This window comes from Apostichopus japonicus, chromosome 2, assembly GCF_037975245.1.
Source record: "Apostichopus japonicus isolate 1M-3 chromosome 2, ASM3797524v1, whole genome shotgun sequence".
Lineage (NCBI taxonomy): Eukaryota > Metazoa > Echinodermata > Holothuroidea > Aspidochirotida > Stichopodidae > Apostichopus > Apostichopus japonicus.
Genome location: NC_092562.1, coordinates 7,206,664 through 7,350,842, shown reverse-complemented (window position 1 = coordinate 7,350,842; position 144,179 = coordinate 7,206,664). Strand labels below are relative to the sequence as shown.

The following is a 144,179-nucleotide window of genomic DNA, read 5'->3' as shown; positions in this document are numbered from 1 at the left end:
TATTAGGGGGCGGGGCTTAAGTTGATTTTCACTAAAATAGCTCGAAAACACGGTAACTGAACAAGTTGGATTGAAGTCATACTTGGTACATACATGCGCCATGGTGAGTAAATTAACCCTATTAATTTTGCTGCTCATTTCGTGAATAATTATGAGGTCACTGGGTCAAATGTGAACATCTCCAAATGCTTATAACTCTGCAACCAAATGTCAGATTTATTTATAATTGGTATAAATATGTTGGTAGATAGCAGGTACATGTTCATATATTTTGAAGTTGATATAATGCATATTAATTAGGGGCGGGGCTTAAGTTGATTCTCACAAAAATAGATTGTAAACACGGTAACTGAACAACGACCAGTTGGATTGAATTCATACTTGGTACATACATGCGCCATGGTGAGTAAATTAACCCTATTGATTTTGCTGCTCAATTCATGAATAATTATGAGGTCACAGGGTCAAACTTGAAAATCTCCAAATGCTTATAACTCCGCAACCAAATGACAGATTTATTCATACTTGATATTAATATGTTGGTAGATAGTGGGTACATGGTGATATATTTTCAAGTTGATATGATGCATATTTATTAGGGGCGGGGCTTAAGTTGATTTTCACTAATATAGCTCGTAAACACGGTAACTGAACAATGACAATTTGGATTGAATTCATACTTGGTACATACATGCGCCATGGTGAGTAATTTAACCCTATTGATTTTGCTGCTCATTTCGTGAATAATTATGAGGTCACAGGGTCAAACTTGAAAATCTCCAAATGCTTATACCTCCGCAACCAAATGACAGATTTATTCATACTTGATATTAATATGTTGGTAGATAGTGGTTACATGTTGATATATTTTCAAGTTGATATGATGCATATTTATTAGGGGGTGGGGCTTAAGTTGATTCTCACAACAAAAAATATTTAACCACGGTAACTGAACAACGACCAGTTGGATTGAAGTCATACTTGTTACATAGGTGCGCCATGGTGAATAAATTAACCCTATTGATTTTGCTGCTCATTTCATGAATAATTATGAGGTCACAGGGTTAAACTTGAAAATCTCCAAATGCTTATAACTCCGCAACCAAATGTCAGATTTATTTATAATTGGTATTAATATGTTGGTAGATAGCAGGTACATGTTCATATATTTTGAAGTTGATATAATGCATATTTATTAGGGGCGGGGCTTAAGTTGATTCTCACAAAATAGATTGTAAACACGGTAACTGAACAACGACCAGTTGGATTGAATTCATACTTGGTACATACATGCGCCATGGTGAGTAAATTAACCCTATTGATTTTGCTGCTCAATTCATGAATAATTATGAGGTCACGGGTCAAACTTGAAAATTTCCAAAGGCTTAACTCCGCAACCAAATGACAGATTTATTCATACTTGATATTGATATGTTGGTAGATAGTGGGTACATGGTGATATATTTTCAAGTTGATATGATGCATATTTATTAGGGGGCGGGGCTTAAGTTGATTCTCACAAAAAAAATATTTAAACACGGTAACTGAACAACGACCAGTTGGATTGAAGTCATACTTGGTACATAGATGCGCCATGGTGAATAGATTAACCCTATTGATTTTGCTGCTCATTTCATGAATAATTATGAGGTCACGGGGTCAAACTTGAAAATCTCCAAATGCTTATAACTCCGGAACCAAATGACAGATTTATTCATACTTGACAATAATATGTTGGTAGATAGTGGTTACATGGTGATATATTTTCAAGTTGATATGATGCATATTTATTAGGGGGCGGGGCTTAAGTTGCTTTTCACTAAAATAGCTCGGAAAACACGGTAACTGAACAACGACCAGTTGGATTGAAGTCATACTTGGTACATACATGCGCCATGGTGAGTAAATTAACCCTATTTATTTTGCTGCTCATTTCGTGAATAATTATGAGGTCACTGGGTCAAATGTGAACATCTCCAAATGCTTATAACTCTGCAACCAAATGTCAGATTTATTTATAATTGGTATTAATATGTTGGTAGATAGCAGGTACATGTTCATATATTTTGAAGTTGATATAATGCATATTAATTAGGGGCGGGGCTTAAGTTGATTCTCACAAAAATAGATTGTAAACACGGTAACTGAACAACGACCAGTTGGATTGAATTCATACTTGGTACATACATGCGCCATGGTGAGTAAATTAACCCTATTGATTTTGCTGCTCAATTCATGAATAATTATGAGGTCACAGGGTCAAACTTGAAAATCTCCAAATGCTTATAACTCCGCAACCAAATGACAGATTTGTTCATACTTGATATTAATATGTTGGTAGATAGTGGGTACATGGTGATATATTTTCAAGTTGATATGATGCATATTTATTAGGGGCGGGTCTTAAGTTGATTTTCACTAATATAGCTCGTAAACACTGTAACTGAACAACGACAATTTGGATTGAAGTCATACTTGGTACATGCATGCGCCATGGTGAGTAAATTAACCCTATTGATTTTGCTGCTCATTTTGTGAATAATTATGAGGTCACAGGGTCAAACTTGAAAATCTCCAAATGCTTATACCTCCGCAACCAAATGACAGATTTATTCATACTTGATATTAATATGTTGGTAGATAATGGGTACATGTTGATAATTTTCAAGTTGATATGATGCATATTTATTAGGGGGTGGGGCTTAAGTTGATTCTCACAACAAAAAATATTTAACCACGGTAACTGAACAACGACAAGTTGGATTGAAGTCATACTTGTTACTTAGGTGCGCCATGGTGAATAAATTAACCCTATTGATTTTGCTGCTCATTTCATGAATAATTATGAGGTCACGGGGTTAAACTTGAAAATCTCCAAATGCTTATAACTCTGCGACCAAATGTCAGATTTATTTATAATTGGTATTAATATGTTGGTAGATAGCAGGTACATGTTCATATATTTTGAAGTTGATATAATGCATATTTATTAGGGGCGGGGCTTAAGTTGATTCTCACAAAAATAGATTGTAAACACGGTAACTGAACAACGACCAGTTGGATTGAATTCATACTTGGTACATACATGCACCATGGTGAGTAAATTAACCCTATTGATTTTGCTGCTCATTTCATGAATAATTATGAGGTAACGGGGTCAAACTTGAAAATCTCCAAATGCTTATACCTCCGCAACCAAATGACAGATTTATTCATACTTGATATTAATATGTTGGTAGATAGTGGGTACATGGTGACATATTTTCAAGTTGATATGATGCATATTTATTAGGGGCGGGGCTTAAGTTGATTCTCACAACAACAAAAAATGTAAACACAGTAACTGAACAACGACCAGTTGGATTGAAGTCATACTTGATACATAGATGCGCCATGGTCAATAAATTAACCCTATTAATTTTGCTGCTCATTTCATGAATAATTATGAGGTCACGGGGTTAAACTTGAAAACCTCCAAATGCTTATAACTCCGCAACCAAATGTCAGATTTATTTATAATTGGTATTAATATGTTGGTAGATAGCAGGTACATGTTCATATATTTTGAAGTTGATATAATGCATATTTATTAGGGGGCGGGGCTTAAGTTGATTCTCACAAAAATAGATTGTAAACACGGTAACTGAACAACGACCAGTTGGATTGAATTCATACTTGGTACATACATGCACCATGGTGAGTAAATTAACCCTATTGATTTTGCTGCTCATTTCATGAATAATTATGAGGTAACGGGGTCAAACTGGAAAATCTCCAAATGCTTATACCTCCGCAACCAAATGACAGATTTATTCATACTTGATATTAATATGTTGGTAGATAGTGGGTACATGGTGATATATTTTCAAGTTGATATGATGCATATTTATTAGGGGCGGGGCTTAAGTTGATTCTCACAACAACAAAAAATGTAAACACGGTAACTGAACAACGACCAGTTGGATTGAAGTCATACTTGGTACATAGATGCGCCATGGTCAATAAATTAACCCTATTAATTTTGCTGCTCATTTCATGAATAATTATGAGGTCACGGGGTTAAACTTGAAAACCTCCAAATGCTTATAACTCCGCAACCAAATGTCAGATTTATTTATAATTGGTATTAATATGTTGGTAGATAGCAGGTACATGTTCATATATTTTGAAGTTGATATAATGCATATTTATTAGGGGCGGGGCTTAAGTTGATTCTCACAAAAATAGATTGTAAACACGGTAACTGAACAACGACCAGTTGGATTGAATTCATACTTGGTACATACATGCACCATGGTGAGTAAATTAACCCTATTGATTTTGCTGCTCATTTCATGAATAATTATGAGGTAACGGGGTCAAACTTGAAAATCTCCAAATGCTTATACCTCCGCAACCAAATGACAGATTTATTTATAATTGGTATTAATATGTTGGTAGATAGCAGGTACATGTTCATATATTTTGAAGTTGATATAATGCATATTTATTAGGGGCGGGGCTTAAGTTGATTCTCACAAAAATAGATTGTAAACACGGTAACTGAACAACGACCAGTTGGATTGAATTCATACTTGGTACATACATGCGCCATGGTGAGTAAATTAACACTATTGATTTTGCTGCTCAATTCATGAATAATTATGAGGTCACGGGGTCAAACTTGAAAATCTCCAAATGCTTATACCTCCGCAACCAAATGACAGATTTATTCATACTTGATATTAATATGTTGGTAGATAGTGGGTACATGGTGATATATTTTCAAGATGATGTAATGCATATTTATTAGGGGCGGGGCTTAAGTTGATTCTCACAACAACAAAAAATTTAAACACGGTAACTGAACAACGACCAGTTGGATTGAAGTCATACTTGGTACATAGATGCGCCATGGTCAATAAATTAACCCTATTAATTTTGCTGCTCATTTCACGAATAATTATGAGGTCACAGGGTCAAATGTGAAAATCTCCAAATGCTTATACCTCCGCAACCAAATGACAGATTTATTCATACTTGATATTAATATGTTGGTAGATAGTGGGTACATGTTGATATATTTTCAAGTTGATATGATGCATATTTTATTGAATTCATACTTGGTACATACATGCGCCATGGTGAGTAAATTAACCCTATTGATTTTGCTGCTCATTTCGTTAATAATTATGAGGTCACGGGGTAAAACGTGAAAATCTCCAAATGGAATTGCAGGTTTAATATCGGCGAAAGCCTGAAAACATTGTAAAAAGCGATAATTAAAAGCCTTGCACAGCCGTTTGCTTGCAATAACGCTGCGGTGCCGATAGCTAAGAGATGTGACAACCTCCGAGAAAAATTCGGAGATATCCTTGTTTTTAACTTTTCCCCCGAGAATAGAACTCGAAATGGCACAGGGACAGGACAAATGACCGACAGGGACAGGACAGGGACCGACAACATCAAAAACGTCGGTTTCGGTCTTAAACGAATGAGGATGTTCCCCAGGCGAGAGGAGACACCCCTTAACATAACGGGGAAAAACACGGAAACGTGCATTACGCGTAAACAGGCCATTTGGGTCGTAAGCGCACGGTGTGCTTCTCTCGGCGGGAGAAGACACCCCTATACACGAAAAGCTACCAGCAGTTTCGGGCACATCCAAAACATCGGTTTCGGTCTAAAACGAATGGGGATGTTCACCAGGCGAGAGGAGACACCCCTTAACATAACGGGGAAAAACACGGAAACGTGCTGTTTGGGTCGAACACTCAAGGGATAAAACGGTGAATAAAACCTCTTTCGGTCAACTCCCGTTTACACGTTAACAGGCATTTGGGGTCGAAAACGCACGGGGTGCCTCTCTCGGCGGGAGAAGACCACCATTAAACGAAAAGTTACCATCGGTTTCGGGAACATCAAAAACGTCGGTTTCGGTCTAAAACGAATGAGGATGTTCACCAGGCGAGAGGAGACACCCCTTAACATAACGGGGAAAAACACGGAAACGTGCATTACGCGTAAACAGGCCATTTGGGTCGTAAGCGCACGATGTGCTTCTCTCGGCGGGAGAAGACACCCCACATAACGGGGAATAACACGGAAACATGCTGTTTGGGGCGAACACTCAAGGGATAAAACGGTGAATAAACACCTGTTGTGGTCGACGTCCGATTACACGTTAAGAGGCATTTGGGGTCGAAAACGCACGGAGGTGCTTCTCTCGGCGGGAGAAAACACCCCCTTACACGAAAAGCTACCAGCAGTTTCGGGCACATCCAAAACATCGGTTTCGGTCTAAAACGAATGGGGATGTTCACCAGGCGAGAGGAGACACCCCTTAACATAACGGGGAAAAACACGGAAACGTGCTGTTTGGGTCGAACACTCAAGGGATAAAACGGTGAATAAAACCTCTTTCGGTCAACTCCCGTTTACACGTTAACAGGCATTTGGGGTCGAAAACGCACGGGGTGCCTCTCTCGGCGGGAGAAGACCACCATTAAACGAAAAGTTACCATCGGTTTCGGGAACATCAAAAACGTCGGTTTCGGTCTAAAACGAATGAGGATGTTCACCAGGCGAGAGGAGACACCCCTTAACATAACGGGGAAAAACACGGAAACGTGCATTACGCGTAAACAGGCCATTTGGGTCGTAAGCGCACGGTGTGCTTCTCTCGGCGGGAGAAGACACCCCACATAACGGGGAATAACACGGAAACATGCTGTTTGGGGCGAACACTCAAGGGATAAAACGGTGAATAAACACCTGTTGTGGTCGACGTCCGATTACACGTTAAGAGGCATTTGGGGTCGAAAACGCACGGAGGTGCTTCTCTCGGCGGGAGAAAACACCCCCTTACACGAAAAGCTACCAGCAGTTTCGGGCACATCCAAAACATCGGTTTCGGTCTAAAACGAATGGGGATGTTCACCAGGCGAGAGGAGACACCCCTTAACATAACGGGGAAAAACACGGAAACGTGCTGTTTGGGTCGAACACTCAAGGGATAAAACGGTGAATAAAACCTCTTTCGGTCAACTCCCGTTTACACGCTAACAGGCATTTGGGGTCGAAAACGCACGGGGTGCCTCTCTCGGCGGGAGAAGACCACCATTAAACGAAAAGTTACCATCGGTTTCGGGAACATCAAAAACGTCGGTTTCGGTCTAAAACGAATGAGGATGTTCACCAGGCGAGAGGAGACACCCCTTAACATAACGGGGAAAAACACGGAAACGTGCTGTTTGGGTCGAACACTCAAGGGATGAAACGGTGAATAAAACCTCTTTCGGTCAACTCCCGTTTACACGTTAACAGGCATTTGGGGTCGAAAACGCACGGGGTGCCTCTCTCGGCGGGAGAAGACCACCATTAAACGAAAAGTTACCATCGGTTTCGGGAACATCAAAAACGTCGGTTTCGGTCTAAAACGAATAAGGATGTTCACCAGGCGAGAGGAGACACCCCTTAACATAACGGGGAAAAACACGGAAACGTGCATTACGCGTAAACAGGCCATTTGGGTCGTAAGCGCACGGTGTGCTTCTCTCGGCGGGAGAAGACACACCACATAACGGGGAATAACACGGAAACATGCTGTTTGGGGCGAACACTCAAGGGATAAAACGGTGAATTAAACACCTGTTGTGGTCGACGTCCGATTACACGTTAAGAGGCATTTGGGGTCGAAAACGCACGGAGGTGCTTCTCTCGGCGGGAGAAAACACCCCCTTACACGAAAAGCTACCAGCAGTTTCGGGCACATCCAAAACATCGGTTTCGGTCTAAAACGAATGGGGATGTTCACCAGGCGAGAGGAGACACCCCTTAACATAACGGGGAAAAACACGGAAACGTGCATTACGCGTAAACAGGCCATTTGGGTCGTAAGCGCACGGTGTGCTTCTCTCGGCGGGAGAAGACACCCCTATACACGAAAAGCTACCAGCAGTTTCGGGCACATCCAAAACATCGGTTTCGGTCTAAAACGAATGGGGATGTTCACCAGGCGAGAGGAGACACCCCTTAACATAACGGGGAAAAACACGGAAACGTGCTGTTTGGGTCGAACACTCAAGGGATAAAACGGTGAATAAAACCTCTTTCGGTCAACTCCCGTTTACACGCTAACAGGCATTTGGGGTCGAAAACGCACGGGGTGCCTCTCTCGGCGGGAGAAGACCACCATTAAACGAAAAGTTACCATCGGTTTCGGGAACATCAAAAACGTCGGTTTCGGTCTAAAACGAATGAGGATGTTCACCAGGCGAGAGGAGACACCCCTTAACATAACGGGGAAAAACACGGAAACGTGCATTACGCGTAAACAGGCCATTTGGGTCGTAAGCGCACGGTGTGCTTCTCTCGGCGGGAGAAGACACCCCACATAACGGGGAATAACACGGAAACATGCTGTTTGGGGCGAACACTCAAGGGATAAAACGGTGAATAAACACCTGTTGTGGTCGACGTCCGATTACACGTTAAGAGGCATTTGGGGTCGAAAACGCACGGAGGTGCTTCTCTCGGCGGGAGAAAACACCCCCTTACACGAAAAGCTACCAGCAGTTTCGGGCACATCCAAAACATCGGTTTCGGTCTAAAACGAATGGGGATGTTCACCAGGCGAGAGGAGACACCCCTTAACATAACGGGGAAAAACACGGAAACGTGCTGTTTGGGTCGAACACTCAAGGGATGAAACGGTGAATAAAACCTCTTTCGGTCAACTCCCGTTTACACGTTAACAGGCATTTGGGGTCGAAAACGCACGGGGTGCCTCTCTCGGCGGGAGAAGACCACCATTAAACGAAAAGTTACCATCGGTTTCGGGAACATCAAAAACGTCGGTTTCGGTCTAAAACGAATGGGGATGTTCACCAGGCGAGAGGAGACACCCCTTAACATAACGGGGAAAAACACGGAAACGTGCATTACGCGTAAACAGGCCATTTGGGTCGTAAGCGCACGGTGTGCTTCTCTCGGCGGGAGAAGACACACCACATAACGGGGAATAACACGGAAACATGCTGTTTGGGGCGAACACTCAAGGGATAAAACGGTGAATAAACACCTGTTGTGGTCGACGTCCGATTACACGTTAAGAGGCATTTGGGGTCGAAAACGCACGGAGGTGCTTCTCTCGGCGGGAGAAAACACCCCCTTACACGAAAAGCTACCAGCAGTTTCGGGCACATCCAAAACATCGGTTTCGGTCTAAAACGAATGGGGATGTTCACCAGGCGAGAGGAGACACCCCTTAACATAACGGGGAAAAACACGGAAACGTGCATTACGCGTAAACAGGCCATTTGGGTCGTAAGCGCACGGTGTGCTTCTCTCGGCGGGAGAAGACACCCCCTTACACGAAAAGCTACCAGCAGTTTCGGGCACATCCAAAACATCGGTTTCGGTCTAAAACGAATGGGGATGTTCACCAGGCGAGAGGAGACACCCCTTAACATAACGGGGAAAAACACGGAAACGTGCTGTTTGGGTCGAACACTCAAGGGATAAAACGGTGAATAAAACCTCTTTCGGTCAACTCCCGTTTACACGTTAACAGGCATTTGGGGTCGAAAACGCACGGGGTGCCTCTCTCGGCGGGAGAAGACCACCATTAAACGAAAAGTTACCATCGGTTTCGGGAACATCAAAAACGTCGGTTTCGGTCTAAAACGAATGGGGATGTTCACCAGGCGAGAGGAGACACCCCTTAACATAACGGGGAAAAACACGGAAACGTGCATTACGCGTAAACAGGCCATTTGGGTCGTAAGCGCACGGTGTGCTTCTCTCGGCGGGAGAAGACACACCACATAACGGGGAATAACACGGAAACATGCTGTTTGGGGCGAACATTCAAGGGATAAAACGGTGAATAAACACCTGTTGTGGTCGACGTCCGATTACACGTTAAGAGGCATTTGGGGTCGAAAACGCACGGAGGTGCTTCTCTCGGCGGGAGAAAACACCCCCTTACACGAAAAGCTACCAGCAGTTTCGGGCACATCCAAAACATCGGTTTCGGTCTAAAACGAATGGGGATGTTCACCAGGCGAGAGGAGACACCCCTTAACATAACGGGGAAAAACACGGAAACGTGCATTACGCGTAAACAGGCCATTTGGGTCGTAAGCGCACGGTGTGCTTCTCTCGGCGGGAGAAGACACCCCTATACACGAAAAGCTACCAGCAGTTTCGGGCACATCCAAAACATCGGTTTCGGTCTAAAACGAATGGGGATGTTCACCAGGCGAGAGGAGACACCCCTTAACATAACGGGGAAAAACACGGAAACGTGCTGTTTGGGTCGAACACTCAAGGGATAAAACGGTGAATAAAACCTCTTTCGGTCAACTCCCGTTTACACGCTAACAGGCATTTGGGGTCGAAAACGCACGGGGTGCCTCTCTCGGCGGGAGAAGACCACCATTAAACGAAAAGTTACCATCGGTTTCGGGAACATCAAAAACGTCGGTTTCGGTCTAAAACGAATGAGGATGTTCACCAGGCGAGAGGAGACACCCCTTAACATAACGGGGAAAAACACGGAAACGTGCATTACGCGTAAACAGGCCATTTGGGTCGTAAGCGCACGGTGTGCTTCTCTCGGCGGGAGAAGACACACCACATAACGGGGAATAACACGGAAACATGCTGTTTGGGGCGAACATTCAAGGGATAAAACGGTGAATAAACACCTGTTGTGGTCGACGTCCGATTACACGTTAAGAGGCATTTGGGGTCGAAAACGCACGGAGGTGCTTCTCTCGGCGGGAGAAAACACCCCCTTACACGAAAAGCTACCAGCAGTTTCGGGCACATCCAAAACATCGGTTTCGGTCTAAAACGAATGGGGATGTTCACCAGGCGAGAGGAGACACCCCTTAACATAACGGGGAAAAACACGGAAACGTGCATTACGCGTAAACAGGCCATTTGGGTCGTAAGCGCACGGTGTGCTTCTCTCGGCGGGAGAAGACACCCCTATACACGAAAAGCTACCAGCAGTTTCGGGCACATCCAAAACATCGGTTTCGGTCTAAAACGAATGGGGATGTTCACCAGGCGAGAGGAGACACCCCTTAACATAACGGGGAAAAACACGGAAACGTGCTGTTTGGGTCGAACACTCAAGGGATAAAACGGTGAATAAAACCTCTTTCGGTCAACTCCCGTTTACACGCTAACAGGCATTTGGGGTCGAAAACGCACGGGGTGCCTCTCTCGGCGGGAGAAGACCACCATTAAACGAAAAGTTACCATCGGTTTCGGGAACATCAAAAACGTCGGTTTCGGTCTAAAACGAATGAGGATGTTCACCAGGCGAGAGGAGACACCCCTTAACATAACGGGGAAAAACACGGAAACGTGCATTACGCGTAAACAGGCCATTTGGGTCGTAAGCGCACGGTGTGCTTCTCTCGGCGGGAGAAGACACCCCACATAACGGGGAATAACACGGAAACATGCTGTTTGGGGCGAACACTCAAGGGATAAAACGGTGAATAAACACCTGTTGTGGTCGACGTCCGATTACACGTTAAGAGGCATTTGGGGTCGAAAACGCACGGAGGTGCTTCTCTCGGCGGGAGAAAACACCCCCTTACACGAAAAGCTACCAGCAGTTTCGGGCACATCCAAAACATCGGTTTCGGTCTAAAACGAATGGAGATGTTCACCAGGCGAGAGGAGACACCCCTTAACATAACGGGGAAAAACACGGAAACGTGCTGTTTGGGTCGAACACTCAAGGGATGAAACGGTGAATAAAACCTCTTTCGGTCAACTCCCGTTTACACGTTAACAGGCATTTGGGGTCGAAAACGCACGGGGTGCCTCTCTCGGCGGGAGAAGACCACCATTAAACGAAAAGTTACCATCGGTTTCGGGAACATCAAAAACGTCGGTTTCGGTCTAAAACGAATAAGGATGTTCACCAGGCGAGAGGAGACACCCCTTAACATAACGGGGAAAAACACGGAAACGTGCATTACGCGTAAACAGGCCATTTGGGTCGTAAGCGCACGGTGTGCTTCTCTCGGCGGGAGAAGACACCCCTATACACGAAAAGCTACCAACAGTTTCGGGAACATCAAAAACATCGGTTTCGGTCTAAAGCTAATGGAGATGTTCACCCGGCGAGAGGAGACACCCCTTAACATAACGGGGAAAATAAACGGAAACATGCTGTTTGGGTCGAACACAAAAGGGATAAAACGGTGAACAGCAACTGTTTTGCTCGGCTTCCGATTACGCGTAAACAGGCCATTTGGTTCGAAACGCACGGGTTACTCATCTCCGCGGGAAAAGACACCCCTATACACGAAACGGTATCACCAGTTTCGGGCACATCCAAAACATCGGTTTCCGTCTCAAACGAATGGGGATGTTCACCAGGCAAGAGGAGACACCACTTCACGTAACGGTGCCTATCACCAAAAGAGGGTGCCTTTCGCGAATGGAAACATGCTGTTTGGGTCGAACACTCAAGGGATAAAACGGTGAACAGCAACTGTTTTGCTCGGCTTCCGATTACGCGTAAACAGGCCATTTGGGTCGTAAACGCACGGCGTGCTTCTCTCGGGTCAAAAACGCACGGGGTGTTTCTCTCGGCGGGAGACGACACCCCCTTCACCTGTTTCGGGCACATCAGAAACATCGGTTTCCGCCTTAAACGAATGGGGATTTTCACCAGGCGAGAGGAGACACCACTTCACCGGAACGGTGCCTATCACCAAAAGAGGGTGACTTTCGCGAATGGAAACATGCTGTTTGGGTCGAACACTCAAGGGATAAAACGGTGAATAAAACCTCTTTCGGTCAACTCCCGTTTACACGTTAACAGGCCGTTTGGGTCGAAAACGCAAGGGGTGCTTCTCTGGGCGGGAGAAAACACCCCCTTACACGAAAAGCTACCAGCAGTTTCGGGCACATCCAAAACATCGGTTTCGGTCTAAAACGAATGGGGATGTTCACCAGGCGAGAGGAGACACCCCTTAACATAACGGGGAAAATAAACGGAAACATGCTGTTTGGGTCGAACACTCAAGGGATGAAACGGTGAATAAACACCTGTTGTGGTCGACTCCGGATTACACGTTAACATGCCGTTTGGGTCGAAAACGCAAGGGGTGCCTCTCTCGGCGGGAGAAGACCATCCTTAAACGAAAAGCTACCATCAGTTTCGGGAACATCAAAAACGTCGGTTTCGGTCTAAAACGAATGAGGATGTTCACCCGGCGAGAGGAGACACCCCTTCACATAACGGGGGGGGGGGGGGGGACGGAAACGTGCTGTTCGGGTCGAACACTCAAGGGATAAAACGGTGAATAAACACCTGTTGTGGTCGACGTCCGATTACACGTTAACAGGCATTTGGGGTCGAAAACGCACGGAGGTGCTTCTCTCGGCGGGAGAAAACACCCCCTTACACGAAAAGCTACCAGCAGTTTCGGGCACAACCAAAACATCGGTTTCGGTCTAAAACGAATGGGGATGTTCACCAGGCGAGAGGAGACACCCCTTTAACATAACGGGGAAAAACACGGAAACGTGCTGTTTGGGTCGAACACTCAAGGGATGAAACGGTGAATAAACACCTGTTGTGGTCGACTCCGGATTACACGTTAACATGCCGTTTGGGTCGAAAACGCAAGGGGTGCCTCTCTCGGCGGGAGAAGACCATCCTTAAACGAAAAGCTACCATCAGTTTCGGGAACATCAAAAACGTCGGTTTCGGTCTAAAACGAATGAGGATGTTCACCCGGCGAGAGAAGACACCCCTTCACATAACGGGGGGGGGGGGGGGGGAACGGAAACGTGCTGTTTGGGTCGAACACTCAAGGGATGAAACGGTGAATAAACACCTGTTGTGGTCGACGTCCGATTACACGTTAACAGGCATTTGGGGTCGAAAACGCACGGAGTGCTTCTCTCGGCTTTTACGAAAAGCCACCAGCAGTTTCGGGCACATCCAAAACATCGGTTTCGGTCTAAAACGAATGGAGATGTTCACCCGGCGAGAGGAGACACCCCTTAACATAACTGGGAAAATAAACGGAAACATGCTGTTTGGGTCGAACACTCAATGGATGAAACGGTGAACAGCAACTGTTTTGGTCGACTTCCGATTACGTGTAACCATTTGGATCGTAAACGCACGGTGTGCTTCTCTCGGGTCGAAAACGCACGGGGTGTTTCTCTCGGCGGAAGACGACACCCCCTTACACGAAACGGTATCACCTGTTTCGGGCACATCAGAAACATCGGTTTACGTCTTAAACGAATGGGGATTTTCACCAGGCGAGAGGAGACACCACTTCACCGGAACGGTGCCTATCACCAAAAGAGGGTGACTTTCGCGAATGGAAACATGCTGTTTGGGTCGAACACTCAAGGGATAAAACGGTGAATAAAACCTCTTTCGGTCAACTCCCGTTTACACGTTAACAGGCCGTTTGGGTCGAAAACGCAAGGGGTGCTTCTCTCGGCGGGAGAAAACACCCCCTTACACGAAAAGCTACCAGCAGTTTCGGGCACATCCAAAACATCGGTTTCGGTCTAAAACGAATGGGGATGTTCACCAGGCGAGAGGAGACACCCCTTAACATAACGGGGAAAAACACGGAAACGTGCATTACGCGTAAACAGGCCATTTGGGTCGTAAGCGCACGGTGTGCTTCTCTCGGCGGGAGAAGACACCCCACATAACGGGGAATAACACGGAAACATGCTGTTTGGGGCGAACACTCAAGGGATAAAACGGTGAATAAACACCTGTTGTGGTCGACGTCCGATTACACGTTAAGAGGCATTTGGGGTCGAAAACGCACGGAGGTGCTTCTCTCGGCGGGAGAAAACACCCCCTTACACGAAAAGCTACCAGCAGTTTCGGGCACATCCAAAACATCGGTTTCGGTCTAAAACGAATGGGGATGTTCACCAGGCGAGAGGAGACACCCCTTAACATAACGGGGAAAAACACGGAAACGTGCTGTTTGGGTCGAACACTCAAGGGATAAAACGGTGAATAAAACCTCTTTCGGTCAACTCCCGTTTACACGTTAACAGGCATTTGGGGTCGAAAACGCACGGGGTGCCTCTCTCGGCGGGAGAAGACCACCATTAAACGAAAAGCTACCATCGGTTTCGGGAACATCAAAAACGTCGGTTTCGGTCTAAAACGAATAAGGATGTTCACCCGGCGAGAGGAGACACCCCTTAACATAACGGGGAAAAACACGGAAACGTGCATTACGCGTAAACAGGCCATTTGGGTCGTAAGCGCACGGTGTGCTTCTCTCGGCGGGAGAAGACACCCCTATACACGAAAAGCTACCAACAGTTTCGGGAACATAAAAAACATCGATTTCGGTCTAAAACAAATGGGGATGTTCACCCGGCGAGAGGAGACACCCCTTCACATAACGAGGGGGAAAAAACGCGGAGATGAGTGCCCCGTGCTTTTACGACCCAAATGGCATGTGTAATCCGGAGTCGACCATTGAGTGTTCGCCCCAAGCAGCATGCTTCCGTGTTTTTCCCTGTTATGTTAGGTGGTGTCTCCTCTCGCCTGGTGAACATCTCCATTCGTTTAAGACGGAAACCGAAGTTTTTGATGTGGCCGAAACAGGTGATACCGCTTCGTGTAAGGGGGTGTCGTCTCCCGCCGAGAGAAACACCCCGTGCGTTTTTGACCCGAGAGAAACACGCCGTGCGTTTACGACCCAAATGGCCTGTTTACGCGTAATCGGAAGCCGAGCAAAACAGTTATGTTAAGGGGTGTCTCCTCTCGCCGGAAGAACATTCGTTTAAGACCGAAACTTTAGGATAGGCACCGTTCCGGTGAAGGGGTGTCTCATCACGCCGGGTGAACATCCCCATTCGTTTTAGACCGAAACCGATGTTTTTTATGTGCCCGAAACTGGTGATACCGTTTCGTTTATAGGGGTGTCTTTTCCCGCGGAGATGAGTAACCCGTTCGTTGACACCCAAACGGCTTGCTAATGCGTAATCGGAAGTCGATCAATACAGTTTTTGTTCACCGTTTCATCCCTTGAGTGTTCGACCCAAACAGCAGCATGTTTCCGTTTTTTCACCGTTACGTGAAGTGGTGTCTCCTCTCGCCTGGTGAACATCCCCATTCGTTTTAGACCGAAACCGATGTTTTGGATGTGCCCGAAACTGCTGGTAGCTTTTCGTTTAAGGGGGTGTCTTCTCCCGCCGAGAGAAGTATCCCGTGCGTTTTCGACCCAAAACGGCCTGTTAACGTGTAAACGGGAGTTCACCGAAGCAGTTTTTGTTCACCGTTTCATCCCTTGAGTGTTCGACCCAAACAGCATGTTTCCGTTTATTTTCCCCGTTATGTTAAGGGGTGTCTCCTCTCGCCCGGTGAACACCCCCATTCGTTTTAGACCGAAACCGATGTTTTGGATGTGCCCGAAACTGCTGGTAGCTTTTCGTGTAAGGGGGTGTCTTCTCCCGCCGAGAGAAGTATCCCGGGCGTTTTCGACCCAAAAATGCCTGTTAACGTGTAATCGGACGTCGACCACAACAGGTGTATATTCACCGTGTTATCCCTTGAGTGTTCTACCCAAACAGCATGTTTCCATTCGCGAAAGGCACCCTCTTTTGGTGATAGGCACCGTTACGTGAAGTAGTGGCTCCTCTCGCTTGGTGAACATCCCCATTCGTTTAAGAAGACGGAAACCGATGTTTTCGATGTGGCCGAAACAGGTGATACCGTTTCGTGTAAGGGGGTGTCGTCTCCCGCCGTGAGGAACACCCCGTTGGGTTTCCACCCGAGAGAAGCACACCGTGCGTTTACGACCCAAATGGCCTGTTTACGCGTAGTCGGAATGCCGAACAAAACAGTTGCTGTTAACCGTTTCATCCCTTGAGTGTTCGACCCAAACAGCAGCATGTTTCCGTTTTTTCCCCGTTATGTGTGGGGGTGTCTCCTCTCGCCTGGTGAACACCCCCATTCGTTTTAGACCGAAACCGATGTTTTGGATGTGCACGAAACTGCTGATAGCTTTTCGTTTAAGTGGGTGTCTTCTCCCGCAGAGAAAAGCACGCCGTGCGTTTTTTGACCCAAACGGCCTGTTAACGTGTAAACGGGAGTTGACCGAAAAAGCTTTTATTCACCGTTTTATCCCTTGAGTGTTCGACCCAAACAGCATCTTTCCGTTCCCCCCCCCCCCCCCGTTATGTTGAGGGGTGTCTCCTCTCGCCGGGTGAACATTCGTTTAAGAACGAAACTTTGGGATAGGCACCGTTCCGGTGAAGGGGTGTCTCCTCTCGCCGGTTGAACATCCCCATTCGTTTTAGACCGAGACCGATGTTTTGGATGTTCCCGAAACTGTTGGTAGCTTTTCGTTTAAGGGGGTGTCTTCTCCCGGCGAGAGGATCACCCCGTGCGTTTTCGACCCAAACGGCCTGTTACGTGTAAACGGGGGTTCACCGAAACAGCTTTTATTCACCGTTTCATCCCTTGAGTGTTCGACCCAAACAGCAGCATGTTTCCGTTTTTTCCCCGGTATGTGTGGGGGTGTCTCCTCTCGCCCGGTGAACACCCCCATTCGTTTAAGAAGACGGAAACCGATGTTTTCGATGTGGCCGAAACAGGTGATACCGTTTCGTGTAAGGGGGTGTCGTCTCCCGCCGTGAGGAACACCCCGTTGGGTTTCCACCCGAGAGAAGCACACCGTGCGTTTACGACCCAAATGGCCTGTTTACGCGTAGTCGGAAAGCAGAACAAAACAGTTGCTGTTCACCGTTTCATCCCTTGAGTGTTCGACCCAAACAGCATGTTTCCGTTTATTTTGCCCGTTATGTTAAGGGGTGTCTCCTCTCGCCCGGTACACACCCCCATTCGTTTTAGACCGAAACCGATGTTTTGGATGTGCACGAAACTGCTGGTAGCTTTTCGTTTAAGGGGGTGTCTTCTCCCGCCGAGAGAAGCACGCGGTGCGTTTTTTGACCCAAACGGCCTGTTAACGTGTAAACCGGAGTTGACCGAAAAAGCTTTTATTCACCGTTTTATCCCTTGAGTGTTCGACCCAAACAGCATCTTTCCGTTCCCCCCCCCCGAGGGGTGTCTCCTCTCGCCGGGTGAACATCCCCATTCGTTTTAGACCGAAACCGATGTTTTGGATGTGCACGAAACTGCTGGTAGCTTTTCGTGTAAGGGGGTGTCTTCTCCCGCCGAGAGAAGCACGCCGTGCGTTTACGACCCAAATGGCCTGTTTACGCGTAATCGGAAGCCGAGCAAAACAGTTGCTGTTCACCGTTTTATCCCTTGAGTGTTCGACCCAAACAGCAGCATGTTTCCGTTTTTTCCCCGTTAGGGGTGTCTCCTCTCGCCGGGTGAACATTCGTTTAAGAACGAAACTTTGGGATAGGCACCGTTCCGGTGAAGGAGTGTCTCATCACGCCGGGTGAACATCCCCATTCGTTTTAGACCGAAACCAATGTTTTGGATGTGCCCGAAACTGGTGATACCGTTTCGTGTATAGGGGTGTCTTTTCCCGACGAGATGAGTAACCCGTTCACCGTTTCATCCCTTGATTGTTCGACCCAAACAGCAGCATGTTTCCGTTTTTTCTCCGTTATGTGTGGGGGTGTAAACCGGAGTTGTCCGAAAAAGCTTTTATTCACCGTTTTATCCCTTGAGTGTTCGACCCAAACAGCATCTTTCCGTTTCCCCCCCCCCCCCGTTATGTTAAGGGGTGTCTCCTCTCGCCTGGTGAACATCCCCATTCGTTTTAGACCGAAACCGATGTTTTGGATGTGCCCGAAACTGCTGGTAGCTTTTCGTGTAAGGGGGTGTTTTCTCCCGCCGAGAGAAGCACCCCGTGCGTTTTCGACCCCAAATGCCTGTTAACGTGTAATCGGACGTCGACCACAACAGGTGTTTATTCACCGTTTTATCCCTTGAGTGTTCGACCCGAACAGCACGTTTCCGTTCCCCCCCCCCCCCGTTATGTGAAGGGGTGTCTCCTCTCGCCTGGTGAACACCCCCATTCGTTTTAGACCGAAACCGCTGTAAACGGGGGTTCACCGAAACAGCTTTTATTCACCGTTTCATCCCTTGAGTGTTCGACCCAAACAGCAGCATGTTTCCGTTTTTTCCCCGGTATGTGTGGGGGTGTCTCCTCTCGCCCGGTGAACACCCCCATTCGTTTTACACCGAAACCGATGTTTTTGATGTTCCCGAAACTGCTGGTAGCTTTTCGTGTAAGGGGGTGTTTTCTCCCGACGAGAAGCACTCCGTGCGTTTTCGACCCAAACGGCCTGTTAACGTGTAAACGGGAGTTGACCGAAACAGCTTTTATTCAGCGTTTTATCCCTTAAGTGTTCTGTTTCCGTTTATTTTCCCCGTTATGTTAAGGGGTGTCTCCCGGTGAACACCCCCATTCGTTTTAGACCGAAACCGATGTTTTGGATGTGCACGAAACTGCTGGTAGCTTTTCGTGTAAGGGGGTGTCTTCTCCCGCCGAGAGAAGCACGCCGTGCGTTTTCGACCCAAATGGCCTGTTTACTGCGTAATCGGAAGCCGAGCAAAACAGTTGCTGTTCACCGTTTTATCCCTTGAGTGTTCGACCCAAACAGCAGCATGTTTCCGTTTTTTCCCCGTTAGGGGTGTCTCCTCTCGCCGGGTGAACATTCGTTTAAGAACGAAACTTTGGGATAGGCACCGTTCCGGTGAAGGAGTGTCTCATCACGCCGGGTGAACATCCCCATTCGTTTTAGACCGAAACCAATGTTTTGGATGTGCCCGAAACTGGTGATACCGTTTCGTGTATAGGGGTGTCTTTTCCCGACGAGATGAGTAACCCGTGCGTTTACGACCCAAATGGCCTGTTAACGAGTAATCGGGAGTCGACCGAAACAGTTGCTGTTCACCGTTTCATCCCTTGAGTGTTCGACCCAAACAGCAGCATGTTTCCGTTTTTTCCCCGTTATGTGTGGGGGTGTCTCCTCTCGCCTGGTGAACACCCCCATTCGTTTTAGACCGAAACCGATGTTTTGGATGTGCACGAAACTGCTGGTAGCTTTTCGTTTAATGGGGTGTCTTCTCCCGCCGAGGGTCGTAAACGCACGGGGTACTCATCTCCGCGGGAGATGACACCCCTATACGAAATGGTATCACCAGTTCCGGGCAAATCAAAACATTGGTTTCCGTCTAAAACGAATGGGGATGTTCACCCGGCGAGAGGAGACACCCTTTCACGTAACGGGGGAAAAACGGAAACATGCTGTTTGGGTCGATAACTCAAGGGATAAAACGGTGAATAACGTTTTGGTCGCTTTTCTCGGGATGCTTTTTTCGGCTGGAGAAGAAACGGTTTTCAGTCTAAAACAAATGGGGATGCTCACCCGGCGTAAAGAGACAGACACCGTTACTTTTCGCGAATGGATACGGTGAATAACACCTGTTTTGGTCGACTTCCGATAACGCGGGTGCTTCTCTCGGTTTGACCAATTTCGAACACATCAGTGGTGGTGTCGGTCAAAAACGAATGGGGATGTTAACCCGGCCTAGAACCAAAAAAGGGTACCTTTCGCGAATGGAAAAAATGCTGTTTGGGTCGAACACTCAAGGGATAGCACCTGTTTTGGTCGACTTGTGAAAAAATGAACGGTGAGAATCACTTTTCTACTTGGAATGTCGATGAGGAGAGGTCAAAATTTAAAGTTATTCTTAATTGAGAACAAACAAAGGATCTGAAGTCTTTTGTCGCGTTTTCAACTCCACGTGGGGCAGGACTATATGAGCACAAAATAAAAAGCAGCAAGTAAAGATTTACTTTTCCACAAATATATTAATCAATCACAAAATTACAATCACCTCCTTTTTCACCTCCTTCAACTCGTTCACTCTTCCCATCAACTTACAAAAACAAAAAGCAAAAACAAAAAAATCAAGGAAACAAATATCAAAGTATTTTGTTTGTTATGTTTGTTTGTTGTATGTTTGTTTGATGTATTTTGTTTGTTTGTTTAATGTAATTTTGTTTGTGGTTTGTTTATTTGATATACGTATTTTATTGTATGTATGTATGTATGTTGTGTTTGTTTGATGTTTGTTTGATGTATTTTTGTTTATTGTATATTTGTTTAATTTAATTTTGTTTGTTTGTCTCTTTTTCTTGTACAGATGACAAACAACAAACGTATCATGTTTGATATGTTTGTTTTATGTATGTTTGTTTGTCCTATGCTATTTTATGTTTGTTTGTTTGTTCTGTGTAATGTTGTTGTTTGTTTGATATGTTTGTTTCATGTATTTTTGTTTGTTGTGTTTGTTTGCGTATGATGTTAGTTTTCTTGTTGTTTCTTGTGCTATGGTTTGTTGTTTGTTTGATGTATGTTTGTCTGTTGTTTGTTTGTCCTATGTTATGTTGTTTAATGCCAAATCTAATGAAGCTTAAAAAACAAACATAAAAAACTACAATGATAAATTGAACAAACATGGAACAACACCACCTTGTTGTTGTCCTCCTCGACAGCCTCTTTGTTGTAGTGTCCACTGCCAACCCTTTGGCGTCCTCTTCGTCTTACACCTATCAACAAGAAAAAAAGAAAGCTGGATTAGATTTGGCATTAAACAACATAACATAGGACAAACAAACATACATAAACAACAAACTATAGCACAACAAACAAACATATATCAAACAAACACAACAAACCAAAATACATACAAAAAAATACATAAAAAACACAAAATACATACAATAAAATACATAAAAAATATAAAAAACATGCAATCATCAAACAAATTTTATCAAATAAAATACATCAAGCAAACATATCAAACAAACAAACAACATCATAACAAAGAACAAACAAACAAACATAGAAAAACTACAATGATAAATTGAACAAACATGGAACAACACCGTGACCTTGTTCTTGTCCTCCTCGACAGCCTCTTTGTTGTAGTGTCCACAACCAACCCTTTGGCGTCCTCCACTTGTTGTTGTCATCTTCGCCTTGATAAATTGTTGTTGTCATCTTCGTCTTACACCTATCAACAAGAAAAAAAGAAAGCTAGATTAGATTTGGCATTAAACAACATAACATAGGACAAACAAACAACAGACAAACATACATCAAACAAACAACAAACCATAGCACAACAAACAACAACAAAACTAACATCATACACAAACAAACACAACAAACAAAATACATGAAACAAACATATCAAACAAACAAAAATAAAATAACATAGGACAAACAAACAACAGACAAACATACATAAACAAACACAACAAACAAAAATACATGGAACAAACATATCAAACAAACAACAACATAACAAAGAACAAACAAACAAACATAAAAAACTACAATGATAAATTGAACAAACATGGAACAACACCACCTTGTTGTTGTCCTCCTCGACAGCCTCTTTGTTGTAGTGTCCACTGCAAACCTTTGTCGTCCTCCACTCCACCACCAACGTTTGTTGTTGTCATCTTCGTCTTCAACAAGAAACAAAAAAAAAGCTGGATTAGATTTGGCATTAAACAACATAACATAGGACAAACAAACAACAGACAAACATACATAAACAAACACAACAAACCAAAATACATGGAACAAACATATCAAACAAACAACAACATAACATAGAACAAACAAACAAACAAACATAAAATAGCATAGGACAAACAAACATACATAAACAAACACACAACAAACCAAAATAAATGGAACAAACATATCAAACAAACAACAACATAACAAAGAACAAACAAACAAACATAAAAAACTACAATGATAAATTGAACAAACATGGAACAACACCACCTTGTTGTTGTCCTCCTCGACAGCCTCTTTGTTGTCTTGTTCGCTGCCAACCCTTTGTCGTCCTCCACTCCACCACCAACGTTTGTTGTTGTCATCTTAGTCTTCAACAAGAAAAAAATAAAGCTGGATTAGATTTGGCATTAAACAACATAACATAGGACAAACAAACATACATAAACAACAAACCATAGCACAACAAACAAACATATATCAAACAAACACAACAAACCAAAATACATACCAAAAAATACAAAAAAAACATACAACAGACAGAAATATATCAAACAAACACAACAAACCAAAATACATACAAAAAAATACATAAAAAACACTAAATACATACAATAAAATACATAAAAAATATAAAAAACATGCAATCATCAAACAAATTTTATCAAATAAACAAACAAAATTACATTAAACAAACATACAACAAAATACATCAAGCAAACATATCAAACAAACAAACAACAACATAACAAAGAACAAACATAAACAAACTACAATGATAAATTGAACAAACATGGAACAACACCACCTTGTTGTTGTCCTCCTCGACAGCCTCTTTGTTGTCTTGTTCGCTGCCAACCCTTTGTCGTCCTCCACTCCACCACCAACGTTTGTTGTTGTCATCTTCGTCTTCAACAAGAAAAAAAGAAAGCTGGATTAGATTTGGCATTAAACAACATAACATAGGACAAACAAACAACAGACAAACATACATAAACAAACACAACAAACCAAAATACATGGAACAAACATATCAAACAAACAACAACATAACATAGAACAAACAAACAAACAAAAATAAAATAGCATAGGACAAACAAACATACATAAACAAACACACAACAAACCAAAATAAATGGAACAAACATATCAAACAAACAACAACATAACAAAGAACAAACAAAGAGACATAAAAAACTACAATGATAAATTGAACAAACATGGAACAACACCACCTTGTTGTTGTCCTCCTCGACAGCCTCTTTGTTGTCTTGTTCGCTGCCAACCCTTTGTCGTCCTCCACTCCACCACCAACGTTTGTTGTTGTCATCTTAGTCTTCAACAAGAAAAAAATAAAGCTGGATTAGATTTGGCATTAAACAACATAACATAGGACAAACAAACATACATAAACAACAAACCATAGCACAACAAACAAACATATATCAAACAAACACAACAAACCAAAATACATACCAAAAAATACAAAAAAACATACAACAGACAGAAATATATCAAACAAACACAACAAACCAAAATACATACAAAAAAATACATAAAAAACACAAAATACATACAATAAAATACATAAAAAATATAAAAAACATGCAATCATCAAACAAATTTTATCAAATAAACAAACAAAATTACATATAACAAACATACAACAAAATACATCAAGCAAACATATCAAACAAACAAACAACAACATAACAAAGAACAAACAAACAAACATAAAAAAACTACAATGATAAATTGAACAAACATGGAACAACACCGTGACCTTGTTCTTGTCCTCCTCGACAGCCTCTTTGTTGTAGTGTCCACTGCCAACCCTTTGGCGTCCTCCACTTGTTGTTGTCATCTTTGCCTTGATAAATTATTGTTGTCATCTTCGTCTTACACCTATCAACAAGAAAAAAAGAAAGCTAGATTAGATTTGGCATTAAACAACATAACATAGGACAAACAAACAACAGACAAACATACATCAAACAAACAACAAACCATAGCACAACAAACAACAACAAAACTAACATCATACACAAACAAACACAACAAAATACATGAAACAAACATATAAAACAAACAACAGCATAACATAGAACAAACAAACAAAAATAAAATAAACCAAAATACATGGAACAAAAATATCAAACAAACAACAACATAACAAAGAACAAACAAACAAACATAAAAAACTACAATGATAAATTAAACAAACATGGAACAACACCACCTTGTTGTTGTCCTCCTCGACAGCCTCTTTGTTGTAGTGTCCACAACCAACCCTTTGGCGTCCTCCACTTGTTGTTGTCATCTTCGCCTTGATAAATTGTTGTTGTCATCTTCGTCTTACACCTATCAACAAGAAAAAAAGAAAGCTAGATTAGATTTGGCATTAAACAACATAACATAGGACAAACAAACAACAGACAAACATACATCAAACAAACAACAAACCATAGCACAACAAACAACAACAAAACTAACATCATACACAAACAAACACAACAAACAAAATACATGAAACAAACATATCAAACAAACAACAGCATAACATAGAACAAACAAACAAAAATAAAATAACATAGAAACAACAAACAACAGACAAACATACATAAACAAACACAACAAACAAAAATACATGGAACAAACATATCAAACAAACAACAACATAACAAAGAACAAACAAACAAACATAAAAAACTACAATGATAAATTGAACAAACATGGAACAACACCACCTTGTTGTTGTCCTCCTCGACAGCCTCTTTGTTGTCTTGTTCGCTGCCAACCCTTTGTCGTCCTCCACTCCACCACCAACGTTTGTTGTTGTCATCTTCGTCTTCAACAAGAAAAAAAGAAAGCTGGATTAGATTTGGCATTAAACAACATAACATAGGACAAACAAACAACAGACAAACATACATAAACAAACACAACAAACAAAAATACATGGAACAAACATATCAAACAAACAACAACATAACAAAGAACAAACAAACAAACATAAAAAACTACAATGATAAATTGAACAAACATGGAACAACACCACCTTGTTGTTGTCCTCCTCGACAGCCTCTTTGTTGTCTTGTTCGCTGCCAACCCTTTGTCGTCCTCCACTCCACCACCAACGTTTGTTGTTGTCATCTTCGTCTTCAACAAGAAAAAAAGAAAGCTGGATTAGATTTGGCATTAAACAACATAACATAGGACAAACAAACAACAGACATAAACAACAAACCATAGCACAACAAACAACAAAAACAACAAAAAAACTAACATCATACACAAACAAACACAAACAAACAAAAATACATGAAACAAACATATCAAACAAACAACAACATAACACAGAACAAACAAACAAACAAACAAACAAACATAAAATAGCATAGGACAAACAAACATACATAAAACAAACACAACAACACGGAACAAACATATCAAACAAACAACAACATAACAAAGAACAAACAAACAAACATAAAAAACTACAATGATAAATTAAACAAACATGGAACAACACCACCTTGTTGTTGTCCTCCTCGACAGCCTCTTTGTTGTAGTGTCCACTGCCAACCTTTGTCGTCCTCCACTCCACCACCAACGTTTGTTGTTGTCATCTTCGTCTTCAACAAGAAAAAAAAAAAAAAGCTGGATTAGATTTGGCATTAAACAACATAACATAGGACAAACAAACAACAGACAAACATACATAAACAAACACAACAAACCAAAATACATGGAACAAACATATCAAACAAACAACAACATAACATAGAACAAACAAACAAACAAACATAAAATAGCATAGGACAAACAAACATACATAAACAAACACAACAAACCAAAATACATGGAACAAACATATCAAACAAACAACAACATAACAAAGAACAAACAAACAAACATAAAAAACTACAATGATAAATTGAACAAACATGGAACAACACCACCTTGTTGATGTCCTCCTCGACAGCCTCTTTGTTGTCTTGTTTGCTGCCATCCCTTTGTCGTCCTCCACACCACCACCAACGTTTGTTGTTGTCATCTTAGTCTTCAACAAGAAAAAAATAAAGCTGGATTAGATTTGGCATTAAACAACATAACATAGGACAAACAAACATACATAAACAACAAACCATAGCACAACAAACAAACATATATCAAACAAACACAACAAACCAAAATACATACCAAAAAATACAAAAAAAACATACAACAGACAGAAATATATCAAACAAACACAACAAACCAAAATACATACAAAAAAATACATAAAAAACACTAAATACATACAATAAAATACATAAAAAATATAAAAAACATGCAATCATCAAACAAATTTTATCAAATAAACAAACAAAATTACATTAAACAAACATACAACAAAATACATCAAGCAAACATATCAAACAAACAAACAACAACATAACAAAGAACAAACAAACAAACATAAAAAAACTACAATGATAAATTGAACAAACATGGAACAACACCACCTTGTTGTTGTCCTCCTCGACAGCCTCTTTGTTGTCTTGTTCGCTGCCAACCCTTTGGCGTCCTCCACTTGTTGTTGTCATCTTTGCCTTGATAAATTATTGTTGTCATCTTCGTCTTACACCTATCAACAAGAAAAAAAGAAAGCTAGATTAGATTTGGCATTAAACAACATAACATAGGACAAACAAACAACAGACAAACATACATCAAACAAACAACAAACCATAGCACAACAAACAACAACAAAACTAACATCATACACAAACAAACACAACAAAATACATGAAACAAACATATAAAACAAACAACAGCATAACATAGAACAAACAAACAAAAATAAAATAAACCAAAATACATGGAACAAAAATATCAAACAAACAACAACATAACAAAGAACAAACAAACAAACATAAAAAACTACAATGATAAATTAAACAAACATGGAACAACACCACCTTGTTGTTGTCCTCCTCGACAGCCTCTTTGTTGTAGTGTCCACTGCCAACCTTTGTCGTCCTCCACTCCACCACCAACGTTTGTTGTTGTCATCTTCGTCTTCAACAAGAAAAAAAAAAAAAAGCTGGATTAGATTTGGCATTAAACAACATAACATAGGACAAACAAACAACAGACAAACATACATAAACAAACACAACAAACCAAAATACATGGAACAAACATATCAAACAAACAACAACATAACATAGAACAAACAAACAAACAAACATAAAATAGCATAGGACAAACAAACATACATAAACAAACACAACAAACCAAAATACATGGAACAAACATATCAAACAAACAACAACATAACAAAGAACAAACAAACAAACATAAAAAACTACAATGATAAATTGAACAAACATGGAACAACACCACCTTGTTGTTGTCCTCCTCGACAGCCTCTTTGTTAACAGTCTTGTTTGCTGCCATCCCTTTGTCGTCCTCCACACCACCACCAACGTTTGTTGTTGTCATCTTAGTCTTCAACAAGAAAAAAATAAAGCTGGATTAGATTTGGCATTAAACAACATAACATAGGACAAACAAACATACATAAACAACAAACCATAGCACAACAAACAAACATATATCAAACAAACACAACAAACCAAAATACATACCAAAAAATACAAAAAAAACATACAACAGACAGAAATATATCAAACAAACACAACAAACCAAAATACATACAAAAAAATACATAAAAAACACTAAATACATACAATAAAATACATAAAAAATATAAAAAACATGCAATCATCAAACAAATTTTATCAAATAAACAAACAAAATTACATTAAACAAACATACAACAAAATACATCAAGCAAACATATCAAACAAACAAACAACAACATAACAAAGAACAAACAAACAAACATAAAAAAACTACAATGATAAATTGAACAAACATGGAACAACACCACCTTGTTGTTGTCCTCCTCGACAGCCTCTTTGTTGTCTTGTTCGCTGCCAACCCTTTGTCGTCCTCCACTCCACCACCAACGTTTGTTGTTGTCATCTTCGTCTTCAACAAGAAAAAAAGAAAGCTGGATTAGATTTGGCATTAAACAACATAACATAGGACAAACAAACAACAGACAAACATACATAAACAAACACAACAAACCAAAATACATGGAACAAACATATCAAACAAACAACAACATAACATAGAACAAACAAACAAACAAAAATAAAATAGCATAGGACAAACAAACATACATAAACAAACACACAACAAACCAAAATAAATGGAACAAACATATCAAACAAACAACAACATAACAAAGAACAAACAAACAAACATAAAAAACTACAATGATAAATTGAACAAACATGGAACAACACCACCTTGTTGTTGTCCTCCTCGACAGCCTCTTTGTTGTCTTGTTCGCTGCCAACCCTTTGTCGTCCTCCACTCCACCACCAACGTTTGTTGTTGTCATCTTAGTCTTCAACAAGAAAAAAATAAAGCTGGATTAGATTTGGCATTAAACAACATAACATAGGACAAACAAACATACATAAACAACAAACCATAGCACAACAAACAAACATATATCAAACAAACACAACAAACCAAAATACATACAAAAAAATACAAAAAAAACATACAACAGACAGAAATATATCAAACAAACACAACAAACCAAAATACATACAAAAAAATACATAAAAAACACAAAATACATACAATAAAATACATAAAAAATATAAAAAAACATGCAATCATCAAACAAATTTTATCAAATAAACAAACAAAATTACATTAAACAAACATACAACAAAATACATCAAGCAAACATATCAAACAAACAAACAACAACATAACAAAGAACAAACAAACAAACATAAAAAAAACTACAATGATAAATTGAACAAACATGGAACAACACCGTGACCTTGTTCTTGTCCTCCTCGACAGCCTCTTTGTTGAAGTGTCCACTGCCAACCCTTTGGCGTCCTCCACTTGTTGTTGTCATCTTTGCCTTGATAAATTGTTGTTGTCATCTTCGTCTTACACCTATCAACAAGAAAAAAAGAAAGCTAGATTAGATTTGGCATTAAACAACATAACATAGGACAAACAAACAACAGACAAACATACATCAAACAAACAACAAACCATAGCACAACAAACAACAACAAAACTAACATCATACACAAACAAACACAACAAAATACATGAAACAAACATATAAAACAAACAACAGCATAACATAGAACAAACAAACAAAAATAAAATAAACCAAAATACATGGAACAAAAATATCAAACAAACAACAACATAACAAAGAACAAACAAACAAACATAAAAAACTACAATGATAAATTAAACAAACATGGAACAACACCACCTTGTTGTTGTCCTCCTCGACAGCCTCTTTGTTGTAGTGTCCACTGCCAACCTTTGTCGTCCTCCACTCCACCACCAACGTTTGTTGTTGTCATCTTCGTCTTCAACAAGAAAAAAAAAAAAAGCTGGATTAGATTTGGCATTAAACAACATAACATAGGACAAACAAACAACAGACAAACATACATAAACAAACACAACAAACCAAAATACATGGAACAAACATATCAAACAAACAACAACATAACATAGAACAAACAAACAAACAAACATAAAATAGCATAGGACAAACAAACATACATAAACAAACACAACAAACCAAAATACATGGAACAAACATATCAAACAAACAACAACATAACAAAGAACAAACAAACAAACATAAAAAACTACAATGATAAATTGAACAAACATGGAACAACACCACCTTGTTGTTGTCCTCCTCGACAGCCTCTTTGTTGTCTTGTTTGCTGCCATCCCTTTGTCGTCCTCCACACCACCACCAACGTTTGTTGTTGTCATCTTAGTCTTCAACAAGAAAAAAATAAAGCTGGATTAGATTTGGCATTAAACAACATAACATAGGACAAACAAACATACATAAACAACAAACCGTAGCACAACAAACAAACATATATCAAACAAACACAACAAACCAAAATACATACCAAAAAATACAAAAAAAACATACAAAACAAACACAACAAACCAAAATACATACAAAAAAATACATAAAAAACACTAAATACATACAATAAAATACATAAAAAATATAAAAAAACATGCAATCATCAAACAAATTTTATCAAATAAACAAACAAAATTACATTAAACAAACATACAACAAAATACATCAAGCAAACATATCAAACAAACAAACAACAACATAACAAAGAACAAACAAACAAACATAAAAAAACTACAATGATAAATTGAACAAACATGGAACAACACCACCTTGTTGTTGTCCTCCTCGACAGCCTCTTTGTTGTCTTGTTCGCTGCCAACCCTTTGTCGTCCTCCACTCCACCACCAACGTTTGTTGTTGTCATCTTCGTCTTCAACAAGAAAAAAAGAAAGCTGGATTAGATTTGGCATTAAACAACATAACATAGGACAAACAAACAACAGACAAACATACATAAACAAACACAACAAACCAAAATACATGGAACAAACATATCAAACAAACAACAACATAACATAGAACAGACAAACAAACAAAAATAAAATAGCATAGGACAAACAAACATACATAAACAAACACACAACAAACCAAAATAAATGGAACAAACATATCAAACAAACAACAACATAACAAAGAACAAACAAACAGACATAAAAAACTACAATGATAAATTGAACAAACATGGAACAACACCACCTTGTTGTTGTCCTCCTCGACAGCCTCTTTGTTGTCTTGTTCGCTGCCAACCCTTTGTCGTCCTCCACTCCACCACCAACGTTTGTTGTTGTCATCTTAGTCTTCAACAAGAAAAAAATAAAGCTGGATTAGATTTGGCATTAAACAACATAACATAGGACAAACAAACATACATAAACAACAAACCATAGCACAACAAACAAACATATATCAAACAAACACAACAAACCAAAATACATACCAAAAAATACAAAAAAACATACAACAGACAGAAATATATCAAACAAACACAACAAACCAAAATACATACAAAAAAATACATAAAAAACACAAAATACATACAATAAAATACATAAAAAATATAAAAAACATGCAATCATCAAACAAATTTTATCAAATAAACAAACAAAATTACATATAACAAACATACAACAAAATACATCAAGCAAACATATCAAACAAACAAACAACAACATAACAAAGAACAAACAAACAAACATAAAAAAACTACAATGATAAATTGAACAAACATGGAACAACACCGTGACCTTGTTCTTGTCCTCCTCGACAGCCTCTTTGTTGTAGTGTCCACTGCCAACCCTTTGGCGTCCTCCACTTGTTGTTGTCATCTTTGCCTTGATAAATTATTGTTGTCATCTTCGTCTTACACCTATCAACAAGAAAAAAAGAAAGCTAGATTAGATTTGGCATTAAACAACATAACATAGGACAAACAAACAACAGACAAACATACATCAAACAAACAACAAACCATAGCACAACAAACAACAACAAAACTAACATCATACACAAACAAACACAACAAAATACATGAAACAAACATATAAAACAAACAACAGCATAACATAGAACAAACAAACAAAAATAAAATAAACCAAAATACATGGAACAAAAATATCAAACAAACAACAACATAACAAAGAACAAACAAACAAACATAAAAAACTACAATGATAAATTAAACAAACATGGAACAACACCACCTTGTTGTTGTCCTCCTCGACAGCCTCTTTGTTGTAGTGTCCACAACCAACCCTTTGGCGTCCTCCACTTGTTGTTGTCATCTTCGCCTTGATAAATTGTTGTTGTCATCTTCGTCTTACACCTATCAACAAGAAAAAAAGAAAGCTAGATTAGATTTGGCATTAAACAACATAACATAGGACAAACAAACAACAGACAAACATACATCAAACAAACAACAAACCATAGCACAACAAACAACAACAAAACTAACATCATACACAAACAAACACAACAAACAAAATACATGAAACAAACATATCAAACAAACAACAGCATAACATAGAACAAACAAACAAAAATAAAATAACATAGGACAAACAAACAACAGACAAACATACATAAACAAACACAACAAACAAAAATACATGGAACAAACATATCAAACAAACAACAACATAACAAAGAACAAACAAACAAACATAAAAAACTACAATGATAAATTGAACAAACATGGAACAACACCACCTTGTTGTTGTCCCCCTCGACAGCCTCTTTGTTGTCTTGTTCGCTGCCAACCCTTTGTCGTCCTCCACTCCACCACCAACGTTTGTTGTTGTCATCTTCGTCTTCAACAAGAAAAAAAGAAAGCTGGATTAGATTTGGCATTAAACAACATAACATAGGACAAACAAACAACAGACAAACATACATAAACAAACACAACAAACCAAAATACATGGAACAAACATATCAAACAAACAACAACATAACATAGAACAAACAAACAAACAAAAATAAAATAGCATAGGACAAACAAACATACATAAACAAACACACAACAAACCAAAATACATGGAACAAACATATCAAACAAACAACAACATAACAAAGAACAAACAAACAAACATAAAAAACTACAATGATAAATTGAACAAACATGGAACAACACCACCTTGTTGTTGTCCTCCTCGACAGCCTCTTTGTTGTCTTGTTCGCTGCCAACCCTTTGTCGTCCTCCACTCCACCACCAACGTTTGTTGTTGTCATCTTCGTCTTCAACAAGAAAAAAAGAAAGCTGGATTAGATTTGGCATTAAACAACATAACATAGGACAAACAAACAACAGACATAAACAACAAACCATAGCACAACAAACAACAAAAACAACAAAAAAACTAACATCATACACAAACAAACACAAACAAACAAAAATACATGAAACAAACATATCAAACAAACAACAACATAACACAGAACAAACAAACAAACATAAAATAGCATAGGACAAACAAACATACATAAAACAAACACAACAACACGGAACAAACATATCAAACAAACAACAACATAACAAAGAACAAACAAACAAACATAAAAAACTACAATGATAAATTAAACAAACATGGAACAACACCACCTTGTTGTTGTCCTCCTCGACAGCCTCTTTGTTGTAGTGTCCACTGCCAACCTTTGTCGTCCTCCACTCCACCACCAACGTTTGTTGTTGTCATCTTCGTCTTCAACAAGAAAAAAAAAAAAAAGCTGGATTAGATTTGGCATTAAACAACATAACATAGGACAAACAAACAACAGACAAACATACATAAACAAACACAACAAACCAAAATACATGGAACAAACATATCAAACATAAAATAGCATAGGACAAACAAACATACATAAACAAACACAACAAACCAAAATACATGGAACAAACATATCAAACAAACAACAACATAACAAAGAACAAACAAACAAACATAAAAAACTACAATGATAAATTGAACAAACATGGAACAACACCACCTTGTTGATGTCCTCCTCGACAGCCTCTTTGTTGTCTTGTTTGCTGCCATCCCTTTGTCGTCCTCCACACCACCACCAACGTTTGTTGTTGTCATCTTAGTCTTCAACAAGAAAAAAATAAAGCTGGATTAGATTTGGCATTAAACAACATAACATAGGACAAACAAACATACATAAACAACAAACCATAGCACAACAAACAAACATATATCAAACAAACACAACAAACCAAAATACATACCAAAAAATACAAAAAAAACATACAACAGACAGAAATATATCAAACAAACACAACAAACCAAAATACATACAAAAAAATACATAAAAAACACTAAATACATACAATAAAATACATAAAAAATATAAAAAACATGCAATCATCAAACAAATTTTATCAAATAAACAAACAAAATTACATTAAACAAACATACAACAAAATACATCAAGCAAACATATCAAACAAACAAACAACAACATAACAAAGAACAAACAAACAAACATAAAAAAACTACAATGATAAATTGAACAAACATGGAACAACACCACCTTGTTGTTGTCCTCCTCGACAGCCTCTTTGTTGTCTTGTTCGCTGCCAACCCTTTGTCGTCCTCCACTCCACCACCAACGTTTGTTGTTGTCATCTTCGTCTTCAACAAGAAAAAAAGAAAGCTGGATTAGATTTGGCATTAAACAACATAACATAGGACAAACAAACAACAGACAAACATACATAAACAAACACAACAAACCAAAATACATGGAACAAACATATCAAACAAACAACAACATAACATAGAACAAACAAACAAACAAAAATAAAATAGCATAGGACAAACAAACATACATAAACAAACACACAACAAACCAAAATAAATGGAACAAACATATCAAACAAACAACAACATAACAAAGAACAAACAAACAGACATAAAAAACTACAATGATAAATTGAACAAACATGGAACAACACCACCTTGTTGTTGTCCTCCTCGACAGCCTCTTTGTTGTCTTGTTCGCTGCCAACCCTTTGTCGTCCTCCACTCCACCACCAACGTTTGTTGTTGTCATCTTAGTCTTCAACAAGAAAAAAATAAAGCTGGATTAGATTTGGCATTAAACAACATAACATAGGACAAACAAACATACATAAACAACAAACCATAGCACAACAAACAAACATATATCAAACAAACACAACAAACCAAAATACATACCAAAAAATACAAAAAAACATACAACAGACAGAAATATATCAAACAAACACAACAAACCAAAATACATACAAAAAAATACATAAAAAACACAAAATACATACAATAAAATACATAAAAAATATAAAAAACATGCAATCATCAAACAAATTTTATCAAATAAACAAACAAAATTACATATAACAAACATACAACAAAATACATCAAGCAAACATATCAAACAAACAAACAACAACATAACAAAGAACAAACAAACAAACATAAAAAAACTACAATGATAAATTGAACAAACATGGAACAACACCGTGACCTTGTTCTTGTCCTCCTCGACAGCCTCTTTGTTGTAGTGTCCACTGCCAACCCTTTGGCGTCCTCCACTTGTTGTTGTCATCTTTGCCTTGATAAATTATTGTTGTCATCTTCGTCTTACACCTATCAACAAGAAAAAAAGAAAGCTAGATTAGATTTGGCATTAAACAACATAACATAGGACAAACAAACAACAGACAAACATACATCAAACAAACAACAAACCATAGCACAACAAACAACAACAAAACTAACATCATACACAAACAAACACAACAAAATACATGAAACAAACATATAAAACAAACAACAGCATAACATAGAACAAACAAACAAAAATAAAATAAACCAAAATACATGGAACAAAAATATCAAACAAACAACAACATAACAAAGAACAAACAAACAAACATAAAAAACTACAATGATAAATTAAACAAACATGGAACAACACCACCTTGTTGTTGTCCTCCTCGACAGCCTCTTTGTTGTAGTGTCCACTGCCAACCTTTGTCGTCCTCCACTCCACCACCAACGTTTGTTGTTGTCATCTTCGTCTTCAACAAGAAAAAAAAAAAAAGCTGGATTAGATTTGGCATTAAACAACATAACATAGGACAAACAAACAACAGACAAACATACATAAACAAACACAACAAACCAAAATACATGGAACAAACATATCAAACAAACAACAACATAACATAGAACAAACAAACAAACAAACATAAAATAGCATAGGACAAACAAACATACATAAACAAACACAACAAACCAAAATACATGGAACAAACATATCAAACAAACAACAACATAACAAAGAACAAACAAACAAACATAAAAAACTACAATGATAAATTGAACAAACATGGAACAACACCACCTTGTTGTTGTCCTCCTCGACAGCCTCTTTGTTGTCTTGTTTGCTGCCATCCCTTTGTCGTCCTCCACACCACCACCAACGTTTGTTGTTGTCATCTTAGTCTTCAACAAGAAAAAAATAAAGCTGGATTAGATTTGGCATTAAACAACATAACATAGGACAAACAAACATACATAAACAACAAACCGTAGCACAACAAACAAACATATATCAAACAAACACAACAAACCAAAATACATACCAAAAAATACAAAAAAAACATACAACAGACAGAAATATATCAAACAAACACAACAAACCAAAATACATACAAAAAAATACATAAAAAACACTAAATACATACAATAAAATACATAAAAAATATAAAAAAACATGCAATCATCAAACAAATTTTATCAAATAAACAAACAAAATTACATTAAACAAACATACAACAAAATACATCAAGCAAACATATCAAACAAACAAACAACAACATAACAAAGAACAAACAAACAAACATAAAAAAACTACAATGATAAATTGAACAAACATGGAACAACACCACCTTGTTGTTGTCCTCCTCGACAGCCTCTTTGTTGTCTTGTTCGCTGCCAACCCTTTGTCGTCCTCCACTCCACCACCAACGTTTGTTGTTGTCATCTTCGTCTTCAACAAGAAAAAAAGAAAGCTGGATTAGATTTGGCATTAAACAACATAACATAGGACAAACAAACAACAGACAAACATACATAAACAAACACAACAAACCAAAATACATGGAACAAACATATCAAACAAACAACAACATAACATAGAACAAACAAACAAACAAAAATAAAATAGCATAGGACAAACAAACATACATAAACAAACACACAACAAACCAAAATAAATGGAACAAACATATCAAACAAACAACAACATAACAAAGAACAAAGAAACAAACATAAAAAACTACAATGATAAATTGAACAAACATGGAACAACACCACCTTGTTGTTGTCCTCCTCGACAGCCTCTTTGTTGTCTTGTTCGCTGCCAACCCTTTGTCGTCCTCCACTCCACCACCAACGTTTGTTGTTGTCATCTTAGTCTTCAACAAGAAAAAAATAAAGCTGGATTAGATTTGGCATTAAACAACATAACATAGGACAAACAAACATACATAAACAACAAACCATAGCACAACAAACAAACATATATCAAACAAACACAACAAACCAAAATACATACAAAAAAATACAAAAAAAACATACAACAGACAGAAATATATCAAACAAACACAACAAACCAAAATACATACAAAAAAATACATAAAAAACACAAAATACATACAATAAAATACATAAAAAATATAAAAAACATGCAATCATCAAACAAATTTTATCAAATAAACAAACAAAATTACATTAAACAAACATACAACAAAATACATCAAGCAAACATATCAAACAAACAAACAACAACATAACAAAGAACAAACAAACAAACATAAAAAAAACTACAATGATAAATTGAACAAACATGGAACAACACCGTGACCTTGTTCTTGTCCTCCTCGACAGCCTCTTTGTTGAAGTGTCCACTGCCAACCCTTTGGCGTCCTCCACTTGTTGTTGTCATCTTTGCCTTGATAAATTGTTGTTGTCATCTTCGTCTTACACCTATCAACAAGAAAAAAAGAAAGCTAGATTAGATTTGGCATTAAACAACATAACATAGGACAAACAAACAACAGACAAACATACATCAAACAAACAACAAACCATAGCACAACAAACAACAACAAAACTAACATCATACACAAACAAACACAACAAAATACATGAAACAAACATATCAAACAAACAACAGCATAACATAGAACAAACAAACAAAAATAAAATAAACCAAAATACATGGAACAAAAATATCAAACAAACAACAACATAACAAAGAACAAACAAACAAACATAAAAAACTACAATGATAAATTAAACAAACATGGAACAACACCACCTTGTTGTTGTCCTCCTCGACAGCCTCTTTGTTGTAGTGTCCACTGCCAACCTTTGTCGTCCTCCACTCCACCACCAACGTTTGTTGTTGTCATCTTCGTCTTCAACAAGAAAAAAAAAAAAAGCTGGATTAGATTTGGCATTAAACAACATAACATAGGACAAACAAACAACAGACAAACATACATAAACAAACACAACAAACCAAAATACATGGAACAAACATATCAAACAAACAACAACATAACATAGAACAAACAAACAAACAAACATAAAATAGCATAGGACAAACAAACATACATAAACAAACACAACAAACCAAAATACATGGAACAAACATATCAAACAAACAACAACATAACAAAGAACAAACAAACAAACATAAAAAACTACAATGATAAATTGAACAAACATGGAACAACACCACCTTGTTGTTGTCCTCCTCGACAGCCTCTTTGTTGTCTTGTTTGCTGCCATCCCTTTGTCGTCCTCCACACCACCACCAACGTTTGTTGTTGTCATCTTAGTCTTCAACAAGAAAAAAATAAAGCTGGATTAGATTTGGCATTAAACAACATAACATAGGACAAACAAACATACATAAACAACAAACCATAGCACAACAAACAAACATATATCAAACAAACACAACAAACCAAAATACATACCAAAAAATACAAAAAAAACATACAACAGACAGAAATATATCAAACAAACACAACAAACCAAAATACATACAAAAAAATACATAAAAAACACTAAATACATACAATAAAATACATAAAAAATATAAAAAACATGCAATCATCAAACAAATTTTATCAAATAAACAAACAAAATTACATTAAACAAACATACAACAAAATACATCAAGCAAACATATCAAACAAACAAACAACAACATAACAAAGAACAAACAAACAAACATAAAAAAACTACAATGATAAATTGAACAAACATGGAACAACACCACCTTGTTGTTGTCCTCCTCGACAGCCTCTTTGTTGTCTTGTTCGCTGCCAACCCTTTGTCGTCCTCCACTCCACCACCAACGTTTGTTGTTGTCATCTTCGTCTTCAACAAGAAAAAAAGAAAGCTGGATGAGATTTGGCATTAAACAACATAACATAGGACAAACAAACAACAGACAAACATACATAAACAAACACAACAAACCAAAATACATGGAACAAACATATCAAACAAACAACAACATAACATAGAACAAACAAACAAACAAAAATAAAATAGCATAGGACAAACAAACATACATAAACAAACACACAACAAACCAAAATAAATGGAACAAACATATCAAACAAACAACAACATAACAAAGAACAAACAAACAAACATAAAAAACTACAATGATAAATTGAACAAACATGGAACAACACCACCTTGTTGTTGTCCTCCTCGACAGCCTCTTTGTTGTCTTGTTCGCTGCCAACCCTTTGTCGTCCTCCACTCCACCACCAACGTTTGTTGTTGTCATCTTAGTCTTCAACAAGAAAAAAATAAAGCTGGATTAGATTTGGCATTAAACAACATAACATAGGACAAACAAACATACATAAACAACAAACCATAGCACAACAAACAAACATATATCAAACAAACACAACAAACCAAAATACATACAAAAAAATACAAAAAAAACATACAACAGACAGAAATATATCAAACAAACACAACAAACCAAAATACATACAAAAAAATACATAAAAAACACAAAATACATACAATAAAATACATAAAAAATATAAAAAACATGCAATCATCAAACAAATTTTATCAAATAAACAAACAAAATTACATTAAACAAACATACAACAAAATACATCAAGCAAACATATCAAACAAACAAACAACAACATAACAAAGAACAAACAAACAAACATAAAAAAAACTACAATGATAAATTGAACAAACATGGAACAACACCGTGACCTTGTTCTTGTCCTCCTCGACAGCCTCTTTGTTGAAGTGTCCACTGCCAACCCTTTGGCGTCCTCCACTTGTTGTTGTCATCTTTGCCTTGATAAATTGTTGTTGTCATCTTCGTCTTACACCTATCAACAAGAAAAAAAGAAAGCTAGATTAGATTTGGCATTAAACAACATAACATAGGACAAACAAACAACAGACAAACATACATCAAACAAACAACAAACCATAGCACAACAAACAACAACAAAACTAACATCATACACAAACAAACACAACAAAATACATGAAACAAACATATCAAACAAACAACAGCATAACATAGAACAAACAAACAAAAATAAAATAAACCAAAATACATGGAACAAAAATATCAAACAAACAACAACATAACAAAGAACAAACAAACAAACATAAAAAACTACAATGATAAATTAAACAAACATGGAACAACACCACCTTGTTGTTGTCCTCCTCGACAGCCTCTTTGTTGTAGTGTCCACTGCCAACCTTTGTCGTCCTCCACTCCACCACCAACGTTTGTTGTTGTCATCTTCGTCTTCAACAAGAAAAAAAAAAAAAGCTGGATTAGATTTGGCATTAAACAATATAACATAGGACAAACAAACAACAGACAAACATACATAAACAAACACAACAAACCAAAATACATGGAACAAACATATCAAACAAACAACAACATAACATAGAACAAACAAACAAACAAACATAAAATAGCATAGGACAAACAAACATACATAAACAAACACAACAAACCAAAATACATGGAACAAACATATCAAACAAACAACAACATAACAAAGAACAAACAAACAAACATAAAAAACTACAATGATAAATTGAACAAACATGGAACAACACCACCTTGTTGTTGTCCTCCTCGACAGCCTCTTTGTTGTCTTGTTTGCTGCCATCCCTTTGTCGTCCTCCACACCACCACCAACGTTTGTTGTTGTCATCTTAGTCTTCAACAAGAAAAAAATAAAGCTGGATTAGATTTGGCATTAAACAACATAACATAGGACAAACAAACATACATAAACAACAAACCATAGCACAACAAACAAACATATATCAAACAAACACAACAAACCAAAATACATACCAAAAAATACAAAAAAAACATACAACAGACAGAAATATATCAAACAAACACAACAAACCAAAATACATACAAAAAAATACATAAAAAACACTAAATACATACAATAAAATACATAAAAAATATAAAAAACATGCAATCATCAAACAAATTTTATCAAATAAACAAACAAAATTACATTAAACAAACATACAACAAAATACATCAAGCAAACATATCAAACAAACAAACAACAACATAACAAAGAACAAACAAACAAACATAAAAAAACTACAATGATAAATTGAACAAACATGGAACAACACCACCTTGTTGTTGTCCTCCTCGACAGCCTCTTTGTTGTCTTGTTCGCTGCCAACCCTTTGTCGTCCTCCACTCCACCACCAACGTTTGTTGTTGTCATCTTCGTCTTCAACAAGAAAAAAAGAAAGCTGGATGAGATTTGGCATTAAACAACATAACATAGGACAAACAAACAACAGACAAACATACATAAACAAACACAACAAACCAAAATACATGGAACAAACATATCAAACAAACAACAACATAACATAGAACAAACAAACAAACAAAAATAAAATAGCATAGGACAAACAAACATACATAAACAAACACACAACAAACCAAAATAAATGGAACAAACATATCAAACAAACAACAACATAACAAAGAACAAACAAACAAACATAAAAAACTACAATGATAAATTGAACAAACATGGAACAACACCACCTTGTTGTTGTCCTCCTCGACAGCCTCTTTGTTGTCTTGTTCGCTGCCAACCCTTTGTCGTCCTCCACTCCACCACCAACGTTTGTTGTTGTCATCTTAGTCTTCAACAAGAAAAAAATAAAGCTGGATTAGATTTGGCATTAAACAACATAACATAGGACAAACAAACATACATAAACAACAAACCATAGCACAACAAACAAACATATATCAAACAAACACAACAAACCAAAATACATACAAAAAAATACAAAAAAACATACAACAGACAGAAATATATCAAACAAACACAACAAACCAAAATACATACAAAAAAATACATAAAAAACACAAAATACATACAATAAAATACATAAAAAATATAAAAAACATGCAATCATCAAACAAATTTTATCAAATAAACAAACAAAATTACATTAAACAAACATACAACAAAATACATCAAGCAAACATATCAAACAAACAAACAACAACATAACAAAGAACAAACAAACAAACATAAAAAAAACTACAATGATAAATTGAACAAACATGGAACAACACCGTGACCTTGTTCTTGTCCTCCTCGACAGCCTCTTTGTTGAAGTGTCCACTGCCAACCCTTTGGCGTCCTCCACTTGTTGTTGTCATCTTTGCCTTGATAAATTGTTGTTGTCATCTTCGTCTTACACCTATCAACAAGAAAAAAAGAAAGCTAGATTAGATTTGGCATTAAACAACATAACATAGGACAAACAAACAACAGACAAACATACATCAAACAAACAACAAACCATAGCACAACAAACAACAACAAAACTAACATCATACACAAACAAACACAACAAAATACATGAAACAAACATATCAAACAAACAACAGCATAACATAGAACAAACAAACAAAAATAAAATAACATAGGACAAACAAACAACAGACAAACATACATCAAACAAACACAACAAACCAAAATACATGGAACAAAAATATCAAACAAACAACAACATAACAAAGAACAAACAAACAAACATAAAAAACTACAATGATAAATTAAACAAACATGGAACAACACCACCTTGTTGTTGTCCTCCTCGACAGCCTCTTTGTTGTAGTGTCCACTGCCAACCTTTGTCGTCCTCCACTCCACCACCAACGTTTGTTGTTGTCATCTTCGTCTTCAACAAGAAAAAAAGAAAGCTGGATTAGATTTGGCATTAAACAACATAACATAGGACAAACAAACAACAGACAAACATACATAAACAAACACAACAAACCAAAATACATGGAACAAACATATCAAACAAACAACATAACATAGAACAAACAAACAAACAAACAAACATAAAATAGCATAGGACAAACAAACATACATAAACAAACACAACAAACCAAAATACATGGAACAAACATATCAAACAAACAACAACATAACAAAGAACAAACAAACAAACATAAAAAACTACAATGATAAATTGAACAAACATGGAACAACACCACCTTGTTGTTGACCTCCTCGACAGCCTCTTTGTTGTCTTGTTCTCTGCCAACCCTTTGTCGTCCTCCACTCCACCACCAACGTTTGTTGTTGTCATCTTAGTCTTCAACAAGAAAAAAATAAAGCTGGATTAGATTTGGCATTAAACAACATAACATAGGACAAACAAACATACATAAACAACAAACCATAGCACAACAAACAAACATATATCAAACAAACACAACAAACCAAAATACATACAAAAAAATACAAAAAAACATACAACAGACAGAAATATATCAAACAAACACAACAAACCAAAATACATACAAAAAAATACATAAAAAACACAAAATACATACAATAAAATACATAAAAAATATAAAAAACATGCAATCATCAAACAAATTTTATCAAATAAACAAACAAAATTACATTAAACAAACATACAACAAAATACATCAAGCAAACATATCAAACAAACAAACAACAACATAACAAAGAACAAACAAACAAACATAAAAAAACTACAATGATAAATTGAACAAACATGGAACAACACCGTGACCTTGTTCTTGTCCTCCTCGACAGCCTCTTTGTTGAAGTGTCCACTGCCAACCCTTTGGCGTCCTCCACTTGTTGTTGTCATCTTCGCCTTGATAAATTGTTTTTGTCAATTTCGTCTTACACCTATCAACAAGAAAAAAAGAAAGCTAGATTAGATTTGGCATTAAACAACATAACATAGGACAAACAAACAACAGACAAACATACATCAAACAAACAACAAACCATAGCACAACAAACAACAACAAAACTAACATCATACACAAACAAACACAACAAACAAAATACATGAAACAAACATATCAAACAAACAACAGCATAACATAGAACAAACAAACAAAAATCAAATAACATAGGACAAACAAACAACAGACAAACATACATCAAACAAACACAACAAACCAAAATACATGGAACAAAAATATCAAACAAACAACAACATAACAAAGAACAAACAAACAAACATAAAAAACTACAATGATAAATTAAACAAACATGGAACAACACCACCTTGTTGTTGTCCTCCTCGACAGCCTCTTTGTTGTAGTGTCCACTGCCAACCTTTGTCGTCCTCCACTCCACCACCAACGTTTGTTGTTGTCATCTTCGTCTTCAACAAGAAAAAAAGAAAGCTGGATTAGATTTGGCATTAAACAACATAACATAGGACAAACAAACAACAGACAAACATACATCAAACAAACAACAAACCATAGCACAACAAACAACAAAAAAACTAACATCATACACAAACAAACACAACAAACAAAAATACATGAAACAAACATATCAAACAAACAACAACATAACATAGAACAAACAAACAAACAAACATAAAATAGCATAGGACAAACAAACATACATAAAACAAACACAACAAACCAAAAATACATGGAACAAACATATCAAACAAACAACAACATAACAAAGAACAAACAAACAAACATAAGAAATTACAATGATAAATTGAACAAACATGGAACAACACCACCATGTTGTTGTCTTCCTCGACAGCCTCTTTGTTGTCCACTGCCAACCTTTGTAGTCCTCCACTCCACCACCAATGTTTGTTGTTGTCATCTTCGTCTTACACCTATTTACAAGAAGAAAAAAAGCTTGATTAGATTTGGCATTAAACAACATAACATAGGACAAACAAACAACAGACAAACATACATCAAACAAACAACAAACCATAGCACAACAAACAACAACAAAACTAACATCATACACAAACAAACACAACAAACAAAATACATGAAACAAACATATCAAACAAACAACAGCATAACATAGAACAAACAAACAAAAATCAAATAACATAGGACAAACAAACAACAGACAAACATACATCAAACAAACACAACAAACCAAAATACATGGAACAAAAATATCAAACAAACAACAACATAACAAAGAACAAACAAACAAACATAAAAAACTACAATGATAAATTAAACAAACATGGAACAACACCACCTTGTTGTTTTCCTCCTCGACAGCCTCTTTGTTGTAGTGTCCACTGCCAACCTTTGTCGTCCTCCACTCCACCACCAACGTTTGTTGTTGTCATCTTCGTCTTCAACAAGAAAAAAAGAAAGCTGGATTAGATTTGGCATTAAACAACATAACATAGGACAAACAAACAACAGACAAAACTAACATCAAACAAACAACAAACCATAGCACAACAAACAACAACAAAACTAACATCATACACAAACAAACACAACAAAATACATGAAACAAACATATCAAACAAACAACAACATAACATAGAACAAACAAACAAACATAAAATCATAGGAAAATTGAACAAACATGGAACAACACCACTTTGTTGTTGTCCTCCCTGACAGCCTCTTTGTTGTCGTGTTCGCTGCCAACCCTTTGTAGTCCTCCACTCCACCACCAACATTTGTTGTTGTCATCTTCGCCTTGATAAATTGTTGTTGTCATCTTCGTCTTACACCTATCAACAAGAAAAAAGAAAGCTGGATTAGATTTGGCATTAAACAACATAACATAGGACAAACAAACAACAGACAAACATACATCAAACAAACAACAAACCATAGCACAACAAACAAACATACATCAAACAAACACAACAAACCAAAATACATGGAACAAACATATCAAACAAACAACAACATAACAAAGAACAAACAAACAAACATAAAAAAAACTACAATGATAAATTGAACAAACATTGAACAACACCACCTTGTTGTTGTCCTCCTCAACAGCCTCTTTGTTGTAGTGTCCACTGCCAACCTTTGTCGTCCTCCACTCCACCACCAATGTTTGTTGTTGTTTTTGTCATCTTCATCTTACACCTATAAACAAGAAAAAAGGAAAGCTTGATTAGATAACATAGAACATAACAACATACAAACAAACATCAAACAATTGTTGTTGTGTCCTCCGCTGACCTTTATGATGTCCTTCATGTCCACCACCAACCTTCCTTGTCCCTGTCCTCTTCCATCACCAACACCAACATTGTTGTTGTAGGCATATTCATCTTACACCTATTAACAAGAAAAAAGAAAACTTGATTGGATTTGGCATTAAATAACATATAACTAACTAACAAACAACAAACAAACATACATCAAATAAACAAACATACATCAAACAAACATACAACAAACAAAAATACATGAAACAGACATGTTGTCCTCCTCGACGGCCTCTTTGTTGTCGTGTCTACTGCCAACCTTTGTCGTCCTCCACACCACCAGCAAACTTTGTTGTTGTTGTCGTTGTTGTATCCACCACCTACTTTTGTTGTTGTTGTCACTCGTATTACACCTATTAACAAGAAAAAAGAAAGCTTGATTAGATATCACATTTAATCAACATAAGACAAACAACAGACAAACATACATCAAACAAACAACTCGTGTTGTTGTTGTGGTGGTCATCCTCCTCAATAGCCTCTTTGTTGTTGTGTCCACTGCCAACCTTTGTCGTCCTCCACACCACCAACAACCTTTGTTGTTGTTGTTGTTTTCATCTTCGTCTTACACCTATTAACAAGAAAAAAAGAAAGCTTGATTATACTTCGCATTAAACAACAAAACATAGAACATAACAACAAACATACATACATCAAACAAACAACAAACTACTTTTGTTGTTGTTTTTGTTGTGGTTGTGTCCACCGCTGACCTTCATGTTGTCCTTCTTCATGTCCACCACCAACCTTCGTTGTCCCTGTCCTCTTCCATCACCAACACTGTTGTTGTAGACATATTCGTCTTACTTAACAAGAAAAAAGAAAGCTTGATCGGATTTGGCATTAAAAAACATAACATAGAACATAACAACAAACAAACATACATCAAACAAACAACAAGCAAAAATACAACAAATAAAAATAAATCAAACAAACATATATCAAACAAACATGAACCAAACATACATATAAAACAAACAACATACAAAAATACATGAAACAAACATATCAAGCAAACATTAAACAAATTGAACAAACATGGAAAAAACACCACCTTGTTGTCCTGATCCTGGACAGCCTCTTTGTTGTTTTGTCCATTGCCAACCTATGTCGTCCTCCACTCCACCACAAACTTTTGTTGTTGTTCTTGTTGTTGTTGTGTCCACTACCAACTTTTGTTGTTGTTGTTGTCATCTTCGTCTTACACTTATTAACCAGAAAAAAAAAGAAAGCTTGATTAGATTGGCATTAAACAACATAACATAGAACAAACAACAAAAAACATAAACCAACAAACAACAAACAAAAATACATCAAACAAACAACAAACAAAAATACATCAAACAAACAACAAACAAAAATACATCAAACAAACATATCAAACAAACAACAAACATAAACATAAAACATACACCTATTAACAAGAAAAAAAGAAAGCTTGATTGGATTTTGCATTAAACTACATAACATAGAACAAACAAACAACAAACAAACAACAGACAAAAATACACACAATGCTGGTGGTAAAAGACTGGCTGGTGTGGTTGTTGGTTTGTTTGGTGGCTGTAAAATGGTAGAATGCCAAGATAGTTGCAGTGTATGTCAAGATAGTTGCAGTGGATGCTGGCTAGGGAAAGCCTGCAATAAAAAAAACACAGAAAAGAGTAACCAAACTTTCTTTTCAAATGACACAACAATGTCTAATTTAAAATACTCTAGAAAACAAAGCATATACAACTATCCAAATCATTTGTTCATGTTGGAAAATGTTTGGTGGCTACAAAAAGCTAAAACATTCAAAATAGAAAGTATATGTACTTAAAACATCAAATAAAGTTATTATAGAAACAATCTAAATAATAATACTTACAAGAATGTTTAAGGCAGGTGGGTTGGTTTGTTGTTGGTGGCTGCAAGATTCTTTATTGGATGTTAGTTGCTGTGAACTGGAGAAAGTACTAGAAAGATTGATGAAATCTCATTTCAAATGATGTAATAATATAAAATATAAAACAATAATAAAGGTCTGTACGTATATCAAACTATTCAAATCATATAATATTTAATAATGGTGGGTAGATGATGATGAAAAATCATGAGGATTCTAGCTTTTGCAATTTATGATAACATTAAACTGCAGAAGGTTAAACTGCATTGGCTATTAGGTAGGCCTAATGACAAAATGCAAATTGTTTGGTAAATAAATGAAATCTGGGTGGTACTAGCTAGCCTACGACTAATTGACGAAACAGGGGTCTAAGGGGAGTGGGTGCCCCCCTCCCCTTTGGGAAAATTTCACAAAATATGGAGGTCCTCGGTGCAATCTGGTGCTACTTTTCGTGAAAGTTTGGAGTAAAATTTATTTCCAATAAATCATGTATTCATGGTTTGCCGGGCATATATTAATTTGGGAATTTCGAGCAATGAGCTGGGATTTACGTCTTTGGGGAGTAGGTGGTGATGCAAATTACTTTTTACCAGGCTACTCCAGGCCATTTCATCTTGGATGCCCCCTTCCAGATGGAGACTATTGATGCAGTCAGAGTGCCCCTCTCACCTTCACTTTATCAGAATGATGGTGTACTCTTTTTGCAAATTTATTTTACAAAAAATTTCACGCACAGTGGCGTAGCTAGGATTTTTTGAGTGGGGGGGCCATGGGGGCTGTTCTTTCTTGTGGGGGGGGCGGAGTTTACTATCTAAGCGGAGCGCCACCTTGGTTGGCGCGGAGCGTACAGAGAAAATTTGAGATTTCAGCACCCCCCAGATCGCAGGAGATGGCACCTGTGAGGCAAAATAGCAACCAAAAAGATGTGCAACTTTGGTGACAGAAATGCAAAAAAAGTTTTTTCTCTTTCATGCTGACTGGCCTCGCCAACTCAGCCAGACTTTTAACTTGAGGGAAGTTGGCATCATTTGTCGTTTCAAGCTGTCAAGGCCTTTCTCCCAACTCAAACCCCTGTGGGCTACCGGTAGATTTGCAGGATATGCCCACATGTGGACTTAAATAGCATTAGAGGAAGGGGGTGGAAGACTAACACGCATCGATGTTTCGGTAATGGTCCACATTGATGGCTCGGTGCTTATTAGGCCATTTATTGGGTTTCTTGAGGCAGCTGTCATCAGAATCTGGCTTTTTGTGCCAATCGATGACCGATAACATGTATTGGTATGTAAATTTCTTCATCATATATCTAGCAACACTCTAAAAACAAATGAGTGGATTTCATTCCATTGGAGTGATCACTCGGCGCACTTCAAATTAAGAGTAAAATTTAACTCTATTGGAGTTAACCCTTACTCCTAATATGAGTGAATATAACTCTATTAGGAGTTAAGATTTACTCAAATGGAGTGGAAATTCACTCTTATACCGGAATGTGCTCAGTGATCACTCCCATGGAGTGAAATTCACCTATGTTTTTATCAGTACAGTACAGTGCATATCATCATAGACGTACGTACGTACGTACTACGTACGTTCGTATATCAGACGCACTCGATACCCACGATACGATACGGTCCTGGAGAAACTATTTCCACTCATCATTTTTTAAGGCGATACAGTAGTGAGTATTGAACAGGCACAGCCGCATGTTTGCAGGAAATTCAGAATTCCCAATATTTTATATCTCTACCAGTAGTGAAAATCATGTTTCGACAGTTTCGTGGACATAAAAAGTTGTTTTGTGGAATATTCAATGACATATCAGGGGCGGATGCAGGATTTGTGACAGGGGGGGGTCTGACTGGTCCAGCCGCGCCTGAACGTAAGAATATCTAAGCGGAGCGCCATCATTGGTTGGCGCGGAGCGTACAAGAAAATTTTTGGCTTTACAAACCCCCCAGATGGCCGGAAACGGCACTTCCCGAGTATTCTAAGCAGCATGTACCTAGCCTGAAAATATGGATCTCATGTCTGCAATTTCAGGCCCCCCGTAGCTACGCCACTGATCACGCATGGGGCACTTTCCCTCGAGCGCGGTAAAAAATTAAAAAAAAAAAAAAAAAATTAGGATTTTCAAAAAGGGGGGCCCGGGGGGGCCCGGGCCCCCCCCCTGGATCCGCCCCTGACCTGTATAGTTGCCTTTTAGCGCTACTACTACTAGTACTACTTTAGCTAGTACTGGGTTATATGAGTATAGGCCTAGGCTAGCAACACCTTTCTTAGGCAAGCCAAGGCGTCAGTTTAGTATAGACCTAGGCTAATTTCAAACAGAACATAGAAGAAAGACTACCGGCGTTGGCCACTTACGTTACATTATTTGTTATAGGCCTAGATTTACCAGGCTGATAAAATCCAGCGATAAAGATAGGAAGAAATTTTCGTAGCGATGGTAAGTTGTGCAAACATCTGCACAGGACTGTCCTCTAGCCAAAATTAACCCAATATAGTATAGTCACTGATATTGAAACATACCTATTCCGCATTGGCATTTATTCTATTTGGGTCGATGTTGACGTTAGCAATTTTGAACACAGAGTTCATAGCGTCTTACAAAATTAAGTAGTTTAGAAAAAAAAACGATCAGGAGAGACAATCAAGTCCAATCAAGGACCAATTGGAGACGGGGAAAATGGAGACACAAAAATTCAGACCGGATTACAATGCTTAAAGTGCTTGTCCAAGGCATTCTTAAACCCATTTACACTTCTTGCAAGTACAACTTTCTCAAGTAAACCGTTCCACTCATTCACAACCTATTAGAAAACAGTTCTGCCGAATATTAATCCTACTTCATAATTTCTGGAGTTTATGACCTCTGGTACAACTACTATTAGCACACATGAAAAGGTCAGAGAAGAATTAATTGTCAAAAATAGGTACACACTTAACAATAAAAACGAACGTTTTCAAAACGGCTGCTGCAAGAAGCTGAAAATATAACAGTAACGATAAATACTAGTTTCACTCTACGATAAGACTTAACGAATTGCATGCTGCTGTACAATGACGAATTTCCAAGTTGACAAAAAAATCTCTCCCAATAATAAAGTTGGTGTGATTACCACCAGAAATGTTTAAAAGAATAATTTCTAACCAATTTGGGGATATTTCAAGCCACAGCAGCGCAGAGTGATGGTTTAATTAAGTGTAGAAAAACCATATCACAGCGTTTGTGAAAAGCATGCGTTACAAACTGTTTCACCTCCAAAGTGTCCCGGATGTTAAAAAGCTTCCCTGATTTTTGTTCGTAGTACGCATAGCTATAATAAAAACTGTCGACTAAAAAAAGTCGTTAAGAACACTTGGTCCCTCGCTAACAAAATTCTTAATCTAATTAAAGTTAGGAGAAAACTCGGAAGATTTTATCTAAACCAGACACTTTCTTTTAAGGACGAAAATAAACAAACTCAAAAACGTTTTGGAAAAGTTAAAAGCAATCCTCAACCCGATAAAAAAACCCAACTAAGGTACGAGAACTAATTACTTAATTGATAATAGTGGTAGAAAAAAAAAATCAAGATCTTGATGACCAAACTCACCTTTTCGCATCCACCTTCAAAAATTTTTACAATCCCCTGCGATCCAATTTTCAATACCCTTTTTAAACAAGAAATGGACAAATTTGTCCATACGAACGCTTTTCATCTTAACGGTACCCTAAATGACCAATTTCCTCTCATTAAGTCTATCAACTGTAACGAGTGTAAACTAGCATTTAATAAGTCGAAAACTACATCTTCCTCCGACAAAGATGGTGTAATGTATATGTTAAAAACTGTCCCGACAACCTTATTAAACTTAGTGTACAGCTCTTTAACGAAATACAAGAGCTTTTTCCCAAAACCATGGAAATATACGCTCTCACCATTCTTATCCCCAAACCTAACAAAATTCTCACAAACCCTGAAAATTACAGGCCGATTAGTCTCCTCTCAGCTCTAGGAAAAATCTTAGAAAATATTCTAGATAATAGAATAAGAAGTCACATCGAAAGCCAAAATCATTTCAATCCATCTCAGGCTGGATTCAGAACCAGCAAATCAACAATAAATCCCATAGCTCGACTAACTGAAGGAACTAAAATCGGCTTTAAACACAAATTCCACACAGCGGCAGTCTTCCTTGACGCCGAAAAAGCCTTTGACAAAACATGCCATAATATGGTCTCCGGTATAAACTCTTTTGAGTGCAACTTCCCAACTAAAATTATCAGGCTCCTCTCTTGGTATTTAAACGACCGGTATATGCAAATTTTCTATAATACTAAGCATTCCAATCCTTTTATTCTGGAAGCCGGAACCCCCCAAGGGTTCTGTACTATAAGCTCTCTTTTATACTCTTTATATGTAAACGACTTTCCAAACAATAGCATCTCCAGTTCAAAAGTTAGCCAATTTGCCGATGACATTGCAATGTGGAACACCTGCAAAACCATTAACACGCCGTAAAATACCTTCAGAATTAAATTTTGGTTTTAGAAGAATGGTGTTACCGTTGGCGAATCAAAATTAATCCAGTTAAAAGTAAATTGATCATCTTTAAATACCCATTCGATAGGAGTAAAACCAAAACGCATCAAATTAATCTCTTCAACAATATCTTAATTAATAGTAATGAGGTAAATTTCCTTAAGGGTCACCATTGACAAAGACCTAAACTATAAAACATACATTAATAAAACTATAGGAAAAGTCTTGCGGGGAGACCTGTACAAATTCTCAAAACAAACGTCTTTTTGTATATGGTAACTTTGCCTTTCTTAATGCCCCAACTATATACAACAATTCTCAACAAATCTCGATAAACTGAGTTTATCGATAAACTGAGTTTATCGCTCGATAAACCGAGTTTATCGAATTGGATATGGCACGCCACATGTTCCAATTCGATAAACCGAGTTTATCGCCGTTAACTGAGTTTATCGCGAAAAACATGGTTTTCCAGTCCATACACCCAGTTTATCGATCGAAAAACAGATTAACGGCGAAAAGCTCGGTTTATCACATTATTGCACATGTGGCTTGCTGTACCGTACCGCGCGCTGGCACAGAACCAGTGACATTTGCATACTCCCCCGCCCATGTGTTCTAGTGCCAAACGTTGACACCGCCCATTCGTATGCTGTTCGCGTGGTATACCCTATAGTATGCGCTCGCCGAACTTGACAAAATTATATGCAGAGCCGTATGCGAAACATCTTACATGCCTATGGTGATTACAGGAAAATATATATATAAGTTACAATTGTATATATCTTATGGAAAATATAAATAGGCTATGCATAACCTTTACATAAATGAGTGGTTTCGGTCTACCATTGGCTTCTTCAATCTAAATTAGACTTTATATGGGATGAATCTAGCCACCCTCTCGATGATTAACTGCATGACATTCAAATGACAAGAGGCATTGGTAGGCTGAGACTTCCGGGACTAACAACCAACAGACACCAGGATTCTTTTATTCCTCGTGCAAAGAAGCTATTTAAAAATACTCTGTTAAGTTAATTTTTATTATCCTTTCTATCGCATTATCTGTATATACCCACATTTTTACACATTATATATTTACATTTGATATCCGTTTTATTGTTTGTAGTGCGAGTACAAAAATTTCCTGTTTGGAGAAATAGTTTTACTTACTTACTTGGTACTGGAAACATATAAGTATAACGGAATAACTAATATATATGAGAAGTTATAACCAATATACTCGGTGTATAATTTTGTCACACACAGCGCCCCATACAATACACCTACATGTAAAACGGGAGCTACCACTACCAGCACAAAATTTTCACAGAATGTTAGTACCAAATGAAAATAGATGTAAGGAAAGCTTTAGGGGTTCAGCCAATCACAGGCATTTCTTGGATAAACAACATGTCTGCGCCCTTGTGTAAACTTATGCCGACCCCAGTTTCAGGTAGCATACGCCCATTAAAAGCCCCATTGACTTACACACTAAATCACAAAAGTAATGTGGTCTCTTTAAGTCTAGATAGAAGTTTTCACTAGCTAAACGCTGACACATCACCGGATAGCTGACAAGTTGGCCTTACATAGCACTATCAATTTTCCGTATCATGACCATGTAGTGTTTTTGCTATCCGAGCCGGAAGTTTCGGTCACTTGTAAACAAACCTCTTCACTCTACTCAGTTTTCGTACGCTGCCCCTGGGAGGCCTAAAATCGCCTCAATTTTGTCACCACATGTACTTCCGTTCATGCTCTTCAAGATGCAAGCCACAAACTCCTGATTGATAATATATTACAAAGGATGTTCTCCTACTGCATTTTCCTGAAGGAGAAAATCCGGGCATATTAATATAGACTCTAGTAATAGGAGTATGCCACCTACAGTGGTGTACAAGGAACTACGTTAGTATTATAGCCAAGGCTGATACCTAGTCACTTTATTATGTTGAACAACCAAAGTGAATCATTTAGTTTTTTTTAATATGAACGCAACGCATGTGTGCCCTGTGACTGTGCTGAGGAATACTAAGTAAAAGCGGTCGGATTTGCACAGAATAATGTCGGCCTAAGTTATATTGCGTGACCTGACAATTCGTCTATTGACTTCAAGTTCAAGGTAGACACTGAGACGTGAGATGGCTAGGCCCTTACTTAAGTAGTAAATTAGGCAAAGGCCTAACTCTTCATGTTAACGTTTACAGCTCGTTAGGCACCTGGACCTAATTATCTGAAAAGGAAACTCATGATGCAGGACCTGTTGAAGATTCGTGTGGATCTTTCAGACAGGTAGCTTTGTAATGTTTCTTCTCCAGCCCTGTTTGTTCAAAAAAAGAGGTTATTAATTATCCCTTTTCCCACAGGATATTTCAGAAATATGGTAGATTTGAAGACAAACAATGGTCTGTTTGAGATGTTGAAATGTAATGGTCTCCAACTGTGTGAACTCATGAACCTTAATAGGCCTACACTATTCGTTGCAAATTTGTGATTGGCCATTTGCATTGTCTGCAAAAAAAAAAACCTTTTTATAGGTTGCACATGATTATTCTTCCCCTTATGAAGTGGGCTATGTATATTTCAAAAGGTGGAGATTTACTCCACATCCATGACTGATTTATCATATCTGTACATTCATCCCCCTGCTGATGTTTCTCCAAAGGTTCGTTCCCTATATGTGGCAATTGTATTGAGGGACGATTTGGTTTTTGACATTTAAAATTGCAGGTGTTTAGTAACATAGACCAAATTGATTTCTTTCTTTTTGGAAATTTGTTAGGCGATTATATAATCTGTTCTGGTGATGCAGAATTTGTTCAGCAGGTGGTTCAATTCCATCAACAGATATCATACAGCCAAACAGTTTCCAAGGTCAAGTATGCGGCACCATAATGAGACTTGTAACAAGAGGCATTACATGAGTTTGCAGTGGCAAAGCTCTCGTTGAAATTTTCTCACATTGTCTAAATAGGAATTTTCTCTGTGATCTTGCTTTTTAGTGTCCATCACTCTACACAGCAAATGTTTATGGTAGGGGTAATCTTAAAGTAATCATGACTTTATTATAGCCACTGCATGGTGTTCCAATGAAAGACTCCAAAGGGGTTGTTAGCTCGGCAACTTATTTCAGGTTAAAAACAACAAAAAATGTGAAAAGGAAACATGTTTGGATGGTGCCATCTCAAACTTTTGAACTACTGGAACAGATTTTTATTACACCCATAGGCATACGTTTCTCATCAGACACTAAAAAGTTGTGCATATTGATGAACTATGCAAATATTACAGCATGTTGGAATGGCTGAGCTTACAATGGATGATTTTAAGCACCTCTTGTAAGCCAAAGTGTTCATAAACACCATTAGATGACTGGAAATTCATTCATACTTAGTAAAGATTCCTAAATCCTATTGGTCCATTCAGGTCAGCTGACCGTGGTTAATCCTGTGAGTAACGCACGGTAAAATTACGGGGCATCACTTTAATAAATCTTTGGTTATATGTAACCAAACATGTTTTGTTTTATGATTTTTCCCCCACACAAATGGTAGTGTATGAATGAACGGGGTTAATCAACGGTCTAGAGTGCGTTACTCACATGATAAATGCACTCCGGGTGTTAATGCTATTGCTGGATGCACTCAGGCTCCGCCCTCGTGCATCGCTTGCATTATCCCCCGATCGTGCATTAATCCTGTGAGTAACGCACGCTAGACCATTGATTAACCCCTTATAAACTCATATTTTCCCTTGTCATCCCTTTGTGCTTAACTTTGCAAACTCACCACCCCAGATGAAGTTATCATGAACAATGTGCATCTTGTATAATGTTCTCCATAATTTCTCCCACTTATTTGCTATTCTGTGTTTCCCAGTTTTCCATGAAGGACATGCATTAGTCACTGAATCATGTTTATCATCTGTCTATATTTTGTCAATTTTCGGCAGTGTTCCACCCCAGAAGTGTTTAATGCTGAAACTGGAACAATAGTGGACACAGCATACATGAGCATGTGGAGGAACATTACCTCAAAAGTGCAGGTGCTTTATGAATAATTGGATTCATATCCACATACTGTATAGTTTACGTTGTGCATAGTGAGTGTGTCTGTAATACTTGTGTAGAAGTTGAGTATGATGTCACATAGAATGGTATATCAAGGCAGTGTCCAGTAAAAAGGAGACTTCAACTGCAATAACAATGATCACTTGATAATTTATTAGAAAATGACAATATGTGATAAGGGAGTGTGGTGGGAATTGGGTACAGCATAATAAACACATAAAGTGGTTTCACTGTTCCTGTGGCTATGTAAAGGTCTCTTGGAATTTCCTTATATTCTTGCAATGAAAAAGTTAATAAGTTTAATGTTTTGTGCAATGCAGAGGCCCGGTATAAAAAGTAGACATGCATTGAGAGGGTTTCAAGTAAATCACTAATTCCAGGTGGGGTTCCTCATAAAGGTATGCTGTATTGGTCCCAAATATGCTAGATACTCAAATATGGTCACCTTTGGTCAAAATTCTTAAACTGTTTGTGTTACAACCCTTGTTTTTAGCTAACTGTCAGTAATCAATCAGTAATCTTGTGTGTTCCTTAACAATTTCTGAGAACAATTTGGAGAGTAACGGTCTCCAGGAAAGTACTTTTTGAAAACTTCTAGCAATAATAGCATGCTATAATTTGGGGCCTACACTGACTACCTTTAAAGCCAAAAGTTGACTAATCTCTATGCCAAATACCCCCCAAAGTATGGACAAGTATTGTTATTCTATAGTAGCTGACACTGGGAACCACCACCTGTCAGTCAGCACTTTGTAGTACTTAGGGTGGAGGGGGGGGGGGTGTATCTGACTAAAACTGAGAGGTGTTGCCAATTAGAATCATAAACACAGTATGTATTCTGGGAAACAATGTTCTTGATAGGGTTACAAGCAAATCACAAAACAAAGATGAAATGGAAAAATAGAGACTTAACTTTAAAACATGAAGGTAACATATCCATGAATTTCCTCTCCTGACCAACACAGTAAGTACAAGGCATCTCTCAGTATGTGAAATGATCGTGTTTATGTCATGGTTTTAAATTGTTCTTTTTTAATTGACATATAGCCATCCATCACAGCATCCTCATAGCATATAAGAGCATAAACTTCTAGAAGTATAAAAAATCCATTGAATTCAATACTTCATACTCATGGTTTCATGGGCAATGACTTTGTGTAATACCCTGTAATACCCAGGACACCTTGAAGCAGTCACGACAAAGCAAAAACATGAGAAATGATCTCAGAGCATGGGAATGACTTGTGAATGTTCATACGGCTACCCTGTTTTAATTAAATTTCAGGAATATCCAGAACCGTATGGCTGTTCATGATGATAATCCTGACAACCCACGCGATAACCAAACTGGTCGTTTCAGTCGAATGGACCTAATACCCAATATTCCAGACAGCAACATATTTGCCTGCTGGGTAAGCAATCAGAAGGATGTAGGGGGAGGGGGAGGGGCAGGTATGCCCTTATTGTATATTGATATCACCCACAGAAGTTTCATGGATATTGTAACTCTATAGTTAACCTATCAATTTCATGAGACCAAGGTTAAAGGACGTTTGCAATTTATAGCATCAAAGTCAATTAGATTTGTTGAAATCCAGGTCATATGCAATATTGTGATGACTGGTTTATTTTTTAAGTTGGCATAATAAGCAACTGGTAGCATGTACAGTAGTGTCATGGTATTACTTACCTTCAGTGGCTCCATGTGTAATTTGACTGATGATGAATGCTGGCTGCTTTGTTATCACAATTACTTACAATGTTACCATAAGCTTCGTACATTGGAAAGAAATGTACATCTTAAACAGTATGAGCTAATGACACCCCCCCCCCCTCCCAGAAAACAACCCTTCCTGAGTGACATATTTTGAGGAAAGCTTTTTAAAATTCAGGTTAGATTTCTATTAGGGTAGAGTAACTCTATAAAAACAGTTTCAGTTATTGTCAATATGATCATTAGTTGACGTGAAATATAGCACTTTCGTCACTGTGAAAAAGAGTGGTGAGATATTACCAAATGTTTCATTTAAGCATTTGTACTGTTTTTAGAACTTGATTAGTTTAGTATTCTATTTTTTCATGAGTAGCACCTTGAAGTCATATAGTAATGGATAAACCATTAGGACACCCAGGATAAGTTTAATATGATCCGATCTCGCTCCCACAGATATTATTTCACATAGGCCTACCCACAGCAAGGACACCAATGAAATTCTCAACCTTTAGCCTTTTACCTACAGTAACTGCTGGGAGATTTGATAACAACCATTCAATAATCCCAAAGTCCCAAACAACCTCAGGTCAACTATCTTTCAGTAAGGGAACTGAGAGCATCATCACTGCATGACAGCCTTTGACAGGCAAGCATCAAAGAATAATTGGAAAGTGAACTTCAACCTCTTTAGTAGGAGCTGTCATTCATCCTATTGCCACTACCATTGTATATCTGCATGCAATGTGAATTCCTTATTCAGAGTTAGATACCACTACTTCAATCAGATGATCCAAGGCTGTTAACAATTTACAGTACCTAGTTCTGTCTGCTTTCAATCTGTGAACATTTTCTTTTATCTTTCAGTCACTATTCAAGAATGAGCAATAGTTCATGGTTTGCCACCTGTTTATAAACTTCACTTGTAAATGAGACCATGTATTAGTAGTTATGAATGTTCAATGAGTTCTTAGCTCATGCATCATTAATTTTGTGTGTGTGTGTTTGTTCCTTTTCTATTCAAGAGGGGTGAGAGTGGGGCACATTCAGTAACCTTGTGTGTGGCAGAGTCCTACTTAACCGACAACATCTATAGTGCAAACCTGCACTATAGATATTGGCTGTTCTTGCAGTGAAACAGGACAAAACACTGTGTGAGGACTTCAATGATGAAAAAACATCAAAATGGAAAGGATTAGTTGTAGGATTCTCATATACACCATCATGACAATTACTAGTCGCAAAACAGCAGCATTATTGAAATTCGCCATATGAGGCAACAGCCTGCTTAGTGAAAGAAATTATGAAGGGTCCACGTCATGGTCGAACAGTCTTCCAAAGGGGATATAGGCTCTAGTACATGTCAACCAAAGTGAAAAAAAAGTTGTTTTCCATGCGTCTTAATTATTTTAGCATATGAAATTGAATGCAGAAATTATGAACATTTGTTGATTTTCTTGTTTTGTAACTTCCTGAAATATACGAAATATATTGTATTGCTTCCTAACTATTTGTTTATTTTACATTTTATTCATGAAGGCGCCAATTCAATGCAAAGTGTATTACTTGAAATGCCTCAACGATGGAAACAGTTGCTGACAACATCTGAAATACAGTGATTTGGAGCATTCAGTGTTTATGAGGTCCAAGCATGTTGCAGCGATTTTTGAGTGAAATAGTGAACCATGACAACTTGCACACATCCATTCAGAAAAGCAAAGGGGTGAGGTGGGGGTGGGTGGGTCGAGAGTTTCAGGTACACCAATCCATTAGCAACTTATGTATAAATGCCTTTTATTTTTATCATTCATCGTCATCATTCTTATTGTTATTATTGTGGTTGTTGTTACTATTATTATTGTCGTCATTGTCATCATTCTTATTTTTATTATTGTTGTTACTATTATTATTTTTATTATCATCATCATTCTTCTTCTTATTATTATTGCTGCTGTTACTATTATTATCGTTATCACGATTATTATTAGTATGATCATCGTTGTCTTTGTCATCATCATCATTATTATTATTATTAAGTCTTCTGAGGTGGGTGGAGTGCATAGGCAACTGGGATTGTAATGACTCTTACAGTACATTTCAATCAAGTTTCTTTCAAGCTCCTTATCACATTTTTTCTCTTACCCAATATATTCATACTTTGTGTACCTCATGTATTTTTACATTTATACTATATTTTTGGTTTGAAATAAAAAGAAAAGAAAAGAGAAAAGTCTGAGTCATAGTATTCCAGTTACTGCATTTCTCTGGGTGATAAATTTAGAAACAGGTCTCTTTTTTATTCCTTGCCGAAGGCTGAAGAAATCAATGGGATGATGATTGTGTGGGTTTGTGTGTATGCGTGTGTGTGTTTGTGACACTTTCTTGTAAACACAATATCTCAATAATTGAAGCTTGTATTAAATTCATACTCTACATGTGGGTAACCCATATTGGGAAGTCTCTTAATGCTTTGGTGGAGGTCAACGGTCATTTGAGGTCAAACTAAAAACCATGTAAACAGCTGATAGGAAGGGATAACTTGGAGGGATTTCATACTTGGTATGTAGATGGCCCATATTGTGTAGAAGATCCCAATTATATTGGATGCGTTTTAGTGAATTTTAATACGTTTATAAACTCACCTTTTTTCTTCACAGAATTCTCTAACCAGTTCCAGTTTTTATAAGAAGGGCGTCGCTGGTGCCTGGCGCAGAACAGCGATAGTTTCTTCCTAATAACAAAATATAGAAACGGGACAACTCAAAATACTCTTGTAACCACTAATCCAATACGTTGTTTAATAATTAAGTCGTGAAAGTCGTGATCCTCAGAATGAAATCAAAGAATTCCAATAACGTGCACTGATGCATTAATGATAGATCCCGGACTAATTAATATGAATTAACAGCGGAAACTCCAATATAAATGATCGTAGATGCGATAATTGAAAAACACTTGTTATCGAGCGTGATTTCGATAGGAGAATGATATCGTGGGAAGAACTCCTCTTTTTGGCCAAAGACTCGTTCCTAACGGTTGAGTCACACAACCCGGGGTCATGGGTTAATCGCTTATGTCCATTTGCCCGAGAGTAATGACTAATGAGATATTTAGTAAAAACCGACAATGACTGAAATTCCAAAGTAGGTCGCTACATAGCCCCCTCCTAGATCACGAAATAAAATAGCGAGTGATCGATAAACAGAAAGAAGGCGAATGTAAAATAAGAAAATGTATCATTTCAGTATAACAATCTAGCGATAACGGGCAGGCCAATGGACGTGTCGCCCCGATCGTGTTGTGCGGGGAGCCGCATGAAGCGGTGGCTGGGCGACCTCCACGCTCGGAGGAAAAAAAGGCGTGCTTTCCGCGGCATCTCGTGCGGGAGGAAGGGCGAAATCTGTGTATGCTACTTTAAGGCGATCCACCGAGACTGTGTCATGTCGTCCGTTGATATCGAGGGTGAAAAATTTGTCCGAACGTGAGAGAATTTTGTACGGTCCATTGTAAGGTGGCTGGAGAGGTTTCCGCGTAGCGTCGTGGCGGACGAAAACATGAGAGCAAGTCCGCAGGTTAGAGTCCAAAGATGAAGTGTGATGCCGTGATTCCTTTGACAAAAGCGGACGGAGACTTTTCATCGACTCCTTCAAATTTTGAATATAAGTGGAGGGATCAGAAGACTCTATTTGTGACGTCCCGTCAAAAAATTGACCGGGTAACCGAAGAGTGGTGCCGAACACCATTTCAGCGACGCAATGTCCTAAATCGACCTTAACCGCTGACCGGATCCCGAGAAGCACGAGCGGGAGGTAGTCTACCCAGTGTGTCGGGTCCATTTGAGCTTTTAAAGCCCCCTTTAACTGACGATGGAAACGTTCGACAACGCCGTTTGCTTGAGGGTGATAGGAAGTTGTGCGTGTGCGTTGCGTTCCGAGGATCCTAGTAAGAGAAGCGAAAAGACAAGATTCAAACTGACTACCGCGGTCTGTGGTGATGAGAGCTGGGACTCCATACAACGCTATCCATCGCTCGACTAACGCTCGGGCCACGGTCTCGATCAGAAGGTTGCGTGTTCGAATCACGTCGGGGTCACCAATTTAGTGAATTTTAATACGTTTATAAACTCACCTTTTTTCTTCACAGAATTCTCTAACCAGTTCCAGTTTTTATAAGAAGGGCGTCGCTGGTGCCTGGCGCAGAACAGCGATAGTTTCTTCCTAATAACAAAATATAGAAACGGGACAACTCAAAATACTCTTGTAACCACTAATCCAATACGTTGTTTAATAATTAAGTCGTGAAAGTCGTGATCCTCAGAATGAAATCAAAGAATTCCAATAACGTGCACTGATGCATTAATGATAGATCCCGGACTAATTAATATGAATTAACAGCGGAAACTCCAATATAAATGATCGTAGATGCGATAATTGAAAAACACTTGTTATCGAGCGTGATTTCGATAGGAGAATGATATCGTGGGAAGAACTCCTCTTTTTGGCCAAAGACTCGTTCCTAACGGTTGAGTCACACAACCCGGGGTCATGGGTTAATCGCTTATGTCCATTTGCCCGAGAGTAATGACTAATGAGATATTTAGTAAAAACCGACAATGACTGAAATTCCAAAGTAGGTCGCTACAGCGTTTCAAAGGTCATTTGAGGTGAAAGTCTGAAAATCTTGTAAAAAAAATAAGTGAAATTTTGTTGATGTACAAACTAAGCATGTAGATTGCCTTTGTGAGAACAGAATTGCTGTGGAATTTCATGCGTGTCAAATTTCCTTTGAGGTCAAGAGAGGTAGTTTTCTGAAAACCCATTCTACGGTACCCAACATCGACCATACTGTCACACATACATGTTTCTGCACTATGATCATGGTGCACAAGCCTATATCATTTCATTGTGCAGATCAGGCATCGGTACACAACTGTCGCAACGAAACCGTTGTACGTGCTGCATTCCGAGTTGCTAAGTTCCTTTAGTTCTCTCTGTCCAATGTCTTTGTAGAAAGCAATATTATTTTGATATGCCAGTACGGTCCTACTCAAAGCCGCCAAAACACGTCAGCCAGGTTTTAGCGTTTTGGCGACGAAATTTGATAAATTCATAAAGCCACTGCAAGCACAGTTGGCAGATCTGTTGAGCTAAGATCGTATAGCTTTAACAGAAATAAGCGATACCCAAAGGAACTGATCAAGCAAGTCCAAAGGTCACAGGCGTCTGCACTAAGTGCAAAACGTTTGCTCAGTTCTACTAGATATTGACAGGCGTGGATAATAACTTAAAGAGTCCGAATTACCCCTGTGATGGTCGGTGTGTATGTATGGGATGATGGTTATTAAAGAATATATAACTTTCAGGGAATTTGTACTTGGTAGGTTGATGATCAATATCAATAACAGTACCCTATTGTTTTTGGTGAAGGTCGAAACTGATTTGAGGTTACTACAGCCCAAACTGTGAATAACCTACAAACATGATATATCCAAAACTCTCAATTTGACTTTCTGGTTTCTTATTTGCTCATTACTAGGCTGATCATTTCCCTTTTGTAAATGATGTACTCATCCTTTAAGAAAAGTGAATAATAAAGAAAAATACCCCAGCAGCACGGCTAATAAATGAGCAGTGATGTAAGATGTTTGAATAGCTAACTACCGGACCAAAGTTCACCAGGCTGATTCGAAATATGACAATAACAGAGAACAATCTGCGGAAGGAAGGAGTGCTTCCGCATCTACTCCCAATGAACCAGAAGTGTTGCATTTCTTTACGTGCGATTATGAAGTACTTAATTAACCCGGTTTGCGCTTAAAGGGTGTGAAGACTCGCGCACAAACAAATGTCTCATGCCGGTAATCTTACCTAGTTTCAACTGAGGTGTAACAGAAGTGTTAGACACCACCATCAATCCCAGAAAATACACACACAGCTTGCTACCGTCAGTAATTAATTAGACACTAGTGTACAGTCAACACATACAGCTACGGTCAATACCCACAACACAGTGTATAGCAGCGATGGACATCTCAGGTCTAGATAAAAGATAACAAGATGTCACGTTTCATTACTGTCTGCATTTTGTAGCGACAAGAAGAAAACTTCCCTTGCAGAACTTTTTCAGAGCGCGGCGCGCAGTTTGGGGCGAGTCTTCAATGCCTTCAAAATCAATTGAAGTTTGACAAAACCTAGTCATTGACATTTTACCGAATACCAAATTATACCAATCTCACAAAAATAAACACACAAAATCAGAAAAGTAAACTTTTTCTGTAATATTTCCTGCATGAATATAAAAATAGCATTTTTATTATAAAAGGGCATGAAAGGTAAAGTAATACGCCCCCCCCCTTTTTTGCCTGTAGGAATGACGACGAAGTGTTGATCTACCAGACCAGATTCACTGTACCCCCTTGTAATCCTGTATAATACCCGGAATATGATGCACACTTTGATCAATGGATCTTATCAAGGTCACCTATATCTCACGTGCACAAAATAATTATATTAATTCTGAAAAAAAAAAGATACACGAACCTACTATATAAACCTTCACCTGATCAGCTATGCACCATATTGCACATGTTTTGTAGCCTATATAGTCCAATACCCCTGTTTTCTCAAAGGTATTTGGTAAGAGGGGGGGGTCCACTCTTTTAATTTGATGGCTTAGTGGGTCACTAGTTCCCAACATATTCCAGACCGAAGCTCATACCACTTACGGTTTAGAAGTTAAAGAGGGTTAAAGTGCTAAAGTGGCAATATTTTGAAACTGAGGATAAAAATCGATAGAAACTTGCAGAACAAATAGTTTCTACGGAAAACTTCCCCAGCCTCCAAAGGACTGTGATAGCGTCACAGGATTGCAGGAGAATGGCATGTAAAATCATTAAGGTCAGTCAAATCTTGGTTGGATTTAAAATTTCTATGTGCGGCATTAAGTGGAAAGGTTTTCTACTTCGATAAGAATTTTCCAAACAAATATGGCGGCCGCTGGAAGTTAACCCTAACCCTAGGTTTACCATAAGGGTTAGCCTGATTAATTTTTGTGTCTAAATAAAAAGGTCTAGGAAGCTGAACCTCCTAATGCATATTATGGTAGACCGATGCATTATTTGTTTTATACAACACCTTCAAATTTGGATATAATTGGATGTAAAATGCACTCATGCAACAGATTGTTTTGAACAGACAGGTTTCTCTGCTCTCTTACCATTGAAAAAAGTGCTATCAAAAAAGTATAACACATGGTTCTATTTCATAGAGTGCAATAGAGCGGATTTTGCATGCAATCGACGAGCAATTGGCCAATCAAATGGCCGGAATATAATTAGGTGTTGTATAATATACAAATAGTGAATGGTTATGAGTGCAATAGTACAAATATTTCATGAGTTGAAAGATGGAATGTTCCATTCAACGAGGCGCAGCCGAGTTGAAATGGAACAAATTACATCTTTCAACTCATGAAATATTTGCACTATTGCACGAATGGAACCATTCATTATTTGTTTTATACAACATCTTATATTAAGATGGGTAAAATGCTCTCATGCAACAGATTGATTTGAACAGACAGGTTTCTCTGCTCTCTTACCATTGAAAAAAGTGCTACAAAAAAGTAAAACCCATGGTTCTATTTCATAGAGTGGAATAGAGCGGATTTTGCATGCAATCAACGAGCAATTGACCAATCAAATGACAAGAATACAATTAGGTGTTGTATAATAACTAATATATCACAAACTACCTTAAAAAAAAGTATAAAAAAAAGATAAGGAAGTAACCAGAGGTCGGAGGCAATTGAAATGACATTGAAAAAATGAGCTTTGTCTGTATTATTTAAATATTGAATTTCAAGCCAGTCGGGCAAAGTTCACATTGGCGTTGAAATACCGCTCCACAATATATCGTCATAAAAATCAATAAAAAAACTGTTTGTGATAGAATTATTAGGACGATCAAATGAAGTATTGTAGAGAGATTGAGAAGGTGAATGTAAAGGTGGATAATTAAGCTAGGGGGGAGGGGGGGGGGCAGGTTGACATAGAACTTCTGTTGTTGGTACAAGACCAAAGATGGGACTCACTATTGGTTATAGTCTTTGCCCGATTTAATATGTCTCAAGAGGCAAATGTGGCCAAAGAACAAATATTACAGAGGGCGCTCTTGTTATCTCACATTTAGTCTTTATTTTCTACTTACATTCAGAGCCTTGTATACCTCTTTGTTTGCATTAATGTAAGATACATAACCTGGCATTTTTCAAAGCTTGAAGCCATAACGTGTTGAGATGTTTCATCCTATCATATAGACCAAATTATGAGAGGTTATTGACTGCCCCACCCCTGCCACCCCTTGGCAGTAGTATACTGCATGATGTTGGTGCATAAAAGAGTTTTGCCTGAGCATTGCCTTTTTCCAAACATGAATGATTGGGCTATTGTTTGGCATGAGGAGGGCTGTTGTAGGTGCAACTTTCCAAGATTTCCCTACGAAAACACTTGGGCATGTGGGAGGGGGCAAAGTGGAAATGTTATACATAAATCACCTTCCCTAGAGAGATAGTCATGTTTTTTGTGTTAATATCAAACATGGACCCTCACACATATCCATTGTACATTGAATATCATGTTATATCCTTACACTTGCAACGTCATTCACATCCAGTGTGAGGGTATGAGAGGGAGGGGTGGGGGGGGGACATACCCATATGCTCAATATGTGCAGTAGACATGCTGACAGAAGTACAGTGTAAAGGCTGGTTGCAATGGACCCCCTCCCAGTGGTAACACTTCATAGGTTTGGATTGTAGCAGGATTGTTTGTCACCTTATTTGAATATTCCATGTGACAACATCATGATTTGCTAGTGACCCTGTCCAAAGAATGCAATAGCTTTGTGACATAGTTGTCACAACATCAAATGATATTATAGCATCACTTGCAATTGCGTTCATCTAATAATTTTAAAATATTTTATGCTCGCGAGCACCATGACAACATTTCAGTCTCTTCCCTAATAATGAACTTGTCAAGAATGGGGATTTTCATCCATCTGTGAATAATAGTTAATGAAATATTATTAATCGCGACTTGAGTTTATTGCAAGCACCAAGTACAGTCCTCTTGCTGCAATGTCACCAGATTCAAGTATTGCATTTATTCACCACAAATATTAGTGATATCACTAGAATACTGACAAAACAAATTGCTGCTTTTCCCAGCAACTAGATCCGCAAGTAGAAATAAGCAAGCACAAAGCACTTATTTACATATGAAAGACAACCAGCTATGGTATTTCCAAATAGATTTGGCATGGCAAGGTACTGTCAACCAGAATGAAAACATTTCATGGTTTGCTGCTGCTCATTGATTTGATTAACAGGGAACACTCCAAGTATGTAATGATGAAGCAAGAACAATAATTGCCTTACAAACAAAGCCACACCTCATCATAAATACACACTTTATCAATTGCAACACACATCACCATGTGTAGGCTACCTATCAATAACACACTCACCTGTGATGAAACTGTGACTTATGATTGTCTAGTTATTGCAATCTGAAAATAAGGTTTAACCCTGTGACCTCACTAATATTCATGATATGAGTACCAAAATCAATATGGTTTATCAACTCATTATGGACCACCCATCCACCAAGTATGGCATGGATCAATCATTCCCTGGTTGAGTTATTGTGAATACAAACTAAAGTGTCACACACATACACACACCGACCTGACTACAATAATAAATAATAAATACGTCATTTATATAGCCCTAAATCACAAAAAATATCAAAGCGCTTCACAAATAAAACGATAAAAGGAAACAAATACAGTGAAACAAATAATAACCTAATAAAAATAATCCTAAAATACCAACACACACAAAGAAAACAAAAGAGATAAGAGGCTAATAAAAATACAATAGGAGGTTAAAAAGTACAATAAGAGGTTATAACAAACAAGAGATTATAAAAAGGTAATATTACGTAAAAATTTAACTTGAAAACAAATACGTCTTCAAACAACATTTATATATTGGCAGCGTTGGACTGTTCCTGATGTCGTTGGCAAATCATTCCATAGCTTTGGACCAATGTAACTGAATGCTTGTGCGCCAATTTTCTTCCTTGCTGGTGTACAAGAAGTAAGGATTTGTCCGAAGAAAAACGTAGCATGTGCCGGTAAATGGTAAGTAATCCCTGAAGATACACTGGCGCAAGATAGTGAACACATTTGTAAACATACATGAGAATACGAAATCTAATCTGCAGGTGACATATGGAAGCCAGTGCAATTCATTAACCAGAATGCAAAATGCATTGAGGTTTCGATGACTTCAGTGCACTAGATTTCTTGTTGTTAGTATAACCAGAACTAGCTGTTACAATAGAAATGGCCCGAACCACCATATACAATAACACAATGGCATGATAAAAACAGGTCAGTCTACTGTACGTGGCTATACACCAAAAACAATAGGGGTCTTGTACTCAATGTTATGAATCCACGCACCAAGTATTAGAGGTCCACGATTTCCATCGTTAGATATCATGTAAAAGGTTTTTCAGATTATGACCTCTGGTGACCTCAAAGGAGATTTGACCTCACAAGCAACAGCTGGATTCTTGTACTCAATATGACATATCCAATTATACCATGTATGAAAAGTATCCATGATTTCTACCATGAGAAATCATGTTTGCAAGGTTTTCAGGCCTCGACAAATATTTTTAAAAGTACTTTCTATTTGGCGACCGTGACTAAATATCTTTTCGCCAAATTTCACTTGCCAGTAGGCATATGATTGTTGTTCAAGTCTCCAATGTACAGATCTGCAACATCAATACTTTCTATGAAGAAAGGTTAGGCAGTTAGGCAGATACATGGTGCTACGTAATAGCGCATTGGAAAGTCATGTTTCTTTGCAGTATGAAATTTTAACTTGAAACAATGAAAATCTGAGGTTGTAAGAGCACCTAGCAGCAACAATAGCAAACTTGTCTCAAAACTCCTTAGATTGTTCTATACTTTGCGAATTATGACTGATAGCCAGTAGGAAAATGCCTTAAGAAATAATTAAGGAGATGTTTTCCCATCTTAAGTGTATTGGTATTCTGACTGGTATTCTTCACGTTGTTGTGTTAACGAACCCTATTCTACCCAACCGTTGCTGGCCTAGACAACATAAAATTGCTCACAGGCCTAGCCAGGTTTGTTCAAGTTGTCCCATAATCATAAGCATGACGAAAGTGGAACGTTACTTTTAAGACCTAGCTATGCTGAAACTGGTGGAAGAGACTACACAAATTGAGATCAACAGCCGATCCAGACAAAAGCATGTGAACTCACTGCCAAACTAAGACCGTTTTACACAATTATTTGGCATTGAGATTGGCCATAGTAAACAATCTAACTAGATGAACTGTTAAGTTTCATAAACGCTGCCTGGTCACAACGAAACTACATCCAACCTGAAATAAATACGACGGGAAACGTCATATAACCGCTGTACTAAAAATTTAAACTTCTGCACGCAAAATAAGGCTTCCGAGCGGCACGTTGAAGCCAATGGAAATATGTTCGTGTTTTCGGTTTTAGATTCTACGGATGCCCATAAGCTCATTTCCAAATGTTCAAATATTGCATAGGCCTAGCCTGGGCAATGCACGGTTTCGTATGACTGATGTTAAGCAAGACTTGATCCCATTTGAAAATTCAGTGTTTACTGGTATTTGATTATAAAAGCAAAACTTTCTGTGCTTTCGAACGAAGTGGGATTTTTTTGGGGGTGAGGGGGGGGGGGGGGGTGGAAGCAGTATGATTCACCTTTGAACACATTGTTAATGCACTTACCCCAGAAACTCATTGCATTAGTGTCAGTAACTCCCCATTCCCTAATTGACAGCGACAATTGACAACTCCCTGAAAATGTCAGCACTTTGTTTACAATTTCAAAGGTGATATGTGCTCTGAAGAAAAAATCCTCACTGGTCTCCACCACCTTAAGCAAGTATGTATCTACTATGCTCACAGTGTATCTCTTTGCTTAGATGATAATACAGGGTACCAGCTTATAAGTTGGCTAACTGTAGGAAATGTCCACCCCCTAAATGAACTTATGCCAAACAATTTGCATCATTTGCTTGTGGCTTTTAGGCTCACTTTGAAGATCTATTTAAGATTGATCAAGCTACTGGAAGGAAGAAATTAAGGAAAGGGGCTGTACCAACAATTTTCCGGCACAGGCTTAACCCCAATAGGCAAAGAGCCCCAAAGGAAACTAGCACGGTCCTTGATAAGGTTCACTTGGAATCGCGGAAGCAAATGGTGCTCATTGACCACCCGTATGCTTCCCTATCGATAAGCCACAGTTAGCAGACTGTGATAAAGATGAACCTGGTGAGTGATCACTCTTAGACTGAAATCCAGTTCCTGCAACCACAGTGCACCATGTTTGAAACATTAAAATGGACACTCAGTGGCAGTTGGTTAAAATATAAGGTTTTACTTTCATCATGGAGAGTAGGAGGGAATCTGCCTCATCATCTGAATAATGGACTAAAGGATAGCATCAAATCATGATTGGATTGAGCTGATATTCGTGAGAGTAATTTACATATTTCCCTGTTATTTTCATCAATAATATGTACTGTTTACAGACTGTGATAAAGATGAACATGGTGAGTGACTCTTGTAGTTAACTCAAGGTCCTGCAACCACAGTATTAAAGTCTATGTTTTAATTAATGCAGTTGCGTGTTTGAGACTTTCAAATGGACACTCAGTGGCAGTTGGTAAAGATGAAAGGGTTTAACTTCATCAAGGAAAGGAAAAACTTGCCTCATTTTCTGACACTGGACTCAAGGATAGCATCAAATAATGTTTGTATAATAATATTGAGCAAATTTTCTTGAAAGTAACCAATTTATTGTACATACTTCACTGCCATTTTCATCACAGCAACAGAAAATCAAATATCTGGCAATTTGAATGTTCGTATTATACATATTATTAAGCTGTTTAGCTCACACCCAAGCAAAAAATCAAGTGACAACAACTGATGCCAAACATTTAAGGAGAAGTATTTATTCCCCATTAACAAATCTTACAATTGGTAGAATGTAGTCTTCAAATTTGCAAACATTAGATACAATCAAACAAATGACAATGCTCATTTGCAAGTTAATCTACTGCCCAATCTTTCACATTAAAGGCATTGAGGACTCGCCCCAAACAGCATGCTGCCATTTTTAAAAACTTAAAAGCACACTCTCAGCTAGGAAATTTTTAGAGGGCGGGCCAATTTCATATGTTTCGATGGTTCACCGTTAATCACGTGACACGGTATTTGTAATATACTGCCAGTGTACAGTGTACCCTGTATGTAAATATACGTAATATATAGCACAGTTTCATGCAGTGGTAGCATAACACACGTAACATGTATATTGCGGCCGCGTCGCCGCGCTGTTGAGGTGGAAGGCACAGGTTGCTTTATTGTGGGTCCCAATGCCAAAAGCAGTGAGCGATAAAACGTGGACTGGGTCTCCAAAAACGATCTACTGGAACAGAGATCGGGGATTGACAAAATGACCAATGCTACCTTCGCAGAGCATTTACTGGCATGGCAGATCATACGAGAAGGTAGGCAGCAAATTATGCTAACGACTAACGTTATATATTTACTATTTAGGCTACTGCATACTGTTTTCCGGCCGAAGTGTTTGGTCTGCCGTAGGCTTCATTGTTATATTGTTCAATAGATCATGCTAGCTAGGCCTACTACTACGAGTACTACAAACTAAGGCAACTAATACACCGAGAGACATAGGCTAGTACAGTAGGTATAGTCAGTTTTGCGAAGTTTGGTACACTGCGAAGTTCGGACACCCCTAAGAAATACGCGATTTCACGATGAGACAACCTACAGCAAGAGCCAATTGCACGAAAAACTACGAAGCTACAGTTATTTTCTCTCCAAAATGACCCAACCATATCAAGTATAGTTTCAGGTGATTTATACCATGAGATATAGTTTTGGGGTGTTTTAAGGCTTAGGTGTCCGAACTCCGCAGTGTCCATGCTACTGCAGTGCAGGCTGCTGTACAAACTGTAGCCTAGCCTAGGCCGAACATTTCATGAAGTGTTATTTATGCTTTTCTACTTATATTTGCCTACTAAGCATGATCAGTATGGAAGTGTGCGGTATCATGTGTTTGGTTTATGATTCGGTAGCTTTGCAAATATGAATAGGACTTAGCCTACATTAGTGTAATATGGATTTGGTAGGGAGATCTCCCCACAAGAAAATTAAACTCGAAAGAAATGCAACTTCTCATGAGCGGAGCAATAGCAAAAGTAGGACTACTGTAGCCTAGCTCCAAGCCCAGATTTATAAAATTATGCACCATGGAGGGCCTGCCTCAATTTGATGGTTATTCCTGTCAAGAGCATTTTTAATATGGGCATATTTATTTTGTAACTGTAAGTCTAGTATGCAATGAGATACGTGAGGGACAGGGGCCTATACGCAATAAAGTAACTGTTTTCATTTCCTACTCTACTTTACCAGCACAATTATAGAGTTCTTAGCAACAAATAAATTAGTCTGACAACTTGAAAATTTACTGCATATTTGCATGCATGGTCATTCTCAGTTATAGATTACTAATTTGTGTAGCCATTTCAGTTTTGTCTTTTTTTTTGTCTGAGAATGGGTTCTTAAGTGGTGAAATAACCTCGAATCTGCTGAGCAACTCCAAGATGAATTAAGTTACTAAGGCATTGGGTTCTTTTACTTTTTTAAGTCTAATATGCATAGGCTAGGATATTTACTTGCTTCACTTGTTTGTCAATCCGCATAGCCACTTTAGCTGTGGATGATTCTCCACTTGCAAAGAAAAAATGTACGCATTAATTTAAAGGCCGTGGCTATTCTTACGACTAGTCGTTACAATTATTTATAAACTATTCTTACGACATCGGCGAATTCATGCGCAGTAAAGTAAATAAAGCAACTGCGCATGTAGTAGGGGTAAACCTAACCCTAACCCAACCCTTAACCGGAAAATATTGTGACTCCTAGTCGTAAAAAGAGTACTCCTAGTCGTAAAAATAGCCACGTTAAAGCAACTGTGCATGCGTAAAAGGGAATTATTGTTACGACTAGTCGTAAGAATAGCCACTTTGTAATTTAAAATCTTTCACCCAAATTAGAGTTTGCCTATAATACTCCCAACTTGGTATAGTAACTTAAAAAAATGGTAGCGGCTTTTCCTGTAACTGTAGTGTAAAGTGATAACTGAAGTACTAAGTTTTCCAAATTAATTCAAAACTCAAAAGCCTTCTCAGAAAGAAGCTACACTAGCTCTACAGGCTCCTTTGTTGAATTAGTGAAGGATAGTAGATATTGTTCACATGTTTATGCATTCATAACATGATAGTTTGCTATCATCGTTGTTTAATCATAAAATCAAGGACAACATAAACAAATCAATGTCACCAATAATTGTGAATGCCACCATTTTATGTTCGACAAAATTGATCACATTTAATTTAAAGGATACACCATGCATGGCACATTGACGGACACTGAAGCACATATTGTAGTTGTAATAACGCACCAAATATGCGCTTCATCGGACATGACGCACCATTCCGGGGGTCGTTGAGTCCGTCTTACAATAATTGATAATTTCATCATGATATAGAAATTAAAGACATTTGCCAAAATATAACAACATCATAGGCTTCATAGCTCTACACATAATCTGATCATGCAGTTTCTAAAAATTATTCAAAATGAAAATGATACTACTGATTTGTGAGAGAACTAGAATGGTCACCCATTATATACCATATCATGTTTCTATAGTATATATCTTTTAAACAATTCACTGTTTAGGGCACACCTGTAGAATATTCCGTAATTTTTAGTCTTGGAAATAAGCAAAGCCTAGCTATATTTTTGAAAGCAATTATGCATCCCTGAACATGATGAAATTTGGTGACATATTAGTGTATGAGCAAGCCTACTGGAACATTGCCATTGTAACATCAAACGTTATGACATTTAGTGTAAGGTATTAGTAGATGAGTTATAATACTGCAGGTGAATACTACTAACATAGAAATAAGAAATATAATAGAAATTGTTGCACATCACTAGTTTAGGTTTGCACTATATTAGTAAATGGACCATTCTTGAATACTTGCAGAGTTGACACTATACATACTGTAAATCATAAAGCAGATGTGATGAATTTATGCTGCCAATAGCAAAGTTCTGTATTAACTAGTAGTGTTATTACTGTTCTGTGTTTGCAAAATTGATTTGAATTTTTGACTATTTAGTGAAGGGCAAAATGTGGTATTCAGTAATTTATGTTGGAAGTTATATAATTCACTATGTCAGGGATTTGCTCACACTGGGCAGCTACTGTACGCCCAGCAGTTCTGAATGCCGCCCCGCACAAACAGTATTTAACCTTTTTCGCCCAGCACTTTTTGATGATAATTTAATAAGTTTTACCATAACCAAAATCTGGGAGAATATATGGCACAGAATAGGAATATAGCACCACCTAAGCATACTTCATGTGCAAAATTTGTCCATTTGGGGGGGGGGTACCCCACCCATGAAATCCCTCTCCCAGGGTGTGGATCACACTACCGCCCAATCTGCCTGTCACTCAAATATTCATGAGCACTTCCCTGCTATGCGTACAGTATGCATTCTGATATATTATTAACTTTGCACATCCCGGTATTATTTGTCTTTTTCAGTTGAAGGTGTGAGCCCAATTAAGAAACTCGAGAGGTTGGTATCCAAACTGATCAACCAGAAAAGATAACACCACTTCACAGATTTGAACAATAATTTTTAGTTATTACAATGAGTGCAAGTTACAATCTCAGTGAATAAACAAACATAACATTTATGCTGGCTCCAACCCAGTTACCTTGGCTATGAGCCTGAATGTCTCTTTTGCAATTAAAATCAAATAAATCATATCTTGGAAAATCATTTGAACAGGTATATCTTTGTGACACTTCTGTCCTCACACAATGCCATAAATATGTCTTTTTTCCATTTCCATTTTCATTTCACATTACAGATCATCCTTTAGAGGAACAGTACAGCACAGCGTTATGGCATGATGGATGTTTTGCAAGCAGATATAAGGGTTGGAACTGGAAGTATTTGTGTTGGATTGTTTCATTAATAAATGTGTGCTTCTCTACTTTACGTAAGATGATTGTCATATTTCTTGTTCTCCAGTGAAAGCTATGGATTTGCATAGTGAACGTTGTTAACATGGATACGGACAATTTTGAAATAGCTGATGTCAAAGCAGTTTCTCAGCTTATTTAAATACCATACATCAAGGACACAAGAGTGGACAATGGGAGTAACAAGTATCCAGAATGCAGATATCACAAGGCTTCAAGACAATTGAACAAACTGTACCATAACAGACAACAACAAACATGGTGTCTCAGTAAAATGAAGTTACCAAGCTAGTGCAATGTATCATAAGAATTTATCTTCTCCATGGTGTCAAACATTGATTGTTGCATTCAGTGCATTATGTATCTTACTCCTTTCTGTAGTATTTAGCATTGATTTGCATGTTCATTCATAGTGTAAGTAAACTACATAATTGATGTCATCAAAGTTACAACTGTGTCATATTAAATAAGTAAATGATTGAAATATTGGTTTCACTACATACTTGATTGTACACTATTTGATAGCAATATCTGATCTTTTTAATTACTGTAGCTTGTTCAGTCATACCAGTAGTTCTAATGTGACATTGATCTTGGGTTATTTATTGTTGGTACAGAATAACTTGTCTTTAATTTGTACTGTGTGAGATCAATTTAACATAACATATTTTGTGATGTCATAGAGTGTTGAAGAGGTACTCTAACTTGCAGCTAGTAGTGATAAAACAGTTCATTCAGTGCTCTCATGATAACCCCAGTCGGGCCCAGTGACAGATGGAGATAGTGGCAGATGGAGATGTTTGAAATGCAGGGGACATTATAGGGTCTTTTGAAGTTTTGGCAAAAGTTCTTTTGCATGTAAAGCTGCTATACTTACTGTATCATGGAGAAGTTCCACAATGGAGGCATGGCGTCTCCTAGCCTTATTTGGGTATATGTCCTTGCATTCCGTATTTGGAACACTGCCCTACTATTGTTTGTATTGCTTATTCTAAAGTTAGGTAAGTCAGTATTGTAACATGTTTTTATTTTTAACACATTGATTGCATCTGTACAGTTCTTACATTGAGTTCAACTATATACAATAACCATGAGCAGGGAAAACTTATCACTATCTCACTTGCATTTCTTAATGTTCAAGTGACCATATTCATACTTTAACCAAAGCATTTCTTCCATATTAGATAGTGTTTATCCAGAGTAGGTTACAGGATATTTTCAAGGTGGGCTATGTAGTATTGTCCCCAATTTAGCATGCTATAATTGCTAGAATATTTAATATGTTCCTAGAGGTATTTACTTTCCAAATTGTTCTAAGGCATTCTAATTGAAAGCATAAGATGCCTGAATGTCCCAGTGAGGTAAATTTCCTGGAAGGTGGTAATAAAACCAGTTTCAAAACTTTGACCAAAGAATATCTGGTTTATTTGGGGCCAATACAGCATACTCTGGTCGAGAGTTGGCGTGGAAGCCACCATATGTTTGTAGTAATGCAGTAAAATGTAGTAAAGGCAGCTGGAGGAGTCCAGTTTACCCCTGTGCCGAAGGTCATTCATGTTTTAGGTTTTTTTGGAGAACACTTTAACCTTCCCAACCACAGAGCTCCCAACTGACCCACAATTCGCGGGTTGGACCCGCATTCTAACACCCAAAGCCCCTGACCCGCTCAAGCATCCCAAAAACCTGCATTGTAATTGACAAGTATACATAAAAAAAATTGCATCAAATTTGGACTTAGCAACCATCATTTCTTTAGCATTTAGCATAATAGAGTATAAAACCTCCTTTACATCATCATTTGAACCTCAAATTAGGCTATTTCATTTCATTGGGGCGAGCAGCGAACATTTTCATGCCACGGGCAAGAATGAATTATCACCTACTACTCAATTAATTGATGTTACACACAAAAAAATGCATATTTCTCAGAAAATTGTGGGTGACAAAAGGCTTTCTAGGTGCCACCAGTTTACATGTAGGTATCACCAGGATTCCAAAAAAAATAAAAAGGGGAGGGAGACACCCCCCATATACCCCTCCCCCAGGACGGCAATTCGTGGCATGGACCAGCATTTGCCTTCTCAAGAGTTGGGAGCTATGCAACCATACCATTAACGACATGTCTCTATAGGCCCAGGGGATTGAATCCTTAGGTAGCCGTCCTGAGCTAGTGCGAATCAGCAGAGAGAGGTTGTGGATGCTACGCCTTCGCACCATTCAACCTCATGGGCTCAACATTCAGGAAGGACATGACTAACTTTTCTTCATTCCCCATCCTTTCTCCCCTTGCCCCCCTCCCCCATTACTCCTCTTCTCATAGCTTTTTCCACCCCTTTTTTTCTCCACACTTTTCTGTCGTTGTCTTTCTCCAGTTTATTCCCTACCCCTTCCCTTAATCCTCTCTTTGTCCTTCCACTGTTTATCTCCTACCTATCCTCTTCCCCTGTTGGTTTTTATCTTTCATTCTTCTCTCCATCCCTTGTCTACTAATCCCCTTACATCTATCTCTTTGTGTTCACCATGCTCATTAACCTGTCTGTATTATGTGCATGTTTTTTCTACACAGGCTCTCTAGTGGATAAGCTGTTTGCTCACTGTTTTATTTTATTTTGAACTCAAGTATTGAAGAACGTTAGGCCAGAAGCAAGTCGTTTCGTCAAATAACAGTACATAAGCAGCACACATTCAGTCACATGTTTATAGAGAGTTACACGACGAAACTATTCGCATTTTATTTCTTCAGCAATTTCTCCAACAAAATCGGCAGCACGAGATCATACGGGCCCATATGACTTTCCATAACAACTACCTGCTGCTACGAGCTGGTATAGCGTTTTCCCAGCAGTACAATATGCACTGTTCTATATAGCAAATCAAAAAATTGCGTAACTCGAATAGCACACAGTACAATTACACAGTGTGCCTATAGGTTACGCAACACTGAGAGGCAGATTAGAATCTCGGAAATCTGATACCTTCGCGGTAATGGTACCCATTTGCGTATGCTGTTTATAGCTAAGGATGAGAATGCCATATTAAAGAAATGAATATGTTGCCGCTGTGAGAAGAGGGCATCATAGTTTTTATTTTTTAATCGGGGAATACGTTGAGATAAGATTTTTGATTTTAGCAATTTCCTAACTGAGAGTGTGCCTTTAACTTTCCGTTGCTTGCAAGTGAAGTTTTTCTCTTGTTGCTACAAAATGCAGACAGTAATGAAAGGTGATACCTTGTTATCTTTAGCTGGACCTGAGATGTCCATCGCTGTATCATTTGTACATTAAATGCCGAGACTTTGTATCACAATTAAAAGTTTCATGTGGTGTAATTGCTAGTCTTACAAAAATAAGAAACCCTGTGTATATACATGCCAAGTTCTTATAAACAACTTCAGTGATAATAAATTGTAACTGACGTTTCCTAAAAAAGGAACATAATGTAAAATGTAGGACAAGGTGTAGTAGAATTTTAGAATAGTAGATAATGTGTGAACTTTTCGCTTGATTTTGGAGTTTAAAAGGTTATTTAAGATCAGCAAATATTCAACCTTGTAAACACAATATCATCTCAAGGTAGGTAACTACAGCTTATCTTATATTTGGCATTTGACTTCCTCATAATGAGTACAAGATAGGAGTATAAGAACTCTATTGTTTTTGGTGGAAGTCAAAGGTAATTTGGAGACAATAGGGATCAAAATATGAAATTCTCAACAAGCTACATCTACACTAAACACCAAGAGAGATCATATGTGGAGAAGAGCAAAACATCCCCAATTGATGTTTAGGTTTTTCTAAGAGAAATTTTTCTCAAGGTTGAAGAAGATTTGGTCTGTATTATCTCTGAATTGTGTTTTGTAAGATAATAACTAGAATAATAGGTGTATGTAGGCATAGCAACTATCCTGATTACATTTTAAGTAAAAGATTTTTCATCTAAGGACAATCATTGCTGATCATTCTATAAACATTGACCATGGATCAAACTTTTGTTGAGGGATAAATCAGACAAGAGGTGCTACTTAACCATATAGCTGCCACTCTGCACGGGTCCGGCCATGGACCCGCGGTCACAGCTATGCACAAAGCGTTAACAAAACACCTATGTCAGCAAAGTTAGTCCTAGGCCTGTTTTTAACATGCAATAACGGCTAATAATCATACAAACCAAACAAGTTATTTTCACCTAAATTATCCATGTATCTTCACCCACATCATATATAGTCTATCAGAATGCCCAATCGTGGTTTCATGTCTAGGTATTAACGTTACAAGTATTACCAATGCGTACATATTTTTTTTTTCCTTTTCTTTTTAAATATTGTAAATATCTAAAACATGAGATCTCAAAGTAAAGAATGTAGTTAGATGCAACTGACAAAGGTATTTTTTTACCGAATTTTTCTTTCTGCAAAACTAAGCCAAAACTATGGTGTCACTCTCCGCATAACAAAACCTTTGCTATGGGAAGGGCTCTTTAGAGTGCTCCCTCTATTTTAACATTACGGTCTATACCATTGTGTACATACTAGGGTATTGAAAAAAAAATTAAATTTGAAATGGTAGCTATATTCGCGATCTTTACCCATAAAGAATACTGTAGTTTGCTTCTACGTAAATGCTATTGTATCTTTATTCATGTAATTTACAATGCATAAATAGCGAAAGCAAGGCTTTTAAACGGACAACGCTTCTCATACATGTTTTGTGTACAGGTTCGCATACCGGTTTCGCAAATAACAATTGTATCTGAATTCATATATTTCTACTAGCTTTCCTAATGAAATACACAGGCGCATCTGGGCGTCTGAACGTTATAGGATATGCTCAAACTCCCAGACCTGCTCTGAGAAAGGAAGCGGGGGGGGGGGAGGCAAGTTGCCCCGATTTCAAAAATCGGACTAACAATTTTGAGGAAAGGTTCATGGAGTCCAATATTAAACCATTTGCCGCAGGCCCCACAAATTCTCTCTGCGGGCCTGGTCATCCGTGATATTTTCATTTTGGGGGTGTATTTTTACAGTAAATAGTATCTTTCTCAAGCCATAAATCATTGTCACGTTAATGTTTTGCCCAAATACACTTTATTTTTACCCATCAACTTTTAATGGACCTCTCAAAATAGGGCGTGCTTCACCCCACACAGTATGCCTATACAGTTATCAAAGCGGTTGGCAAATCCAAGGCTGATAGGGGAGGGTTAAGTATTGGAAGGTGGGCACAGTGCGAGTATTGGTATTTTTATATCAGACCCCAATAATACGTAGGCAGTTCATGACTAACTGACTAAAGTTACCATACCACTGTTTAGTTTAAATGGAAGGTGGCTAAAATAAAAAAGTACACTAAAACATGTGAGGTTTTCATTCAGCTTTCTTTTTTATTAAACTTTAATAAGGCAGATATCGTTAAAACATGTACAACTTATATAAACTAATAACAAAAGGCAGTTCTTTATGTGCCAATTAGACGGAATCAAAGTTAAGGTCAGAACATAACCGATAAATAAAAAGTATTTAAGTACAATTTGTGTTAAACTTAAAAACGCGTTTTTAATGTCAACGCCAAGCATTGACATAATCTATACATATCGTGTTTAAACTTTAAGGGGCAAACTCGGAGTCATGGATTCTGATGTCATTAAGTTGACACGTCTCATTTGTTGATCAATATTAACTGATTATCAATTTGGAGGCCCAATAGGCCTATGTGTGAACGTACGTGGGTTGTCGCACTCACTGTAACTTACGTTGTGTTACTGCATAGCCCTATGTCAGAGTGTGTTCCATTAGTCTAAAAAATAGTTCAAAAAACAAGTTACCAAAGAAATCTAATTTTAATCTTATTTTTCTTTTATTTAATCTTAAATTTAGTTATAAATAAAAAAGCACAAATGATTTGGTGTAAAAGACAGAAAATTGGATAAAATTAACAGTGGATTCAAACCATAATAAGATATTGACCTGAATTGTTTTAAATATATACAATAGTATTACATAATATCAAGACTGCACATGTATATTCCCATGTTGCATATCTTGGCCAATCAGCGGGACGAGATCGCCTCTTTAATAACAAAGGCAGTCATTTATGTGCCATTTGGACAGAATCAAGTTTGTAAAATGTAACAAAAATATTGTTAACCTGTTCTACTGAATACAACTTATGTTAAAACTTTAAAATATTAATACGGCAATCCTGCATACTTACACAATCTGTACAATGTACATACATTGCTTAGTATAGATAACAAATGCAGTAAATTATGTGCCATTTGGACGGAATCAAGTTGTAAGAACAAAAGCATTATTAACCTGATATGTAAAGTCACTTGAATACAACTTAGGTTAAAACTTATAACATTTCTTTGAAAAATAAAGCATGCATGCATATTTACATACATTGTGACATTTGGTCAGAAAAAAGTTTGTAAAATGTAAGAAAACAATGTTAACCTGATATGTAAATACAATGAAAATTGAACACAAAGATAAAAGTATATATTTTCATCATAATATATTGTACCTGAAAAATTTCGCTCAACAGTTATATAATTCAGACAGACCTGATCAGTTTTGTTTGATGGATATAGGTGCAGTAAATCTTATAATAAGTTACTGTATAAATATTGTTTTGATCCCACTTTTTGAAATTTAAACCTGGATGGCATTCCCATCTTACAATTTGTATTTTAACACAATTTAAACTATAGTACAGAGCAGAAATGACACTATTTCTATAAAAGTATCATCATAAATTATAGCCATGTAACAGATTGTTAGTGTGTTTTCTATGGTTTCTGTCACTGTGGTACCATCTTGCTCATCTGGCAGGTTCTTTTGTTATGACCACATTGTTTGCACAACTGTACGAGCCTTTACATTTCCTTATTTTATGTAGCATGTTCTTGAGCTTCTGAATTACTGTTCTAACAAATGAAGAAATGTCCATTTTGTTAATGTCCACTTTATGTGTTTTGCATGTCTTTAACACAAGAGACTGAACGACGTTTTCTTCAATAACATTTCCTTGTGAAATTCCCAATTGATACAACATGTAATTGTTGATTGGAATTTCAACAGTATTGTCATAGTTTTGGTTCGGCATCAAACACAATAAGCAAAAAAAAAACAACTTGAAATACGGGCCATGATAAATTGGCTTAAAACAGATTCCATCTCTTAAAGCAAGTTGGCTCATGAGCTACAAGCTGGAAATGTGGCTTCTTCCTTTTGCATAAAGGAAATAAAGTCAAATTTGTTGCCGGGTCCCTTTACAAATTTAACTACAACTACAAAACCTCTGTGGATGTAATTCGAGGTAAGGCCTTTGTCACAAACAGTGAATTCTTGAAGTGGTGCTCTCTCTGTTAGTCAGTACTGAAATGACCCTTCTCTTATGTAGCTAAAATCGCCAAATCGGTTGACAATTCGGAAATACCAGTTCTTATCAAGAACTTGGTCCAAGTCTAGATGTCTCTGCAACGTCCACTGATTGGGCTTCCCCAAAATATGCACTCCACATTCTGTAAGCACTTTGAAAGTATTCTTGGGCAACGGTACCCCTCAGCTCCACTAGTGAATCACACTTTCTATTACAATTGAGTGATTCTTTTATTGCAATTTGAATTTCAGTTTTCAATCTGTTTTCCGCTTCCACTGATGAATCAATCATATGCTGAGGGATATTTACAACATCAGATAAGCTCCGCCACTCATCGTATTGTGAATTCCAGTCTATGTTGTGCACTTTGAGAAGCGACTCTCCGTTTTAAACTTTGTGATCGATTTCTTCTAATTCATAAAGTTTCTTTGTTGACCAAACGTCTTTGCTATTCACCGGGTTCTTGGGTAATGTACGACCATTGGCAATTGCAGCATAGTTTACCCTCTCAAGTTTTCTTAAATCTCTGCATGGATTCATAGTCATCTATAAATGAAAAATAGGTGACAAATTTGCAAAAGGTGGAATTTAAATGAGGCCATCTTTAAAAAAAAAATGTGTTTGGTGTAACCTTACCTACCCCAAAAAACTGCCTACTCTATTTGGGCATTTTCAAAAATAAAAGTGTATTTGTATGCAAAGGTCACACTAAATTTAAAGCTTTGTTTAAAAAATATTTTTCCTACATACCAAAAATTGTTACAATCAAATATGTTACGCCAAACCAACAATAATAAGTAAGGATGTCCTGAACACCAATTGAAACATTATGTACAATATCTCTTTAGTATGTATTAAACATTACTCTTTTCTTTTAATATATCTGCACTAACTTGTAATTTTAAAAATATGAATTTGACATTTTAAGCTGATGATCAAAAAGTATGCTTCTATTTTGAAAACTTTTAGACACAACACAAGCCCTTTGATAAATATTTTATGCATATAAAGGCAAAGCCTAAAAGAACATTTAAGTTTGTAGAAAGGGAAATTAAACAATTAAACAAATGTTGTATTCACTGCCACAAGCTTAAAATTGAATTTATAATTTGTGGAACTAAACAATATTTATTGTTATCTCACCCGTTTTCCATGAATTTTGGTTAAATCGCGATAATAGACTTGCATATTACAGTGACTGAGAATACTTGTTCTAAATCATAATTTCTGCTTATATTTCCACACACAAGACGGAAATAGTAAGTTGCCTATAGAAATTGCACTGAAAAATTAAAATTAAAGTCACTAGGGCCTATTATTTATTTCAAATTTAACTCGTTGGATCAACATACGGTACTGTGAATAACATTGCTTATTGGTACGCATATTCATTGTGTGATTTACTATGACCAATTCTCTAACCTGTCCCCTAAAATTAAAAGCTGGCTAGGGGCCCGAACATAGGCCTACCGACTGGGCCCCAATGGACTGGGCCTACACTACAGTAACGCAGTATCACTCAGTTGGACTTTTTATCCGGGTTCCTAACCCTTCTTATTCTTAGGCCGCACTATCTTATGTAATATAACGAATCATCAATTAGATAACTTGTATAGGATAGCTAGTTTAACTTCGGTATTTAATAAGCTACAGGGATTCCTCAGACACAGAGTGGCAGACATCACTCAAAATAGCCTAACGTTAACTAGCCTATGAAGACAGTATGCCTGTATGCAAAGTATCGAAAGTGAACCCTGCTAATAGTAGAAACTCCCATATATACGTACACTAAACAAATATGCATTAGCAGAGGGAAAAGTCAGTTTTTCGCCTTTTTTTAATTAGGATTGAAGAATATTGTTCCGAAAAGGGAACAGAAACATTTCATTAATACCTACGGAAAGTATCCTTCATTCATTTTAATCTTGATTGATCTTATATTCTTCCGCGAATTTGATCGTAATTTTGTGGAACTGCTGCATCTGTACAAGATCGTGGAAACAGCTATGCAATAGTGCGTTTGAGAGCCCTCTGATGATTGGTCTATGTAAATAAAAATGTAATACACATAAGGATGCCTCCAACCAATCACAACCAGTTTTATATCAATAGAAAGGACTCTATTGTGGCTATAATATTCCGCTGAAACTGAGTACGTAGCATACAGAGTTTTTGAATGATCGCAAAATTACTGTACTAAGTTTGGGTAATTTTTGCTATATTTTGCAATCTGCCATTGAAAAGTTGATAAAAAGAATTCTTTAACCTCAAAAAGGCCAACACTTCCCACATCATAATGAAAATATATTTTATACGATAGGAAAGAGAATACATTTTGCTATATTTTGCTGAATAGATGATAGTGGTCTGAAGTTATAACAACTTGAAGGAGATATTTGACGTTTACGAAAAGTGTAATTGCACACTAAGGGAGTCATTCGAGACCGTCAAATAGCAAAAGAGCGCATGGTTCCGTTATGCTTAGTCTCCTAGTAGTGTCTATTGGAAAATACACATTGAAAAAGGTCCTTATAAGCTTCCCCCCCCCCCCCCCATCTTTTTTAACAATAGCTCTGCCGCCACTGACACTGATAGTATGTATTTGATGGATCTAATGACCTGGGGAAATACGCTTGCAACTTGAGTCCCTCTTTCTAGAAAATCACCCTCCAAGCTTAGACCAGCCTAAACCCGTTTAAGTATGAAGAAAGATCTGAAACCGTTAGCAGTAGCTTGGAAGAGGAGTTAACACCAGTGGCATCCTAAGCGGAGAAAAGGAGGGGCGGTCCACCCCGGATACCATACTCAGGGGGGTTGCCATTTCACACCCCAAAAAAAAATGAAGAAACATTCTCTAAAGAATGATTATTCCTATAAACAAACAATTCAAAGTTGTACCAAAGACAGCACCAGTTTAACTTAAATGCTAACAACAATTTCTCCAAGGGGAGTGGCATCCTGTTTTTGGAAATTTTAATTTGCTGAATTTCACTTCCCTGGTCCCCTTTGGGAATTATCAAAAAAATTGCAGCTATGTTTGTTCTGCTTGACTCCTTTGCTTTTCAGTTTAAATAGAACTATGTTTTCTATTGTTTTGTGAAAGTGATATAAAAGTTTCCTAAGTGGGGCGAGGGTGTCTTTGCCCCAGTCTATCCAACAAATTTAAGAATATTTGAAACATTCAATGTTCAACAAGAGATCTTGCAGGAAGCCTAATTAGCTGGCTTTAATTACTTTAATAGGCCTTTGATGCTTTGCTCAACTATAGAGGAGCCAACTAAATTTGTTCAAACTACTGTACATCTTCTTTCTTTATATTTGATTAAATACACTATATATGGTCTATATATCAGAAGTGATGGTTAGTGGTAATTGAAAATTGCCATGATCTTTGTCATCCTCATCATTTGAACTGGAAGTGAATATTAATAAATTTCACCTTGCAGATGTTATGTTTTTCATGAAAATTTATTTTCAACAATCTTCTTGTTAGAACTGAGAGCATAAAATATTGAATTGCCATAACACAAGAACTGCCTGTGGTGCTGCAGACAACTCAAATAAGGCCTATTATTAATTAATTATTTTCTAATATATGAAAAGGCCTACGTAAAACATATGGGCCATGAGTCACCTACAACATATTTCAAAGTAACTTTAAAACACCCAGCACCTTCTAGTGGTTCAGTGGCTCTGCCCCATATCATGTTTTGTTCTGAAAGAAAAGGCATTTCCAGAGGCTGCTTAAAATGGAGCTGATCTTAAATAAATGCATGCTGCTCCCTCTTCTGAAGGTAAATATATAACCTGCTGGCCCTGGGATAATGAATGAGAACATGTATGCTGAAAATTCATACTTTTCTCACCAACCCATCTCCACATACCCATCCCCCTTCCATTCCTTCTTCCCAAAAATCAGAGTTATAATTTACCTAGTTTTCTTCTTACCAAAATGTTGCTTTCCTTGTCAATCTTGAGATTCATTATTTCCATTTGTGTCACTTATGTATGTTGTCTCACATCACTGCCCTCTCATTCATCTTTGTGCAATCAACCAACCATCCTCCACCAGTGATCCTTCTGGCAATTTTCTATAGGAAGGCCTGATGTCTTTGGGATGACAACCTTGTTTTGCAATATCCATAGGCCTTTATCAGACTAGCTTGTGGTAATGAAAAACATTTAATACTAACAGGTTCCCTATATTAACCACACTCACTGACCTCCAGTTACGCATACTTAACCATAACTTGCCAAGACACTTACTCCAGGGGTCCTGACTCCAACTATCTCAGGGGAATAATTACAGCTAAATATTGCACAGTTTGTACATACAGTGACTACACTGTATACTTAGACACAGCATGAGCATATAACGTTGTAAGTATACATGCCCCTTACTGATAGACCTCTGGAAACACTTTATCCCCCTCTGCACTTTAGTTTTGCAGTATTGTCTTAGTTTGCAGTTGGTGGGATCTAAGTTTTGCAGTTGGTCTGAATTTTGAAGTCGGTGGGGTCTTATTTTGGAGTAGGGTCTTAGTATTGCAGTTGGTGGGGTTTTAGTTTTGCAGTAGGGTCTTAGTTTTGCAGGTCTTAGATCTTTGTTTTGTAGATACCCAAATGTGGAGAAGCTTTGAGATAATCTGTGGAAAAGACTGACAGACTATCTACAAGATTCCACATCCATGCAACTCCAACCGCTTCCTGCACCTCCTTACAGATGTACCACATGTCCAAATTGTCAGCATTGGTTAATGCAATAACATCTGGGTTCCTTCTGAGCTTGCAAATACACAAGTACAGAGGTCAGTGTGAAACCACTGAAAGATCTTGTCAGCTTTCAAGAAAACAAAGACTTGGAGCTAGCTCCCAAATTGACAGAGACCACACTTACACCATCCCACTCTCATAAGATGAAGGTATCACACACACTTAATTTTGCCTCTGCTTTGCGGTACCTGGTAGAGTGTGAGGGTCACCCAAAGGATGTTTTAACAACTGCCTAAAAGAGTACAAAGAGGGTTGTTTAACTCACCCAACAGAGCTTGCATTCCAGTACCTTTGGGCAGCTGAAAAGATATTCAGAAATTGTTATATGGGTGTGTTTGTGTGCATGCATATGTGTGATTTTCTTGCTTTACAGAACAGCTCCCTTTTGATAAGCTATTTAAAGGCATTGAAGACTCGTCCCAAACCGTATGCCGCCCTCCGAAAAAAGTTAACTTTCCGTTGCTTGCAAGTGAAGTTTTCTTCTTGTCGCTACAAAATGCAGACAGTAATGAAACGTGAGACCTTGTTATCTTTTATCTGGACCTGAGATCAGGGAGTTCCATAACAACTCCCTGCTGAGATGTCCATTGCTGCTATGTACACTGTGTTGTGGGTATTTACCGTTGCTGCATGTATTGACTATACTAAAGTCTAATTACCAACGACGGTAGCAAGCAGTGTGTGTATTTCCTGGGATAGATGGTGGTGTCTAACACTTCTGTTTCACCTCATTCGAAACTAGGTCAGATTACCGGCAACAGACGTTTCTTTGTGTGCGAGTCTTTACACCCTTTAAATCGGAAACCTGCCAATCACATGTCCGAAATGGGACAGGCTGAAACGATTCTTAAATGAAAGCTTAAAGGCTTCTTGCATTTGAATACATCACTGTTCAGGTTAGGCCAGTAATGGCAGTATGAGAAGTAGGTAACAATTTTAAAATTTTCATTAAGGCCATTTGGTGTCAGCATAATAAAAAACTGAATGTCATTAATAGCCCTGTACTCAGTTGACAGAACTGACAAGTAGGCATACTGTGTCAGTGTGATCCATGTAGTCTTATTAAACACATGACCGTATGGTATATATGTTAATGGAAAATACATAAGCTACAACATACACCAGCATCCAGTTGTTGCGGGTTTTTTTTCGACAGACCCATTTAATCAATTGCACCTACCATAGCCTAGTACTACATTCCTGAGAAGTTCACACCACAATATCAGTCTTAGGTTTGCCCACAGACTCCCAACTATTGCTAAATCCTACACCAAAGTATATATCTTAGTTAAGTAGAAAAAAGGATCAGGAGGGACAATCCAGTCCCCATCAAGGACCCTGTGGGAGAGAAATAAAACCGAAGACACAAAAAGTCATACCCGATTACATTGCATAATGTACTCGTCCAAAGCATTCTTAAACCCATTCACACTAGTTGCAATACAACTTTCTCAGGCAAACCATTCCATTCATTCACAACCCTATGAGAAAAAAAGTTAGTCCGAATATTAATCCTACTTTGTAACTTCTGGAGTTTAAGACAATGACCTCTGGTACAGTACAACTACTATTGGCAAACCTGAAAAGTCAGTGAAGCATAAACTGTCATTATATGTGTAGGCCTACTCTATTTAATTGATCTAATACTGTAGTTGTGATCTAGCCTAGCTACAACTGTGATGTGCGCTTTTCGTTTGGATGGGGCGTAAATTCTACAAATGGAATAATAGGTTTTCTATGCATTTCATGTGTGAAGATAACATAAATGTCATTAACTTCCATATACTCTAATTCATAACCTGATATGCATATCTTTTCTTGAATGCCTTTAAAAATCTGACATTCTGATTCGCTTGTTCGCAACAAGCAGTGTGCTGCTATACTATTGTGTGGTGTTTTTCGTGTTTCACGCAACTGGTAACGACAGCTGGACCATATTTTGATGACCATGGTTTACATGTGAAGTTACAAATCGCTAGTTGGCTAAATATCTGTCTGTCTATCTATCTATGTCCCATAGCTTGAAGGCGTTGGGGCAACATGATGACACGACACAAGCTTTCCATGATTCATGATCGTCAGCTGTTCTTTTGAGCTGGTTGAAGTCCATCCCAGTCCAGGTTTTTATGTTGTCAATCCAAGTTTTAACCGGCCTGCCTCTCCTTTGTACCCCATCTGTCCCTCCTTGCAATATAGTGTTTGCCAGGCTGTTCTTCTGTCTAATTACATGCCCAAACCACTGAAGTTTTCTTCTTTTCACAACTGAAAGGAGGGGTTCCTGCACCCCCTATGAAACTCTCCATTATTTGCCATACTTGCTTGTTCGTGGTCTGCGAAGTGTAATGGATCTGGAGAAATCTCCGGATACAGTTCATTTCAAAAGCATTTATTCGCTATTCCATCTCCGCATTTAAAGTCCACGTTTCGCAGCCATACGTGAACACTACTGTTGTTACTAGTGCTCTCAGGAGACCCATTCTTGTTTTCATTGTGATGCTCAATTATCCCTCCAGATGGAGGGATAATTGCTCTTCTCGGCATTGATTTTCCATGCCAAGTTGCTTTGCACTTTCCTCTAGTATTCTTGTAAGGGTGGTAAGTTCCTCTGGTTGTCCTGCTAAGTGAGGTCAATGTCATCTGCAAATCTTAGGTTGGTAATAGTACTTCCCCCAACACTCACTGTTCCTTCATACCCATCAAGAGTTTCTATCATGATATATTCAGGAATATATTGCACAATATTGGTGATAACAGACAACATTGCCGGACCCCAACTCGGGGGTGGAACCAATCGCTGATTTCATCTCCAATTAAGACAGCACTCTTGGATGCTTGATACAGGGCCTCGATCGCATTTACAATCCCCTTGCTAATGTTAAACTTCCTTAGTAGCTCACACAATCCATCTTTCCAGACCTGGTCAAAAGCTTTCTTGAAGTCGATGAAGTTATGGAAAAGTGGTTTTGGTCAGTACGGTATTTCTCATTCAGTAGTCTGAGATTAAAGATTTGCTCTACTGTGCTGAGTCCTTTCCTAAATCCTACTTGTTCCTCTGGTATTATTTTTTCTGCTTGTGGCTCAAGTCTATTTAGAATCACTGGTAGGAGTATCATGCTTGGGTGACTGATCAGGCTGATGGCTCTGATGCTAACATATGGTGACACCGTCACCCAGTAGTCTCTTACTGCTACTAAATTAGAAAGATGGCACTATACACAATTTGTGTGTCGAAGTATGCAAACATAACAAATACTTTGACCCAATGAGGAAACGCAAGAAATTCACCTGTATAACTTAATAATGTTAACAAAATTTAAATGTTCAAAATGTCCTTTGAAATTGATGACAAAAGTGGAGGAATATGTGTAGATGGGTTTCGCAAATGGCCAAAATGCTGAGTGTCACAGTGAAAATACTGTGAAGAGGAGGAGACGTGACTTACAACTGAGAAAGAAAGACTAAATTCGGAAAAGACCGATGAGGTGCTACTGTTAATGTGCTAAAGCTAGGCTACCTAGACTTTTTCTCTAAGCTAGGCCAAGCTGCCAATAGGTCATTTCTTTAATTTAAACCTATTGTTAACTTTTGGCATAAATTATATTCCACAACTGCTATTTGTTTCATTTATTCACAGATTTAATACCTCGTGCATTTTAGGGGTTTTTGAATTGGTGTGAATATAGGGATACTAGGTCATGGATTAATTCAAAGCAAAACTTAAAAGTGCTAAAGAAATAAGTTATCAGTTTAGAGTTTGGCACAGCATATTCATAGGGCTGAGTTGTTGGCACTGTTTATGCTAGGCTAGCAGTGAGGTGTGTATGCAGAGCTACAGTGGACTAGGAGTATACTGATTCAGGTTTCTGTAGAAATGTACCCGGCCCTTCTCTCTACCTCCATAACTGACATCCCCCTTGTTAGTAACCATTGGGCATCACCCCCTCCTCCCCCCAAAAACATCCAGTGGTGACAAAGAAACAAGATTGTGGAGCTGCAGCAGGTAGAACAAATCCTCCATAAATTTGCTTATTACTGTATATATAGCTTCAAGTTAACCCTTGAAATTGTGTCTATACACTATTAATTATTATATTATTCACAACAAGCAATTTTCCCATTAAAAGGTCAAGAATGCTTTGGATTCCCCAGCTGTGTATTACTATATGCTGTCCATATTTCTATTTGCCACAGATCTTTACGGATCAAGATAAACTGTGAAATAGTCATTTGAATCAATTACGATGTTGAAGAATACATTTTCTTAATCATTCTTTTAATGCAGATGCGCAACTTGATGCCATAGTATTGGAGATACTGGAGCAGAATCTAATGCATGGAAAAACATGGTTGCATGTGCATTGGAAAGCAACAGAATAAGTAAAAGAGCAGTACTTAGTAAAATGGATATCTCTTTTATTAGCCATTGGACTTAGCAGAGTGGAACAGAAGAACAAGAAAGTTCTCTTGTACCCCTGAAATTGGTCACTTTGGTAAGTGTGTCCTGGTCATAGGACACTTAAAGACCAACTATGGAGGCAAATTTTTTTTTTGGGATTTTCCATTAATTTAGGAGTTTACATACCCATAATCAACATGTGTAAAAAATAATCTTCAAAAACCTACTATAACCCATCAAAAAACGACCATGAAAATGGACATTTTGGGTAGTCACGTGACATGAACCTCTGGAATGTCTGAAAACAGAGATTGACCCAAAGGAGCCTCTGGTCACCGTGTGACGTCATTGTTTGTATACCGCGAAAATCAAACGCTGATATAGGCACTGTTTGTACACAGATAGCTGTTTGTACACAGATAGCGATCAATTGTACTGTTTTTGACTTCCAATTTCGAGCGTTTGAAAAGCTGTTAGCTTAAAACAAGAACACATGAAGGTTAACAACTAGTTTTAAGACAATTATAAGCAGAAATTTTAGTTAAATTGGTTATTTCATTAGCAAAATTTCCACTCAAATGGAAGCATCTTTTACATAGCGGAGCGTCAATAGGTCCGTACGGTACAATATACTGTAGAACATGCAAGCAGCTTGGCGATTCCGTAATACAATTTGATCGCAAGATACCGTAAACTGAACAGAAGAATAGACCTAAAAGATGCCTCATGCGTGATATGTGATGGGAAAATGGCTTACGTTACTGTCAACGAATTACCAAAAAGACACTAAACATAATCGAACAACTACGAGAAGACGCTGACCCGAATCGACCAGGGTAGCATATACATGACTAAGCTTCAGCTGAACATAGTACTTACTCGTTTTAATATCCAAAAGTACAAACACAGAAAAAGTATCCTTTCAATAAACAAAATTTAGCAGTGAATATCCAAATCCACGTTTCTCGTTCAATCCTGGGCGAAATACTACCGTGACTCTGTGTAATTCCATAGAGTTAGGTCTAGTTGAAACAGGCCTTGACCAGTTACATCCCACAATCACAAGACAGTCACTAACGAAATAAAACGTCCGATCGCTACATAGAACCGTTTTTATTCAACTCCTTGGACCATGCAGATGCCGGAATAAACATAACGGACAATATAACACAATGTATCACGAACTCACGATACTGGAATACAAAAAAGGAAATAGATAAATGCGATGAAATCCTATAGCATGACTATTTAAACATGCTGTGAACCATACATGTACCATGGAGCTATAGCTCCATGCATGTACTAACAATGCTACCCTATATGCACGGTATATACACGGTCATCTCTTACGGTAAATATTATACTGTCAATTGCGTGATATAATGTTACATGTAAGGACGTCCAGAGCTTGTTTACGGTCAATTTCACATTAGCTATGTCCGGCCATGGTCCGACACAGCTATCGACAGAATATAACTTTCGCAGAATGAGACATTTGCAGCTTACACAGAGGCAGGGTCATGCATGTGGACTCATGGGCATGAGATACTCCGGGTGCTGAAAAATCTTTCCGCGTGGATCTCAAAAATTGATCCAAAGTCTGCGGCGTTTTACGTCGGTTCTTTTATTCGGAAATCTAAAAAAGCTGATGCTTTTGTTGGATGAGGTATAACTGCAACCTCCAACAACACAGAATTGTGGCATTTCGGGGGAAAAGGAGTAATATCGTTTTTGGCAGCTCAAGTATACAACTTTACACACTAAAAGTATTGTTTTGAGTGAGGTATACAAACAGTGACGTCACATGGTCACCCCATGTCTTGGGAATGTTTCAGGAATGTCTGAAACAGGTTTCATAAAAAGCTGACTTTTCTTCCCATTTTTCACGTATTTAACGTCCGAAATTGGTAAAGTTAATTACAGCAATGTAATTGGAGTGAGTTAAGGATTACATACATGCAAAATGGTGGGATTTTATGTTCATCGAAAAGTCTCCATAGTTGGTCTTTAATGCCCCAGCCCACCTCCCTCAAGGTGGACCTGCTGCTAGATGATTATAACAATGACCAAATGCATGTGTCATATATGATGGAAAAGTGGAAACTGTAAAAGCTAAAAAGGATTCTATACCCCTTTTGGGGGATAATACAGAAATTTCTTTGCAGTCATTAAGAATACCATTTTCTGAAAAATAATTTAGTTTTTTTAAAATTTTATTAGAACTTGCTATTTGTTTAGGGAAAGTGCTGGTGAACGTTGGCCGATGCAAATGGTATGCTGGACAGGTAACGAATGTGGTGAAGCAGAGATTAACTTTAAACGGATGTTATCAATGAATGGTCACTATCTGTGTATTCTAAATAAGTATGAATTGAGTATGTAGTAAACAGTGATGATACATTAACATTAGATAAGGTTTCAGTTAAACCAAACCTTCAGATTTTCACTTTGAAAAGTTTATGTCTATCAGATTGCATTTTAAAGTTTATGTCTATCAGATTGTATAAACACTGTCTCCATATTTTCAGTATCTGGCATGGATAAAGTGAACCATGTAGATTTCTTATGGCCAAACAACACAGACATCTCGTGGACAGATGTTATGTTAATGTTTGTCCCATAATCTAGCTATCATAACCCAGGGAGATAGATCAGTCTAGATGTACAGATGGAGCAAGTTGATCGTTAATGATATTGAATCTCACATAAAGGAGCTGTAAACAGTAATCTTAGTGTTGTTGGTATGGTATCATTCAGTGTTATTGATACTGATGGTACTACCGGAATATAAATTCATTCATTTAATTTTTCTTGCAAAGTAAATTTCCATGTACATTGCTGGATACTACCAAACATTGGACATTGACCCTATTGGCTCTGTCCAGATGTTCAGTTTGAAAATATGTGCCTCAGGGCATTTATTTTCCCAAGAATTTCCAGTGCCATTATTTTTCAGTACACCTTGTTGATTCCCAGTCTATGTTGTTTTAGTAAACTGTGCATTCCCTCAAAAATTCATAATAGTAAATCTGCGACTGTCTGACTGTTGTGTATATTTTGAAGTAGACAGATATTGTTGCTTGAACATGTTTCAATAGCAAAAGTTATTACTTCATATTGTTGTTACCTGCTGAAATATGTATTATTGTTATGCAGCTTTGCTAACATTTTTCAAAGGTGATGTCCGAAACCTTCAGTATATCTGAAACGCTCTTAAAGTAACTTTAATAAACACTGAGGATTTGAACTATAATAAGTTCTAAACTGTCACTATACCTTGTAGGTAGATTGTCAACAACAAAGACCCCTTTTTTTCAAATGTAACTTTTTATAGAGATACTCTAATATTTTGTTAATAACATCATCAATATCATTAAAAACTTGTCTTGTAATAGCAAATTTTATGTTAAGAAAGGAAATAACAACAGAATTCCCAAATATAGCAGCAATGGAGTGACATACCACCATTAAAGAAAGAACAAATTTTGGAAAATTTATAGATTGTCAAACTTTCAACAATCTTTAATATAATTTCCAGAATAGTGTAAGGTCTGGTCAATTCTGATTCATAAATTGCAGACATTAGTTATGTTATTTATTTAGAATAGAAGTTCTTTACTGTACTTTGATAATTTGCTACCTCTGGCAACCAATTTGGGTGCTTTAACGTGAACAGATATCACATTTAAGTTCTGTACTCCACAAGCTACAATGGTACTCAAATAATATTTTTAGCTCCTACACTGTGAATAATAAATTTACTGTACAGATTACCACTGTCAATTCCATGAATTCATATCGAGGAATTTCAATTGATTGCTAGATAGAATGTGTTATTTCTTGCGAGACAAATATAAATTTTATTTCACTGTCTGTGCCCCACAAGGTTTTCTGGCACTCATACAAGATGACCAGAATACAGCATCAATATGTGAATTTTCATATTCCAGTATAAAACCACTGTCAAAGTTATTGATTGGCTGGTAATAGCAATGAAGTCATCTTCTTTAGGCTGCAACTTAGATGCACTATGGTATATTATTATCACATTCAAGTTCTGTACCCCAAAAAGCTACACTGGTACTCATATAGTATTTTTCAGCTCCTACACTGTGAATAATAAATTTACTGTACAGATTACCGCTGTCAATTTGATGAATTCATATCAAAGAATTTCCATTGTTTGCTAGGTAGAAAGCGAAGTTCTTGAGAGACAAATTGAAATTTAATATTTTTAATTTTTTTTTTTAAATAAATTACTATTTTTTAGCTCCGATGATACGAATAAAAAATTTACTGTAATATTAACGCTGTTAATTCGACGAATTTAATCAGAGAATTTCCATTGTTTGCTAGCTAGAAAGCTTACGTTCTTGAGAGACAAATTGAAATTTATTTCACTGTCTGCACCCCACAAGGTATCCTGGCACTCCTACAAGATGACCAAAATACAAAATCCATAGGTGAATTTTTCTTATTCAAGTATTCTGTACCCCACAAGCTACTCTGGTACTCATATAATATTTGCTAGCTCCTACAATGCGAATAATTGATTTACTGTACTAGGCAGGGCTCGAATTTCGTAATTTCTAGGGCAGGCCAACTGGCCTTGGAATACATGTTTTTGGGGAGGGCATCAAGGCCAGGGGGGAGGGCAGCAAGGCCAACGATGAAATTGTGAGCAGGGCACCAAGGCCACTTTGAAAAATGATGCGAAGAATGTCTCAATGTCCCCCCCCCCCAAAAAAAACATCATCGGCAAAAATATGCTGGAACTTTCATGATCATACCCGGACCCGCTACGGTTTGGGTCCTCAAACTGCCGCGTAACACTCCTCCATGAAACAGTATTATTATTATGAAATTCATACACAACGCCGAAACACTGGCGATAATACAACCTGCATGGCTGCATATGCTTCCAGTGTACAACCCTCCACTACATAATTATTCGGTCTTCCGACTCCCACCTGAAATTGGGTGTACTTGTAATTGCCAATAGTGACACACCCTCCCGAAATAATCCTGTGTAACTTGACTCTACTGGGAATTTCCCAGATTCTACCAATCACCTCGCATTCATGTAGTTGTTAAGCCAATAAGCGAGCACGATTCGGTGACGTCAATCAGCCAAAGCTGTATAATGGTACTGCTGTGTGCAGGTGGTGTTTGACCGTAGCTGCTACTGGTTGTAAACTTTTTCGAACTTTCTTTCAATTTACGATAAATACAGGTATGTTATACATACATATACGTGAATGATATGGTTAGGAAGCTAAACATGTTCTCTCTCAGAATATGATGATTTTGTTCACATTGTTGTCCCTGGAATAATTTCTTCGCGATTCTAGAAACACTGTATTGCATTACGACTGAATTTCCCACTGAACTACGTTACGAAAATGCAATGATAGCCCGCGGAGCGGTCGTATATTAATCAGTTGGATAGGCTCACATTTGTGTACCGTTAGAACTACCAAGGTCAGTACTGTGATGATGTTCAATTTTCGATCACAGTTCGTTATTCATGTCCTGTGACCGCGATACGCTAGCATGCTCTTCATTTTCCGCGAATAATAGCCACGCTTTTTCGGAACATATCATTCGTTTTTTTGTCATTCTCAAAGTCGCATTTGTCCAATGCCTATTCCTGCAAAAGGCACGGAGGCCAATGGGTAAAAAGGGCAAGGCCAGTACTGGCCTTGATAGTAGTAATTTTCCCTTGGGCATCGCGGCCAGTGGCGAGGGCACCCACGGCCATGGCCGCACTGGCCGCCGCTTATTTCGAGCCCTGGTACTAGGTAGGTTTTAGTTCTTGAGATACAATTCCCCAAAACTTACTGGTTTTACTTATCTGTCTCCCACTCAACATCTGCACTTTCTTATCTACCTAACTACACACTGGAAACGATTTAGCACTACGCCCTCGCTCCCTGGGCACTGCCCACATACACCTTCTTCGGGATCTACCCTACGGCAAGAAAAAAATCCAAGCTCGCATGTCCCTAGGATTGGGTAGTGTGGGCAGGGAACGCACCTACTCTGGCAGCTGAGGGCAAAAAGTCAAATGAAGTAAGTGAGCTCTGCAAACTGCAGATATCCTTGTGAAGTGACACAAGATGAGGTGAATGTGGTATTATGTGCTACAGTGAACTACCGAAATACCAGGAATGGACAGGAGCACATAGAGAAGAACCTGCGAAGGGGCTGCTGACTCACCTCTGACTGTAAAGGATTAAAGTGAAGTATAATCGGTTGTGTGCCCTCGTGTCAATAGAGAAACCGTTGGTTTCGGACTGGGTGTGACTTGTGGAACATGGTACAAGATGGAAAAGGATCTTCCCATCATCCGCAGAGCTCTAGTCCTGAGTGTTGATGTCGTTTGACACTCAGCTGTCAGGTCAAGTTACGTAGTTGTAGGTTCCAATCATGGTGGTGGGAGAATTGAGAGACAGGTAAGTATCATCACTCGTAAACCCCTAAACCAGTAAGTTTTTGGGAATTGACTTCACTCCTATCTTACCTGTCTCCCACTCCACATCTCTACGGAGTGGCACTGTTACGATGGTCGGAGGCCCAATTGGCAGGAACGACCCGAAGGAACTCCAAACACCACACGCGCAAAAGCCGCTCCGATGCAAGGGTGTTGGTCAAGTAAGCGGAGACGAAGGTCAATGGAGTTTTCCACCCTGCGGCTCTTAAGATGTCCTCCAGGAGGACACCTGCTAACAGAGCTTTGGAGGATGCTTGGCCACTTACGTGGTGGGCCCTTACTCTCTCCCGTGTGGAGCTGGATCAGCTGGACGATCCACCTGAAGATCGTGTCTCTGGAGGCAGGGGTGTAGGGTGCTGACGGGATGATGAAAAGCCTCAATGAGGTATGGGGTATGAGGTATGGGCTGCTGTACCACAGCAACGCTCTGACCATTTGTCCTCTCTGATCTCTGAAGAAAAATGAGAGAGTCTGGGGAGAAAAATGTCTCCTGGCACAAAGTCCAGCATTTGGTTCATAGGGAGGAACTGTGGGGCAGGAATGAGGCGAACGCCGTTGTTGTCCATCGTGTATGCCCCTCTGTCTCCTGGCTGATGCTGCGGCTACCAGGAATACACCTTGTACGTCAGGTTGCATAAGGAGGCCGACACCATTGGTTCAAAAGAGTGATGGTCATCTCCCTGAGTACCCTGATAATACTCCATGAGCGTTGGAGCCTTCGGGTCACTGGTCTATGGTTAGCCATGCCCCAGATGAATGCAGCGATGATGTCGTTGCAGCCCAGGGTGGACCGGTCAAGGAAACCTGAGTGTTTCTGCAGCTATTTCTGACAGGTAGTACCTGATGATGTCCTGATCATCAAGATTTGTCTGCCCTGGTGGAAGAGGAACAGATAAAAGTCTGGCTTACAGAAGCTGAACGTGGGTTCATCTGGGCATTTGTGCACCATCGGTAGAAGTAGGTTAGTTGCAAAGAATAAGTCCTGATGGTGCTAGTTCTTCTTGCTGCCCCTGCCATGTTGGCAACTTCTTTCGAAAACCCTCACCCTCTGAGGTCACACTTGATTAGGGCAAGGCAGTTGGGTCGAGGGATTCGATGTTGTGATGGAAAATCCCCCCCCCCCCCCGGCTTGAGACAGTAGGTGCGGCGAATCTGGCAGGGGAGCGTGGCACGTCGCAGAGAAGAGGGAACCGTGGTCTCCTGGGCCACCTGGGGGCTATGAGGAGGATCCTCTCCTTGAATTTCTGCAGCTTCAGGAGGATCTTGTGGATGAGGCAAAGCAGGGGGAAGGCATACGCTTGCATCCCGTCCCAGGACAATGACATCACGTCTGCAGCCCATGATTGTGGGTGACACATTCTGGAGGAGAAGGTGGGCAGCTTGGCATTCTCGATTGTCGCAAAGAGGTCGATCGATGTTCAGGCGCCCGAATATGCTGAGGAGCTGTGAGAATGTGTGATGTTCTAAGGTACTATCTGTCAGGTTGGTTGTGCCCCTGGAGAGCCATCACGGAGGTCATGCGAGGATCGGTAAAAGTCGCTATTGGAGCTTCTCTTGGCAGACCGACATCCCAGTTTTACATTTCCTGCCAGTTCTCTTCAGAGAAAGTAAAAATAGGGAGCAGGGCTCTAGTCGGGAGCAGGGTCTGCACATCAGGCTGAGTTCATGCCCATCCCACGCTCTTCCTGGTCTAAAGAGCAAGCACATCGCACACTTGGAAGTTCTGCTTTAGTTAGATGCCACATGAAAGGATCATTAAGGAATAAAGAACACATGAATGCATTCACCCCTTTTTTTGGGAGGTAGGGAACGACTCACAAATAAGGAACAAGAAATCGAGAAAACAAGAGAATACAAAGGTGACAAGTGTAAATCTTTAAGAACACCTGTGGAGGTCTGCACTAAGTGGCAGAGAATAACATGCAAAGTAAAACATATATGTCAATATCGAGGTATATGAAGGAATAAACAAGACAGAATGAAGAATGGGGGCACGCAGAGTGCACCCCCTCGTCCCGGCCAAACAGATGCCGGAAACCCTAGCCAGAACCGGGCTTAGGATCTGAGGCCCCTATAGGGACTCAGGGGGAACAAAAGACAAAGCGATCCCTGGCCTTAGGAGCGAGCAGGGCTTAAAAGGCGATACCCCACTAGCGGGTTGTCGGCCATGTGGGGGTATAGCCCCCACCTAAAGTCTACGGAAACTCCTCAAGGGTCTAGTGGAGACCAATGCAAAGGGATCCCTTTGGCCTCCCACAAAAGCGGGGCCTAGCCACAGCGCCTAACACGTAACTAGGTTATGACACACCCGCGCTACCGAGCCTAACCAAGTAGCCTAAAACACTAAGGATAATGACTTCCGCCTTAAGCAGGAACACTCTCCCAGCTACCCCCAGAGTAAACTGAGGGTACGAAGAGGTGGCTAATCCTCAGGCGGACCACAAACTAGTGGTGGGGGCTTAATGAACAAGACGTAATGGCTAATCAACAGGGAAGGCCATGCCTACTAAGTAGGTGCCGCACAACAGGTACCGGTACAAAAAGTTTGTACAACAGAGAAACGGACAAAACAAGAAGGAGAGTAAACAAGTGACAAAAACGCATGAAAACAAAAGGATACTTATATAGTGCTTCTTGGAAACGACTGTAAAGGTGTTCCAATGGTAGCAGATCCAAGATGGATTTCCTAAACTATGTAGGATTCCTAGCAAAAATGTGTAATTTCTTCTAACATGGTAGATTCGGAAGGAGGTGTACATGTGGGTGGTGCCCAGGGAGTGAGGGGCAGTGCTAAAACGTTTCCAGAGTGTAGTTAGGTAGACAGAAAGTGCAGATGTTGAGTGGGAGACAGGTAAGAGACTGAGGAGCTTAAGATCTTGAGAGACAAATTGAAATTTTATTTCACTGTCTGTACCCCACAAGACATCCTGGCACATATACAACATGACCAGAATACAGCATCAATAGGTGAAGTTTCATATTCCAGTATCAAACCTCTGTAATAGTTCTTGTTTGACTTCTTATAGCAATGAAGGCATCCACTTTAGGCCGCAAGTTAGATGCATTAAAGTATATTTATATCACATTTAATTTCTGTTCCCCACAAGATACACTGGTACTCATCAAATATTTAGCCTAAAACTCATTTTTTTGAAGGGATCAATATATCCTAACTAACTTTGTAGCCCCTAACTTTTAGACCTTTATTTGACTTGATCCTAAGTTATCTGTCTCTCTCCCTGATCTGTAATTCAAAGCAAGGTATGTAGTTTAACCTTCCCTTACCGAAATCCCAGATCTGGGCCAGATATAAAAATCCAGATCTTGGCCAGATCTTGAATATCAATCTGAGCCAGATCTGTTCCAGATCTGGAATTTATATCTGGCCAGATAAAAAATTGGGCAGATAGAACTTGATATAAAATGAAGATTTATCTGGCCATATAAAGCCAGATAAATCTTTATGTGGATTGACTGTTTATCCAGTTATATATGGCTTTATATGGCCAGATAAATCTTTATGTGGATTGACTGTTTATCCAGTTATATATAGCTTTATATGGCCAGATAAATCTTTATCTGCATATCTGGAATAACTGTATGTAAGCGGGTTATGTCCATAATAGGAAATAAGCATTGAGATTAACTTTCCAGCTTGATCAGCTATTTCTGGTACAGAGAGACCCATACAGAGAGCAAGACACATGCAATATAAACACAGAACTCAACTGCATTGGCATATAGTAAAGATGTGTAAAGTGCATGCATATTACACGTGTAATGTATATTTTTACTATACCTTACAGAAACATATGCAAACTGATATTTAATGCATGTACATTCAAATTTTGGGCCCAGGTAAATCATATTACTTACTTAAATAAACTGGCATAGCGCAATACCACTAGTACACTTAAAAATAATACTTGAAGGTTGTCTTAAACCAGAGGTTAAATGCATCACTGAATTGAAACACTTTCAAGGTATTTACCTAGTACATGAACATACAGTTCTACACTCCTTTTGATGATGTTAATTGTTTCTAGGGATTATTTCATAGTGAAAACAACCAAGATTTAATTGAGAGCAGCATCAGAGTTTTATATGTACAATAGATATTTGTTAAAATACCCTGTTTGTTAATTATCTGGAGGTGCACAAAGGAATCTATGCAAATCACCACCACCTGTTATGATTTCTTTTCAGGGTCAAGGTGAAGTACCCCAAAGCCACCAAACAATGGCATCCGGTACCTGTGAAAGAGCCCAAAACCTATGGATACTGTTAGTGTTGACTTTATTGACTTTGTTTTCACCTCTTTCTACAGGATCACTGGTGGGGTTTTTGAGTGTTAGTGTTGGACTATATATATTATTAATCAAGCGAATATTCTAGTGAACAATCAAGTGAACAATCAAGTGAACCTTCAAGCGAACCTTCGAGTGAACCTTCGAGTGAACCTTCAAGTGAACTTTCAAGGGTACATTATGGTGAACTAGTGTATATACAAATAGTGAGTGTATTATATTAGCGTGTGTAAAGGAACTCAGAACAGTTTGTTTTTATTTAATTACCCTCTTTAACATGGTAGCAGAGCGAGGTTGCTGAAATTAACACAATGGCGAATTATAAGACCCCACCAGTCTTTAGTGAAGCAAAACCATATTCAAGATGGATTGAAGAAGTTAAAGCATGGCAAGAAGTTACCGACCTTAAGAAAGAGAAGCATGGCTTAGCCGTAGCTCTATCATTACCAGAAGAAGGAGCTAAATCTATCAGAGATAAAGTGTTTAACGAAATTGATCTGGAGGATTTGAAGAAGGAAACTGGTGTTTCCACTGTTATCAAATTCATGGACAATGTTTTTAAGAAGGATGAGCTATCAGCTGCATATGAGGCATATACCTCATTTGACCTTTACAGGAGACAGACAGAGACAACAATGGAGGAATTTGTGACAGAATTTGAGAAGTTGTACAATAAAACAAAGAAATACAAGATGGAGCTACCCAAACCAGTCCTCGCATTCAAACTTCTTGAGAGTGCTCAATTAGAGCACAAAGACTGACAATTGGTGCTTACTGCAGTGGACTATAAAGAACCTGATAAGATGTTTGAGCAAATGCAGAACTCCTTGAAGAAATTCTTTGGGCAACAATCAATGCCTCCACCTGAGGCCAAAGAAGGAGTGCTGTCAAGACAGAGCCAACATTCCTTACAACACAAGAGACAGCTTTCTTCACTGGAAGAGGGGGCTATAGAGGAACAGGGCGTGGAAGATATGGTTACAGACAGTCAGGTGCTCCAAATTATGAGAGACCAAACACTTCTGGAAGAGGTGGAGGCAGTAGAGGAGGTGGGCGAAATATGAGGGGCACTGCAAAACACCTTAACCCTATTGGCCCTGATGGTTATCCATTAAAGTGCAGTAGCTGTGAGTCAATCAGACATCTGCTGAAAGATTGTCCTGATTCTTATGAAAATATGCAGAAGAGGGTGTTTAAGGCAGATTTTAAGGACGAAGAGGCTGTTTTGTTTACCGGTAATAAACAAATAGAGACAGAAGTTCTAATGAATGAGGCTGTGGGTGCTGCCATCCTTGATAGTGCATGTAGTTCTACCGTGGCTGGTCAGTCTTGGATGACATGTTATCTGGATATGCTTGATGAAGAGAAACAGGCCAGAGTGATGAGAAGTAAGAGTGACACGGTTTTCAAATTTGGTGGTGGGAAGCGCTTGAAGTCGAAAAGTCACCATTCCCTGTGAAATTGCAGGGGTTAAATGCCAAATAACCACAGATGTTGTAGACAGTGATATTCCCCTCCTCCTTGGTAAACCAGCAATGAAGAAAGCTAAAGTGAAACTTGATTTGGAGAATGATTGTGCCACAATCTTTGGAGAAACAGTTGAACTACAGTGTACCTCATCTGGGCATTACTGCGTCCCCATAGTTGAAACTACCATGCCCATTGGTGATACAGTTGAAGCTTTACTGTCAGTAGATGAGAGGAGTACAGAAGAAAACAGAAAAAGAATTGAAAAGCTGCACAAGCAGTTTGCTCACCCGACTGCACAGAAGCTAAAATACCTGTTGGAAGATGCTGATGTGTCTGACAAGACAACTTTGGATTTAGTTGATGATGTTGTCTCTAAGTGTGAAGTCTGCAAGCAATACAAGAAGACACCACCAAGGCCTGTAGTTGGTCTACCTTTGGCCAAAGAGTTTAATGAAGTGGTGGCATTAGATCTCAAAGAGTGGAAGAGTGGCATATACTTTCTACATATTATTGATGTCGCAACATGTTTTAGTGTTGCTGGTGTTATTCGTCACAAGACCCCAAAAGTTATTATTGAGAAGGTGATGAAACTATGGATTGGAAGTGGTATGGGTGCACCCAAAAAGTTTCTCTCAGATAATGGTGGAGAATTTGCCAATGAAGAATTCAGAGACATGGCTGAAAACCTAAATATCGAGATATGGAATACTGCAGGATACAGTCCTTGGCAAAATGGCCTTTGTGAGAGAAATCATGCTGTTGTTGATAATTGTGTTGAGAAGATCTTGGAGGACTACCCCAACATGGATATAGAACTTGCTCTTGTGTGGGCTGTGAATGCAAAAAACTCATTGCAGATGGTGTACGGATATAGTCCCTATCAGCTGGTGTTTGGTAGAAATCCCAATCTACCGTCTGTACTGACTGACAAAGCTCCAGCTTTACATGGCACTACAGTGAGTGAAATCTTTGCAAAGCATTTAAATGTGCTTCATTCAAGCCGTAAAGCATTTATTCAAGCTGAAGCCTCAGAGAAAATCAGACGGGCACTCCGACATAAGATAAGAAGCTCTGGTGAAGTGTACCAACATGGTGACAATGTGTTTTACAAGCGAGATGGTAGTACCAAATGGAGAGGACCAGGTAAAGTCTTGGGACAAGATGGTAAGGTGGTATTTGTTCGCCATGGTAGTGTATATGTAAGGGTGCATCCCTGCAGATTAACAAGAGTTGGTGAAGAGTTCAACAAATCATCTGAAAGTGATCTCAGGCATGAGTTACCTAACGAAGGGAATGATGATGGTTCCCAACATGAATTAAAGAGTGAAGTTGAAGACATGCCTGTTCATCCAACGGTGGAGGAAGATGATAATGTTGACATTCCTCAAACCATTACAGGAGATGATAATGAGGAAAGAGATGCTACCAGAAATCAACATCAAGTTTACCAGAGGAACAGAATACACTCTGTTCAAACACTACCAAAGGTGAAACAGAATATCACATACTTACCAACAGGTAAAGACACATGGATTGAATGTGAGATTGTAAGGAGATCAGGAAAGGCCACAGGAAAATACCGTAACTGGTTTTATGTGAAGAATAAAGATGGTTCAGATATTCAAGAACTTGATTTTGAAAGTGATGTGGAAGACTGGAAGGTAATAGAAGACAGTTCAAATGATGCAGACATTTCTAGCTCCAGGGAAGAGGCTAATGTAGTTTTCATACCAGTTCACAGGCATGAAGAGGCAGAAGTTAAACTGGCTAAAAATGAGGAGCTAACAAATTGGACGAAATTTCAGGTTTATGAAGAAATAGAGGACTGTGGACAGCCGGCAATCTCAACTAGATGGGTGATAACAGAGAAGTCAGTTGATGGTAAGAAGATTGCTCAAGCCAGACTTGTGGCACGTGGTTTTGAGGAGCAAAAATGTGTACAAGCTGACTCTCCAACAGTTTCAAAAGAGACTTTAAAGGTTTTCCTTGCACTTGCATCCACACACTCCTGGAGATGTCATTCCATTGATATCAAAGCTGCTTTTCTACAAGGTAATGAGATCAACCGTGAGATGTTTTTAAGACCACCTAAAGAGGCGAATGCTCATGGCAAAGTGTGGAAATTAAGGAAGTGTGTTTATGGTTTAAATGATGCTTCTAGAAACTGGTATTTCAGCGTTCGAGATGAACTTAACAAACTTGGATGTTCCCGTTCAGAAGTAGACTTGGCATTATTTTACTGGCATCATGGCGACAAACTTAGTGGTATGCTCATAATGCATGTGGATGATTTTCTATGGGCTGGAACAGAAGACTTTAAGAGAATTGTGGTAGATAAGATAAAGTCTGCTTTCAAGATAGGCAAAGAAGCAGAGGGAGCTTTTCGATACATTGGACTAGAGATTGCCCATGATGTAGATGGCATTGTGCTGACACAAAATTCCTACATAGAATCCATAACAGAGATCCCAGTTCCAGCAGCTAGAGTGGCACAAAAGGAATTTCTACTAAAACAAAGTGAAGTCACACAATTAAGAGGTGCCATTGGTCAGGTGCAGTGGGCATCCAATCAAACCAGACCTGATATAAGTTATGATGCCCTGGAACTTAGTACTACAACAAAGGAACCGAAGGTGAAAGACTTATTACAGGCTAACAAGGTGATCAAAAAGATAAAGATGAAGCAAAGTCACATCCTATTCCCTAATCTTGGTGACCAAGAACAACTGAGGTTAGTTGTGTACTGTGATGCATCATATGCAAACTTACAAGATGGAGTGTCCAGTGCTGGTGGTCATATAGTGTTACTAAAGGGAAAAGACAACATTTCTTGTCCGTTAGCATGGCGATCTGGAAAGATTAGAAGAGTTGTAAGAAGCACTTTAGCAGCAGAGGCGCTATCAATGGCGGATGGCCTGGGTTCAGCGTTTTGCCTTGGTTATCTTTTGTCAGAGGTGATTTTCAACAAACCCAAGAAAAACATGATACCCATTGATGTGTGCACGGACAATAAATCTTTGTTTGAGAACATTCACTCTACCAAAGTTGTGAGTGAAAAGCGTCTGAGGGTAGAGATAGGGAGTATCAAGGAGATGTTGCACAAAGGAGAACTTTCTAGAGTTAGTTGGATTGAGAGCAGTGATCAGATTTCCAATTTTATGACAAAGCATGGTGTGTCTTGCAAGAGTCTCATGGACATCTTACAGATGGGAAACTTACAGTGTCATAGTGATTTACATTAGTGTCTCACCAGTTGATCCTTTTGTTTTTGAAAAGAAGAAAGGGGAGTTTTGTTAGTGTTGACTTTATTGACTTTGTTTTCACCTCTTTCTACAGGATCACTGGTGGGGTTTTTGAGTGTTAGTGTTGGACTATATATATTATTAATCCAGCGAATATTCTAGTGAACAATCAAGCGAATATTCTAGTGAACCTTCAAGCGAACCTTCGAGTGAACCTTCGAGTGAACCTTCAAGTGAACTTTCAAGGGAACATTATGGTGAACTAGTGTATATACAAATAGTGAGTGTATTATATTAGCGTGTGTAAAGGAACTCAGAACAGTTTGTTTTTATTTAATTACCCTCTTTAACAGATACATTCTGCATTTCGGGAGAACATCATGAAAGTTCTGGTAGTTAATCTATGTTCATTCAAACAGGCTGGAAAAACCCTACTCGATGAATCAAAAAAATGATACCAAGAGTGTCCACCGCCCATAAGCCATCAATGGAAGACTTACAGAGCCAATGTAAGAGTGGGTTTACATATATTGGATGGTTGTAGATCTTAAGCTCATTTCCATAAATATGTGATATGATTAATCAAACATTGAACAGTAGAAGTAAAATTATTATTGGCAGTTAAAAGATGGTACTATAGTATATATACTATTGACAAAACTCTTGACAAAAGAACATTCAAAACCGTACCATCATTTGCTATTATTTGATCCCATTCGTTACCACAGCTTGCATTAGACCAAATGTTATGGATGTACAGTAAGCTCTTTAATTCACAGGAGATAAATACTGCAAGCAAACATCATTATTAAATTTATGCCCATATAATTTAATCTTACCAACTTTAGTCACCAAATTAGTATAAGAACTACTAAAATTGTGCGTACAGTATAGTATATTTCTGGTGAAAGTGAGACACGTGAGGCAGTTTTTGTGGCCATCATATCGGCGAGGTATGGATAGTTGCTTTGGAAGAAAAACCACCCCATTTTCCACAACTACCTATCTTATATTTTTCAAAGTTTTTCAAATGCATATGACATTGAGAAGTGTAGCCTCTATAGGTCAATATATAATGGCCTACATATGTCAAAATAAACATGTCTAGCATGTATTGTCTTTTTCTTAAACAATACCTGGTCCTTTCTGTACCCTCAAAGAAAGTAATAATCCATGATATGCATTGAAAAATATATATTTTTCTTAATTTAAATATGATTTTCTAAAAATGCCAACTTTAAATCCTGTGTAGTGACAATCCTCTGATGGAAGCATGTTCCTTATGCACCAAACTGCACAGGATGGGATGACTACACGATTGTAACGTCCAGTTCTGACAGCTTTCCAGTAAATAAAAGACCTATATGCAGTGTACCTGTAGGTACTATTACATAATACATGACCTGTATCCCAGTATCAGTAGGTCATATCTTTGGACCATTGCCAGATTCAAATGCTTCAGGTCCATTATTAATGACCGAAAATGTACGTTTGTTTAATGTAGGAAGCAATCGTCTTGACATATGATCTGCGTGGTTCTCGATTATATTATTTAGCAATTATTGTCAGCCGATACTCATAGCTAGTACAGTAACTAGGTACAGTACCTCTTGATTACAGTTCACACCTCTCTTTAAATGACTCCAATGTGTCATGAAGATAACAAAGAAAGGCCATGTTCGGGTATATCCGTAGACCTACTAATAGCAAAAAATTACTAGATACAACTTCATTTTACAATCGCGTATTAAAGAACTCGCACTCAATGATTGGTACAGCAACTACTCTCCCACAACCGTGCATCAGTAATTACTACTTTGTGTTCGTCACATGTGCTACAGAACATGAACAGTAGTTACTGTACAAGCCATGAGTATCGGTTGTTTTTGTATACAATTAAGGTATCTGCTGTGACAATGTTTTAATGAATACTCCAGAGGCAACCTATGTACAGTAATACTCTGAACTTAGACTTCATAAAATTCAATGTTTTTGTAAAATGATGTGATTGGCCACTGTATAAAATTGTCATAAATAATAGAAGGGAGTTATTTTCCGTATAGCTGATGTGATGAATTCGCTCACAAAGACTCAACATTGGGTGTTGCCATCACTAAATTATAATATCACTTCTCCAAAATAAAACATGATTTATTCAATCACACCCTCATATCAGCCTCGATGTTATTGTAAAATGTTCACCAAAATAAAATAAATAAGGGGATTGGGGGAGGCATTGAACCCAGTTCCCTCTCCCACAATGGATCCATCGCAAGGTTTTACAATAGAAAGAAAGTTTGTCAGATCGGGTCAATCAAGCTCATTACACTGTTCCTGCAGTAGGCTATACTCTGACAAAAAAGATGGTATGAAAAATTGTACCAATTATTAGTGCCGGACTGGTTGCCAGGGGTGGTTGGTAAGCACCCCAGCCTTGGCCCCTGAATCATCAATTTGAAATTAAAAAAGTAAAAATTTGGAACCACTTGTCACATCTCCTTTGTTTCTTTTTCACCTTTTGGTTTCTTATATTTTTCCATTTGAAACTAATATGGGCCTGCCCCGTCCCCACAAACCCCCCCCCCCCTCCCAACCAATCTCAATCATCTGCTACTGTGTCACACTTTTGTCAAAAGCAGAATTGTGGTTGATATTTGGAGGGGAAGGCATGTCCCAACAAAATATGTCCCTGAAGTAGACTGAGCGAAGTGTGTGGTCGGACGATGGAGTATTCGCATTGCTTGACATTTGGTGCGACGCAAAAAATATGTCGAAACTTGATGGGACATGCCGCAACGCTCCAGTGTACTGAGACATCTGTATGCGTATGGGAGGAAAAGGCTATGGCAGAACGGTCAGCCAAATAAAGTACAAAATGAAAAACTTAAGCTAGGCTTACTGGCTTATATTTTATCGATAATCAGGAACATAATATGTAGCATCCCAATTAACACGTAGCCTAGTTACTAACATATCAGGCCCGTCAAATTTTACAATGTAATAGGCCTATATAAAAGAAAAATTTGTAAATCATATACCAAAAGTAAATATAAAAGGATAACTAGAATGCATGCATTCTGGGTTCAGTCAAGAGCCACAGCACACATGTTTGCCAACTTAAAAAGACAAGACTTACAATTGACCGTAAAGAATTATTGCTGTGTACATAGCACGATGTGGGAACATGTTTATAGACATGACACTGATGTGCTGAACTTTTTCCCGCCGTTTAGACTGGGTGTCCTCAAGTCAAAATCATGGTCAATGAAGCTTGTAGTAAAAGTCCATATAGAGAATATGGGTGGAGTTTACATTCGCTATCTACAGTGTTGATGAATGACGTTTACCAGTTGAAATATGTGATTGGTTAACTGCTATCATCTTAAAACATCAAACACAAGTCAACTAGCGACCCAGATACTGATACAGGACCAGCTGTATAATAGTTTTGAGCATTTCTTAAGCATGTAGAGCTCAAACTGCAATCGTGGCATGGTGCCAAATATCGGATTTTGAACGAAGATGGATTTAAGAAATACGTGGGTACAGTTATTACACATGGAATAGTTGTAACCGAAATAATCGTTATCAATGGAATATATTTAAGAAAAATGTTATAATTAAAACATATAAATAAGAAAAATTTGCTCAAATAAAATTCACGGATCAACTTTACAGCAAAGGATAAACAACGAAGAGTCTTCTGTTCAAACTTTGGTCATGTTACACAAAATCACGAAAACACTGATGCACTACATATATGACGGCTCAACAATTTTTTTAAAACATATATAATTTATATTGAATTTCACCGAAAATCAACAAAGAAATTAATTTGTAATTTCAAACGCGGTATTTTTTATGATTACTGCAAGAACTGTATGGAGCGTGGGTTATGTCGCAATTTGCATTTGGGAAGATGGCGTCACGTTCTCCACTGTTCAAGTATATTTGAAATATCCATCCTAAAACGATGAAAAATTGTTTCTCTGTCAAACGCATATTTGGAAAATTATTTATCGTTTTTTAAGGTAACGTCTTAGGGCTACCAGACAATTCTTTTAAAGATAGCATACTGTTGTTTTTAACTGGAGGGGGGGGGGGGAGATTATCCGGATTTTGGCATGCCGGCGAGTTTTTGTTTCACGTCATTCAGACTATCGTCCGAAATAAATATCAACAAAAAACAACCAAAATAACAGTGAACGAAAGATATGACGTGATATACTTGTAAGATATCCCGCGACCGTCGTTTGGGTTAGCACTAATTTCTCGCCAATTTGTAAAGTGTAAGAAAAGAATTATAAACGCTGCTTAGGAGTCATAATTATACCATATTATCTTACATCTGATAATAAGGGGATACAGTACAAAATACTATTTCTTCAAATAGTTATGCGTAGGCCTACCAGGTGAGATGAATGAATATTTAGCCAGGTTGAATTGATCTAGTAACAAAGGTGAAGTGTTCTAGACCTACAAAGCCTATTCGATGAGCCGAATGTTCGTGAAAGCACACCAAAACCAATACGTTCACTACGAATACTGTGAACTCTGTATTAGAAAGTAATAACAGGAAATGTGCCACCGTAAAGCGTTTAGTCTACACGCCATAACTTCTTTGATACAATACTAGCAATATACACTGTAGTGGAATTTCTTGTTGGCAACTTGCCAAGAAAAGTTTTTACATCTACGTCAAGTCCAATGGTACAGTATAAATCAGGTGCGGACATCGAGTTCCCCGGTAGAAAATAGTGTGTGCGCACTGCTTGGATGATATATGCACGTGTCGAAAAGACTCACTGCATAACTGTCGATAACTACTTCTTTTCTCTATTGCAATTACCTGGTTCGGACATTTTCCAAGGTTTTCCAAGCCTGCCGCTATGCCTGGAGTTAACTCGTTGAAACGCGGGTTCAAATTGCAGGGCTTATCTGCGGTTACAATTTTAGCTCTACCTATACCTGCTTGAAGCAAGCCCGCGTTCGTGAGAACGGTGTATAGGCCTATACAGCATTCCACAGTCACTCTACTACGATTGAGGTGAAAAAGTACCTTTCACTGTCTGAAACCCCACACACACAATGACACAACCCTCAGTTCATGGTTACCAAATAGTCAGTCTGCAGTTGGAATATTCTCAGATGCAGTTAGATCAATTACAGTGAAGTTGCAGAACAGTGGGTTCATTGTTATGACCTAACGAAGCGAAAGTGCCAATTAGTTCCCAAAAGAATAGAAGTGGTAGCACTACCTTGAATTCTGTACAATGCACATAGGAACGTGGTTGATCATAAATTTGGAAATTATAAAAAATGTTTTCAAAGAAGTCTTCCAAATTACGACCATGTAGCACAGACAATAATAAGGGTTTTACCTGTGTCTTCGCAAACTCAATTGTTAGGCCTTATCATTAGATGGTGTATGACGGAATCAGAAGTTGGAGAAAAATAGAGGGCATCTGACATTAATTACTTGGCTGGATTCATTGTGTAGCCCCTTTAATCTGTTTATCTGGAAAAACTGTATATAAAGTTATATTTGGCTTTATATGGCCAGATAAAACTTAATCTTTATATCTGTATAGAATACATATCCAGTTATATTTGACTTTATATGGCCAGATAAAACTTAATCTGTATATCTGGTATAACTGTATATCAAGTTATATCTGGCTTTTTATGGCTAGATTAAACCTGATATAAATCCAGATCTGGGATTTCGGTAAGGGTTGAACTTAATTAGTTTTTCTTTTATGTACACCACAATCATCTTCTTTTTTGTACATGGAATAGCTTAAAACCCTTTCAAGTATACTCAGTTGAGCTACAGCAAATCAGGATTAAACAACACCACACAATACAACCCGATCATAAAAATTGTCATTCATTAATTAACTGTCCAATTGGTTAATTAAGGAATAATTAAAACACTAATGTGAACGCTATCCACCATTGTTCCTCACAAGGTATCTTCATCCTCATTGTTACCTCTAAGCAGTGTTGGATTTTCAGGAATTTGAGAAGGTTGTCCGAAGGACTACCAGTTTCAAAGATTTTTAAGGTTTGGTAGTCCTGCAAAAACTTGGAAGTCCTTCCAAATTTTCCACCAAAATTGAAAATGAACACAAATAATACAAAACAAAACATTTTGGTGCTCAATCTGATTGTGTCAACCAAAGCTTTATTTATAGTTTAGCATATAACCATGTTATTGTGTACTGTTTTCAAATAGTGTTTGCACGGGGTATCCGGTTACCCGGATACCTGCCCGACGTGATACTACCCGGTTCCTTATTTATTACCCGGATACTACGCAGTGTGATTTTTATTTATTTTTTTGCAAACCGGTGGTTAGGCAAGATTTTCCCATTGTGTTAGGCTACCATGTGGTCGAAGATAACAGCAATAACGAAAGTATTCCAGCATTGTTACGAACGGACGCAATGTTTTGGCCAGGGATGCAAAATCTTCAAATTGTTTGCAAACCCCAAGTACAAACTCACAACTAGGTCAACAGAAAATATAACAAAACACATTTTGCATGAACATCTTTCATTATTTCTTTAAAAAAAAACACAACTTCTTCTGACAAGAACCAAAAGTTCTCCTACTCCTACAGATCATTGAATTTGTTTGAAAATAAATATCTCATAACACTCAACCGCAAGGTACAGGGTTACCAAAACTTCATTACGGAGATTTACATGCTAAAAATAGACAATGATGCTTTACCAAGATTCCTGTGATCAATTTGATTGGCTAATAGTCCCTACCGATTGTCTGCAAACATTCTTGCATTTTTAGTGCTCAATGAACATGAAGTAAGTTGTTTAACAACAATTACTTGCAACGTTTACTTTCTCCTGTGTAGAGATAACAAAGTTTGTGGTAAAGGCTATCATATGTGTGCACTCAAATATCATAACGTTAGGCCTTGTCTCATATTTGTTATGTACATTTTGACAACAATCACTGGTGGTACGAAGATGCACTTGAATATATTAATCATTGTTTTGATCAGAAAATGTTATGAGTTGAGACAATCTATGAATTTTGTGGGAAGCTTACGTATCTGATCCTGAAAAGATATTTTATCTCACAGTATGTTTCTTTTCTCTGCAATAAGAGTTACTAATGTGAAATGTGCATTCATACCACAGTAGTTTCTGTTGCAAACTTTTTCGTGGTCCAATTGACCACGGAGTTGGTGAGTAGGGAAGGACAAGGGCGGATGAAGGAGGGGCTGGGGGTAAAAATTGTTTGAAACGGCAGGGTGGGCGAAAGGAGGAGTGGGGCGGGCCGCCCCTGTCAAACACCGAAGCTAAGACACTGAGCCATCTGCCCTCTAATATTGTGTATAACATTCACAAAGTTTAGGCAGTGATAGTACAGTAGGTCATACAATAAACTTAGTTGGTGTTCGATCGGGACGCAAACTTTTTCGGGGTCTTGGGTCCCTGGGACGCAAACTTTTTTTCGGTAATAACATTACTGTATTCCATGGATACCTTATAACTGCATCACAAATTCAGTGGTATAGGCTAGATTTCCCCAATTGACTTAGTGTGCTGTTAGGCAACCATGTGGTCGAAGATAACAGCAATAATGAAAGTATTCCATGGATACCTTATAACTGTGTCACAAATTCAGCGTTATAGGCTAGATTTCCCCCATTGACTTAGTGTGCTATTTATTAGGCAACCATGTGGTCGAAGATAACAGCAATACTGAAAGTATTCCATGGATATCTTATAACTGCGTCACAAATTCAGCGGTATAGGCTAGATTTCCCCCATTGTCCAGCAATGCATTTTCACTCGGCCTATAGACTGTCAGTGTCTGATCGACTGTTGTTACAACACCGTTCAAAATGCATTGCACTGACATTTAGCCACTAGTCTCATTTGTTTTCTGGGTACATTATTAGAAACTAACGTTAGGCGACTTTATTAGTGTACAGATATTTGCTAACGATGTTGTAAAGTTAATATATCGCTCATGTTTTTTAATAATTTATGTATGGTTTGGGTGTTATTCAGAAACTATTTAATTAAATTGACTTTCATTTTTTAATGAAATATAATTAGGCTCAATAATTCTTCAAAGCCTTCATTTTTTTTGGTCGTCCGAAGGACTACCAAGCACACAACATATTGAAAGATTTGGTAGTCCGACATACTTTCTAGTTGTCTCGGACGACCGTGAAAATCCTACACTGCTAAGATGTTGTTCCTCACAAGGTGTTCCCCATGTTTTAAGTGTGGGTATGCATGCATGAGTGTGAGCACACAAGTGTGTCACAAACTCCTTGGGAGACTGCAAGTCTGATCAAGTTCAAACCTGGTGGGTAGGTGCTTGATAATGAGAACTTGTGCAATGTGCATATAACCTATGTGACTGAATATATCAAAGTTAATCGTTATCTATATCTTACATTAGTTACAAAGTTACATGTTGGTATGCAGGAAAAAGTCATCCAACCGTGCTTGACCATGTAAACTTGTCCTAGCATGAACGATGTCAAAGATCAGGTTACACAAAACTTTGCTATTGCAGCCGTTTGCTTTTATTACTGACCAAAATTGGACATGGGAGATGAGATTTGCAACGCCATGGATTGCCTTCTTGTTTAGTGTTGTGTTATAGAGCTAGCCTAGGCATAGCACTAGCAGTTTAATCATAAACAACAAACAAGGCTGTCATGGATTTGTGTTCATAATCATAGGGGATTAGTCATATTGTGTTACTATAGTCACCAATAATGGAGTGATGATATAGGGACGTAATACTGAGTTCTGTTTTGGTGCTAATTGGTGATCTGAAAGCATGTAATTTCATTATCACTGTTTTATTAGCCTAGCATAGTATTGGTAATAGTAGCAGTAATCATGATACTCCTGTGACTAGGCCTAGGCCTACTTACACTAGTTACAGCTGCTGCGATCATAGGCCTAAGTGCCTAGGCCCTAAGTTACCTAGGCCTAGCTCAACAACACCACATCATCAAAGGCCGATCAAAGTTGAACATAATCTGACAACGGTCCATCGTCATACTTAGGTAAAATTATGTTAATGCACATTTAGGCCTACCTGTCATCATGGAAATGCAGCTAGGCTATCCTCGGTACGCGCACGATGGTTGTACACACTACGAACAGTGCTATGCGGCGTCAAATCTTGCCGCCGAAAAAAAAGTTAAGTACACGCTTTGGTAGGTGAAAAATCTTTCGTACCGCGATGGTTTGCAGTAGACACGCCCCTTTATGATAATTACACCGGACTATGGTAATTACACCGAACACCGCTTCCCGTTCTACTTTCTAGGTGTGAAAAAGTTTTAATTTATCGCATGAGTATTTGCATTCTGCTGTAAAAAGTATACTTGTACTCAGTGAATTAAGCCGAATGCGCCATCGCGTCTACGTCGTTAAATGTAACGCGCAGGCATGCACAAAAAAAATCCTCAGCCGTTGCATATATTTGCACGCACGGTTTTAGACTTAGCTTGTATGGAACGCGGTAAGGGTTAACGTGAGGCGCCGTCCACTGAGAGATGGTCGTTCACACAGAAACCGTCCAGTTTGAGATCGCCGCTGAAATGCAAGCAGCCGCCCACCTAGAAATGGCCGTTTAAACGTCAAAGAGAGATGGTCGTTGATACACAGACCGTCTACTCAGAGATCGCTGCGCACACAACCAACCTTGCAGGAACCGTCCAAACAGAAATGGTCTTGACTTAGAAACCGTCGCGACTGAGAAAGGGTCGTGATTCAGAAATCGTCCATTCAGAGATCGTTCACCAGAGATGGTCGTCTCAGAGATCGTTCATTTGAGTGACAGCCAAACTTGCACACACACACATATATATATATATATATATATATATATATATATATATATATATATATATATATATACTGTAGGCGTTTGTCACTTGTATCGAACAATGCTAGTTCTGTTTTTGGTGACATATTTTGCCTTACTCTAGAGATCAAACATGATGCTAACCAACTCGAAATCATTTGTGATTCCTAAAGCCGGATCTCGAAAGAGATACTTTGAACAGACTATCTCGAAAGAGATACTTTGAACAGACTGTCTGTTCAAAGTATCTCTTTCGAGATCCGGCTTTAGGAATCACAAATGATTTCGAGTTGGTTAGCATCATATTTGATCTCTAGAGTAAGACAAAATATGTCACCAAAAACAGAACTAGTATTGTTCGATACAAGTGACAAACGCCTACAGTGGAATTACAACCTTCCCTATCGGTTTCGAACCTCTTGACATACAATCAGCGTCCATAGCCTAGTGGTTAGGGTGTCCGCGTACAGAGCGGAAGGCCCGTGGTTCGAATCCCGGTGGAGGCTGAAAGTTAAAAATAGATCAAAACGATGATATACAACTCGAGGAATTTGTGAAAATCGGTTTCTTTCGCAATACAAGACAAGTAATTGTAGTATAAGTAGGCTAATTTTACATGCCTAACGTTACATGCGTAAGGAGTGTTTGCGTGGCTTAAAGAGTTGAGTAAAGTATAACTAACGTTATAATGAGTGTACGAGTACGGTGCTGGTATTCCACAGCGGGCGGCCAATCCCTCATACTAGACTTGACCCTCATGCTAGGTTGTTTTGACCCATTTCATTCAGTAACGGTTCGCACTCAATATTCAGGAGTTTGTGCATGTTGAGATGACGTAAAATTAAGCTCACTAGTATATTTAATTATGAATTCGTGATTACCGGTTGTAATTTTCCCCCAAAAATATTGATTTGTTAGTACGAATTATTATTTTGCTGTAATGACATACTTGTATGTTATAATAAAATATTACTTGGTAAAAATGAGTTATTACTTCATAATGATGAATTATTAATTTGTTACAATTAATATCGTATTAATAAGTACCACACATGAAGAATTTTTAACATGCATATATATACAAATATTTAATTCATCATAACGAATTGTAATTTATTCAAATGATTATTGATTTGTTAGTACGAATCATTTGATTTAATGATATACTATTACATTTATAATGAAACGTTTCTTGGTAACACTGAATTTACTAATTCATAACAGGGAGTTGTTATGGAAACTCCCTGTTCATAATAAGGGATCATTAAGTGTTTACAATGTTTACAATGCAGAGCGGCGCGTACTTAGAATTCTTCCTCCCTTTACAATAGCTATATACGTATGCATTAAGTGGGCGCGGACTATTTACAGATTGTGCTCCCGCCCAGTAACGTACACCGCGCTGTTACAGTACAACGCTGTTGTTCCCGTCCCTTTCAAGTCGTTAATAAATTGTAACTGTGAAATACTATAGGTATTACACAATAGTAATTCCACTAGCTGCTACAAATTTACAAAACATTGTAAACACTTAATGATCCCTTATTATGAAGTAGTACATTCAGTGTTATCAAGTAACGTTTCATTACAAATGTAATAGTATATCATTAAAACAAATAAATTGTATTAACAAATCAATAATAATTTTAAATAAATAAGTATTCCTTGAAATTTTTTTTTATATATAATTGGTACCGATCAATCGAATGTGCGAAACCGATCAATCGAATGTGCGGTACCGATAAATCGAATGTGCGGTACCGATAAATCGAATGTGCGGTACCTATAAATCGAATGTGCGGTACCGATCATTCGAATGTGCGGTACCGATAAATCGAATGTGCGGTACCTATAAATCGAATGTGCAGTACCGATCATTCGAATGTGCGGTACCGATCTTTCGAATGTTCAGTATCGATCAATCGAATGTGCGGTACCGATCAATCGAAAGTGCGGTACCGAACAATCGAATGTGCGGTAGTGATCAATCGAATGTGCGGTACCGATAAATCGAATGTTCGGTACCGATCAATCGAATGTGCAGTACCGATCAATCGATTGTGCGGTATCTATAAATCGAATGTGCGGTACCGATCATTCGAATGGGCGGTTCCGATCAATCTAATGTGCGGTACCGATAAATCGAATGTGAGGTACCGATAAATCGAATGTGAGGTACCGATAAATCGAATATGAGGTATCGATAAATCGAATGTGCGGTACCGATCAATCGAATGTGCGGTACCATTCAATCGAATGTTCGGTACCGTTAAATCTAATTTGCGGTACCGATCAATTGAATATGCGGTACCGATAAATCGAATGTACGGTACCGATCAATAGAATGTTCGGTACCGATCAATCGAATGTTCGGTATCAATTAATCGAATGTTCGGTACCGATAATTCGAATGTGAGGAACCGATCAATCTAAACTTCGGTACCGATCGAAGGTGCGGTATCGATAAATCGAATGTGAGGTACCGATAAATCGAATGTTCGGTACCGATCAATCGAATGTGCTGTACCGATCAATTGACTGTGCAGTGCCGATAAATCGAATGTTCGGTACCAATCAATCGAATGTGCGGTACCGATCAATCGAATGTGCGATACCGATCAATCGAATGTGCCGTACCGATCAATCGAATATGCGGTCCCGATCAATCGAATGTGCGGTACCGATCATTCGAATGTGCGGTACCGATCATTCGAATGTGCGGTACCGATAAATCGAATGTGCGGTACCTATAAATCGAATGTGCAGTACCGATCATTCGAATGTGCGGTACCGATCTTTCGAATGTTCAGTATCGATCAATCGAATGTGCGGTACCGATTAATCGAAAGTGCGGTACCGAACAATCGAATGTGCGGTAGTGATCAATCGAATGTGCGGTACCGATAAATCGAATGTTCGGTACCGATCAATCGAATGTGCAGTACCGATCAATCGATTGTGCGGTATCTATAAATCGAATGTGCGGTACCGATCATTCGAATGGGCGGTTCCGATCAGTCTAATGTGCGGTACCGATAAATCGAATGTGAGGTACCGATAAATCGAATGTGAGGTACCGATAAATCGAATGTGAGGTATCGATAAATCGAATGTGCGGTACCGATCAATCGAATGTGCGGTACCATTCAATCGAATGTTCGGTACCGTTAAATCTAATTTGCGGTACCGATCAATTGAATATGCGGTACCGATAAATCGAATGTACGGTACCGATCAATAGAATGTTCGGTACCGATCAATCGAATGTTCGGGATCAATAAATCGAATGTTCGGTACCGATAATTCGAATGTGAGGAACCGATCAATCTAAACTTCGGTACCGATCGAAGGCGCGGTATCGATAAATCGAATGTGAGGTACCGATAAATCGAATGTTCGGTACCGATCAATCGAATGTGCTGTACCGATCAATTGACTGTGCAGTGCCGATAAATCGAATGTTCGGTACCGATCAATCGAATGTGCGGTACCGATCAATCGAATGTGCGATACCGATCAATTGAATGTGCCGTACCGATCAATCGAATATGCGGTCCCGATCAATCGAAAGTGCGGTACCGATCATTCGAATGTTCGGTACCGATTAATTGAATGTGCAGTACCAATCAATCGAATGTGCGATACCCATCAATCGAGTGCTCGGTACCGATTAATCGAAGGTGCAGTACGGATCCGTCGAATGTGCGGTACCGATCCATCGAATGTCCGGTACCGATCATTCGAATGTGCGGTACCGATCAATCGAATGTGCGATACAAGATCAAACAAATGTTTGGTACCGATCAATCGAATGTGCGGTACCGATCAATCGATATGTGCGATACCGATCAATCGAATGTGTGGTATGGATCAATCGAATTTCCGGTACCGATCAATCGAATGTGCGATACAGATCACACAAATGTTTGGTACCGATCAATCGAATGTGCAGTACCGATCAATCGAAAGTGCGGTACCGATCAACCTAATGTTCGGTACCGATCAATCGAATGATCGGTACCGATCAATCGATTGTGCGGTATCTATAAATCGAATGTGTGGTACCGATCATTCGAATGGGCGGTTCCGATCAATCGAATGTGCGGTACCGATAAATCGAATGTTCGGTACCGATCAATCGAATGTGCGGTTCCGATCAATCGATTATGCGGTACCGATAAATCGAATGTACGTAACACATAAATCGAATATGGGCGTTACCAACAAATCGAATGTGAGTTTCCGATTAATCGAATGTTCGGTACCGATCAATCGAATGTGCGGTACCGATCATTCGAATGTGCGGTACCGATCAATCGAATGTGCGGTACCGATAAATCGAATGTGCGGTACCGTTCAATCGAATGTGCGGTACCGATAAGTCGAATGTGCGAAACCGAGAAATCGATTGTGGGGTACCGATAAATGGAATGTACGGTACCGATAAATCGAATGTGCGGTACCGATCAATCGAAGGTGCGGTACACATAAAATAAATGTGCGGTACCGATAAATCGAATGTGCGGTACCGATCATTCGAATGTGCGGTACCGATCAATCGAATGTCCGGTAGGGATAAATGGAATGTGCGGTACCGATCAATCGAATGTGCGGTACCGATCAATCGAATGTCCGGTAGAGATAATTCGTATGTGTACCGATCAATCGAATGTCCGGTAGAGATAAATCGAATGTGCGGTACCGATCGATCGAATGTGCGGTAGTGATCGGTACCGCACATTTATCGGTACCGCACATTCGATTGATCGGTACCGCACATTCGATTTATCGGTCCCGCACTATCGATAGAACGGTACCGCACATTCGATTTATCGGTACCGCACATTCGATTGTTCGGTACCGCACATTCGATTGATCGGTACCGCACATTCGATATATCGGTACCGCACATTCGATTGATCGGTACCGCACATTCGAATGATCGGTACCGCACATTCGAATGATCGGTACCGCACATTCGAATGTTCGGTACCGCACATTCGATTGATCGGTACCGCACATTCGATTGATCGGTACCGCACATTCGATTGATCGGTATCGCACATTCGATTTATCGGTACCGAACATTCGATTGATCGGTACCGCACATTCGATTTATCGGTACCGCACATTTATTTTATTTGTACCGCACCTTCGATTGATCGGTACCGCACATTCGATTTATCGGTACCGTACATTCCATTTATCGGTACCCCACAATCGATTTCTCGGTTTCGCACATTCGACTTATCGGTACCGCACATTCGATTGAACGGTACCGCACATTCGATTTATCGGTACCGCACATTCGATTGATCGGTACCGCACATTCGAATGATCGGTACCGCACATTCGATTGATCGGTACCGCACATTCGATTTATCGGTACCGCACATTCGATTGATCACTACCGCACATTCGATTTATCGGTACCGCACATTCGAATGATCGGTACCGCACTTTCGATTTATAGGTACCGCACATTCGATTTATCGGTACCGCACCTTCGATTTTTCAGTACCGCACATTCTTTTGATCGATATCGCACATTCGATTTATCGGTACCGAACATTCGAATGATCGGTACCGCACATTCGAATATTCGGTACCGAACATTCGAATGATCGGTACCGCACATTCGATTGATCGGTACCGCACATTCGATTGATCGGTACCGCACATTCGATTGATCTGTACCTCACATTCGAATGATCGGTACCGCACATTCGATTTATCGGTACCGCACATTCGATTTATCGGTACCGCACATTCGATTGATCGGTACCGCACATTCGATTTATCGGTACCGCACATTCGATTTATCGGTACCGCACATTCGATTGAACGGTACCGAAAATTCGATTTATCGGTACCGCACATTCGAATGATCGGTACCGCACATTCGAATGATCGGTATCGCACATTCGATTTATCGGTACCGCACATTAGATTGATCGGTACCGCACATTCGATTGATCACTACCGCACATTCGATTGATCGGTACCGCACATTCGATTTATCTCTACCGGACATTCGATTGACCGGTACCGCACATTCGATTTATGGGTACCGCACAATCGATAGAACGGCACCGCACATTCGATTTATCGGTACCGCACATTCGATTGTTCGGTACCGCACATTCGATTGATCGGTACCGCACATTCGAATGATCGGTACCGCACATTCGATTGATCGGTACCGCACATTCGATTGTTATGTACCGCACTTTCGATTTATCGGTACCCCACATTCGAATGTTCGGTACCGCACTTTCGATTGAGCGGTACCGCACATTCGAATGATCGGTACCGCACATTCGATTTATCGGTACCGCACATTAGATTGATCGGTACCGCACATTCGATTGATCACTACTGCACATTCGATTGATCGGTACCGCACATTCTATTTATCTCTACCGGACATTCGATTGATCGGTACCGCACATTCGATTAATAGGTACCGCACATTCGATTGACCGATACCGAACATTCAAATGATCGGTATCGCACATTCGAATGATCGGTACCGCACATTCGATTTATCGGTACCGCACTTTCGATTGATCACTACCGCACTTTCGATTGATCGGTACCGCACATTCGATTGATCGATACCGAACATTCGAATGATCGTTACCGCACATTCGAATGATCGGTACCGCACATTCGATTTATAGGTACCGCACATTCGATTTATCGGTACCGCACATTCGAATAATCGGTACCGCACATTCGATTTATAGGTACCGCACATTCGATTTATCGGTACCGCACATTCGAATATTCGGTACCGAACATTCGAATGATCGGTACCGCACATTCGAATGATCGATACTGCACATTCGATTGGTCGGTACCGCACATTCGATTTATCGGTACCGCACATTCGATTTATAGGTACCGTACATTCGATTTATCGGTACCGCACATTCGATTTATCACTACCGCACATTCGAATGTTCGGTACCGCACTTTCAATTGAGCGGTAACGCACTTTCGATTTATCGGTCCCGGCACATTCGATTTATCGGTCCCGCTTATTCGAATGATCGGTACCGCACATTCGAATGATCGATACTGCACATTCGAATGATCGGTACCGCACATTCGATTTATCGGTACCGCAAATTCGATTTATAGGTACCGCACATTCGATTTATCGGTACCGCACATTCGATTTATCGGTACCGCACATTCGAATGATCGGTACCGAACATTCGAATGATCGGTACCGCACATTCGATTGATCGGTACCGCACATTCGATTGATCGGTACCGCACATTCGATTGATCGGTACCTCACATTCGAATGATCCGTACCGCACATTAGATTGATCGGTACCGCACATTCTATTGATCGGTACCGCACATTCGAATGATCGGTACCGCACATTAGAATGATCGGTACCGCACATTCGATTGATCGGTACGGCACATTTGATTGATCGGTACCGCACATTCGATTGATCGGTACCGCACATTCGATTGGTCGGTACCGTACATTCGATTGATCGATACCGCACATTCGATTTATCGGTACCGCACAATCGATTAATCGGTACCGCACTTTCGATTTATCGGTACCCCACATTCGATTTATCGGTCCCGCTTATTCGAATGATCGGTACCGAACATTCGATTGATCGGTACCGCACATTCGATTGATCTGTACCGCACATTCGAATGATCGGGACTGAACATTCTATTTATCGGTACCGCACATTCGATTGTTCGGTACCGAACATTCGATTTATCGGTACCGCACATTAGATTGATCGGTACCGCACATTCGATTGATCACTACCGCACATTCTTTTGATCGGTACCGCACATTCCATTTATCTATACCGGACATTCGATTGATCGGTACCGCACATTCGAATGATTGGTACCGCACATTCGATTTATCGGTACCGCACATTCGATTGATCACTACCGCATATTCGATTGTTCGGTACCGCACATTCGATTGATAGGTACCGCACATTCGATTGACCGATACCGAACATTCGAATGATCGGTATCGCACATTCGAATGATCGGTACCGCACAATCGATTTATAGGTACCGCACATTCGATTTATCGGTACCGCACATTCGAATGATCGGTACCGCACATTCGATTTATAGGTACCGCACATTCGATTTATCGGCACCGCACATTCGATTTATCGGTACCGCACATTCTATTGATCGGTATCGCACATTCGATCGATCGGTACCGAACATTCGATTGATCGGTACCGCACATTCGAATGATCGTTACCGCACATTCGATTTATCGGTACCGCACATTAGATTGATCGGTACCGCACATTCGAATGTTCGGTACCGCACTTTCGATTAAGCGGTAACGCACTTTCGATTTATCGGTACCCCACATTCGAATGTTCGGTACCGCACTTTCGACTGAGCGGTACCGCACATTCGAATGATCGGTACCGCACATTCGATTTATCGGTACCGCACATTAGATTGATCGGTACCGCACATTGGATTGATCAGTAACGCACATTCGATTGATCGGTACCGCACATTCCATTTATCTCTACCGGACATTCGATTGATCGGTGCCGCACATTCGATTGATAGGTTCCGCACATTCGATTGACCGATACTGAACATTCAAATGATCGGTATCGCACATTTGAATGATCGGTACCGCACATTCGATTTATCGGTACCGCACTTTCGATTGATCACTACCGCACTTTCGATTGATCCGTACCGCACATTCGATTGATCGATACCGAACATTCGAATGATCGTTACCGCACATTCAAATGATCGGTACCGCACATTCGATTTATAGGTACCACACATTCGATTTATCGGCACCGCACATTCGAATAATCGGTACCGCACATTCGATTTATAGGTACCGCACATTCGATTTATCGGTACCGCACCTTCGATTTTTCAATTCCGCACATTCTATTGATCGATATCGCACATTCGATTGATCGGTACCGAACATTCGATTGATCGGTACCGCACATTCGAATATTCGGTACCGAACATTCGAATGATCGGTACCGCACATTCGATTGATCGGTACCGCACATTCGATTGATCGGTACCGCACATTCGATTGATCGTTACCGCACATTCCATTTATCGGTACCGCACATTCGATTTATCGGTACCGCACATTCGATTTATAGGTACCGCACATTCGATTGATCGATACTGCACATTCGAATGATCGGTACCGCACATTCGATTTATCGGTACCGCACATTGGATTTATAGGTACCGCACATTCGATTTATCGGTACCGCACATTCTATTGATCGGTATCGCACATTCGATTGATCGGTAACGAACATTCGATTGATCGGTACCGCACTTTCGAATGATCGGTACCGCACATTCGAATGATCGGTACCGCACATTCGATTTATCGGTACCGCACATTCGATGTTTCGGTACCGCACATTCTATTAATCGGCACCGAACATTCGAATGATCGGTATCGCACATTCGATTTATCGGTACCGCACATTCGATTGATCGGTACCGCACATTCGATTGATCACTACCGCACATTCGATTGATCGGTACCGCACATTCGATTTATCTCTACCGGACATTCGATTGATCGGTACCGCACATTCGATTTAAGGGTACCGCACAATCGATAGAACGGCACCGCACATTCGATTTATCGGTACCGCACATTCGATTGTTCGGTACCACACATTCGATTGATCGGTACCGCACATTCGAATGATCGGTACCGCACATTTGATTGATCGGTACCGCACATTCGATTGTTAGGTACCGCACTTTCGATTTATCGGTACCCCACATTCGAATGTTCGGTACCGCACTTTCGATTGAGCGGTACCGCACATTCGAATGATCGGTACCGCACATTCGATTTATCGGTGCCGCACATTAGATTGATCGGTACCGCACCATCGATTGATCACTACCGCACATTCGATTGATCGGTACCGCACATTCCATTTATCTCTACCGGACATTCGATTGATCGGTACCGCACTTTCGATTGATCACTACCGCACATTCGATTGTTCGGTACAGCACTTTCGATTGATCGGTACCGCACATTCGATTGATCGGTACCGAACATTCGATTGATCGGTACCGCACATTCGAATGATCGGTACCGCACATTCGATTGATCGATACTGCACATTCGAATGATCGGTACCGCACATTCGATTTATCGGTACCGCACATTGGATTTATAGGTACCGCACATTGGATTTATCGGTACCGCACATTCGATTTATCGGTACCGCACATTCTATTGATCGGTATCGCACATTCGATTGATCGGTACCGAACATTCGATTGATCGGTACCGCACATTCGAATGATCGGTACCGCACATTCGAATGATCGGTATCGCACATTCGATTTATCGGTACCGCACATTAGATTGATCGGTACCGCACATTCGATTGTTATGTACCGCTCTTTCGATTTATCGGTACCCCACATTCGAATGTTCGGTACCGCACTTTCGATTGAGCGGTACCGCACATTCGAATGATCGGTACCGCACATTAGACTGATCGGTACCGCACATTCGATTGATCACTACCGCACATTCGATTGATCGGTACTGCACATTCTATTTATCTCTACCGGACATTCGATTGATCGGTACCGCACATTCGATTAATAGGTACCGCACATTCGATTGACCGATACCGAACATTCAAATGATCGGTATCGCACATTCGAATGATCGGTACCGCACATTCGATTTATCGGTACCGCACTTTCGATTGATCACTACCGCACTTTCGATTGATCGGTACCGCACATTCGATTGATCGATACCGAACATTCGAATGATCGTTACCGCACATTCGAATGATCGGTACCGCACATTCGATTTATAGGTACCGCACATTCGATTTATCGGTACCGCACATTCGAATAATCGGTACCGCACATTCGATTTATAGGTACCGCACATTCGATTTATCGGTACCGCACATTCGAATCTTCGGTACCGAACATTCGAATGATCGGTACCGCACATTCGATTTATAGGTACCGCACATTCGATTTATCGGTACCGCACATTCGAAAAATCGGTACCGCACATTCGATTTATAGGTACCGCACATTCGATTTATCGGTACCGCACATTCGAATATTCGGTAGAGAACATTCGAATGATCGGTACCGCACATTCGATTGATCGGTACCGCACATTCGATTGATCGGTACCGCACATTCGATTGATCTGTACCTCACATTCGAATGATCGGTACCGCACATTCGATTTATCTCTACCGCACATTAGATTGATCGGTACCGCACATTCGATTGATCACTACCGCACATTCGATTGATCGGTACCGCACATTCCATTTATCTCTACCGGACATTCGATTGATCGGTACCGCACATTCGATTGATAGGTACCGCACATTCGATTGACCGATACCGAACATTCAAATGATCGGTATCGCACATTCGAATGATCGGTACCGCACATTCGATTTATCGGTACCGCACTTTCGATTGATCACTACCGCACTTTCGATTGATCGGTACCGCACATTCGATTGATCGATACCGAACATTCGAATGATCGTTACCGCACATTCGAATGATCGGTACCGCACATTCGATTTATGGGTACCGCACATTCGATTTATCGGTACCGCACATTCGAATAATCGGTACCGCACATTCGATTTATAGGTACCGCACATTCGATTTATCGGTACCGCACATTCGAATATTCGGTACCGAACATTCGAATGATCGGTACCGCACATTCGAATGATCGATACTGCACATTCGATTGGTCGGTACCGCACATTCGATTTATCGGTACCGCACATTCGATTTATAGGTACCGTACATTCGATTTATCGGTACCGCACATTCGATTTATCACTACCGCTCATTCGAATGTTCGGTACCGCACTTTCAATTGAGCGGTAACGCACTTTCGATTTATCGGTCCCGGCACATTCGATTTATCGGTCCCGCTTATTCGAATGATCGGTACCGCACATTCGAATGATCGATACTGCACATTCGAATGATCGGTACCGCACATTCGATTTATCGGTACCGCACATTCGATTTATAGGTACCGCACATTCGATTTATCGGTACCGCACATTCGATTTATCGGTACCGCACATTCGAATGATCGGTACCGAACATTCGAATGATCGGTACCGCACATTCGATTGATCGGTACCGCACATTGGATTGATCGGTACCGCACATTCGATTGATCGGTACCGCACATTCGATTGGTCGGTACCGTACATTCGATTGATCGATACCGCACATTCGATTTATCGGTACCGCACAATCGATTAATCGGTACCGCACTTTCGATTTATCGGTACCCCACCTTCGATTTATCGGTCCCGCTTATTCGAATGATCGGTACCGAACATTCGATTGATCGGTACCGCACATTCGATTGATCGGTACCGCACATTCGAATGATCGGTACTGAACATTCTATTTATCGGTACCGCACATTCGATTGTTCGGTACCGAACATTCGATTTATCGGTACCGCACATTAGATTGATCGGTACCGCACATTCGATTGATCACTACCGCACATTAGATTGATCGGTACCGCACATTCCATTTATCTATACCGGACATTCGATTGATCGGTACCGCACATTCGAATGATCGGTACCGCACAATCGATTTATAGGTACCGCACATTCGATTTATCGGTACCGCACATTCGAATGATCGGTACCGCACATTCGATTTATAGGTACCACACATTCGATTTATCGGTTCCGCACATTCGATTTATCGGTACCGCACATTCTATTGATCGGTATCGCACATTCGATTGATCGGTACCGAACATTCGATTGATCGGTACCGCACATTCGAATGATCGTTACCGCACATTCGTTTTATAGGTATCGCACATTCGATTTATCGGTACCGCACATTCGATTGATCGGCACCGAACATTCGAATGATCGTTACCGCACATTCGATTTATCGGTACCGCACATTCGATTGATCGGTACCGCACATTCGATTGATCACTACCGCACATTCGATTGTTCGGTATCGCACATTCGATTGATCGGTACCGCACATTCGAATGATCGGTACCGCACATTCGATTGATCGGTACCGCACATTCGATTGTTAGGTACCGTACTTTCGATTTATCGGTACCCCACATTCGAATGTTCGGTACCGCACTTTCGATTGAGCGGTACCGCACATTCGAATGATCGGTACCGCACATTCGATTTATCGGTACCGCACATTAGATTGATCGGTACCGCACATTCGATTGATCACTACCGCACATTCGATTGATCGGTACCGCACATTCCATTTATCTCTACCGGACATTCGATTGATCGGTACCGCACATTCGATTGATAGGTACCGCACATTCGATTGACCGATACCGAACATTCAAATGATCGGTATCGCACATTCGAATGATCGGTACCGCACATTCGATTTATCGGTACCGCACTTTCGATTGATCACTACCGCACATTCGATTGTTCGGTACCGCACTTTCGATTGATCGGTACCGAACATTCGATTGATCGATACCGAACAATCGAATGATCGTTACCGCACATTCGAATTATCGGTACCGCACAATCGTTTTATCGGTACCGCACATTCGATTTATCGGTACCGCACATTCGAATGATCGGTACCGCACATTCGATTTATAGGTACCGCATATTCGATTTATCGGTACCGCACCTTCGATTTATAGGTACCGCACATTCGATTTATCGGTACCGCACATTCGATTTATCGGTACCGCACATTCTATTGATCGGTATCGCACATTCGATTGATCGGTACCGAACATTCGATTGATCGGTACCGCACATTCGAATGATCGTTTCCGCACATTCGTTTTATAGGTATCGCACATTCGATTTATCGGTACCGCACATTCTATTTATCGGTACCGCACCTTCGATTTTTCGGTACCGCACATTCGATTTATCGGTACCGCACCTTCGATTTTTCGGTACCGCACATTCTATTGATCGGTACCGCACATTCGATTTATAGGTACCGCACATTCGATTTATCGGTACCGCACCTTCGATTTTTCGGTACCGCACATTCTATTGATCGATATCGCACATTCGATTGATCGGTACCGAACATTCGATTGATCGGTACCGCACATTCGAATATTTGGTACCGAACATTCGAATGATCGGTACCGCACATTCGATTGATCGGTACCGCACATTCGATTGATCGGTACCGCACATTCGAATATTCGGTACCGAACATTCGAATGATCGGTACCGCACATTCGAATGATCGGTACCGCACATTCGATTGATCGGTACCGCACATTCGATTGTTAGGTACCGCACTTTCGATTTATCGGTACCCCACATTCGAATGTTCGGTACCGCACTTTCGATTGAGCGGTACCGCACATTCGAATGATCGGTACCGCACATTCGATTTATCGGTACCGCACATTAGATTGATCGGTACCGCACATTCGATTGATCACTACCGCACATTCGATTGATCGGTACCGCACATTCCATTTATCTCTACCGGACATTCGATTGATCGGTACCGCACTTTCGATTGATCACTACCGCACATTCGATTGTTCGGTACCGCACTTTCGATTGATCGGTACCGCACATTCGATTGATCGGTACCGAACATTCGATTGATCGGTACCGCACATTCGAATGATCGGTACCGCACATTCGATTGATCGATACTGCACATTCGAATGATCGGTACCGCACATTCGATTTATCGGTACCGCACATTGGATTTATAGGTACCGCACATTGGATTTATCGGTACCGCACATTCGATTTATCGGTACCGCACATTCTATTGATCGGTATCGCACATTCGATTGATCGGTACCGAACATTCGAATGATCGGTACCGCACATTCGAATGATCGGTACCGCACATTCGATTGATCGATACTGCACATTCGAATGATCGGTACCGCACATTCGATTTATCGGTACCACACATTGGATTTATAGGTACCGCACATTCGATTTATCGGTACCGCACATTCGATTTATCGGTACCGCACATTCTATTGATCGGAATCGCACTTTCGATTGATCGGTACCGAACATTCGATTGATCGGTACCGCACATTCGAATGATCGGTACCGCACATTCGAATGATCGGTATCGCACATTCGATTTATCGGTACCGCACATTAGATTGATCGGTACCGCACATTCGATTGATCACTACCGCACATTCGATTGATCGGTACCGCACATTCGATTTATCTCTACCGGACATTCGATTGACCGGTACCGCACATTCGATTTATGGGTACCGCACAATCGATAGAACGGCACCGGACATTCGATTTATCGGTACCGCACATTCGATTGTTCGGTACCGCACATTCGATTGATCGGTACCGCACATTCGAATGATCGGTACAGCACATTCGATTGATCGGTACCGCACATTCGATTGTTATGTACCGCACTTTCGATTTATCGGTACCCCACATTCGAATGTTCGGTACCGCACTTTCGATTGAGCGGTACCGCACATTCGAATGATCGGTACCGCACATTCGATTTATCGGTACCGCACATTAGATTGATCGGTACCGCACATTCGATTGATCACTACCGCACATTCGATTGATCGGTACCGCACATTCTATTTATCTCTACCGGACATTCGATTGATCGGTACCGCACATTCGATTAATAGGTACCGCACATTCGATTGACCGATACCGAACATTCAAATGATCGGTATCGCACATTAGATTGATCGTTACCGCACATTCGATTTATCGGTACCGCACATTCGATTTATCGGTACCGCACATTCGATTGATCGGTACCGCACTTTCGATTGATCGATACTGCACATTCGATTGATCGGTACCGCACATTCGATTTATCGGTACCGCACATTGGATTTATAGGTACCGCACATTCGATTTATCGGTACCGCACATTCGATTTATCGGTACCGCACATTCGATTTATCGGTACCGCACATTCTATTGATCGGTATCGCACATTCGATTGATCGGTACCGAACATTCGATTGATCGGTACCGCACATTCGAATGATCGGTACCGCACATTCGAATGATCGGTACCGCACATTCGATTTATCGGTACCGCACATTCGATGTTTCGGTACCGCACATTCGATTGATCGTCACCGAACATTCGAATGATCGGTACCGCACATTCGATTTATCGGTACCGCACATTAGATTGATCGGTACCGCACATTCGATTGATCACTACCGCACATTCGATTGATCGGTACCGCACATTCGATTTGTCTCTACCGCACATTCGATTGATCGGTACCGCACATTCGATTGATCGGTACCGCACATTCGATTTATCGGTACCGCACATTCGATTTATCGGTACCGCACATTCGATTGTTCGGTATCGCACATTCGATTGATCGGTACCGCACATTCGAATGATCGGTACCGCACATTCGATTGATCGGTACCGCACATTCGATTGTTAGGTACCGTACTTTCGATTTATCGGTACCCCACATTCGAATGTTCGGTACCGCACTTTCGATTGAGCGGTACCGCACATTCGAATGATCGGTACCGCACATTCGATTTATCGGTACCGCACATTAGATTGATCGGTACCGCACATTCGATTGATCACTACCGCACATTCGATTGATCGGTACCGCACATTCGATTGATAGGTACCGCACATTCGATTGACCGATACCGAACATTCAAATGATCGGTATCGCACATTCGAATGATCGGTACCGCACATTCGATTTATCGGTACCGCACTTTCGATTGATCACTACCGCACATTCGATTGTTCGGTACCGCACTTTCGATTGATCGGTACCGAACATTCGATTGATCGATACCGAACAATCGAATGATCGTTACCGCACATTCGAATGATCGGTACCGCACATTCGATTTATCGGTACCGCACATTCGATTTATCGGTACCGCACATTCGAATGATCGGTACCGCACATTCGATTTATAGGTACCGCACATTCGATTTATCGGTACCGCACCTTCGATTTATAGGTACCGCACATTCGATTGATCACTACCGCACATTCGATTTATCGGTACCGCACATTCTATTGATCGGTATCGCATATTCGATTGATCGGTACCGAACATTCGATTGATCGGTACCGCACATTCGAATGATCGTTTCCGCACATTCGTTTTATAGGTATCGCACATTCGATTTATCGGTACCGCACATTCGATTTATAGGTACCGCACATTCGATTTATCGGTACCGCACATTCGATTTTTCGGTACCGCACATTCTATTGATCGGTACCGCACATTCGATTTATAGGTACCGCACATTCGATTTATCGGTACCGCATCTTCGATTTTTCGGTACCGCACATTCTATTGATCGATATCGCACATTCGATTGATCGGTACCGAACATTCGATTGATCGGTACCGCACATTCGAATATTTGGTACCGAACATTCGAATGATCGGTACCGCACATTCGATTGATCGGTACCGCACATTCGATTGATCGGTACCGCACATTCGATTGATCGGCACCGAACATTCGAATGATCGTTACCGCACATTCGATTTATCGGTACCGCACATTAGATTGATCGGTGCCGCACATTCGATTGATCACTACCGCACATTCGATTGATCGGTACCGCACATTCGATTTATCTCTACCGCACATTCGATTGATCGGTACCGCACATTCGATTGATCGGTACCGCACATTCGATTTATCGGTACCGCACATTGGATTTATCGGTACCGCACATTGGATTTATAGGTACCGCACATTCGATTGATCGGTACCGCACATTCGATTTATCGGTACCGCACATTCGATTTATCGGTACCGCACATTCTATTGATCGGTATCGCACATTCGATTGATCGGTACCGAACATTCGATTGATCGGTACCGCACATTCGAATGATCGGTACCGCACATTCGAATGATCGGTACCGCACATTCGATTTATCGGTACCGCACATTCGATGTTTCGGTACCGCACATTCGATTGATCGGCACCGAACATTCGAATGATCGTTACCGCACATTCGATTTATCGGTACCGCACATTAGATTGATCGGTACCGCACATTCGATTGATCACTACCGCACATTCCATTTATCTCTACCGGACATTCGATTGATCGGTACCGCACATTCGATTGATAGGTACCGCACATTCGATTGACCGATACCGAACATTCAAATGATCGGTATCGCACATTCGAATGATCGGTACCGCACATTCGATTTATCGGTACCGCACTTTCGATTGATCACTACCGCACATTCGATTGTTCGGTACCGCACTTTCGATTGATCGGTACCGAACATTCGATTGATCGATACCGAACAATCGAATGATCGTTACCGCACATTCGAATGATCGGTACCGCACATTCGATTTATCGGTACCGCACATTCGATTTATCGGTACCGCACATTCGAATGATCGGTACCGCACATTCGATTTATAGGTACCGCACATTCGATTTATCGGTACCGCACCTTCGATTTATAGGTACCGCACATTCGATTGATCACTACCGCACATTCGATTTATCGGTACCGCACATTCTATTGATCGGTATCGCATATTCGATTGATCGGTACCGAACATTCGATTGATCGGTACCGCACATTCGAATGATCGTTTCCGCACATTCGTTTTATAGGTATCGCACATTCGATTTATCGGTACCGCACATTCGATTTATAGGTACCGCACATTCGATTTATCGGTACCGCACATTCGATTTTTCGGTACCGCACATTCTATTGATCGGTACCGCACATTCGATTTATAGGTACCGCACATTCGATTTATCGGTACCGCATCTTCGATTTTTCGGTACCGCACATTCTATTGATCGATATCGCACATTCGATTGATCGGTACCGAACATTCGATTGATCGGTACCGCACATTCGAATATTTGGTACCGAACATTCGAATGATCGGTACCGCACATTCGATTGATCGGTACCGCACATTCGATTGATCGGTACCGCACATTCGATTGATCGGCACCGAACATTCGAATGATCGTTACCGCACATTCGATTTATCGGTACCGCACATTAGATTGATCGGTGCCGCACATTCGATTGATCACTACCGCACATTCGATTGATCGGTACCGCACATTCGATTTATCTCTACCGCACATTCGATTGATCGGTACCGCACATTCGATTGATCGGTACCGCACATTCGATTTATCGGTACCGCACATTGGATTTATCGGTACCGCACATTGGATTTATAGGTACCGCACATTCGATTGATCGGTACCGCACATTCGATTTATCGGTACCGCACATTCGATTTATCGGTACCGCACATTCTATTGATCGGTATCGCACATTCGATTGATCGGTACCGAACATTCGATTGATCGGTACCGCACATTCGAATGATCGGTACCGCACATTCGAATGATCGGTACCGCACATTCGATTTATCGGTACCGCACATTCGATTTATCGGTACCGCACATTCTATTGATCGGTATCGCACATTCGATTGATCGGTACCGAACATTCGATTGATCGGTACCGAACATTCGAATGATCGTTACCGCACATTCGATTTATCGGTGCCGCACATTCGATTGATCACTACCGCACATTCGATTGATCGGTACCGCACATTCGATTTATCTCTACCGCACATTCGATTGATCGGTACCGCACATTCGATTGATCGGTACCGCACATTCGATTTATCGGTACCGCACATTCGATTTATCGGTACCGCACATTGGATTTATAGGTACCGCACATTCGATTTATCGGTACCGCACATTCGATTTATCGGTACCGCACATTCGATTTATCGGTACCGCACATTCTATTGATCGGTATCGCACATTCGATTGATCGGTACCGAACATTCGATTGATCGGTACCGCACATTCGAATGATCGGTACCGCACATTCGAATGATCGGTACCGCACATTCGATTTATCGGTACCGCACATTCGATGTTTCGGTACCGCACATTCGATTGATCGGCACCGAACATTCGAATGATCGGTACCGCACATTCGAATGATCGGTACCGCACATTCGATTGATCGGTACCGCACATTCGATTGTTAGGTACCGCACTTTCGATTTATCGGTACCCCACATTCGAATGTTCGGTACCGCACTTTCGATTGAGCGGTACCGCACATTCGAATGATCGGTACCGCACATTCGATTTATCGGTACCGCACATTAGATTGATCGGTACCGCACATTCGATTGATCACTACCGCACATTCGATTGATCGGTACCGCACATTCCATTTATCTCTACCGGACATTCGATTGATCGGTACCGCACTTTCGATTGATCACTACCGCACATTCGATTGTTCGGTACCGCACTTTCGATTGATCGGTACCGCACATTCGATTGATCGGTACCGAACATTCGATTGATCGGTACCGCACATTCGAATGATCGGTACCGCACATTCGATTGATCGATACTGCACATTCGAATGATCGGTACCGCACATTCGATTTATCGGTACCGCACATTGGATTTATAGGTACCGCACATTGGATTTATCGGTACCGAACATTCGATTTATCGGTACCGCACATTCTATTGATCGGTATCGCACATTCGATTGATCGGTACCGAACATTCGATTGATCGGTACCGCACATTCGAATGATCGGTACCGCACATTCGATTGATCGATACTGCACATTCGAATGATCGGTACCGCACATTCGATTTATCGGTACCGCACATTGGATTTATAGGTACCGCACATTCGATTTATCGGTACCGCACATTCGATTTATCGGTACCGCACATTCTATTGATCGGTATCGCACTTTCGATTGATCGGTACCGAACATTCGATTGATCGGTACCGCACATTCGAATGATCGGTACCGCACATTCGAATGATCGGTATCGCACATTCGATTGATCGGTACCGCACATTAGATTGATCGGTACCGCACATTCGATTGATCACTACCGCACATTCGATTGATCGGTACCGCACATTCGATTTATCTCTACCGGACATTCGATTGACCGGTACCGCACATTCGATTTATGGGTACCGCACAATCGATAGAACGGCACCGGACATTCGATTTATCGGTACCGCACATTCGATTGTTCGGTACCGCACATTCGATTGATCGGTACCGCACATTCGAATGATCGGTACAGCACATTCGATTGATCGGTACCGCACATTCGATTGTTATGTACCGCACTTTCGATTTATCGGTACCCCACATTCGAATGTTCGGTACCGCACTTTCGATTGAGCGGTACCGCACATTCGAATGATCGGTACCGCACATTCGATTTATCGGTACCGCACATTAGATTGATCGGTACCGCACATTCGATTGATCACTACCGCACATTCGATTGATCGGTACCGCACATTCTATTTATCTCTACCGGACATTCGATTGATCGGTACCGCACATTCGATTAATAGGTACCGCACATTCGATTGACCGATACCGAACATTCAAATGATCGGTATCGCACATTAGATTGATCGTTACCGCACATTCGATTTATCGGTACCGCACATTCGATTTATCGGTACCGCACATTCGATTGATCGGTACCGCACTTTCGATTGATCGATACTGCACATTCGATTGATCGGTACCGCACATTCGATTTATCGGTACCGCACATTGGATTTATAGGTACCGCACATTCGATTTATCGGTACCGCACATTCGATTTATCGGTACCGCACATTCGATTTATCGGTACCGCACATTCTATTGATCGGTATCGCACATTCGATTGATCGGTACCGAACATTCGATTGATCGGTACCGCACATTCGAATGATCGGTACCGCACATTCGAATGATCGGTACCGCACATTCGATTTATCGGTACCGCACATTCGATGTTTCGGTACCGCACATTCGATTGATCGTCACCGAACATTCGAATGATCGTTACCGCACATTCGATTTATCGGTACCGCACATTAGATTGATCGGTACCGCACATTCGATTGATCACTACCGCACATTCGATTGATCGGTACCGCACATTCGATTTGTCTCTACCGCACATTCGATTGATCGGTACCGCACATTCGATTGATCGGTACCGCACATTCGATTTATCGGTACCGCACATTCGATTTATCGGTACCGCACATTCGATTGTTCGGTATCGCACATTCGATTGATCGGTACCGCACATTCGAATGATCGGTACCGCACATTCGATTGATCGGTACCGCACATTCGATTGTTAGGTACCGTACTTTCGATTTATCGGTACCCCACATTCGAATGTTCGGTACCGCACTTTCGATTGAGCGGTACCGCACATTCGAATGATCGGTACCGCACATTCGATTTATCGGTACCGCACATTAGATTGATCGGTACCGCACATTCGATTGATCACTACCGCACATTCGATTGATCGGTACCGCACATTCCATTTATCTCTACCGGACATTCGATTGATCGGTACCGCACATTCGATTGATAGGTACCGCACATTCGATTGACCGATACCGAACATTCAAATGATCGGTATCGCACATTCGAATGATCGGTACCGCACATTCGATTTATCGGTACCGCACTTTCGATTGATCACTACCGCACATTCGATTGTTCGGTACCGCACTTTCGATTGATCGGTACCGAACATTCGATTGATCGATACCGAACAATCGAATGATCGTTACCGCACATTCGAATGATCGGTACCGCACATTCGATTTATCGGTACCGCACATTCGATTTATCGGTACCGCACATTCGAATGATCGGTACCGCACATTCGATTTATAGGTACCGCACATTCGATTTATCGGTACCGCACCTTCGATTTATAGGTACCGCACATTCGATTGATCACTACCGCACATTCGATTTATCGGTACCGCACATTCTATTGATCGGTATCGCACATTCGATTGATCGGTACCGAACATTCGATTGATCGGTACCGCACATTCGAATGATCGTTTCCGCACATTCGTTTTATAGGTATCGCACATTCGATTTATCGGTACCGCATATTCGATTTATAGGTACCGCACATTCGATTTATCGGTACCGCACATTCGATTTTTCGGTACCGCACATTCTATTGATCGGTACCGCACATTCGATTTATAGGTACCGCACATTCGATTTATCGGTACCGCATCTTCGATTTTTCGGTACCGCACATTCTATTGATCGATATCGCACATTCGATTGATCGGTACCGAACATTCGATTGATCGGTACCGCACATTCGAATATTTGGTACCGAACATTCGAATGATCGGTACCGCACATTCGATTGATCGGTACCGCACATTCGATTGATCGGTACCGCACATTCGATTGATCGGCACCGAACATTCGAATGATCGTTACCGCACATTCGATTTATCGGTACCGCACATTAGATTGATCGGTGCCGCACATTCGATTGATCACTACCGCACATTCGATTGATCGGTACCGCACATTCGATTTATCTCTACCGCACATTCGATTGATCGGTACCGCACATTCGATTGATCGGTACCGCACATTCGATTTATCGGTACCGCACATTGGATTTATCGGTACCGCACATTGGATTTATAGGTACCGCACATTCGATTGATCGGTACCGCACATTCGATTTATCGGTACCGCACATTCGATTTATCGGTACCGCACATTCTATTGATCGGTATCGCACATTCGATTGATCGGTACCGAACATTCGATTGATCGGTACCGCACATTCGAATGATCGGTACCGCACATTCGAATGATCGGTACCGCACATTCGATTTATCGGTACCGCACATTCGATGTTTCGGTACCGCACATTCGATTGATCGGCACCGAACATTCGAATGATCGTTACCGCACATTCGATTTATCGGTACCGCACATTAGATTGATCGGTACCGCACATTCGATTGATCACTACCGCACATTCGATTGATCGGTACCGCACATTCGATTTATCTCTACCGCACATTCGATTGATCGGTACCGCACATTCGATTGATCGGTACCGCACATTCGATTTATCGGTACCGCACATTCGATTTATCGGTACCGCACATTCGATTTATCGGTACCGCACATTCTATTGATCGGTATCGCACATTCGATTGATCGGTACCGAACATTCGATTGATCGGTACCGCACATTCGAATGATCGGTACCGCACATTCATATGATCGGTACCGCACATTCGATTTATCGGTACCGCACATTCGATTTATCGGTACCGCACATTCTATTGATCGGTATCGCACATTCGATTGATCGGTACCGAACATTCGATTGATCGGTACCGCACATTCGAATGATCGGTACCGCACATTCGATTTATCGGTACCGCACATTCGATGTTTCGGTACCGCACATTCGATTGATCGGCACCGAACATTCGAATGATCGTTACCGCACATTCGATTTATCGGTACCGCACATTAGATTGATCGGTACCGCACATTCGATTGATCACTACCGCACATTCGATTGATCGGTACCGCACATTCGATTTATCTCTACCGCACATTCGATTGATCGGTACCGCACATTCGATTGATCGGTACCGCACATTCGATTTATCGGTACCGCACATTCGATTTATCGGTACCGCACATTCGATTGTTCGGCATCGCACATTCGATTGATCGGTACCGCACATTCGAATGATCGGTACCGCACATTCGATTGATCGGTACCGCACATTCGATTGTTAGGTACCGTACTTTCGATTTATCGGTACCCCACATTCGAATGTTCGGTACCGCACTTTCGATTGAGCGGTACCGCACATTCGAATGATCGGTACCGCACATTCGATTTATCGGTACCGCACATTAGATTGATCGGTACCGCACATTCGATTGATCACTACCGCACATTCGATTGATCGGTACCGCACATTCCATTTATCTCTACCGGACATTCGATTGATCGGTACCGCACATTCGATTGATAGGTACCGCACATTCGATTGACCGATACCGAACATTCAAATGATCGGTATCGCACATTCGATTTATCGGTACCGCACATTCGATGTTTCGGTACCGCACATTCGATTGATCGGCACCGAACATTCGAATGATCGTTACCGCACATTCGATTTATCGGTACCGCACATTAGATTGATCGGTACCGCACATTCGATTGATCACTACCGCACATTCGATTGATCGGTACCGCACATTCGATTTATCTCTACCGCACATTCGATTGATCGGTACCGCACATTCGATTGATCGGTACCGCACATTCGATTTATCGGTACCGCACATTCGATTTATCGGTACCGCACATTCGATTGTTCGGTATCGCACATTCGATTGATCGGTACCGCACATTCGAATGATCGGTACCGCACATTCGATTGATCGGTACCGCACATTCGATTGTTAGGTACCGTACTTTCGATTTATCGGTACCCCACATTCGAATGTTCGGTACCGCACTTTCGATTGAGCGGTACCGCACATTCGAATGATCGGTACCGCACATTCGATTTATCGGTACCGCACATTAGATTGATCGGTACCGCACATTAGATTGATCGGTACCGCACATTCGATTGATCACTACCGCACATTCGATTGATCGGTACCGCACATTCCATTTATCTCTACCGGACATTCAATTGATCGGTACCGCACATTCGATTGATAGGTACCGCACATTCGATTGACCGATACCGAACATTCAAATGATCGGTATCGCACATTCGAATGATCGGTACCGCACATTCGATTTATCGGTACCGCACTTTCGATTGATCACTACCGCACATTCGATTGTTCGGTACCGCACTTTCGATTGATCGGTACCGAACATTCGATTGATCGATACCGAACAATCGAATGATCGTTACCGCACATTCGAATGATCGGTACCGCACATTCGATTTATCGGTACCGCACATTCGATTTATCGGTACCGCACATTCGAATGATCGGTACCGCACATTCGATTTATAGGT

The 144,179-nt window shown here is 39.6% G+C and overlaps 1 protein-coding gene and 2 long non-coding RNA genes across 39 annotated transcripts; 2 read left to right on the top strand and 1 right to left on the bottom strand.

Annotated features, from left to right (window-relative positions):
- Window positions 1–32,409: 32,409 nt before the first annotated feature.
- On the bottom strand, window positions 32,410–117,762 carry LOC139976379 (uncharacterized). 37 transcript variants are annotated; one of them, XR_011796100.1, is made up of 9 exons: window positions 117,381–117,754; window positions 88,642–88,675; window positions 48,644–48,719; window positions 48,287–48,336; window positions 47,828–47,980; window positions 47,426–47,579; window positions 46,986–47,344; window positions 46,745–46,843; window positions 46,532–46,648 (listed from the first exon to the last, which is right to left on the bottom strand). XR_011796100.1 is itself a non-coding variant. In XM_071985087.1 (8 exons), exons 1-7 carry the CDS (start codon window positions 117,388–117,390, stop codon window positions 46,759–46,761), a joined length of 549 nt encoding a protein of 182 aa, XP_071841188.1. In that variant the 5' UTR covers window positions 117,391–117,762; the 3' UTR covers window positions 46,532–46,648; window positions 46,745–46,758. The 37 variants fall into 37 exon arrangements, 4 of the variants coding, with proteins under 4 accessions (XP_071841200.1, XP_071841194.1, XP_071841188.1 ...); XR_011796101.1 differs by having other exon boundaries at window positions 47,487–47,579; XR_011796102.1 differs by having other exon boundaries at window positions 46,986–47,126; window positions 117,381–117,753.
- LOC139972778 (uncharacterized) lies at window positions 54,744–61,103 on the top strand. The gene is made up of 3 exons (XR_011795083.1): window positions 54,744–55,485; window positions 58,548–58,674; window positions 60,513–61,103. It is a non-coding gene; the product is annotated as an uncharacterized lncRNA (long non-coding RNA).
- Window positions 72,242–77,329, top strand: LOC139976375 (uncharacterized). Its single transcript, XR_011796096.1, has 2 exons — window positions 72,242–72,633; window positions 76,107–77,329. It is a non-coding gene; the product is annotated as an uncharacterized lncRNA (long non-coding RNA).
- Window positions 117,763–144,179: the final 26,417 nt, after the last annotated feature.

Excerpts from the sequence above, each read along its gene's own strand:
- LOC139976379 (XM_071985087.1), bottom strand. Across the intron at positions 48,337-48,643 it reads CACCTGCCTTAAACATTCTT|CCACCAAACAAACCAACAAC; the intron begins GTAAGTATTATT and ends ACCATTTTACAG. Across the intron at positions 47,981-48,286 it reads AGTCTTTTACCACCAGCATT|GTGTAAGACGAAGATGACAA; the intron begins GTGTGTATTTTT and ends TCTGGTTAATAA.